This window comes from Dermacentor silvarum, chromosome 10 (genome assembly GCF_013339745.2).
Source record: "Dermacentor silvarum isolate Dsil-2018 chromosome 10, BIME_Dsil_1.4, whole genome shotgun sequence".
In the NCBI taxonomy this organism is placed as follows: Eukaryota; Metazoa; Arthropoda; class Arachnida; order Ixodida; family Ixodidae; genus Dermacentor; species Dermacentor silvarum.
The window spans coordinates 66069539-66189198 of record NC_051163.1 but is presented as its reverse complement, the minus strand read 5'-3'; the positions used below and the strand labels follow the sequence as shown (position 1 = coordinate 66189198).

Genomic DNA, 119660 nt, shown 5'->3' with positions numbered 1-119660 from the left:
GATACCAGAGTGACTTGGCAGCCATTGAAAGACAATGTCATGTCCTTTGTCAACTGTCTGATGGTAAATTTTGCGTGTGTCCGCGACAAGTCGTTCGTGGGGTCCACGGCGTAGTGCAGAGAGCAAACTCTGGAAGGCGGCCTTGGAATCGCTTTGCATAGATTCCAACATGAGCATTGGATCTGCAGAACTTTTTTTTCTTACATTTTTTTTTATTCAAGCAGTTTGCCCTGTATACGGGGGTACTGAAAAGAAAGTGTGAAGGCCCCCCTCACGTATTAATTCAAGTACTGGCGCACGGAAGTTATTGTACATGAGCCAAGGCGTTTAACTGTCTGATTCAGATCAGTTCGTAGCTTTCCGGCAAGCTCTGAGAATTCTCGCTTGTGTATAGTTATCTCTCTCTTTACCGACGACATTTAGAAAGCCTCCCGATTTCGGTTGTTAGGGGCTCCGCTCCCAAGAACCTCGAAGAACCCAGAAACTCGATTCTTCGAGACCTATAGTACTACGGGTGACGAGGCCCGGCTTTGCTGTGGGGGTTTTGGGGTAGGCGCTCACGCCGACAAGATCCGCCGCTCGCCACCAGCCACGCATCCGTCATTATGACGACTACTTCGCCAAGTTGCGCAATCGCAGACCACGGTTACACCCGCTCGTTTTTAGCAACCTTATGCTTGGTTTTTGGTGCCGGCGGCAACAAGCGTACAGCCCTCATTGGCACACAGACATTGAAAAGAGGGGAAGAAGTTGGGGGGGGGGGGGGGGGGCGTTGACGACTCCCCCACGCCTCCCCTCCCCCTCCCACCCCCCCCCCCCTTTTTTTTTGGTGCGTGTGTTTTGTTTTCCTTTCTTTCTCTTCATTCCAGAAAGCAGCCGATGTAACTGGTTACATGTTTGGTTTTCGGTGTTATCTTCGTAATCGCGCATTGTACGTGCTAGGCGTCTGGTACAGCCGTGGACGGCTAGGGTCAGCTATGAGGGCACGTTGGTGTGCTGTGGAGTGTCTCTTTCGGCAAATAGACGATATCCGCGACTGAGGAAGTCGCAATTTTGCAGGCTTCTTGCGCAAGAACGCTTCGACAGCCCGCCACGCTTATTGTGATCAGCGTCGTGTCGGATAAAGTGAAACGAATTAAGCGGTAACGCTTTGTCGTAGGTCAAGCACGCGCTCGCTAAATAGAATCATTCTTGACGACTAAACGTTGCCGTCTTTAAGTGCACTTCGACATTGTAACGCATAAAGGGCTCCTGGTCTTCAGACTGAGCGCAGAATGTGTAGAATACCGTGTTGTAGTCACCTATACCTAGATACTGAAAGAGCCGCTATTGAGTAAAACTTGAGAAGTGTACTAAATTGGTCATGTCTGGTTTATTCTATCTGGCGAAGCTCAGTGGTGTCATATAGGAGAGGGGGGGGGGGGGGGGTTGTAGCCGTAGCCGAATGCGGTAAACGTCAGCGCCCGGGGTGGCTGAATGGGCCGATAAAGAGAATGTAGTGGAGCAGAGAAGCGCTGAGAGAACAGTGTGCGTGGTGTGAGTTTTCAGGCACCTGCGTACGAGACGCGAGTCTGAATCTATTCGCAATGTACATCCGTCAGATTTTTCTTTTTTTTTAGTTGAACGTACAAGCTTATAGTAGTCAATATGTTTACAATGTGTCTTCGTGTGAGCCTAATTTTGCTCTTTATACCTTCTATACACCCGAGGTGTACTAAGTTCCGTTCAAAGTGTTCGCTCAATATTTCTTTCCCCTGATCATTTATTATTTAATGTAACTGTTTCCGGTTAGCAGGAATATCAATTATATTTTGCTGTAAGCATTGTTTGTATCACGGCGGGCATTGTTTACTTTGCTATTTTGAATGTGTAATATTTGAGCTGCTAACTTTGGGCTCAGGGCTATGCAGTGTCTAGCGGCACAATTTCTAGAATGTTTTAAAAAATGTGACATGTGAAACTGCCACCATACTGTCTTTTTTTTTTATTGCAGAAATAAATGCCGACATATATAGGCAGAAATAAGAGCGTTGCCCTTTTAAGCTATTTCACATTCACTATACGAAATGCGTCAAGAAGAGGGATTGGCAAGAGACAAAGAAAAGGGTGGGGGGGGGGGGGGGGGCGAGTGACAAGCGGAGCAGCCGCACCGGGTGCCGAGAGGCCGAGTGACGCCAGATATTCCGGGTTGTGCAGTCTCGCCTAAAATAAACACTTGGCGCTTCAGCACTATGTGATCATTCCATTCAGACGTGAGTTCGGAATCCCGGGCTCTCATTCCATTCCCCTTCTTTTCTAGCTGTCTTACTGGTGTCATCATTTCATTCCGGGTGTTTAAAAATGTGGAATGATTCCTGTAGCATTTCAACTCCGTAGTTGACACTCCGCAACACTCGTGTGTTGTAGTATGTATGTATGTATGTATGTATGTATGTATGTATGTATGTATGTATGTATGTATGTATGTATGTATGTATGTATGTATGTATGTACGTACGTACGTACGTATGTACGTATGTATGTATGTATGTATGTATGTATGTATGTATGTATGTGCGTATGTGTGTGCGTATGTATGTATGTATGTATGCATGTATGTATGTATGCGTGTGTTGAGAGAAAAGGCAGATAGAGGCACGGCAGTGGTATATAGATAGGCACGGCAGGGAGCCGTGCCACAAAAAATCCGGTGTCGGCGTCCGGCGTGGGCGACGTTGTCCATTAGAGAAAATTATGTTTATGTATATGTACATATACTACATGTATGATACTTGTTATGTGACATGCTATATGCCTTTCTATATGACATGCGGTATCTGCGGGTTATATTGCAGCACCATTCTATCACTAAAGTTGCTCAAACATTGTCTTACATTCTTGACAAAGTTATTCCTCGGAATTTTGAGAACGACAGCCCACAAGCAAATGTCATGAAACAAAACAGCGACAGCGCATGCCTTGTATGTTAAATCTTCTCAGACTGAATTATTAAAAGTGCGAAACAATAACAGCAACCTGAAAGTAATGCAATTTGTTTTTCTGGCGCGGCTGTGTACTACCTCCGGGATCAGCCCACGCAAGAGGCCGCGTTTCTACCAGAAAACTCGCCTTGTGCTATTTTAAGAAAGCCATGTGCAAATTAGTGTTACGATAGCCGTCAACTACTCCGTATATATATATCCAAGCAAGTCGAAAGCCCATTACAGCTGTCGGTGCAAAACGAAGAGACTCGCGGCAAATACTAAGCAGGCGTTAGTAAGAGCACGTTCGAAACGTGGCTTCCTCGAAACGCCAGCGCGACTCGTTAAAATACACCGACAGAGTGGTTAGGTATACCATTTCTTCTCTCGCCTGCCGAAAAGCTTTAAAAGAGCAGTGCGCAAATCGAAAAGCGATCTTCTCGTAGCGTTCTGCCGAAACGACAGTATTCGGCCGCGAAGCGCCCTTATCACCGCTGGTGGGGGCAGAATGCCTACAAATTGACGATCACTGACGTGGCGTGTTTAAAAGCCGCGAGACCGGATTTCTCGTTAAAACCTGTTTTCCCGTGAATCCTTGTCTGCGCGCGTTTCTGCTATATAGACAGCCTGCAAATATAACTTGTGGATCACTGCTTCGAACCTCCTTCGCTGCCGGATATATCTTCACGTCAGCGACGCTGATAATCGGCGACGCGACGACGCGGGGTGGAAGTCGATCGTTTCCCGGACGAAAGCCTTCGGCCGCGCGGGATACTCGGCGAATTCCACTGTAGGAAGTTTGACGAAGGTGAGCAATGTTTACACACCCTGAGAATAAAAAAAAAAGTGACCGTGCACTTGATCCTTCGTTTCAGCATATGCAGTCACCGTGTACACATATTTGTGCCTGAAAGTTTGTTTTTGCCAGTTCGGTCAAGTAGTGGCGAGCAAAAAAAAATATGGCAATCTCGCCCGCAGGGTGGAAATCGATAGCGATGGCAAGGATTAACGTTGTGTTCGGACTGCCAGAACGTGGTTAATAGAGCGTTTTAGATTAGGGGACGGAAGCGCCTTGCGTACGCAACTAGGGGCCATGGTACTGCGCATGCGCGGTCACCTACGTTCAGCGCATGCGCAGTACCGTGGCCCCTAGTTGCGTACGCAAGCCGCTTGCGTGTCCTAATCTAAAGCTCTCTATTGTTGGACTGACGCGAGACAACTCTTGCTATGAAGAAGTAACAGTGCCCTATCAGCTACCAGACGTCTCACAACGTTGGCGTGGTCGATGGTGTTGCAGGGGTCGCAACTCGATGGTCCACCAGATGAGGTTGGCTGGAAAGCGTCGGCGTTAGTCAGTTGCTCAGAGCGGTGTATTGACCCTTTTCGCGGCGATCCCGTCGCGGTTGCCATGTTTGGTCCCGTGGTGACACGTCCATTGCTTGCCTCCGCTGCTTCCGCTGCCTCCGTGTTTACAATGGCTGTACACGACGGCCGGTGCGGCTCAGGAAACCTCTTCTTTCGGGCGATAGCGTAGATGCTGACTACATGGACGACACGATGCTTTGGCCACAGATTCAGAGGACGCATAAAAACGCTCTCGGAGCTCATTAAGCTTGGACCAAATGGCGCGAGCAGCGTATACGGTGCTTGTTCTAAAAGCAAGGCTCGAAAGTGTATTCCAAGCTATCCATACTTTCCGCTTATGAATTCAATCAGGATCAGTGTTTTTTTTATCTTCGTTCTTTATTTGGCAAATACTCTGAAGCAGCGGCTTGTCACGTTTCTGACTCAGCGAAGTTCGTCGGTGCTGTCACTATCTGATTATTTCCAGCCTAATCGCTCGCGGGTGAACTCAGTTGCAATAGATTTTTTCTTGCTGCACACAAGGCTTGGGACGTAGCTTTTCTGTACTTTGTAATAGCTTGTAGCAATACGTATTATCGCTATTAACTTACTTACGCGTGGGGACCGTCACAAAACATTCAGTTTCGATCATTCGTATGCTGTTGGTGTAGTCGCTGTCACCCATGCTTTGGCGCATTGATTCAAGTTTACGCCCATTCACTAATTCTTAATACGGTGGCGATAGAGTGGGCGTACATTTGCGCGCGAGTTTGGGTAGATGTGTGTAGATAACATGCGCGAAACTTACTATGCCAGGAAGCGGCGCTATTCCCTTTGTCATTGTTTAACGAGAAGTCCGCGCTCTTGCCGGCGTTTCAAGGTTGAAGTCTTTTCTTTGGAGGTTAGCGATACAACGCTGGCGGATGAGTGAATTTTTCTTTTATCCACGAGTGAAGTCGTGCATCGAGAAGGACCGGCCACACAGGCTGTCCGTATGTATAGCAAGGCGGTCCGTGAACTTGGTCACACATATTCATGCCGTGCATTGGGCGCACGGTCAAGAACCCCAACCCCAGATGGTCAAGATTATTCCGGATACCGCCATTACATTCACGCGGGATCACATTACTCACCTACGCCTGCCACGTTTTACGGGATGTCCGACGTGCCGTATTCCGTAAGCAATAGTCAAGCAATCGTTTTTTTTTTCCTTCCTCGTAATGCCTGCACCCTATAATTAACTCGTTCGTGTTGCTTGAGCTGGTGATTCACACCTGTTTATAAAGAGCACTGCCCAAGCACTCCGTACAGATGGTTAACCAGCGAAGCTGAAACGTGCGGCCCCGGTGTTTATCACTGGGTTAATCCCGACGGTTCATTAAAGCCTTTCTCAATTATTGGTTACGTTTTTGTGTTTCTTAAGGAGGTTACACACATGTTCGGCTGCGACGGAGAGAACGACGTCACTGACGGTATGCCCGCAGTCGGTCGTTGTCGCCCATTGCCGCTTGCGATTCTTCAAAATTAAACTGCTTCAAAATTAAATTGTCCGTCACGTAAGAGAATGAATGGTTCATACCGCCTTAGGCAATGGCTCATACCCCCGTAAACGCGGCCTCCCCATTACGACGACAGAAGAGAAGTGACATTCTACGCTGTAAAGGTGAGCGGCAACGGAGCCACTTGTGGAAGAAGACGACGACGACGAACGCGGGAGCAGTGGCACGAGCGCGTTCGCGCGGTAGCACCAAGGGGCGCCAATGAGCCAGCCGTGGCAGAAGACGACAACGCTCGAGCCATTGCTGATGATGATAGTTTCTGCGCGCATCGGACGGACTGATTTTGGTTTCGCCTAGCCATATATACAGCTTCGCTCTAAAAACGGCGCCACATGACTGAGTGTACACTAAATCGAACTTTAATTACTCTGTATTTACGACCAGAGTGGCAGTTCGGACACGTTGGTATTCCATACGGACGACTTACAACCCCGAAGTGGACACAGACATAAAGAGGCACATACACACACATAGTGTGCGTGTGTGTGTGTGTGTGTGTGTGTGTGTGTGTGTGTGTGTGTGTGTGTGTGTGTGTGTGTGTGTGTGTGTGTGTGTGTGTGTGTGTGTGTGTGTGTGTGTGTGTGTGTGTGTGTGTGTGTGTGTGTGTGTGTGGTGTGTGTGTGTGTGTGTGTGTGTGTGTGTGTGTGTGTGTGTGTGTGTGTGTGTGTGTGTGTGTGTGTGTGCGTGTTAGTCGTCTTGTATTTACGAGGAAAGATCATGCTACGTGGTTTTGAATTTCTTTCAATGTAGTCCGTAGCAACCTGAAAGAAAAGAACGTATCTCTAACACAATTATTGGCAGTGCATCATAATTTGTGGCGGAACGGGCCATAAAACGTGTAGTTTCGCACAAAGTTTCGAAGCTGCTAGTCACAGCCAATTTTTCTGGCGCATTATTGCTAGCTGCAATGCACCGTTCCGCGCTGTATATGAGAGGCACAAAAATCATTTTGCAGCGGCGCGCGAACGATACGCATCCAAGAACAACGACGTCCTTCATGCCGCCTTTAGTTTGTTCATCGGTACTTGATACTTTTCTAGAAAAAGTTGGTGCTACATTTTTTTTTCATGATTACCTCTGGCGCATGCCATTACTAAACAAATTGGCTTTTCTCTGCCTTTTTGTTGTGTAGCTTACTGCTGTTTGACGTACTTGTGAAAGAGTGTTGTGGTTCTCACAAAGCGCCCGTGTTGTTTGTCTTTAATTGTTCGTATTATTCAGCTTTATTTCACAGATTTTCTTCCTTTTTGTAATAACCAAGCACCGTACAAGTCGTGCACGAGCAGCTTGTATCCTTATAGTGCTGTATGAGTGATGATAGCTCTGTTCGTATGTTCAGCGTCCACTCATGTAATAGCCCGATAGGGCTGACAGTATTATCAAATGAAATGAAATGATTCCTGGAATTCTTGCCACTGACTTCATTTGACTTATTTCCCGTCTATGCACATCTGTTATTGTGATGCGCACAGTAGCGCGAGACTAGGATGTAGCATTTTGTCGCTATCCTGGTGGCGCCGATATAAAAAAAAAGAAAAGAAAGAAAAAAGCAAAGGAAAAGAAACGAGCGTTGTTTCGTGTATGGTCTCCGAGATTCGGCAGCGCGCGGCCCGATCTCGGAGGTCATTGTTCGAGCCTTAATTTGCGAGAACTGTATGAGACGCAATGTTGTCACACTCCGCCACGGATTCATCCTTGTTTACGTTTTGAGCCAACCAGAGAGCGTGTAACAGCCCTGCGAGCCAATGAGAGCAGACAAATTGGCGAAGTCCACAATATGGCGATATTCGACATGCCTCGATGCCTGTTGCGGTTCCGTACTTTGCGTGCTTTGCAAACATTTCCTTTTATGTCGTTGAAATGTTATCGGAAGTTGCGAAATGTTATCGGATATGCTATCCACGAAATGTTATCGGATATTTACCGCAGCGAACCTACATACGGCGGCAACCTTACGTAACCCAGAGCAGTTCCCGTATCACGGATGCAGAGCATACTATGCAGCTTCTTTTGCCGCTGATGTGGACGCTTTGCAGTATTTCTAGGTTTTATACAGAGCGCGTCTTAACCCTTTAGTTCTGAAATAATAATTGAACAATTACTTATCCCTTGGTGAGCACTGGGTAACGATGTCTTTTCATTTATATGATTCGAAATTAATTATGTAAACTTCCCTCTCACGCCTTCGCTGCTAAACTCGAGGTCGTGGGTTTGACTCCTTCGACGGCGGTCACATTTCGATGGGGGCTAATTGCAAGAAAAAAAAACACTTATGTAGTTATATTTAGGTGTATTTTAAAGAACCCCACGTGGTCAAAGTTAATGCTGAGTCCCCTATTACAGCGTGCCTCATAATCAGATCTCGATTATTTCACGTAAAACCCCACATTATTATTTTTCCCTCGCCTCGGGACCTAAAATTAAGTTCATTGTCTGTCTGTCTGTCACGCAATTTGCACTAAGGATCTTGTGCCTATTATGAGTAAACAAAGAAAAATTTGTAGACTATGTTTTAATAGAGAAACTTCCTTTTGCCTATGCAATCAGGAATGCATTTTCTGAAGTTTATTAATGTCATGTATTTCATTTCTTGTTGATAAAAGGTTCCCGTAGTAAAAACGGTTGTATTGGGACGTTCTTTTCATTATTATTTCGAAGATGAATAGACTATAGCATAGAGATTACGGGAAAGCGGCGACACAGAAGCAAACGTATGTACAATATTTTACAGTGGTTAAATAATATGTAGTGTAGAAGCTAGAACTTGTTATTGGGCGAGTTGGTACATATTAGCGAACATTGTTTAACTGCGCGAACAAAAGGACCACAGAGACAGCATGGAACAAGGACGGGCGCAGCCAGAACAAAAGAACAAGGACGGAACAAGGGCGCAGAACAAGGACTGATCCCGTCCTTGTTCCATGCTGTCTCTGTGGCCTGTTTGTTCGTGCAGTTAAACAGAGTTCGCGGTTGTATAATACTTGACACGGAAATCACATTCAAACTGGAGAACTGTGGTGGTATACAACGAGACAATAAATCCCATCAGGAGCACCAGTTAGGTTATAACTTTACTGTACAAAGATTAAAAGAGCTTATTGGCCACTCGAAAAAAAAAGGCATCGTCTGGATGTGACTGTACGAAGTATTATACTTTAACCCACAGAACGGACTTAATTGGTACAAAACAAACGATACAAGTGATAAAAAAGATTGCCTGTACGTTCATGCTTTCGAGGTGATTGGTGACGGTAATGTGATTAGCACGTTTTCTTACGATAGGTGTTTGATTAGCAATTTACGTGATAATTCTTGTGATCGTGAAACTAATGAGACAGAGATGTTCCATTGCAGTGTTTATTTTTACCGCGGAGTCTTCATCTTTCTTGTCGAAATCGCGATACTGCTTGTGAATCGACTCTTCCTCTTCGAGTTCCCGCACGTGCTTGCAGCTGTGGCCACCAGTGGGCCCTAGTGCGCCACGTTACCCAACGACACACCCAGTGATTAAAATTAGTGTCAAAGAGGTTCGTTGAAGAACGGCACGCACCCGGTGATCGGAATTGGGGTGTGAGAGGTTCATTGAAAAGCGGTACATTACCAGTGACACACATCCAGGGATACAAGTTGCGTGGAATGGGTCAACTGGTAAAATGCACATACGCAATGTCACATACCTGTGACGACCCGCGTTGGCCCGACCGCAGTTGGGGTGAACAAAGGTCGTTAAAGAGCGGAACACGTACAGGTAAGCATACCGATTGACCCAAATTGACATCAAAGAGGTTCATTAAAGTGTGGCACATAGCTAGTTTTTGTTTAATTATGTATTATATATTTATTTATTTCACAATACTGCAGGCCACTATGGCCCAAGCAGAAGTGGAGTTACAATACAACGAGAAGGGAGAACAGCACAGAAATAATTTGCAACGATACTCCTAGGACAAATATTACAACAATGTTTGCTCAGACAATTTTTAACAAGACAAATGCAGTTCAAGGGTTTCATCAAAGTTAACAGCCTCGCACACAAATTCAGGGAGACAGTTGCAGTCCGAAACTGTGCGCGGAAAAAAAACTATGAATGCTTCTGTTTTGGCAAAGATTGGTTGTAGGGAGTTTTTGTGAGTGTGGCGTGTTTTTGTTCCTTTATTGAACGTTAGATATGAGGGCGCAGATATATTAAGCTTCCTAGACAAAATATTTCGCAAGAAGATTAGTCGGTTTATTTTTCTGCGTACAGCTAATGTAGGAATGTTATGTGCACTGATGAGTTCATTTGGAGAATCTAGCTTTTTATATTGATCACATATAAATCTAACCGCTTTTCCTTGCAGCTGTATATCTTTCTTAGTGTACGGGTCCCATAAAACATATGCATACTCCTATTTCGGTCTAATAATGGCCTTGTACGCTTGAAGTTTAACATTTACAGTCACCTTTGAAAGCTTTCTTGTTAAGAAACACAGTTTCTGAAAAGTTGATAGAAAAATTGCTGAGATGTGTGCCTCCCATGTCATGTCACTGGAAAGTGTAATCCCTAAATATTTATGTTGATTTACGGTTCTACTGTTTGAATGTGAGAGCTATGGATGCTGTATGTAAGTACACGTCGATTCTTTTCCGCGTAATATTTAACTAGCACTGTTTCATTAACATTTAATTACATGTACTATTCTACGCACCAACGTTCAATGTGGCTGAGAGTTAGTTGTAAAAGGTTATGGTCTTCAAAGCAGGTTATTTCTTTAAAAATAATCCAATCGTCTGCAAACTTTTGATAAACACTGAGACAGGGATTACTTGCACTAAATCATTTACGTAAATCAGAAATAATAATGGCCCCAGGACACTCCCCTAGGAAACATCAGAAGTAAGGCTGAGCATCCTAGATACACTAGATTTAATTTCAACAAATTGTTTTCTATTAGTTAAATATGCCTCAACCCATTTGATAAGATAAAGCGGTAATCCCATATTATTTAATTTTAGAAATAATTTATCCTGCAGAACCTTGTCAAATGCCTTGAAAAAATCTAGTAAAAGTATATCAATCTGCCGATAACGATCTAGAACTGCTAAGGATTCATGAATGGTTCTTACGAGTTGTGTTGTCGTGGACATTCCCATCCGAAAACCGTGTTGGCAAGGAGACAAGACATTATTATTCACTGAAAAGCACTGAATATTGTGAGCCACGATATGCTCTAGTATCTTGCAACGAACAGGTGTAATAGATATGGGCCTATGATTGGAAGTTATTGACTTATCGGCTTTCTTTATGGACCGGATCCACACGTGCAACTTTCCAGTCGTCCGGAACTTCGCTATTACTCAAGGAGACATTAAATTAAAATAAATTAAATTAGATTATGGGGTTTTTATATACGTGCCGAAACCACCATATGATTATGAGGCACGCCGTAATGGGGACTCTGGATTAATTTGGACCACCTGGGGTTCTTTAACGTGCACCTAAATCTAAGTAGACGGGTGTTTTCTGCATTTCGCCCCCATCTAAATGCGGCCGCCGTGGCTGGGATTTGATCCCGCGACCTCGTGCTTAGCAGCCAAACACCATAACCACTAAGCAATCATGGCCGGGTTAAGGAGACATTAAAGACTTTTGCCAGGATTTCACTTATCTGTGTGGAATAGCGCTTTAAAATGTATTTGGGATGGGGTGGACCTATACTCTTTTTGGCGCCGAGTTTTCTTATCATAATTAAAACACCTTCCCTTGTAATGATAGGAATGTCGCTGTCATTAAGAATAGCGGTTTGTGGTACACAATCACTTGAAAGAGCGAAAACGTTGTGAAAGTATGTATTAAAAGCCTGCGATATTCTAAAACCGTCAGTTTCGAATCTCCCCACCAATTTAATTTTATTCACTGTTTCAATGCTCTGACCCAGAAATCTCCAAAATTGAGCAGGATCCTCTATAATAAACGTAGGGAGAGTAACTTGATAGTAATTCGACCGCGCTTGACTTTAGTTGCCAGATTCTTTTTTCAAGTCATGAAAGGTCTCAGGTTTTACGTCTATACTCTTTTTAAGTCGCTTGAGCCTACGTTTGTCACGGATAATATCCCTAGAAATCCATAGGCTTTTGCGGTTTTTACGCACCTTCCGGAATGGGACGTATCGTTCACTGGAGAACATGACCGCCTTTTTAAATCGTGTCCGCAAGGCATGAACATTATCATGCGTATACTATAGTTTACGTGTCTAAGTTTTTTGTGATGTGTTATCAGCGCAATCAAAGTCGTTAATGCTCACTGAATTAGTATTTGAATGCCCTGCGGACGCTCAATAAGGCCAGAAAAAAACAATGAGCTGTGATCGGACACACCATTTTCAGTACTAATATCACCATTCAAAAGAATACTACTACCAAAGAATAAGTCCAAGACAGCACTGCTACGCGTAGGTTCACAGACAATTTGGTCAAGGTTCAGAGCTATCATTGTGTCTAGGATAACATCGCTCGATTTAGATTGGCCGTAAACTAATTTCTTCCATTTAATAGCTGGAAGGTTTAAATCTCCTGTAATAATTACGTGACGTGCGCAGTTTTGAAGAAGATGATCATAAATTTCTTCAAGAAACGATTCTGGCATTTCAGGGACTTTATAAATAACACAAAGCATAAATGTGAAAGCATTTACAGAGACGTTCAGAAACAGACTTTCGTGATCAGCAATCTGGGTTTATCAAACATACGTCAATACCGAGCTTAGAAATAACAGCGACTCCCCCGTCACGTGTGCCTCGATCACGCCTGTGCATGTGATAGCCGGGGGACTAATTTCGTAATCGCCTACACCAACATGCAACCACGACTCAGTGATAACCACCAAGTGCAGTCAAAAGGCAAAATCAGTATCTCAGGTTTTTCCACTTTGTTCACAATGCTTCTGGCGTTAAAGAGAGAACATGAAGGTTCTTATATGCAGACCATGAAAGCTATGCACATTGTATAGGATCTTCCCCGGACGGATAACACCTGTGCTCGAAACATCATCCCATGCGTATAGAACTTGGAATCAACGCGCATTTTATCGTTTCCTAGTGCGACCATCTTGCCATGTTCTTTTTCTGCTTTAGCGCTTTGCCATAGCTGTCTTCGTTTTCTTCGTGTTTCTGCAGAGAAGTCATTTTGCACGTAAATTTGCGTTCCCTTAAGCTTCTTACAGTTCCGTAGCACTTCTTGATTTTCCATATAATTTTGGAAAAACATAATTACAGGTCGCTTTCCGGGATGTCTTCCCAGGCGATGTATTCTAGCAACAGACAAAATCTTTACGCCGAGCCTGTCCTCGAACACTTCATTGATTACACTGTGTCGCAGCACATCCTCAGTTTCATTTGCGCGTCATCTATGCCAAAAACCACAAGATTCGATCTCCGACTCCTATCTTCCTAATTCTGTAAGTTTTGCCTACTGTGATACAAGTATTTGCTCAAGTTTTTTTTTTTTAACAGAATTGTTAAGAACTACAAAGTTACCCACTTTCTGAGCTATTTCTCAGACATTTGTTTCTAGTGTGTTCATTGAGGCCGAGAAGGAATTCACACTTTTCTCGGTGTCTTCCAACCACTTTTTAACCTCTGCTAAATCCTCCCTAATAGCCTGCTGGCCCTGTATCAGTATTTGGAGCATTTCAGCAGTGGAATTCGGACCCGGATTCAATTCCACATCACCACAAAGTAACAATTTGCACACGTGGTAACACTCGTACGCTAAAGCCAGCAAAGTCGGTGGGCACGGCACAACAACAGGACCTCTTTCATCGCTGCGGTTCGAGTATACACAACTGACGTGGAACAAGAATGCGGTACGCATTGTTAACGCTCCGCTTCTTGCGTTTTTCGCCGTGCCCACTGAAGAATCCCCGTTGAAGCGGCTCTTTTTATGCGCGATAGACTTGCCGATGTCACGCATGCGCTGCCCATGTCTTATCGAAGACTTGGAGGCAAGTTCACTGCAAAACGGGTGAAGCTGTCGGCTTGTTCTCCAACTATAGGTGAAGCGTTAATATGATTCGGCGATGTCCAAGAACCAGCAACAATCGGCAGCAAAACCTCCTGGAACAAGAATGCGAGACGCAAACGCAGTGAGTTTCACTGAAGAGCGACACATAAAGTGACACATATCCCGTAACACATGTTGCCGAGAAACGGGTAAACTTATGAACGCCACGTACGCACTGTCACATACCCGTGACCGAAGTTGGCCCGACAGTAAGTTTCGAACCCGGTTTCGTCACCGCAGCAGCCCGATGACCCATGGATGCTCTAACCGATGCTGTCGAGCCTCTTTGGTAAGATCAGCCCCCCCTATACTGGCCCAGCACATTCTTGACGCGCTGCACCAGGTGCGCGCGCACCACACTTTTCCGAGAGTTCGTGAGCGAGCGATTCATCACTCACAGCTGCCGGAACGCTTGTACGGGGTTAACTTTTGGGAAGTGGTGGGTGGCGCTGTGCTTTTATTCGGCACCGCAGTGTTTTTACCGGGATGGGGGACGTGGGTCTCAGGTGAATGTGCACAGTGTGGTGGTGTCAGTAATGCATGTGCTTGTAGTACGTCTGAGTGGGGCACGCGGACATTATTAGGTGGCGCACGAAGTGATTCAAGATGGCCGGCACAGAGATTATCAGGATCGCCGACTGCGCGTCTGTGTCGTCGTAGCACGCCGAGCTTATTCTCAAGGGCTGCGGAAAAAAAGGTTGCAATGACGTTCGCTTTTTGTAAAGCACGTGTCTTTAGCAAACATGATAGATCACCTTCAAATATGCAAAGAAAAAAAAGAAAAAGGAGCCCGTGCCTAGATCTAATATCAGACAAGAAATTTCTGAACACCAGCCATCTAATTTGTCGCGGCGTCCGTCAAGGCATGCAGTTGTGAAGCTGTTACTATTCAAGGGCTGTCTGTACAGACCTTGCTCGGCATTGAAGGTAAGCCTCATAATAATTCGAGCTTATTTCTGGCGAAGGCAGTCGCATCAATATGCATGAGCTTCCTGGTGTATTTTTAAGTCGCGCTGTCCACACGCCTTGCCAGGCGTTTCGCGCCAAGCGTAAATACATAAATAGCATTCTTGAGTACAACAATTCACGCCGCGCGTAAGTATAATTGACTATCGTACATATCCAACATGCCGTGCTTGCTTGTTGCACGGCTACACGGGCGTTTTTGCATTTCGCCCCAATCAAAATGTGGCCGTCGTGTTCGGGATCAAAAAATGTTAGATTCGTTGCTTTTTTTTTTTTGCTCTGACAAGGAGTGCTGCTGCATATTTCTTCAAGGACAACAGATTAGAACGTTAAAAAAACCCGTCACAAAACTACCGCGCTAAAAAGTAAGACCGGAAAGATACTTCAAAACACAGTCCCGCGAACGTGCGCAGCGTTGCATATATAGCCAGTTAAAAATATCGACTGCCTCTCAAAATTAACGTGCCATTCGTTTTCCGCTGGTACTCGAAAACCTGACACAGCTGCTACTCAACTGTGTCGGTGGCGTTTCGACAGCCTTATGCATGTCGCAGGACATAGGCGCGTACTCATTAGCTTTTGTTTTTTCGGGCCGCTTTGAACGTCCCGCTTTTCACTTGTGAACCACTTTTCACTTGTGCTACAGCCACAATGTTTGTAAAAGCTTAATACTTATGCTTTCGTGATCGATGTCGACAATTAGAATTTTTGCTTACCGATGCCGTTCCACGAGAAGTCTTTGGCCCCAACAAAGTGCAGATACAGACCTTCATTGGTGCCGTCACATGCTTGCCGATCGGGAGCTTCACCGCCCGCTTCTTTTTTAGACACACGTCCGTCGGAAAAAGGAATGAAGACTTCATTTCCTCCCCCGCCACTCGACTGGTGCACTGAGGCACGCAACATACCCTGTTGCTTTTAAATGGTTTACTTTCGTGGCGTCAGTACAAGCTGTCAACACATCAGAAACGCGGCCGCACAAACGGAGCCATACGGAGACACTGCGCGGGTCATCCTTGAAGCATTTTTCTCACAGGCCATTCCGCGGTGCCACCATCTCTGCATCGCAAGTAGCTGGTATTCTATAGCTGAGGTCAAGTTACAGAAGGCGAGGGGGGAAGAGGGGTCGAGTAGGTATTGTGCGGAGCAAATCCCCGTTGCTCTGTTAGAGTGAAAGTAAAGAGAGAGAAAAAGCGTATACTAGATGCAGGTATGATATTAGGATTTTTTTTAGAAATATGACGGGATCGGATGACGCGCAAGACAGGAGTAAGTGGAGGTCACTGAGAGAGGCTTTCACGCGTAGTGGACAAGGTAGGATCATGAGGATGATTTGCTTCCTGATAGCGCATACCGTCATGTACTGGCCGAGAGACAGGAGAAAAAAGAAGGATCGCGAATATCACGCATAGAAGATAAGTGATTTGGTCGCGACACCGCAAGAATTTCCTTTTTTTGATCTGCTTCTCTTAGATACTGTCGACAAATATCACTTGCGCTTGCGTGCTGGAATGAACATTACGATCGGTGTAACCAATACACGTTTTGCTTTGATTTTATCTGCTTCTGATGTTTTATCTTTCGTAGTACCGCTTCTGCCACAAACTGATAATAATGTATTCCGTGCTCCTCACCTCCTGCGAAACTTCTGCATTCTTTTAAGGTGGAGCAAATGAAGCCCTGTAACTCCACCGGCTTACCTTGAGCGCGTAAGAATGACTTAATTATAAGGAGAAATGAAGGTCAAAATGTTTGCCTTTTGCCGTCCAAACAGGGTGCTGCTAACACCAGCATGTGACGCTGTGAATTGCGAGGCTTACTTTTAGCACTTTTTCGCTTGCATTATCGCTATACAAGTTGCCAAGCTGATGATACTGAACATTCCTGGCATAAAAAAGAAATCTTCGACTCATTCCATTGGAGGCAAAATTTCTGACTGCTCTACGTATGAGTCGACAGCAGGAAAACTACACGTCTTTCTTCAAAGATGCATCGAACGACAGATGTCATTCCGTGTGCTGCATTTGAAAACCCAGCATGTGAAGTAAGTAAAAGTTCACATCAGTCTCACAAAACCTCATGGCACATCAACAGAACTATTCGGCATTTTACAAGCTGCAGCATTTGTAACCGAAAGCACGCGCAGTCAATACTGGTTTACCTACTCGAACTCCAAAGCCGCTGGGGACACTATTACAATGCTGTTTTCATGGTGACAACTCCTCGCTTGGCTGCAAAATTAAGGAAGTATTGGCTCTTCATGTTTAATATGGTCTTCAGATCCGTTTTACAATGGATCCCAAGCCACATTGAATAACAGAAATTAAGTAGCGGACAGAAATGGATGCTCGGCGCCTAAACCGCATCTTCGGGGACCGAGACGGAAATTATCAAAAGGCCACGTGGTTCGATGAGCGGACAAAATCATATTTTTTGTACACTATTCACAAGGTTTTTACGCTTTTCATAAAACTTCAAGATATAGAACTTGCTTTGAACACATTCATGCATCGTTTAGGTTTCCAAATGGCGTACACACACACACACAGTTTTTTTTAATGTCGCGTACGGAAAAAACCCTCGTCAGACTGTGTAGACTGTGACAACTCGGAAGCCTCTGTAGAACACATCCTCATCGAATGTCCACAATTCGACCAACACCGGCAGTCGATCACTTCATCGTGATCGTCTGGACGCCTTAGGCGTCTTTTTCCTGTAAAGAAATCGCTCGGTCCCTGGTCCTGTCCGTATAAACAATGAGAAGCTGCTAAAGCCTTGCGTGATTTTGTCGTGGACAGCGATCCCATTCGTTTCTCGTGATTTTAGTGCACTTAAGTGACATAAATTATGCCTCAAGACAGCGCCATAATGACTTTGTCGTACCATTTGAGATCAAGGAGGTTAAAACTTTTCAACCTCCTTGTTTGAAATCTGGTGTGCGTTTATCGCGCCACAGACTATACTTGTAGGCTCTGCTTTTAACTGATGCATTTAATCATCAGAAGAGTAATTGTGCTTCTCACAGGTTATACGCTGGCTCTGTATTAAGCTTAGATTTACAGTTTTTATCAAGACATTTGTATATTTTTACCACGTGACTAGGGAGTCTTAATATGAGCGATTGGGAAAGCTTCTGACTATTTATTTTTATTTTTCTATTAATACTGTTCTATCCTATAGTTCTTTTTTTATATGTGTGTGCATTAGCAATTATTTTGGGATAGCGGGCTCATCAATAGCCAAATTGTGGCGGTTATTGTGGCAGTTAACAAAAAAAATTGATATTGAATGCGGTGCTATTATTTTTCGTTATTAAATAATTAACCTCGGAAACGCGCTTCCACAGTCTATACTCTTTCAAAAATGTTGCATCCTTTGCGGCTTATCTCGTCGCCCAACAATAATCATTTGCCTTTCTCGCGTTTCCTTTCTTGAAAACTATGCGTTCGCTACTTTCCTGTCAAGAATGCTATTTCTGATGCTATGTCAAGAATGCTAATGCTGATGACACGCATGTCGTTAAAAGCGCTAAAGAAAGGAAAGGCGCGCAAATCCAATGACGATAACTGTTGTGCGACAAGATAAGCCCCAAAGGGCTTTTTTTAAGAGTGTATGACATCACTAGTAGCTGGTGCGGGAACCTCAAGCAACCGTCGGCCCCGCTGTATTTTCTGTGCGCAAGCAGGTACCAAGGGCGTCGCTGACATAACACTTGCCACGCGCTGAATACTTACTACGGGCCATATACGTGGGACGCTATAAATAGCTCCAAGTGACCGCATGCAATTTATAAGCAATCCATGTATACTCCTGAAACCTTCGTGCGTGCTGTTTCACCTTTCAACCGGAATTGGACAGGCTAGGGCAGCCGGCCGGGCAAACGGATTGATTCACTTTTCAGTCAGTGTCCGAGGGTTCTATTCTGGACACGCATGGCGGCTGCACGGCCGCCATTATCCGCCATCTTGGCTGTCTCATTGGCTGTCCGGAGGTCACGTGTATTGAAATTTGTGCCGGGAAACGGAAGTTTTGCTAAATGCAATTTTGTGTTTTCGTCAGAATGATGAAACGTGACGTGGAGCTGCAAACTTTATCGACTAATACTTTTTTGTGGTCCTTGGCACCTCTATTGCGACTTTAGCGTTTAAAAAGAAAGTGGACGGTAGCGTGCAGAAGCTCGTGCAATGCATCTGCAATTTCGCGAATATGTGGTGGCGTCCCAAGATAGCCGGCATGTCAGCTTGCTGATTGGCTGAAGGAATATCCTGTGAAGAGCGTCACAGGAAGGGCTGTTTCGTAAACATCAATTTGACGTTGCGTGACGTTGCGCTCGGCCGCCATTGCAGGGATTTTCCGCCATAATTTGTGGTGCGACGAGCCACGCGAATTATGGTAATGAGCGGCCATATGCAATGACAGTGGAGAGGCATGCGTATCGCCGCATTTTCCCTGTCATTTGGGGCGATGAAAATCTTTTGTTCACAACGCGTGCTCATAGCATTTGCATCGCTCTCGGGTGGTGTTGGCATTTGTGTTTTGCACCATCATTTTTATTAAAAACACGTTTATTTGAAATAATATTGGTTGAAACTAGCAAACTTTCTGCGACATTTCGCACTTTTTACTATTGCGTTTGTATTGTAATCAATATTAATGACTTTTCGCGTCATCGAAGGCTATGACAACGGTGACTTTTTAATTTGCAAAAAGAAATGTACGCAAGACGGCGCCTTGAAGTTTCCTCTCGCGGTGCGAGTAAGCAGCCAAGTGCACAAGAGATGGCAGTGCCGGCGTTTGCGTCGCTCAAGCGGATACCTGTGGCGCGCGCAACGCTATCGATGATATTCGGCGGCTTCTCAGCCAGACGAGTCGGGCTGAGTCACTTGCGGATCACGAGATAGCGATAACGCGGCCTAGAGCGTGCGCTGATCATCACTGGCAGGTCGCGTATGTTGTCTCAAGGTAGAAAGCAAGCGCGTGGGCGCCAATATACGATGACTCATTCCGTTTCCCGAGGACACGCATCCTAGCTAATGAAGCAGACGACAGCCTGCGCGCATGCAGACGACGGAAGCGAGAAACGATTTTGATGGAATAATCGTACGCGTTGAGCTAGCTGTTTTATTTTTACTGGGGAGGAAAACTGTTTTGCTTTATCAGCCACGCTATGTTCAATGCCTACATTACAGTTTCTTAGGCGAAACGTCAAATTTGCGTCACGTTACGAAAGCAAATCGGGGCTATCGGCGCCATTGTGTAAGCGTCGCGCGTACGTCACGCTTCGAAGAAAATGGCGGAATGTCCAGAATAGAGCCTCGATTGTTCTCTCACTCTCGTCAAAAGCTAACTGTTCCGGTCACCCTACACAGTTCTATAAAATGTTGCTACGCACAGTGCTGGATGAATCACCGTTATCCCAACAGCACGTGCATGCTACACGGTAAATCCTAGCCTTGAAAGCAAAGAAACTGCGCCTGCAGGAACGCTCATAGCCGCATGATGTCAGGACGCGGCCGCGGCCAATGATAACATCCTCGCCACCGTGGGAATCCCCCGCACCCCATCACGGCATTGCCGGCGTTCGGCGTAAAGCCAGCGTAGCAGCGGCGACTGACGACCCTCTCCAGACACGCCCGCGTGGTAGTTTTTACTTCTCCTTCGGGGGCCCATGTTTTCCGTTTTTAGCTGAATCTTTGGTTCCGGCGACACGTGCGACTTTTTGACTCTCAGCACACACGAGCACGCACAACACACACGCTTAGAGAGAAACGCCGTTCCTCTTACGCCGGCTACGTGCAATCGCGCTCTGCCCCCTCGCCCCGGCAACGAAAAAAACTAGTTCCTGTTGCCGCTTCTCGGCTGCTTTCTTCCTGTTACCTTTTATTTCTAGCGTTGGCCGCCGCGTCGTCCATTCATCGTTTCGAGGCGGGGCGAAAAAGTCTGTGGCGTAGTCGTGACGTTTGGCGTGACGTCACGAGCCGGCTGGCTTCGCTGGTTTCCGCCGGAAGCGCGCGTCGCCGCCGTCCACCTCCTCTCCCTCCGCGTATAAAGATGGCGGCCTCCATGGCCGCTCTTTCATTCGCGCGTCGTCTGCTTCACCGAGGAGCGCGTTTCGTGGTGCGCTGTCGCGGCAGCGTTTGGTGAACATATTTTTTTTTTTCTTGACTCTGGTTTCGAGATTCGAACCTCGTCGGTACAAGACGGAGCGCTACGAGGAAGGATTTCGCTCGGACTGCTGTCGGCGTCATGGTGAAACGAACAGACGAGGTAAGGGTCGTGTTAATACTAGCACACTTGTTGCACGAACTGCAGCAGCGGGCGATCGAAAATGAGCAGATGGTACCAGCGGTGTTGCCAACCGTCTTACGGTACTGGCTTGGCAATCTGCATAATACAGTGAACAAAACGAACACCTTTATTTGCTTCCTGCAGAGACAGCGGATGAAACTAACCAAGCGTGCATTCGTTTCCTCTCCCTTTTCGTTCTCCTCAATTTTTCTTTTGTCATCCATGAAAACGAAGTATTTCCTGATCTAGCGCACATGCACTAGCAAACTTTTCCTTTAGCGAAAACTACGCATTCTGTCGCTGAATACTTTCGCTATACTTTCTTTTTTTTTTTTTTTCGTGACATTCATGCTGTAATGCTAAGCACAACGATGGCGAAAGTATGCGGCGTTTGTAACCACTTATTCCATGTTTAACAAAGGAGCTTGCCGATAAGCGTTCCTACATTTACTTTACGCTGCAACATACGCAAAAGGCCACTCCTTCACGAAATGCTAGTTCGTTTACTCGTCACCATAAACTTGCGCGTGCAAGAAAAAGCAGTGTCTTCGATCCAAGTAAAGGGATTGATTGCTACCTAGGCAGTTGGGGGGTTGAAGACTTCTAATTTCTAAATCATTTTGACCACTTAAGAGTTTTTTCCAAAGCTCAGCAGGCAAGCAGTTTTTTTTTTTTTTTCTACATTCCACCCCCGTCTTAAGGAATGCATGACGCCATAGCGACTTGGCTGGCCGGAGTAGAACACCGTAGTCATTAGAGAGTTTTAGATTAGGGGGACGCGCGCGTTGGAGCCCACCTTAGCGCTTGGGGGCTCCAACGCTTGCGTCCCCCTATCTAAAACTCTCTATTGAACCGCGGCGCAGGGTGCTGGAAAATAGCAAAAAAAGAAGAAAAAAATGAAGGCACAAAAACTAATCTCAAATCATCTTTGATACCTAAGCGCATTTTCGAGAAACAAAAATATAGCGTGTTACTTCTCCTTTTTTAGTTATGTTTTATTATTATTAATATTTAATGGGCTTCCGTGAAAGCCATCTTGCCTTGCGCCGAAGGTTAGCAAAGCGGCCAAATGACCAACCCCACACACTCTCACACACACACACCTCGAACCATCATAAAGAGCAAGCAACGCACCCCTGCGAAGGCCAACCGACCGAGTCGCCAACAACGCGTTATAACAACCTGTTCTATAAGGGCTTCGAAGGCCGGTTTTTCGGCGTACCCGCTAAACTGACGCGCCGTCACGCACAATGCCAGAAAAGCGCAGAGGCTAACGTCGGGTAGGGTGGCGTCAAAAAAATTGTTTCCAGGTATTGGAGAACGCGGCAGACGAAAGCAAAATAGCACGGTACAACTCCCGTGTCGCAGTGCGACCGTATACGAGACGCGGGTGGATTTCCAAACGCGTTTAATATATGCGCTACCTCGTGGGTAGTTCTGTTCTTTGTTTTGTCCCATAACTCGCTGACCGGCAGTGTAGTCGATTGATTTGCATGCTTTCAACGGCGTGTATCGCTCAGTTAAAGCCTTACAGACCCGTTTTTAGCTCGTTCCACGATAACTATCTCAAGTTGTTTTTTTTTTTTTTTTTTTTTTTTTGCAATGCTGCTTTAAAACTGCGACCAGGTGCCTTTAAAGAACGAGGCCGACATGGCATCTCCGCCACACGTCTTTTGCTCACGTGTCTGTTCTGGATTACGCAGCCATCATCATCATCATCAGCCTATTTTTATGTCCACTGCAGGACGAAGGCCCCTCCCTGTGATCTCCAATTACCCCTGTCTTGCGCTAGCTGATTCCAACTTGAGAGAGAGACAGAGAATAAACATCTTTAACTTGAGCCTGTACCCATGCAATATTCTCATGTTAAAAGCGACCGCAGTTAATACAGCTTACCATGGCGCTACATTTATAAATTATCCTTCTGAATTAGGAATCATGTGCCGATGTCCAGTTGCGTGCCGAAGTTGCCTTTGTTGAACACGCTTCGCTTCAAACGTGTTAAATTCGAGAGCGGTTCGGATATCGCAGTTCTCAAATCTTGGCATGGCCATTAACCGGGTGAAACGCGGTGATTCATCTTCTCTCAAAAACGGCACGACACGACACGGCGGCAACACGTGAACTAACGGTGACTAGACCAACGTCATAACGGACAAATATATAGCGATGCTGTTACGCGTGCGCCAACCTCAACCATCTGTGGAGACAGGCAGGCAGCTGTTCCGATTCGCACGGACTCGCATTTCTACGGCTTGAGGCTGCCGACAAGATACGGGCTGAAGAATTACAGCGGCAGGCCAGCTTTGCTCTGTCCTGCCATAGCCAAGCTGTGGGCGTTAAAATGACACGTGTTACTCGCGCATCATGCAGAGACGAAAGAAATACACAATAGACGAAAAAAAAATGTATATGCTGTCCCAGACGCACATCAGATCGCCAATTCGGGACACTGTAATGTTCGCCATGTTGTCGTCTCTGATTGGTTCATAGAGCGGCTGCATTCTCTCCGATTGGCCCAGAGTGTCAACATGGCAGAATCCGACGGTATCCAAATAGCCCTCCATTAGATGAGCTTTAGTTGGCATTAAGAATGATTGTATAGGTCTTTAGAATGGGGTCGGCTACGTGAGGGGTGAAGTTTCGGATTATAAAGGAAAACAAAAAGGGAACCCACTTGGCAAATAGAAAAGATGTGTTCTCGGATAGGCTTGGCTATGTAAAGGGCGAAGTTTCGGATTATGGCAGGAAAACAGAACAGCAGAAGAAAACTCATTTTTAAGTGGAAAATGCATGTGAAAATTTATTTCAAGGTAACAGTATAGACAGTTCATTCCCCTTTTTGGGGTCGTTCCAAGTACGAACACCTGCAAAGGAAAACACGTGTGAATCAAATGCGCCTTTGTTTCAGCTCAACGACAGCTGAATGTGTCCGTGTAACGCGACTGAGACTTTCAAAGCAACTAGCGCACAAAATAAACCGTTCCAAGAATCAAGGTTATCTCTTTTGGCATAGAACGATAGTCGAGGAGCACCTAAGAGGCTGTTCGGTTTTTTAATGAAAACGGGAGTGCTGGCAACTCTTTTATGCGAGAGTGACAGCTTGTCCCTTCACTTGACTCCATTTAGAGAGTTTTTTTACTCCCTCCAGGGGAGTACTTCATTCTAGTCAGGCGATAACAGGTTGAACGTACTCCATCGGGGGCATACGGAGAGCTCTCTAAAATGAAGTCAAATATAGAAAAATGAGTTACTCCGGCATGAAGGAGTTGCCAGTTCGTTTTGCCAGCGCATTGGCTTAGGCTTTGTTTTAGAGCGCATTGAAAAGGCCAAAGTCATTGCTGGCGCTGGCAGGAAAGTTGTTGCCAGTTGAAAAAAAAAACAACTAAACTTCTCAAATGAAGGATGAAAAGGCTGCGAGTGCGAAGGGTCAAGTCTGCACCTAATATCGCGTGCTCTCGTACATATAACTCAGCGAGTCAGGAGAAAGGAAAGGCATCACGGTGCGTCCGTAGGACGAAGAAAGCTGGTAATGCGCTGACACGGCAGATATAGAGTCGTTATGCGTATATGTCTAGACAACCTGCCCCCCCGACCCCCTCATGTTACGAATGCACGTGCTACCGTATAAGGTACCAAATGATGAGTTTTCACGACCTATAGGTGCGAAAATCCTGCATTATCGTGACACTAATCAGCAATTCTGCAGTTTGCCTTGAACAATAGAGCATTGACTTCACGTACGCTGGGTCACTGGTCGACTTAGGCTCTCCACGAAATTCGCGACAGCTGAACGTTCGTGTGGAAGAGTCCGCGCGCATCCCCGCGTGACGAATTCGACGAAGCAGTTTGCGACGGTGTATCATTTGCCGTCGTCCTCTGAGGGCGCGCACTTCGTTCTCTGGCCCCGTAATTGTGCGCAATTACGCACTGGAAAAGAGGACCTGGACCAGAGAGGCACACCTGTGTCAGTCGGCGAATGTGTGCCAAGTTCAGAGCCTACCCGTCGCGTTTCTACTTTTGGTCTTAATGTAGGTGCCCTGCGAGCATATAAGTCGTAGCGCATGCGCCCGACAATCAGGTGAACAGCAGAAGACGCCTTCACGGACCTCTTTGTTTCTTCTTCTTCTTCTTTTTTTTTTTTTGAGGGGGGGGGGGGGGGGGCTCGGCTGTATGTAACTTCGTCGTGGCGTGTCGTAACGTTGACGCACGCCGGAGCTAAAAGTAAAGCAGCAACCACATGGAACGTATATTCGGCGTATTTCAGGCGTCGCGCGTCGTTCAGCGTCGGCGTGTCTATTTCGCGCAGCGCGGTAGTCAGTCATTTATCACGATTAGTATATATAGGATATACATATACTATAACCTGTAATCATGTGGAATACATTTCACATGGTGCAGTGTAAAACAGACACTGGATTCGGACGACGTATAATGCCGGGAAAAACGTTGAGAATACGTTCAAGTTCAATTTTATTCTTCTTATAGTGCAGACTAGAAACGTCCTTCGGGGTTAAAAGCTGCCGTCCGCAGCTGGACTGGACTCGGGAGGCGTTGTGGTTACAGCTGAGCGGTGTCAATGTGCGCTGTATTCGTACTCTACGCGAACTGGGGGAACGAATTAGGTATGCCGGAAAAGCAGCTTAAACTATAGTTTCTTGGGCGCGGATTTGCAATGCGCATGGTTAAACAGCACAACAAGAAATTATGGACAAACGAAGCGATGAAACAAAAGGGGAATGCGTGCGTTTCCTCTGTTCTTGTTTCTTGCTTCTTCACGATGTTAAGCCTATCACACATGCCAAGCAGACACGGAGAAGATTAGTATATCATACCTTGTTTATGTTTACTAACATTCAGGGGTGTCTCTATATATCAGATTTATGAGCAGTCAGAGACGTGCGTTCTTAAGAACTTGCGTGACTTTCACCTATAGCACCGAATTCTACATAGTTTGCTTGCTTGGCACTCACGACCTTTCAATAATTTCAGAGCCATTCCTTGAAATGTTGTGCAGGGTTATCAGGTTATATTGCACGTTATGATTGACAACCAAGACAACAACTCGCTCGCACTCTGGCTGATTACAGGTCTACCGCAGTGTCTCCTGCGGGGTGCTATAGGTCGCCGGTTCAATTCCTTATCGCAGCAGCCACGTTTACATCAGCCTAATGGCAGCGGTCAAGCGATGACATTTCAATGCACATTAAAGAAATTCTACATTGCTGCTTGACTCAATCCGCCGCCCTCCACTTGTCATCAAAACCCAGGGGGCTTTGGGAAGCAGAATAGCCCGAGTCATTACAACTTGCATTATTGACACCTAGCCTCTGCTTGTCCTAAAATAAGAGTTAGCTTCTATGCTATGATCGCAAGTGGGCGCAAAAAGCACAGGGTATCGGGCGCACAAATGCGCATTTATGTGTGCCATCCTTTCAGTTGTCCTGCGTGTTTTTGTATTTTTAGCTATTTACAAACCTGCCTGTCCGCATGCCCTATAGATCTAAAGCAGATCCATATAGACTGTTTCTACTAAGTTTCAATGTCAGGTGACCTTAACTCTTCAGTTGAAATGCGCCTCTTTCGCTTGACCATTGACTATTCCGTGGAGGGTATTGTTTGCAATGTTGTCTCTTACTCAGACCCGGCGTTTAGATGTACCCAATGCTAAAAAAAAGCATAACAAAAAGTACGCAAATATTGATAACCTTGACGCCATCGGTCCTCTAAACGCTTTGCAAAGTATCAGTGACTGTTCAATCCTACCCGTCGTAAAAACCGGCGGCAGTGTATTGATCACACACTTGTGTATCTTATCTGAGACCGCTTCCGATTAGCATGGCTATTCGCGTAGCGTATGCAAACGCACTTGCCTTGGAGCGCCTGCCGTGAATAACAGAGTGATAAGCAACGAGCTTAAACCCACCGTGGATTTTCCTCCATTGAGGACCGATAACCTAATCACGGAGTTTCTCTTATCGAGCAAGTGCACAGCCGTGAAGCGTTGTTGCTGTGACCACGAGCGCAGCAAACCCGTAACCGCGGTCGTTGTAGGCGGCTTCTGACTCCACATCGATTGCACCCACTCTAGTCAAGGCACCATGGTATGATTATGCACGAACTATAGATAAGCGATTGAAGTGCTGGATGCGGCACCGAGTGTGCCGACTTCGACCGAGTGAGCCGAAGTTCAGAATTGGTTCTGCGTTCCTTCTTAGACAGAAGTGGAGATGGAGGATCGTGGAAGGAAAGCTACGGAGCGATGGAGGAAAGCTACGAGTACGCGAAAGATAGAGGGTGCGCAGATAAAGAATACGAAACTATGCGACCGCGAGTAGCCAGGTTGCAAACAATGTGCAGATATTTCCAAGGAACGACATACCAGTCGGAGACAAAGGGTATGGGTGCGGATGAAAGGTCAGTTGATGGAAGTATGACCATGAATAGGTGTGAGATAAATGGTGCGCAAATAGAGAGAACGAAATTATACGACCAGAGAGCTAGATTAAAAAAAAACAGTAGATAATTTCACAGCGTGGCTTACTAATTGCGCGATTTGCAGGGAACTTGAGGAATTTGCAATGCACGAGATAAAAGACTATCTACCATAGTGTACGAGGACATGAGAAACAATGGAAGCGACAGCTCTCATTGCACGAAAACGTGTATACCGTGTTTATCCACGGCGCCATTATAAGGCGTGTGCCTCAGGAGTGCAGAATACGTCCTTTAATGAGAGTGAAGTTGGGAAGAGATAGAGAAGAAAGGGGGAAAGTCAGGAACGTTAACAAGATAGGAAGATCTGGTATGCTGCCCTAGGCTGAGGAGAGAGAGGGGAGGCGGAGGTAAAGTGATAAGACAATAGAGAGAGAGAGAGAGAGGAAGAAAGAAAGGGAGCACAGATACACAATTACAGTCGGTCATTATCACCGCATACTATCACCGCACTGCACAGTAGCACTTGTAGCACTACAAACATCAGTTCAGGCTACAGCCGCTTGTCCAAGTCTGTTGTCCTTAAAACCTGCAACAGTGCCCTCGTCGCCCTCCGCTGCGACGGCCTGTGACGTCGACACTCTATAACGATTTCCTCTGTTAAAGGTCTTCGATCAAAGCGTGCTATCGATCGCGATGGCGAGCGATCGTTTCTGTAAATTGTAGCAAGGACAGGTCCTCGAGGATGTGTCTCGCGTGCTTCCCGGTTTTTCTCGTCTTTTTTTTTTTTTTTTTTTTTTTTTTTGTCTGAAGCAGCGCGAGTCATGAAAGTGGAATGACGCGCTGCTTCGACTGATGCCCCTTTGAGAGCCGAGGGCCAGCTCCGGCCAGCAGCAGCCACGCCATATCGCCATCGCGCGCAGGACCATGCAAGAAGAGAGAGAGATCTGTGCAGGGTTTTCCCCCGAGGCGGTCGCCGCAAGGCGTGCATTGCCGCGCGACCGTGCATATAACGCTTAAACACTGAAAGGGGGCAGGAAGAGTGAGGTCAAATCACGGACGTCGGCGGCGCGTGCATGGCGTGCTTCTTAATAACTTTATTGTTCGCTTCCAGACCCTTTCCTGCCTCCCTTCCTTTCGTGCTTCCCTTTCTCCTAACCTGTCTAAAACTCTATCCGTAATGGTTCCTTTGGTGCCGCTTCGCAGCACCGCCATCTGCAGACATGTCTTCACCCCTTTCCAGCTCACGGTCAAGAGAGAGGGCTGTTCGCCACCCGTCCCTCCCCCCCCCCCCCCCCCCCCCCAGTTCGTTTGACCTCGTATAGTTGCCGGCACGTGCTTTGGGGGCGGCTGTCGACGTTGGAGAAGAGGGGGGAGAGGAGGGGTGCAGGGGTAATCGTGACGTAATGCGACCGACACTCGCGAACGACTTGGAGGCACAAAAAAAAATGAAATGTAGGCAGGCTGTGTCCGAGATTTTTCTTTCTCTTGGGGTTTGCCCAGCCGTGCGAGACCTGTGCCGTCAAATTCTTTTGCATCTATAAATGCGTGCAGTACAGTGCCAGTTGCACGGCGCCTCATCTGGTTACAGGAGTGACGTATAAGTTATACCGTGTGCCTCAGACCACCATCACTCTCTCTCCGGTTTTCTTTCTTTGAGGAACATCCGCAAACTCCTTTTTGTGACTCAGCGGCTAATTAGCATACCCTGATTTCCGTTCGATTCTTTACTATCACGACGCTAACGAGGCGCGTGTGCCTCAACAACGTCGCCTCTATCGTCGATCAAGGACAACCACCCATGCCGTGCTCTTACTGCCCTCCCCCCTGTTTTGGCTCGCTCGCTAGCTTAATGCCGTTCTCTGTTCGGCTTTGTTCCATATACTCTTTGTTGGAATCGTCGCGCGTGTGTAAGCCAGCCCCTCACGAGAATGTCAAAAGCCCACTCCCCGTCGTGTCTCACAGGAACAAGACGGTGTTTCTTCACGCTCGCAGTACGATGTCCCGAACGAATTTGCTATGCAGGACATCGAAGCGAGACGACAGCTTATCTGTCGTTAGGGTCAAAGTTGGGAAAGAGAGACTTGAGTGGAAGAAGGATATCGGATGCGACAAGCTTCGTCTCTGTGCCGAGTGAAATCGCATAGCCGGAGGGAAAACGTGACAAAGTCGTCGCGGAGCGTTGGGCAGGTTCGACGTTTGTAATGTGACGGCGAGTGTGGTGACGGTCGTAAACAGTGCTTGACAGGACTGCCCGATTAAAGAGCGCTAGCTGTCTCGTGCGTCGCTTGTAGAAAAACCCGATTCGCGTATGTTTTTTCCAGGTGTCGAGAACGCGACGGAATGTCAAGGGAACGCGCGCGATTATTTCGGCCGCCGTGCATGCAATCTCCTCGGTCGCAACACGGTATTTGTAACTAAGCCCTATTATTACCGGAGCTATATTCTGCCTCGCCAAGTTTATAATACAGTGCGGCGAAAGGTACCTTTCCCTCGGCCAATCGGAAACGAGAACTGAAAGAAGGGCTCGCCCAATGTCCACTGCTAATCATCTCGTGTGCGACAACGGTGAAATGAAGAATCGCACATGCAGTAGCGGAGTACAGTCGGCAAAACGGCATCCTTGCTCTCAATTACGCTACAAGCTGTCGTTACTGTGTCGGGCACCGGTAGCTTTCACTTTAGGACTTGAATCGGCTGAGACGGAGTAAACTAAAATGATCACCCTAACACGAGCACATCTTCAATTCCTTTTTTATTTTTTTACTAAAGTGCCACTAAAGTGCCACATTAAATGAATTTACACTAATAAGTTCCTGTTTCAAAAGTACCTTTTTATTCATTTGGCTGGGGAAGGTTGGTTATTACTAGGAAAAAATGAAGAGCAAGCCTTTGTTTAAATTTTCAACCGAAACCTCACGGCAGGAATGCCAGTGTGACGTCACGAATTTGAAATCATTTTTTCGTATTTGATTCAGCTTCGCGCCGGAAGAGGTCTAGAAAACTTCTCAGATTGACTCACCGCGGTTCGTTTAAGTCTATGCTGTCCTTCTTTACCGGTAAACAATTATCAGGACCTGAGCAGGCGTGGTCAAAACTGGGAGGCATTGGCCACCAGTGTATCTTTTATCTCATTTTATGGCATGCCAAGCCTGTTCATTATTGCAGTTGCAAAAGCGTAATTTACTATTAACTTAATTCTTTAGTGTCCCTTTAAGCATGGCCTTCGAGACTTGGTGGTGCATGCTGTCTCCCACACCACTCACCGCGTAATCTCGGAGGCTATGCTATAAGCATAGTTCCCTACAGAAATTACCAAAGGAAACTGGTGCTGCGATCGTTCGGCTACGATAAGAACAACGCGCAACAATTGAATTTGTCTTACCTTTGTCCTCGTAGCTTCAGACGGTCTTGTGGCGTTATTTATCACGCTGTACTTTTATGCATACAACACAGCTTGTCAATAACTGTGTGCGCGCATGTATAGTTATTGCGAATGGTTCCATTCAGAACGCAATATATTACTGAAAATGAACAATTTGCTGTTTGTAGCTAGAAGTACGAAGTTTTGGCCAATTCCTGTATTTAACTGTCCGCATTCACGTGCTGGCTAACCACCTTGATTGTAGTTCCCATCGACACTAGCGCCAGATTTCGCCCTAGCGGTTGTTGTAGGAAACTCTATGGTTTCGTTTCATTTCTTCATTCTGTTTTTTTTTTTTTTTCGTACACTCTGACACTAACTGATGACCCAGCTTCGCGGTTCTACGATCACGAGAGTTGTGAAATAACGGTAGCTTTTTTTTAGTCGAAGGTTTCCTTAAGGTATGGTAATGGCGAAAAGTTATTTTCCACACTTCGCTGCCCATTCCCGTTGTTACTATGCGGCGCGGTGTTCCAGACGCATTATCGTTCTTCCCGATTCGCCAGAAGCCCTTGGTTAACGTTCCCTGCTTTGCCTTTTCACAGAAGCTCTGGGGTTGATTCGCTATCGACTTCGTGGACAGCCGACTCCTTCCCTGACGCGTCTCACGAGGCAAGTAAAATAGAGCAAAAAAAAACATTAATCGCGCCGGTTTGCTCGATGGTCATTCCTTTTTGCATGTTACCGATCGTGGAAAACGTTCCAACGCCAGTACCCTTCAGTACATGCACTGTAGGTAGGAATCCTTTCGTAAAAACAATAGACCAACAATGAATACTCGAAGCTCTGTCCGTATAAATTATGGAGGAGGAGGGGCACAGACGAGAGTTGCAAGTTGAGAGAGAGATAGAATGAGAAGAAAGTCTTTTGTTAAAACTGTTTAGCCGGTGCTTAGACATTGGTGTCTTGGGGCCCTCTGGTGGGTTTTGAATCCTGCGGTCGCCGCTTTATCGGACATGTGCATTATACCTTAATCGACGGCAGAGCTGCGCTTCTATTGTGCGCAGTTGTTGCCAGTGCGCTATCAATCAATCAAATAATTAATTTAATATAATTTTTCGAAATAGAGTACACACAGGTGTAGAAAGGCGGGACTCCATAACCGTAAGGTTGTATACAAAAGGTGTACCTGTATTAACATAAGTTATCTTCCATGAGCCCGAATTTATAAAGAAGTGTACTATTCAGAACATGCACCTACGTAATAGAGCATTACAATTACATAATGTACAATACGAAAGTATGCAAGGTAAGAAGCTAATATATGTGGCACATTATCTGGAACATAAAGCATATAATAATGAAAGTGCAGAACTGTCGAACACGATATGTCTTGGTTTATCTTTGTGTGCCAGACCCGTAGTTATGCAGAACACCCTTAGAACAGTTACATGATGATAAAGTCCCAATTTCTCAGAGTGACTGGCTCGGAGTCATGCAGCAACACGCGGCAACATATAAACGTCTTCCCTAATACGTAGGTATAAGCGGCTGCTCCAGGACAAGCGGCTATTCTTGCTGCTCTCGCATTTATCCCCTACAGTCGTCATTTCTTTCAGCCCGCGCACGGACGCGAGAATCTTATTTATAAAGTGTGTCACGTGATGCTCTGCGATCAACTCGGCCAACAGCTCGCACTGTCGAAAAGCCCTGAAGTCGAGTCCTTCGCTCGTCGCTATAAAACGCATCAGTGGGGCGAAGCGTCAGCGAGAAAAAAGGCGGAAACGTCGGATGCCGTTCACTGCATTCCACGACTGAACCTTGCGGTAGTGCATTAGACGCTCCGCTGGTGAATGGTGTCACCATCGTTATAAGCCGGGGAAAAAAGGCGTTCTTTTGAAGAAGGCCGTAGGCATCCCGAATATGCGAGAACCTTGATTGCGACGAGAAGGGCGAAGGATTGGGACATGCCTCGTTGTTCATGATTCACTCGAAGTCCCATCCAAGTAAGGCCGAAAGGCTGCGTGAGCCTCTCGTGTTTATCACAAGTCTAGCATTCTATAAATAGCGCTGGCCACTTACAGCTTGACTTCATCAAGGACAGCTAAGTATGCACGATCGACGACATTAGTGCCTCGTCAACTTGCGGGAACACAGTGGTGTGGATTGGCGGAACAAACAAGGGTAGCCTATATTCTATCTGACATTAAGAGGAAGAGATTGAGTTGGGCGGGCCATGCAACGAAAGACCTCCGTACCGCAGTGCGTTTAATACAAGCTGGTGATGACGATGGCGGTGATTGTGACGGCATAAAGTCAATTGATCTACTCGTCTAATGTAATCGAGGCACTATATTTTAGTTAGGCCTTCACTAAAGATCTTCAAATCACGAACCAAATTCGAACTTTTCGCACGCATCCAGGTTTACCTCAACATCTGGCATCTTTACATCGGGAAGGTCACGCCATGCGCGGTACAGACACTGTCGGCAAGTTGGAAGAGGCTTTGCATGCACAGACCTCAAACATTGCCACTTGACAAGTCGACTTTCCGTCTTCTTTGTTTAAATAACACTGGTAGATCATCTCTGAAGACGAGATACTTCTTGAAATAGCGCACCGACATTTAGCGAGGGTCAGTCGGTAGAAAAGGGACCCCACGCTGACTTCTTGTTCTACGCTTGCGCAGTTACGCTATTCTTTGGCTGCTCTAAAAGGTTCAGCATTTTGCGCACAGGGAAGCCGCTTTGATCCACTTTCTTTTTCTAAATCAACTAAGGTCGAATTCACTAAGAATTTCGTTCGTAAGTATTATACTTCCTGACATTGGTCTGCGGTCTAATGTGTCCAATATCACAGTTGACTTGCATTTGCTCTAACGTACAGTTCTAGCATAAGAACTTTCTTGCAGCGTGTGTTCTGGCGGGGTAATACGGGTCCCATGGTTCGTATCAAGTCTTTTCCTTTTCACTATCGTTCTTAGCGCTGCTTCACGTAACGACGGCGAACCTGTATGCACGCGCTCGTGGCCCCGCACGGCGCGAGTGAGCAAATTCCCCATCGAGAATGCACGGCCGCTTCCATGATGTATGCAGTACGCGTGACAAGGCTTGCCGTAGGCTTTCCGAAAAATAGAAGAAATGACTACGCTGTTTGTTCACGGACGCGTGGGGATGGTATATACGCTTTGCCGTTTTCTTTCTTTCTTTCTTTCTTTCGCCTTTTCTTTTCTTCCTTTCTTTATTCCCTCGACCTCGGCACGTGCAGTCGGATAAATCGCACCATCCTGGGGGAAAGCACAGCAACACACCGCCCCATGTATGCGATCATCACGCCTGACTTGGCACAGCAACTGCCGAGACGTGCACGCCACGTCCCGGTAGCCCTGGTATATAGCTCGCGTTTACCTTCTCGGTCCATCGGCTATGCTTTCGCCACTGTTTCTTTCGGTATATCTAAACAGTGAAGAACCTGCGTCTGCGCTTTTTTTGTCTGTAAAGATCCGTGCGCGGGGGACATCGAAGCGTCTGTGTACTCAAAGGCGTCCGTGGGTTTACAAATATACATATAACCAAGCTGCCGTTTCAAACGCGACGATATCGAATAGCGGCGAAGATGCCGACGCGCGTTTCGTCCATCGTGTGCAAGCAAGCGCATTATATATACTGATACGTATACTTTCGAACTGCGAAAACCTCGCCCGCTTATATCCGGCTCGATTAGAACTGACTATGCCGTTCTGACGCTGAGCAACAGGTCACGAGTTCGATTTCCGCCTGCGGCGATCGCATTTCGATGGGGTTGAAATGCAAAAAGCTCTCGCGTACTTAGATTTAGAACCCCGAGGTGGTCCCGCCGCGCGACCCAGACGACCGCGAACGGCACTGTCTCCAGGAACGGCCCGCGTTTATTCTTTTATTTTTTTTCTCGACGAGAAACCGACCCCACAGATGCGTCAAACCCCGGAGGGGCAGAAGGCCTAGAAAGCTAGGTTTTAATAAACTAAATAAGCGCTCGAAGGCATACATTTGTTACAGTGAGGATATTCAGGTGCTTCGTGGCAACGGCTTCAGAGCGCAAGAAAACACTCTCACATACATGCACGCACTCACACACGCAAAAGCTTTTTACAAAAGCTCTGCGTGTGCTTGTACGTGAGTCTGTTTTCTTGCGCTCTGAAGCCCAAAATGCATTACGAGCTAGCCTAGTTACAAGTTCTATATTTAGGCGCGGTTTGCCGTTTAACCGCGAAATTCCGTAGAGAACATGGGAGACCACCGGTACATCTGTACGGGTAGTACAGATGGATGTAAGCCTATTCGTTGTATACGCATGCTGTGCCGTCTGTGAATTATTCAGCAAGACGGCAACAGCAGCAGCTGCTACCGTTAGCAAAGGCCGGGAGAGTTCGCAAATACAGCTTCGCTTGGTGCATTAGATGTTGCAGCGTGTGTTGTATAATACAACGTAGCGTATGCGTATACTATATGGTGTATAGCATGCCCGGGTTCTTTCGCAGGTAAGGTTCTTCCGCAGGTTCTTCCGCACACGCTATAGCTTTGGATCCCGTATTTATAAAGCTCCCCGTTCTCTTTAACCATCACGTTGTCTCCTTTCCGACGCCACCCAGCCCAGCGTAATTACTTGCACTGTGCAACTTGCAATCGTTTTCTACCTTGCGACGCAACTTCGTACATCGAGCGATAACGCATTGAAAAGAACGCGAACGGCAACAAACAAACGTGGAAAGATCACTCAGTTCTTGGCTCTCAGGCTGGCAACAGCTGCCTGCGAGACGCACGGACGCATTTGCATCGACGCTTCTTTTTTTATTCTTTGCGACACACAGGCGCGCCGTGGCTTTCCGCGAACGCAATAACTCGCCAACAGGGCCGGACCCTATAGGAGACGGGTATTTCTATATATATCTATACTTATACGTTCGTCTAATATGCATGGTCACTCCAAGGCAAGGTCAGTCAGTGGGCGTTGCGCTGGGGCTCATTGTAATGTCCAGCGCCCGCTGCCAGCTTTCTTTCTTCTTTTCCGGTCGGTCGCGTGTAATTTGCTTCGACGATTGCCGAGCAACGATGGCCACATTGAAAAGGTTGGTTCCACGGCGTTAAAGATGTCTCGTCCTTTGTGCCGCAAAGTTGGGCTATTGCTTCGTATAGTACTCTGTTCGCTCGGGCTCTTTCGGTCCTTTTCAGAGACAAATTTCAAATTACGCTCGAGTGATCGTAAATCTTCCGTGTGTAGCCGAATTTTTTCGCAGAATGTGGCGAGACAATTTGATAGGAAGGACTGCGCTTCGAGTGATGGAGCAAACAAAGTTAGAGGCGTGTCGCTGTGAGATTAGGAGGTGACAATGTAGATCAGAGGAGAAGAACGTGTGGGTGAAACTCTATTGTTGAGACTGAGTAGTAGGCGAAGGTATAGGCTGGTTATTTAATGTGTATAGAGCAGATAGCCGGTAGTGTTATATTAGTGCAACAGAATGGTTGCCAGGAGAAGATAATCGTGGTCGAGAAGTGACATATACAGGAGAATTTGCAGGCGTATAAAGAGGTGGATTCGGCTGATGCCGCACACAGGCGTAGCTGGACTGGAGAACGCAAGTAGAGGCCGTACGGTGATAATTATGGTGCTGCACGATGATGACGACGACGACGTGGAGGCAATTATGGCCTTATACAGCGTGGTGGAGATTCCACACACAAAAAAAGAAGAAAAATAAAGGCAATAAAGGCTAGCACGCTACATATTAAGAGGTAATTTAAGAATACTTGGAGACATAGTATACGCGATACAATCCATAGGCTGGCAAATAACTCTTTCAAAACTGATTTCGTGTTTTATTTCCAGGTATTTTATTATCCAGGTAAATAAGCGTCACAGTCTGTGTTTATTTGTTGTTGTTCTTTTCTTCACTTATCGCTGGAACCACGGCAGTGAGGAGGTCTAGCGTGGCGTGACGTCACGTGTACCGTATAGCTTGTTCTTCAAGGGACCTGCGATCGAAAAGGAAGGAAAGCGTTACAGTTTTCCTGGTTTTAGCGAGGTTTGTAGCGACACCACACGCCGGACGGCATACACGCTCACGTATAAAAAAAACCTGAGAAACAGTCTAGATAGTATCTCAGACCAGACGACTTCAAGAACAGTATCAGCGTTTACGCGGCTTCTTTCCCCGCACTGATCGTCAGGAGAAGGCATAAACAACTGCAGTGTCCCGTGCAGCACCATCGTGTCAAGTACTATAGTCTAATATATTGCTGTCCTAACCATACAGTTTCTCACTATAACACCTAGAGGGTAATCTGGCGCCACCGTCTATGGGACTTTCTTAAAGGGCGCTGTGCCGTCATGGGCATGGCGGGATATGTGTCTGCGAGGCTTGTGTTGGCTGGTGTTGTACGAGGCTGCGTCTAAAACGTGGATATGGCTACACAAATAACGCGTTCTTAAAATAAAATCTACATAAAAGCCTTTCATTCACCCATATTACATCTCTCAGTAAAGTTTACTCATGCACCATACAACGCAGAATCAAGCGAAGAAAAGCAAGAACAGACAAGTTGTTCGAAAGCGAGCGAGAATCTTGTCGTCCGTCCGCCAACTTTAGCGGCCAGCTGATACTTTTTACGATTCATATAATTGCACATCCAATAATAAGTCCTCGTAATTAAACAAAACATGTCTTTTTTGTGTAATATAATAAAGCTAAGACATATATTTATGTGCTGTTTTAATAGGAAACGAATCATTGTGACAGACGGAGCGGTGCTAGCCAGGCGCATCTTCAAGGCGTCCTGGCTCTCCGAGAACGATGCCAATCCGAAGTCACGATATGCCAGCATTCCCAAGCATACCGTGCACAGCGCAGCAGCGCCAGATTTCCCTCTAGGTAATGTAGTAAGAAATTCTATGACACTGACGGCTTGGCGCGCCATCGACAGTGCATCGCCACAACGCCAGACGACAACACGCTTTAGCGCCGTGTTTTTTCTCTCTGACTCATCCCAAATAAGTCAGCTTCCAGGCGATTGTATTCTTCGCGGTGTCGTCTGTTCCACGCTAGACCGCGCAACCACTGTAGCGCCGTGCGAAAAGGTGTCGTCGCGACAAGCTCATTGCTTTTCACTCTTGTCAAGGTTCTTCCCGTTGCTCCGCACGTCCCTAGTCTTTTGTTATTATTTTCATTACACGCGGCGTCAAACAAAGGACGCGTGTGGAGCCTATAATGGAGAAGACGCATTCTCGACTCTCCTGTTCTGCGGATTTCCTGCGCGCATAGACATATATATATCCTGTGCTCTCTGGTCGCGCAAATGCTTGTGAGCTATAGGTCCCCGTTTGTCGTTCTCTTTGCGTCGCCCCGGTACCCAGAATGTGCAGACGTTGACTTGCGAGAGCACGCAACGTGTTTCTGTCTACTTCCGTTCGCTTTTTTTTTTTCCCCGAGATTTCCGCCCCGCCCCCTTGTTCTGCGGTTTGGCTTTTCTGGCTGCGAAATACATGACCCTGTGAATCATATGGTGATAGTATTTAACTGTATAGCATGTATAATGTACATTATAATTTCTCACGCCGATATGATGTGATCTATACTTAAACCCAATAAATCGGATGATATCCACTATCCTCCTCACGGAATCCAGTGATCCTCATTTGGTCCGTGAAAATGCGGTGACTCCGGACGTTCAAAAGTTTCAATTAAATTATGGCGTTTTACGTGCCAAAACCACGATCATGATTATGGGGCATGCCGTAGTGGAGGACTCCGGAATAATGGGGACCGCCTGGGGTTTTTAAACGTGCACCTAAATCAAAGTACACGGCTGTTTTCGCATTTTTCCCCATCGAAAGGCGGCCGCCGTGGCCGGGATTCGATCCCGCGACCTCGTGCTTAGCAGCCCAACACCATGGCCACTAAGCAACCACGGCGGGTGAGTCCGGAGTTCGCTCGGATGTGCTGTGAGAGTGAAGCGTAATATTTACAAGCCTGATTTCGTTATATGACTTGCCATAAATTCGTTTCATCGTTTTTTCATATTTGCACAGTATGGTTTTCCGGCACAATCACAGATAAACGACAAATGGTCCTTTCGCAAATAAAGTTACTCGGATATGGCACCGCATATGCGTTTGCTTAGACTGTTAAATTAGATTAATATATACATGCCCAGAAAGCACGTAATTAACTGGCTAGCAGACGCCTTCCTTCCGGGTCTATCCGGCTGAGGCTGTGGTTAGTAGCCACTTTTTGTAAGCTCTACTGCAGCCCTACATCTCTACACGGTCAGCTGATACCTAAGTTACTGCTCCCTCCAGTTACGGCTAGTTGACGTCTTGGGAAAGGATGCAAATATGGCTAGTAGTCATCTTTTATAAACTCTACTGTAGCCCTAGATCTCTACGAGCCAGCTGGTAGCACAGCTAACTGATCCCTCAACGTACGGCTAGTTGACGTCTTAGGAGGCTGTATAAAGGTGGCTACTATAAACATTTTTTAAGCTGCACTGTAGCCCCAGATTTCTACAAGCCAGCTACATGTAGGTCTGCTATGGCTCCCTCACCTAACGGCTATAGTCGGCATCTTGGGAAGCGCTCTGAAGACGGCTAGTAGCCATCTCTTATAGTCCGTATACTGCTAACTTCTCCATCTCAAAATAAATCAGCCTTTGAGGCCTCGGTGCTGAAATCTTCCGGCGCTTTCTCGATTTCGCGTTTAAAGAGGAGACACGTGGTTCATACAATTTCGCATGCTTTCGCAGTCTGAAAGATGGTTGCTCTGAGTTCTGGTACCTGATGGAACTTGCTGTAAACTGTTGGATACGGATGTTCGTACACGCCTTATCGCAAGCCGGATCGCAAGCCCAATCGCTCTGTCTGTATCGTGCTTTAAGAGGGTAACACATTTAATTGTTCTTCAGAACCATCTGATTCGTCGTGTAACGCTTCGGCAAGATGGATGCTCGTTCTTCTAGAATCCTGGAGAAAGCTATTGAAGACTTTCTGGGAACTTGTTTAAAGCGTTACTATATATGCTATCGGATAGACGTTTTCTTTGCGCCTGTGTTTTGTGTTAGCTGCAGAAGAGATGTCGTACAATTCCGTGTGCGATAAGACGTCCGACTTCACTCGATTTCACACACGCGCCCACGCCCGAGCATGTGTGAGCAACGATAGCAGGCCTACCATCATTGTGGTGAGATAATGGTGCTAGTAGTTCACGCTGGTGTATCAGTATAGCAGCACACGTGAGAAAAGGTAAACGTGTATGAAAACACAACACGATGTGTGTGTCGTTTCGTGTCTTCAATGTGTCCATTTTCCTGCGTGTACTACACCTATAGTGGGATACAATTTAAAAAACCATCAGTTGGCAACAAAGGCACACGGACCCCGCGGGGTTGTGTTACTCCGCCAGCCAATGACAGAAGCAAAACTCATCGTCATGCTACCTTTTAAAAATGGCGTTGTACTTGATACGAGTGTACTTGTCGTCCTCGTACGGTCCACTATAATAAACGAGTGAAAACGTATAAAATTACGCGCTTATAATTTTACTTTTGTGTTTACCGTTCTATTTAGGTAACAGGGAAAGTTTGAAGTGCGAACTATTTGCAGCCTCGCCGAGGAACAGTGGCTGGCAGTTATGAGGGCGTGGGCGGGGGGCTTCACTGCAGACTTGAGTTGTATCCGACTATATAAACCATCATGAACTACTATAGCATAACCATCTCACCACAATGATAGTAGACCTACTAGCGTTGCTCACACATGCTCAGGCGTTGGCGTGCGTGTGAAGGCGAGTGAACGCACGCTGCCGATCCGATGCGACACGACCGGCAATGCGCGGGCTACGGTTCTGCAGTTCTCTTCTCGACGGCGTCACGTATGCCGCCAGGTCGATTTCGAGGTCAACGCCCATTCGCGGACGTCCGGGGTTATCCCTGCGATCGCGAACGCCGCGTCACGCAGTTCGTCGCAAATGTCACAACGGGGTGCGCGGGCACGGATGTTCTCACTTTACGCGCTCTTTCAACTACGGGCTCTTTCTCCATTCTGTCTGCGCTCGTGAGAGTTTCATAACGTGTGGCAGTAAGAACGCCGAGTGTCTCGCACGTACGCGCCCAACGCAGCGAGCGCTACGACGCATGCGTCGCGTTACGGCGAAACCACGTCTAGGGTCTTCTATACTATATACGCGCTACACGTACGACCCTGAGCAAACGTCGATGTGCGTTGAGACGCACAAACATGAAGTGCGCAGGAAAACTCGCGACGCCATGTTTTGACTGCAGTCCAGTCAATTTACTTCAGCATTTCTTTTGTACAAAAACGCTAGGACAAGCACTAAAAAGCTGCTAAGCGGCAGCTTGTGACTGGGGGCTTGTCCCATTACTTGAATCACACGCTTGAATCACTAACAAAAAAAAACATTGAACAAACACTGTAACACAGTGTTTGTTCACTGTGTTATACGTCCTTGCATCGAAGTGCGCTGCCATATTATAACAAAAATATTTACAGATTTCCAATGGTCACGTAAAAAAACAGCAAGTCCTCGATTTCAAGTTTACATCCATATAAGCGGAGAATGAAACCGGCTTTCTCGCGAAATCCCTAGTCAGTGTACGTTTTTCTCAGGGCAGTACGCCCGTCGCTGTGACTCTGTCGCTGCGGATGTGTTACCCTGGTATACCCGCCACGTTGAGTATTTATATTGTGAAACATGCCGACAGTGTCAAAACTAATCGTCGGCACTATAGTACTATACGTTATGTGCAGACGCAGGCATTAATGCCTAAACAACTTTTAAAAAAACTCCCAGGTGTCCTTAGCTATCGCCTAAGAAACGCAAATGCGAAATCCTTTTAAAGCTTACTGTAATTCCTCTTAATCCACCTTAATCGACCCTAATCCACCTTAATCCAAGCACTGATCAATCGTTAATTTTGAGAGTCATCAATGATCCCTTATACACGGCTGGGCATGCTTTGGTTCGCTTCTGGCCTTGTTTGGGTCACGGGACTTTCTGTACCTCCCAACGCGATCTTGAGGCTTTCGCCTTAATAAGAAAAGGTTGCCACAAACTGCGGACGCCAACGAAGAGCGGTTAAGCCTAAAAATCGTGACGGAGCCGAAAATGTTCGCAAGATGTCAGAGGGGACAGGAAAACCGAACGAAGATTTGTCTACGTGCATGATATTCCTTCCGTATATACGGGGATTGAACGTTGATTTCGATCACCCCGTGACAACATAATATATATTGAAAGCATTGCACCAAGAGGTATAGCATCCGCATACACGCCTACGTCAAAACCAAGGACGCGAAGTAACAACGATGTTCATATGCCGGGCGACGGTTTTCTCGGAATGACGGTTTCGTTCACACACACGCGTGTGTGATTACAGCTCTCGCGAGTCACGCGTGAGACATTCTGGTGCGTGTTTTTGTGCAATCTCATCACTTAACACGGAGAGCACACCTGTTGTCGAGTCATGCTGTGCCATTGTCCTGCCGGTGACTCTGTATTTGTGTTTTGTTTCGTGTGGTCTTCGAAGCCGCGCGCGCATTTTGTAGGTTCCTCCTCCGGGCTTGATCACAGTTTGCTTTCTTTCTCTTTGAATTTTTACGTGACATTCAACGTTTCGTAACGTTCTCGTCGTCTCTGTTCCTGAACGAACACGCCGTGACGCAGAACTGCAGTCATTAACCGAAAAATTACTCCGCGTGGAAGCAGTGTCCGCTAAAGGCCTGTAATTTTACCTTATATACTCTCACCGTTGTCGAGCACCACAATAAAGCTTCAAATGATGGTGTGATAGAACGCGGATCTGTCGAGATCGTGATTTTGGTGCTGGTAGTCTCATATAGGGACAGTGTTGGCGGGCTTTAGACTTGTGCTCAAGTGTCTAGTACGTGCTATTATGTTAATCTAGTTTGCTTTGTTTTCTTTGTTTTATTCTTATCTAGGTAGTCTACTTCGAATGCTCAGATGTACGGCCATTTTTCAAACGCTTAAAATGAAATTTAAAAGAAAAACACGGTTTGGACGTTTGGCTTGATATTGTGTAGCGGAAATCTTCGAGACGGCGCTACTGAAGCCGCTCCGGAATACCTCAGTTTGTTAATTTTGAGCTCCAAGCTGCTGTTGCCGTTGTTTTTTTTTTTTTTAATCAAGAAAAATGGGAAGGCAGGCGTCTGTTTAAACTTCCGAACATTACTCGGGAAAGAAAGAAATGACAAAACAACGAAAATAAAAACACTCACTATACCACAAGTCACAAGCACACACATAAATGTCATTGCGGGCATAAGTTTGGTACATTCACTGCATCACTCTGGGAGGATCACACACAACACACCAATCCCATCGGATATAAGTTACATCCAAACTTAGTACATGGAAAGCATAACGGCATAGCGCGGAACCGACATTCAAACAACCATACTCATTCACTTAATCGCTTCGTGATAGCCGTGTGAAATAACATGTGCAGCGAACGACAAAATCTTGTACCAGACACCTAGCATCCGGACTATAACGATGCGAGACGATCGACCTTGGCGGCGTCTAGACGGCAGGGTATTGCAGAAACTTCTTTTTAACACATTTCCTGCCAGAGCTCACCAATTCTCACTAAACTGACGCAATAGACCTGTCTCGCCTGCATTACGTGCTCGGAGGTCACGGTTATTGTACGCACCTTTCTAAAGTTGCAATAACAATATTTTATTTCTTGTACGCGCAGATGAAGCTGGACGTGCCCACGTTCATCAATCCGGGGTTTCAAGAGGATGAGAAGAAAGCCATCGAAGCCAACGGACACACAAATGGTGCCGTCGCAGTAAGTGATGCCTTGAAGCATCTTTTTTTTTTTTCAAGCTTTCGCGCGAGAACCGCTCTTTCAGAAGACGACTTGTTGTTCCTCCTCCGCAGCAGCAGTTATCGTCGACAAAACAGAATTTTATTGAGCGTGAAAACAACGCCCCTAAGCTTCGGGGACGTGTCCGCTCTATAGAAGAGAGAGCAACTTTTATTTCTGAGCCACTCTTAGTCCGAGTCGTCGCTGTCGAAGTCCAGTTGAGTCCCCGGTCTTGGTGGTGAGTTGGTTTTACCGGACCTGTTTACGTGTTTTATGTGGGCCACTAGCAGTAGCTATAGCGTAGGGAGCAGCTTTTGCGGTGGAGTGGTCCAGCTCTCTGAGATTTAGGGAAAGGAGGGTGGGATGTTCGAGCGAGTTAAAAAATGTGGGGAAGAGAGATGCTCTGTGGGCCAGTATAGTATATGGAGTTCGTTGCGGTATTGGCCGCATACTTGCATGACACGCCGGTTTGCCACGTCTGTTCTCAATGTGGTGCGGAATAGTATCGTTTGGTATAAGCATAAATGTTTAATTCCTGGCGAATTAGTACAGCGCCCCCTGTATAGTGTGCTTGTGAGGAGGATGGTCAGAGCAGGAGGCATTGACTAAAAAGTTACCCAACATCGCTAGCAAAGAACTTAATGTTTGGCGGCCCTGTTTACACTAGAGCAGCTGGTGTTAGGAAGCGCGTTCTTCTCCACTGCCAACGATTACTGACGACTTGTGCGCCACCTGTCGAGTTGTCTGAGGACATGATTTGGCTGACATCGCCGACATGTCTATCAGGTGTGAGCGGGCTCTTACACTCATACGCACGGGATCTAGACAGCAAGAAGTTCGCAGTTTCTTATTAAGATGCGAGTTCGGTGATTATACGCTGGTTTTTTACTTTTATTTGAATGGCGTTAATCGCATGTGGGCGGATTCTTCAGAGAAGTTGCATAACTGCGAGAAGAATAAACGAAAACGAGGGTCTTGATTTATAGCAACAATCATAAGAAGCGGCCACATATTACGCACGTGAACACGTGCACCTTGCAGAACAACATTCGTCCACGCGTGGGATTCGAACCCTGTACGTGGCAATGTGCGCTGGTGCACTCAACAAACGCGACATTAATTGAACCGCCACTAAGTTGCTGCAAATATGTGCTTCTTGCGTCACTCGTAACATGCGTGACACTCGCGAACTATTGGTGAAACCCATGGCTATTGTCGACAGTATACTGGGGTGGGTGCAGCGCAGTCTGGGAATACATATATAATGCACGTGATTGTTCATAGCCGTATGGAACGTGCCGGGATGTATCGTGCGCGACTTCTGCAAGGAATCTTCGTAGAGCTTTGCTCTTCACGGGGTCCTAGACCGGCGTATACAGGCACGACCAGCCTTTCGCAAACGTTCATCTATGTTCGAGATGGAAAAGTTGGGCTCGACGTTGTAATGCCGCTGCCTTCCCGATCACACACGCGTAGCTAGCTCTTTTGTAAAACGCCTTGCGCCGAAGCTTTCCGCAGTTGACACCAGAGCAAGAGCACGTGTCTTTAAGAGTGAAGGAAGCAAATGTGTGATATATAGTCACATTTGCAATATGATGCATTCTATCGCTTATCGCGAGACAACCGTGCCTGGTACCTGCAAATGCTAAACTACGCTGATATTGATGCGGCCACTGGGCACGGCGGCGTGAGCGTTCCAAAGCTTGTGCTTTGGGCTGGTTTAAGCACAGTGCTCAACACTTGGACGAGTGATGAAGTGTGAGTACTAAATTCCGGTGTTTTACTTGCCAAAACCACGATATGATTATGAGGCACACCGTAGTGGGCGACTCCGGATACATTCTGACCACCTGGAGTTCTTTCGCTTGACCGTTTGGGAATGTCGTTTCTTTCGCTTCAAAGCCTTAGCTATATTGGCTAGTGCCAGCGACACAGCTGTGATAATAATGATCGATGATTTATGACGATGACTGCTATAGCAACCCGCTTGAATCGGGGTTATGCCAAATAGTTAGTAGCATGCGCGCGGTAATTAATCTTCTAAAGTTATCTACGCGTGTGACCCCGTGTTCGTCTACACCATTGTTTTTCAAAAACTTCAGTCGTCATAATTACCACCGCTGAACAGTAAATTTTGAACCTCCGCGCTGGAACCCCACTTCAGCGCAAAAAAAAAAAAAAAGTATCAGCGTCATTTGGCTGATGCAGGGTGTCCTGAGACGGAAACTTCAGTTTGAGAAACTGAACCGAACGTGAACAGGTTTATTGAGCCAAACCGACAGCCGCCACTGACTACCACACGAGGCAGCGGTCCTGCGGGCTCATCTCGTTGCCCGGCTGGCACCCAAAGGCCTCCGAGAACTTGGCGAAGTTCCGCAGCGGGATGTTGACCTTGATCTCGGGCGAGGTCTCGCCGAAGCCCAGCAGCCGCTTGGCGTACGCCAGGCTCCGGTGGTCGCACTGGCTCAGCGCGTAGTACACGAAGAAGATCTGCTCCAGCGTGAAGCCGCCGAACGGCGCCCTGGTCCTGCGGGCCGTCATGGTGTCCATGCCCAGCAGGCTGAGGTAGTAGTCGTACAGCGGGGGCACGACCGCGTTGTCGGCGATGTCATCCGCGAGGTCACCCACTATGTCCACGTCCGGAAGCTTGAGCTGCATTTCCTCCTTGTACTGTTTGAAGAAGCAGTCGCGGATGTGAGAGTACTTCTCGGCGGTCGGCTTGCTCCACCAGTCGACGATCCTGGGCGGTAAGTTAGGAGAGCCGTTGAGGTACATTTCCAGGCCGCATTCCGATGGAAGCAAAGTGCTATAACGCTAATGCACTTAAATTTAGGAGCACGTTAAATGCTCCCACGTGGTCAACGTTATTCAGGGTATTCGCGGGAGCCGCTTACGATGGCGTTTCTCCCAGACCCACTGTTGATCAAGGCTGTATACCCGAACATACGGGTGGATTTTGAATTACAGGCATGACCAGGAATTAAACTCTTGCTGCGCCTAACCGATCATTTAGAGGTGAGTAGGCTGTAAACAGTTCCGAAAGGCCGGCGTCCTAAAGCAAGCGAAGTAGATGAGGAATCACTCGTAGCAAGTATTAATTTGCTATAAGAAAGCATAACCACACGAAAATTGTTCTCTATCAACGTTAGATTCAACAGCCAAGCATATACTAACCTGTTTCGGTGGTCCACCGAAGCGCCCCTATCGTCCACGGCGAAGAACAGTCCTTTGAGCAGGAACTGCGCCACGATCGGCACGAACAGGGGTTCCACGCTTTGCGACACGCCCCTCAGGAACGCCAGCACTGCGTACGGCATGAACAGGTGGTTCTTCCCGTGTATGTACTCGATGTCCGGGTGCAGACTGCTCACGTGATGGCGGTTGTCCAGGTCCATGGTCCGATGCCAAGGATCGAAGTACGTCCGCTTGGTGTTCGCCTGTATGGCGTAGAAGCTCTGCAGGAGCTTGAGGCCGTCGAACGGGGGCGCCTTGGGGTCGTAGTACAGCGCCGGGACGCTCAGGTCGCGGACGGCGGTGCCCATGAAGTCGAAGTTGACGTTGAGGATCTTCTCCTTGGCGATGACCCTTTCCACGGGATTTAGCCAGTAAGCGTTCTGCACCAGGTTGGCCATGAGGTTCTGCGTGTGGTTGAACATGTGCTCCACCTGGGTGTCGAGAGCGGTCGAGTACTTGAGCGGGTTGTCGCCGCCCAGCGTCATCAGCGTGAACATGCGCATCCCGAACGGAAACAGGTCCTCGAGCAGGTGGACGCACGCCTGGAAGCGCTCCCCGACACCCACGACGAGTTTGTCCCGGCTGAGTGGCACGAGGAACTCTGCCTCGTCCGGCAACATCGGGGACAGGTGGACCATGGTCCGGTAGCCCATGTAGTTGGCCAGCGTCGTGTAGGACGTGTTGTCCATGATGTCCGCCACGTCGGTCAGGTAATCCGGAGCCAAGGCTTCCACTATGTCGATTCTGTTGAGCGGGTACCGGAAGATGACGTTGACGTAGTCCCTCCAGCTCCACTTCTGGCTCTCGGGCAGAGACTCCAGCGATCTCTTGCGTGCGAGCGGTGGGACGAACGTCTTCATCTCGGCAGCCTCTTCCAGTCTCATCTCGAGGATGACTATGTTCTCGGCAAGCAGCTCGACGTTCTCCATCACGTTGAGGATGCTCAGCGCCTTGGCCACCACCTGGCTGTAGTTGAAGAGGTTCTCGTTGGTGTGTCGCAGCTGGTGGCGGCGCAGTATCGTTCTGGGAACGTCCAGCTGCACGGAGTAGTCGTTCCCGTACTCGTTCACCACTCTCACCTCGGTGAAGGGGAAGATTCCCAGCGTGCCGTCGATGAAGCCCGCGATGCCGGAGACGTTCCACTCGGGAGACACGTTCGGGAAGGGCCAGCCGCGGAGACCGAGCTTGCCGAGAAGCTCCTGCCAGGGATCCCAGCCGAGGCCATTACGACTGTAGATGGAAGTGCAGTTCGGTATGAAGAACAGTGCCTGACTGATGAAGGTTCCGGGAAACTCGTAGTAGGTCTTCTGCTTCAGTTGGAAGTACTGTTTGAGTGTTTTCGGCAGGTCGTACATGAGCTTTGCCGTCGTCTGGGACCGGTAGGGAGCGTCGTCCGGCTGTGGAGGAGAACCAAAGAAAGTCCTCATGAATTAAATTGGGACAGCAATAGGAAAGCGCACGCGCAACGTTGCTTTCTCCAGTTCATTTGACAAAGTTTTTCACAGCTTTTGGGTTGAAGAAAGCTAAGGATAACAAAAATTAACTCGGAGCTCAAAAATAATTCAAGGAACTACGGTCGCACGCACAGTCAGAAGAGGTTGATGACGTTTCGGAAGTAGTGCAGGTACCGGGGTGCCATTAAGGATTGCGAAATGGCATGAACATTTAAATTCGTCAGTGACTGCAATCCGATATATCACTAATATACATGCAACCTGACCAAATTAAGTTCGTCGAGTTTTTAATTACGTACGTGAACGCCTTCAATATTACATGGCCACTAGGCTTAACGGGCTCTAATGATTCTATTTATTTATTTAAGTTTGAAGCTCGTGGGACTCAACGATGTTGAACGGTCCCGAAATTCGCTGGCTACAACAACACGAATTTCCATGCGCCATCTGAGCACCACGTTGTTGAACGACAATTTCATGGGCTTACGGCAGCCCGCCGACGCACTCGACTGCACTGAGGTCTTTTCGTGTCAGTAAAAGCCCCAATCCATTATGAGGCACTCCGCAATTATTTTAGGACGCAATACCTTGGCATTTCTCACGGCCCAGCTTCGCGAGCACACGAAGGCGTAGAAGTTCTCGCACGGCTCCTGCAGCTGGTCGAGACGCGCGTGCACGTAGGCGTCCTGGCGTTCGCACACCTCGCGGCTGCACACCAGGCTCGGGTGGGATCGCCGGTGGCGACCGGCACCGTCCGGCGACTGCGGGTACCAGTCGCGCCTGATGTTCGGCGCCATGGCAGCAGCAGCAGCAGCAGCAGCGGCAGCAGCGCGTCCGGTGATGGTACGCTGTTGGGCGGGGCCCTTTGTGACTCCCCGTATCTCTAGAAGCCTCGGCTGTTTGGGCGACGTCCGATTCCTGCGACGCCGTGCAAGGTTCACGAAACCAGCGCGTGGCGTGATGACTATTCTCGCAAGCATCGAGCGCGCTCTTCAACAGAGGCGTAATCCAGAAATATGACCCCCGCTTCCCCCAAGGCTTCTGTGTAGCGGAATAACTGGCATAAAACGACGTACGACGAGAGCTGCCCTTCCAAGTCAAGCGCTTAGAAAATCTAAGCTTGGAAGCTCCCTGCTTCCTGCCAGTCCCTCTGTCGAGCTCCCTGTCCATGTCTTGCTCGTTCCAACACTCTTCCAACACTCTTTCAACACGACGAGGACAAGAGTCGAAAGCAAGCACAACAGGACGAGCGCTGTTTTCGACTCTTGTCCTCGTCTTCTTCGCGCTGCTTCATGTTATACTCAAGATGAACCAACTCGCCCAAATCAAGTTGTTCTAAAAATATGTACCAACTTGCCTAAGAACGCACACTGCTAGGCTCAGAAGACCAGCAATGAGTGGGCAAGTTGGCGCACGTACCTGTCTGCATCAGCGTGACTAGGACAAAGACGTACCAAGGAAAGTAGTGGACATCGCTTGGTCCTCTTCGCGCTTCCGCAATCATCATAACGCAGGCTGTGAACTTTGAAGCAGCCATTGCCGCGTTTCGACGAGCCTAGGGATATCGCTATACGACCACTTCGAGCGAGGATCGAAGGACCTGTGTGTATAGGCTTACCATGCTCTGGATTGGGCAGGGTCTTCCTGGTTCGCCTTGGAGAGCTTGTGTAGGGCGACGGCTGTGACCAGGCCGAGGGTGACCACGGTGGTCAATGCCGCCGCGCGGCCCCGAGAGCACCGAATGTCGACCATGGAGCCGGGTTGGACAGCTGCACGCTGCTCCTGCGGCTATCTTCTTCTGAGCGCTGGTCGCGCCACGCGCAGCGTGGCACACGCCGCTCGTGTTGCTAGCGGCTTCATCCTCGTCTTCAAGCTTGCTGTCAAGATATATATACGTGGGCGCAAATTCTAATGCAAAATACGAAGGCAACTGTACAACATTATGTACAACATATATAAAGTTACAGAACGTTTTGGTTTCACGAAACGTTCTACGAATGGATCAAATGCTCAATCCGGAAGATTGTTCTAATGTGTATGACTCGGGGCAATGCAGATGAGCTAAGTTTTCGCGCCTTACCGTGAATGCGCATGAAACTTAAGCTTATCGTAGCGTCGTCGCAAACTGCCTTCGTCGCAACTTTACTACTAATGTTGTGGAGACTTCGTGGCAGTTACGTTATTCGTGGTCAAGGGCTGCGCGTTCAGGTGAAGACCACAGAGAGAGAGACATGAGCGATACAGGAGGCTGAATCCGGTCGGCTTCCTTACACCGAAGAAGGAGAGATAGCCGCAAAAGAATCATCGAAAGAAAAGGTAACGCGCGAGCGCTCCAGCGGTCGTCGTTCATCCACAAGCGGTTACAGAGGCCGCCGGATGCCGAGGAGCTCAGCAAACCTTTTGGGTGTCGTCAAGTTTGACGACCTTCGCTTGTATCTTCTATTTATTTACACGTGGACGGGCATAGGGAGACTTTGGTGTGAAGGTCGGCGACCTTCTTTTGTTACTTTTATTTATTTGCATTTATTTGCATAGGGAGACCTTGCAGAAAGGTTTCTATATGTGCGTAGGCCCGGCAAGTGGCGCACGCGATGGGCTAGCAAGATAGGCCGTTTGGAGGTGGTGGCGGGCATCCCCGATCCCATGGTCGTGGACCACAAGTGCAGGATACTTCGAATCGACAAACGCTTCACTTGCCGGTCGTCACTGTTGTCGCCCCCACGGTGTCGGGGAAGCTGGACAAAGGATAAAAGGGCGCGCGCTACTTGTGAGGCTAATGGGCAGACGGGAATCGCGCATCTCAGGAGGGCTTCGTCACATAGAGTAGGCCGTGCTCGAGTGCATGGGCCGGGTAACGAGCGGATTCCAAAAATGGAGGGGGAAATGCTTTTCCGGGCTTTTGTAGGTGTGCTCTATTGTTGCTGTTCCTTTTCGATGGTTTGTTTATTTTGTGTTGTTTGTGTTTGCTTTGAAGTGAAGCCACAATGCAAGGAGTGGCCAGAGGAAAACGGGAAAGTGCCAAGGGAACCGATAACAGCGGCCGAAAGAAAACTTTTGGGCTGATTTGAGCTAGCCGTTGTTTCGTGAAAGTTGTGCGCTTGTAAGACCGCTTATGACTGGCCGAGTTCTCCGGCCCTATATACGCTGCCGAGGGGCGGAGCAGTGGAATTTTCGTGTGAGTCGAATTACTTCAAACGGGGAATTCGGTCTTTTTGGTGGGAAGAGCAATGAGAGAGCTGGAGTCGATGACTCCGCAAGCTGTTGGTGAAATGTAAATATATAAGTAAACCTGTACACACGGAGAAGTTGTTGCGAGCCTTGTTTGCAACGTGCAGCTTGAGAACGAACGGAGAATCGAGGGCGAGGAGCCCAGATCAGGTTGCCATCGGGAGCGACGAACCGGCAACGGCCTGAACTCGGTACCAAACTTAAATGGTGTCTTTTTGTGTCAGTAACGCAAGAGGTCACTGTCTCATGACATTCGTTTCCTTGACGTCCTTTAATTGCGTCAAAGAGGTGCGAATTGCTCGATGACATTGCTTGTTCAAGGAAGAACAGTAACCCTGACTCTTCAAGCTTTCTTGATAAGCACAAATATCGTAAATTTCTCTCTTGCCTGAAGATACCGCGGTAGATTAGAGGTTACAGCGATATATTCTTCCTTTCGGTGTGCAAGGCGTGCTTTAGGTGTTAAAGTTTTGCATTAAACGTGGGTAAAAATGATGGGTGGCGATGAACTTGCCCATCCATGGCCAATCCCCCTATATTCGGTATGTACCACGTTTCCGAGCTCGCAAGGTGATACGTTTAAGGAAATGCAAATGAAGACAAGCACTTCATTTTTAACGGTCCATGTAGAAAGACTTCATAGTGGAGTGTAGCAGATGACGTGATAACACGCATGCATGTGACCAACAGGCCTGTTCAGGCTTGAAGTCCAGACCCATCAGATTCCAATAGTCTGGCAACAAAACGTAGTTTCGCCAGAGTATCAATATTAGTTCTGGCAAGGCCGAGGGCTGATAAAGAACTTAAAGAAAATTAAAAAAATGTCGACTTTCTTTTGCCCAAGTTCTAGCGTCGTTCTGTGAGCTTAATAATGCCCAATCAACTAGCCGAAATCTGCACCTCCCTGAAAAGGGTGAAATAACAAGAACTTCATTTCGTAACCAAATAAAGAAAAAAAACGCTACATTGAATTGATGGACGAAGCGGCACGGTCCACATCTTCTACTGCGACGATGGAACCGCAGCGCTATCTAAATAAATGCAAACAAACTACAAATACAACGAAGTTGTTGATATAATCGGGCAAACGGGATGCACACTTATTGCGTTCTGTAAAGGAATATGAAACAGGAAGCAACTCTGCGGAGCAAGCTGCCAGATGTTCTTACTCTTCCGTGCATCTTGGAAATCGTAGTGTGAGAGCAGAGGCGCAACGGCAGGTATTTCGGAAGCCTGGATATTCTTTTTTATCATCAAGATGAACAGTGGTAGAACAAGGCCTGTCACTGGAGGCAACGTTTCGGCAAAGGGACTCGTCTTCGGCAGGGCAGCATTAATGTCACGGTTCGGATGAAACCTCAAGTAATGTCTGATCAAAAAAGAGTAGGGGTGTGCGAATATTCAAAACTTACAAATAACGAGTCGAATATTGTCCTGCTTGATTCGGTTCTCCAATAGAATAATCCGTTTTTCATTAATCTGAATATCTTTTCGGAAAATTCTCGAAAACTTCGCGTCGTCAATATTAGACGATCACGCATGAACTTGAAGCAAAGGTGCGGTAACTGTTCATTCTTTCCACAATGGACATGGCTTACTAGAGCGAACAAACTGCTTAGTTGTTTCTAGTGCTCCCTATGTGCCTTTAATAAAACGTGCTTTATAATGCGAAGTGTAATGACAAACCTTAAAACTGTGAAAATCAGGATGTGAGAATTGCTTGATATTAACGGTGACGAGGTTCTTCTTTATTCGCAGACTATGTGAAAAAGTGCTCGGCGTTCGATTTGATTTGCTACTGGGACTATTGGATTCCTATTCGATTCTCTCTCAAAAACTGCTATATTCGCACCCCCCCCCCCCCCCACACACACAAAACAAAAAAACTAGATATTTCGTTTCACCAACTGCTGAGCAGGAGACGGCCTTTGAGAGAACGGTTTAAGAAAAAGTCTCGTAATCTACAGAGCAACCTTCGGAGGAATTACCGCATGCGCTGTACTTGTGGAAAGCAGACACGATTTCACCGGGGAATTAATGTTCATTTGCTTTCGCTTTGTGTTGCAGAATGGCGCAGCTCACCAGCACCCTCCCATGGAGCTCAAGCCTGTTGCCGACCACGTCGAGTCTTCGGCTCCCATCGAGAGGGGTCATTGGGGCAGCAAGGCCGAGTTCATCCTGTCCTGCATCGGGCTCTCCGTGGGGCATCGGCAACATCTGGAGGTTTCCTTTCCTGGCCTACCAGAACGGAGGAGGTACGCGCTGCCGAGGGTTGACCCATTTGTCAAACATGAAAGAGCCGCGGGGCTTCTAATCGAACGTGCGCTCATGGTTTAGTAGGCCAATATATTTGGGCAATATAATATATACAGTGGAATCTCATTTATACGGTCCTGCATAATACGTTTTTCGGGATAATAGGTTTCCTTTTCTTTCCCCGATAATACGATTTGGTTGGATAACACGTTGGATGGTACGCTTTATGTACGGTTCCCGTGACGACCTTATCAACGAGGTTCCTGATATGTATATATATATATATATATATATATATATATATATCATTTGTTTCGGGTCCGTATAAAGCGTTACGACTTACAAAGACGTGGACGGCAGTAACAACCCTAGTAGCGATACCTTGTGCCGATTTGTCCAACAACAGCATGTTAGAAACGTTCTTGTGTTACATGGGTAACCGAGGGACAGAGAAATTATTGCAATGGCCAACCGACAGCAGCATATCATTTACGTGCAGCACTGCTCCTTCTTCGACTTCCTATCGATGACAATGGTTAACATAATAAAATACCCTGAGAAACGTAACTGTGTAATGACGTGATCGGCCATACGGTATGGGCAAAAAAATGTAAAAGGAAGTTTACTTTCATTTGCTTCGCAAGCAATCCTTTCTTACCAAGTAAATGCGTATTTTGAAAGAGTAATCTGTCGCTATAAAATGATCTAGAGTATCGCTAATATAGCTCTCTCCTAGCAGAATAATTGCGTATGTGTCGATATTTCCAAAATATCAGTTTCTCATTTGTGTTTTCTCTCCAGGTGCCTTCCTTCTGCCGTACGTCATTCTCATGGTCCTTGTGGGCAAGCCCATGTACTTCATGGAGGTCGCCGTCGGTCAGTTCACAAGCCTCGGCCCGATGTCCATTTGGAGGTGTCTGCCTATCGCCAAGGGTGAGTTCAGGCCCGCACAAAACCGGGGACAACGTTACACAGTTAAACAAGGCTGGGTAACTTTTGTGCGTGGTTTATTTGCGTCTTCTTTAATCGTCGCTTGCGTAACCCCTGGACACTGTAGTTTTTAATAAACTTTAGAGCAAGACAATTTTTGTTGCATCTATACACGGTGACTGGCTGACTGGCTAACATACTAGCTGATTTATTTATTTATTTATTTATTTATTTATTTATTTATAGATAGATAGATAGATAGATAGATAGATAGATAGATAGATAGATAGATAGATAGATAGATAGATAGATAGATAGATAGATAGATAGATAGATAGATAGATAGATAGATAGATAGATAGATAGATAGATAGATAGATAGATAGATAGATAGATAGATAGATAGATAGATAGATAGATAGATAGATAGATAGATAGATAGATAGATAGATAGATAGATAGATAGATAGATAGATAGATAGATAGATAGATAGATAGATAGATAGATAGATAGATAGATAGATAGATAGATAGATAGAATCGATTGGAATCGAGTTGAGTGAGTGTACCTTATTGATTAAATTATGGAGTGTAGCGTCCCAAAACTGCACAGTTGGTTACGAGGCGCTCCGTAGTGGACGGTTCCACATTAATTTTGTCTACCCGGGGTTCTTCAACGTGAACATTAATCCAAGTAGACAAGCGTTCTTGTACTTCACCTGATCATGCAGCTAGCTCCCCGCCGTCCCCACACACACACACATCTCCACCTGGCCGGAAGTCGAGCCCTCCCCCCTCACACTCAGCATTAGAACACCATGGCCACTGAGTCGCATCGAATAGATTTGTTTGCTTTTCTTTGCGATCCGGGCTGGGTTTCGTGACCATGGCAGCGGCCTGGCTGTTCCCTTGCCGAATAGGCCAACCAATCACAGCTGAGTACGCGCGCAGCGCGCGCCGCTGGGTTCCTTTCAATACCACCAGATGGCGCTTGCCTCCGCGCATCCATAATGAGAGGTATACAAAAATGCTAGATAAAGAACATGTATAGTATACCTGATTAAATCAAGCAGGCTAGGTGACTATTTGTCGCCGCCCCGTTTCAAAGGGGATTCCAATAAATCATCATCATCATCATCATCATCACCGCGGCAGCGGCGGTGCCGGCCGTGCGGGGGAAAGAAACAAAAGGAACCAGAAAGCTTGCCTTCATGCATCCGCGGCTGCACGGTAGTAAGGAAGTAAACGCTTCTTGCGGATCGATTAGATTCGAATTGCTGTACGTACGTATACGCATGCTGCCTCTGAAACTATGATGCGTTCAAGGCATCCGTCGTACTTTGTAGTCAGCTATTCCGCTTAACATAATGCTTGGTATAATTTGTGCGTGCGTGCGTGTTCCGACTCTTTATGCACTGAGACAAAGCTTCGCTGTATGTAGATTCCAACTCGTTTAATCTGCTGCATTTTTATTCATTTATTTATAGGTTGGTGAGTTGATTGATGAATTGGCTGATTACCAATTAAGGCATGCATTGGCCTCGCACTTCAAAAAACAGCAGTTATCTAAGTCTGGCAAAATATTTTGGTCCCCTTCTTTCCCTCATGCTTTTCCTTTCTCTCGTTCTTTGATTCCAGGCGTTGGAGCAGCTATGGTGGTCGTGTCCCTAATCGTGGCCGTGTACTACAACGTCATCCTGGCCTACACCGTGTTCTACATGGCGCAGAGCTTTCGCTCCGTGCTTCCCTGGGAGGACTGTTTCGAGTGGTGGGGCGCCGACCCGGAGACGTGCTACGTGCGCACCAACAACGTGGTAAGCGACGCTCCTCGAGTATATCTCGATTGTCACGAAATCGCTTCCTCCTAGTGGCACAGTTTAGCGCTTAACGCGGCGTCGACAGTGCCCGTATAGCATAATATTTCGATGTGAGTTGTAATTTAGTCCATATAACACAACCACCGAATCGTCTTGGACTAAATGTACAAGGTTTCTTTTATACGTAAAGGAGATAACCACAAGGAACGCATTTTCTGCGTAACTCCGGCGTCGGCGTGTCTATCGCGCTGCATTTTGCCCAAGGAATACCAATCACCACTTAAACGTGCTGCTTGTGGTTGCCGCTGTAGTGGCACATGCAATAATTGATTGATTGATTGATTGATTGATTGATTGATTGATTGATTGATTGATTGATTGATTGATTGATTGATTGGTTGGTTGGTTTATGTTGGCCCCTGCATCGGCGACTCTTCTATCTGTGTTGTACTGTACCGAACAGAAATTAAATGAGATGCAGAAAAACAATCTACCCAACGGCAAGCATGATAGTGCTGACGCTCTTGAAACTATATCTATCAACAGGGCACTATGCATTAATAGTAGGTGTTTGGGCACCAGAAATTCAGCCCTAAGTACAGCGCAGGCATCGCGCGACTTGAAATACACCGTTCCGATGCCAAAACTATGCTTTCCTTAGCTTTTCGCAACGCAAGCAAGCCTTACTTTGTTATTGGGTGCGAGTGGAATAGTTCCTGACAGAAGCAAAACTTTTCTTTCTTTTTTCTTTTCTTTGCGGCGTGTATAACAATGTCCTCACCTCCCGGAGTGAATCGAACCTGCCACCTCTGTTTCACGCATATGTCCGCAGGAGCGCTGCGTGTCGGTGGAAGGCAACCTGGTGCGAGAGTACATGAACATCACGAACGTGACGAACGGCGTTCAGATTGTTGCCAACAACCTGACAGCCGTTGTTCCGACTGACGTCTTCACCTCTAGATACGACAACTGCACCAACGCAACGCAGACAGCTAGTCAACAGTTCTGGGAGTAAGTGTCACGGCGTCAGCGTTCGTTGAAACGGTCGTGTCCTGCGGGTCTCGTCGACGGGCTCTTAGCGACTTTAACTGGGCTCAGCCGCTTCACACTATAGCCAACGTTGTTGCCATGGCAACACTGCTCAGCGTCTTTGCTGCACGTCTTTTTCCTTCTTCGCGCTGCCGCAGCGACAGTCACGTGATAGTCTGTCTATTCTCTGAAATCACAGTGGCTGGGATCGGCGATATGATTCCTGGCGGAACCTCGGAAGGGCGGGAGCTGGGACAGCGGCCAGCTAGTGCAGCAATGGGTTCCCGGGCTAATGTTTGAGGACAACATAGTGGTACTATCAGACAATGCGAGACTTTTACAACGGCTTGCGAGTACGTGTGGTGATGCAGCGACATATCTCGGCCTTAATTTTAGCACAGAGAAACGGGGAATTGTGGTCTGAGGACCGTAAACATACAGGACCAAATATTCTCAGCAGGGTGATGCTTGTGTGTGCTGTAGAAAAACCCGGATACGACTCGGCACGTGGCAACGGAATGCTAAGATATCCGCCTAGCAAGAACCATAGGACCGTCCACGTTCCATAAAAGATGGGAAGCTGTGGTCAGACGCGGAGATCGGCAGGAGACGAGTGTAAAGAAAAGTAAAAACAAATTTTTAATGGTAAACTCGGCGATAATGCAGTTCCACTCAACGTGAAATCTGGGGAAGTGCGGAGCAGTGATTCGCCGGTGTTTTCCTTGTGTTTTCCTTCTGTTTATCTTCTTATATCCTGTGTTTATCTTCTGTTTAGCAGTCCATCATCCGTTTTGACACCTGTGAAGGCACGACTAGTGGGAAACCGCCACGCACATGGAGCCAAACCACCACGCACATGCAGCCAAAGCCTTGGCTGATTATAGTTAGAAGTGATTTTAACGAATTTCTGTTAATTATAGCGGTAAATGCTTGATTATTCCTGCTTTAAATTATTCTGATTCATGTTAGTTTATTTTGAACAGGATTTGATCAATTCTGCACTTGTTTTGACCCTGTTTTGAGCACTTGTTTTTGAACGTGATCACGCGACAGACGCCGACAGCCCGGGCCCTTAAAGTGCTTCGCACTTAAAAGAAAGCCTTGACAAAAAAAAAAAAAGTTTCGCCCTAAAGGTGAAGCGTTGATAGCGATAGCAAAGTATTAAACAACTACACGAAACTTGGTAGATTTATTGGCCGTATAGATTGCAGTATGCGCTCGAATAATAAGTAAACTAGCAAGCGCGGTGCCACGCGCGCACAGACAAACATGAACATATCTCACTCGATGACCGCAGACACTCGCTATCACAACGCTGGCGTGATAAAGAGCGGCCACACCGGAGTGCGAACGCTTCAACGTGTCTCTGAAATTTTATTGCGCGACCTCCAACATTAGGCGCGCGAGAACACAACGCAACGCGTAGCCACTAGCCAACTGCGCTCGCCCTACATTTGCACCCGCCGCGCGGAGCCGCACTCAGCTGCGCCATTCACAACAACGGCCGCCTAGAAGAGCAGAGGTGCGCTCACATAGATAGTGCTCATACATATCTATGATATGAATTATAGATAGAGAGAATAACGCTAGTTACAATAGATATATAGCAAAATATAATAGATATAGATACTATATGGATGTAGTAATATTTGACAGATAGTGAACGGAGGCTAGTCGACCGTCTGTCGCCACCTTGTTTCTAAGGGGATGTCATTAGCAATTAGCATTATAACCAGCTAGCCGCCGTGAATGAATCGGTGGCTTCTCATTCGTCTCCTCGATCGGCACTACTATGAAACAACCCCCCCCCCCCTCACACACCCACACATACACACATCTAAACAAGCTCTGAGACTCATTTCTATCAGCGGAAGGAAAACGTTGCGATGAAAATGAGAGATCACTCGATGTCGTGTTGTCGATGTGCGATTCTCCCCCAAATTAGTACATGCACCAGACGCTTGTCCCGATTTGCTAAACCTCCTCCATTGACTCTGTTGTGCACTTGGCAGTGCACTTGACCCTGCTGTGCATTGACTCTGTTGTGCACAACACCGCCCCCATCGCTCGTCGGCCCATAAAGCGGTGAAGGCACTTTTGAGCTTCTTGAGGACGACGGGCTTGTGCAATACCATGCACACGCGTCAGCGAACTCGCCGCTAATTCCCTTCTTTCCTTCCTCCTCTCTCTCCCTGTCATCTTTGTGTCCCCCTTTCTCATTCCCCCGGTGTAGGGTAGCCAACTGATGTTGTTCTGGTTAACCTCTCTGCCTTCTGATTTTCTCTTTCAACCTCCTCCTTACATACGACCTTTGGCAGAGCAGTGTACTAAAACGATACTCCTCGCCTTCGCAGGCGTTACGTGCTGAACATCACAAGCGGCATCGACGACCTCGGCGTCATTCGCTGGGACCTGAGCCTCTGCCTGTTGGCCAGCTGGGTCGTCGTCTTTCTTTGTCTCATGAAGGGAGTCAAGTCCACCGGAAAGGTACGCGACAAGCTTTTTTTGTGTGTGTGCGTGTGCGCGTGCGTGTTCGCGTCCGTGTGCGTGTGCGTGTGCACGTGTGTGCGTGTGTGGAACTGTTTGCCTATAGGTTATGGAAACTCTCATAGGATGGGCAGTTGAGCTTTTTGGTGTGCCTGAGCTGTTTTAAAGCGTCTGTTTTCCTTCCGGGAAACAACATATGGTTACGAAGTGTCAACGCATCACATGGTCTTTACGCAGAAAAGGAAAGCTTGGCAAGTTGCTTGCGAGCACCGAGTTTCATTATGTACACTCGGAGTTTTGTCAGTTATCTGTCGTCCTTCGTCCATCTGCCGGCAATTAGTAAAGCATCACATTTTTACGCAGCGGTCTAGCCACGAGCTTAGGCAGGGTGTTATTTTTCATCTCCGGGCCATAAGGAATGTTCGATTATGAAATGTCATATCTCCTATGCCTGCAATCGCGAGCAAAGAATCAATAAAGCTAAGCATATTTCTTAAGGAAGTAGATAATTTCATTATGCCACACTACGCACATCTACGCCAGCAGCATGTAGACCTTATAACTTCATTATAAAACCTTGTCTTTCTCGGTTTTCCAGCTATATATGTGTCTCATCAGTCACCAACAAGAGCACTAAAACTGACATTAAATACTCAATTCCTTAAACATTAAGTTCAATCGGTGTCGCGTGGGCGTAGTTAATGGTATAATAAATCTTAATGCCATCTTTCAGCGTAGCGTGTTCTCGCAATCGCTGTCCATGCTAGCACTTACGGTTACAGGCAAAAACCCCATTTTTGATGCAAACTGACGTTATTCTACCTAGGATACGTCTATTAATGTTTTCAGTGAAATTTGTTAAACTATTGCCTGCTAATTAAACTTTTAATGACCTATTATGATCAGCAAATCTGCATCAAATCTGCATAACTGCATTCTCTGCCACCACAATTATCGCGAAGTTTACCGTCATTAAAAATGACCAACTTCATACGTAACTGCATTAAGGAACTTAAGATTGTAGGCACCTAACGATATTAACGTCGCCCATGGGGCGCAGGTACTGCACGGCAGAGAATATTTTAACCAAAGTCCCAACTTTCTTTTCATTCCAGGTCGTATACTTCACGGCGACGTTTCCTTACGTCGTGCTCATCATTCTGCTCGTCAAGGGCGTCACGCTCCCCGGAGCTGTGGAAGGAATCAAGTACTTCATCATTCCCGAGTGGCACAGGGTCCTGGAGATTGACGTGAGTGTCCTTCGCATTATGTGCCATTACTGGCATTACATTTTCGACTTCTCACTTTTTGCGTTAACTTAAAGTTCCGGACTTCAAAAGCCTATTAAAAAGCACTGGCAAGCCGCACAGCGCCCTGAATAAGTTACTAGAATAGCTTTTATACAAACCAGTTTCGGTTCCGTTTCCCAGAAAGCGTATGTTTCGTGACGTCATGACGCGGAAAGTCACGTAGGAGCGGGACACCGCGGTGATTTGACACTCGCTCCAGCTCACTCGGTAGACTGCTATGCTGCATCGGGCGACCCGATGTAGCAGCGCGACAGGTCACCGAGCGAGCTGGATCCAGTGCCAAAACATCGCGATGTCCAGCTCCCACGTGACTTTCCGCGTCATGACGTCACGAAACATACGCTTTCTGGGAAACGGAACCGAAACTGGTTTGTATAAAAGCTATTCTAGTAACTTATTCAGGGCACTGTGCGGTTTGCCAGTATTTTTTCTAGGGTTTTGAAGCCCAGGACCTTCATTTAACGCGAAACAAAAGAAGAGTCGGAAAGATGGTTAAAGTATTATTGAACATTGTGCGATTTCGCCATCCTGCTTGCTTTAATTGGCTCGCAAGGCGGCCTCGCCCTCTCTGAATGGCTCGAAAAGCAAACATGGTGGCAATTGACTACGCCCAGAATACGCCCCTGATCAGTAGACTAGGGGGAAATGAAATACTTAAGCTACTTCATAGCCCGATGAACTCAAGAAGTTTGAGTAAAAAGCAACAATCGATGTGACATAAGTTAGAAGTGGAATAAGGTTGCGTTAAGCAATAAACAAGGCTGGAAGGTTAAATGCGTACGGAAAACGTGACGTGGGCATGCCTGTACTGCCTCCATCCATGATCCAAGCAACTTCGGCTATTTCACTCCCTTCTGGAAACCCTGTCGACCTCATTCTGACAGAAACTTTCGGCGTATGATTCAATGACGCTGAAATTAGCAATTTGCGGGGACGGACTGCATGGCGACGTTGCAATTTCGGATTTTTTTGTTAGAACTGTCACGTGATCTAATCTTTCTTTCATTTCATGTTCTGTCCCTTTAGATTTGGCGCGCGGCAGCAGAGCAGCTCTTCTATTCCCTCGGCATCTCTTGGGGCGGCATCATCATGTTCGGCTCGTATAACAAGTTCAGCAATGCAGTGCACAGGTCAGTATAGTGTCCAGTGGAGCTTCACCCGTCTCGGAAACGAGCTGCGGCAGATATGGCGTCAGGTTCAAAGGATGTACAGTCGAACATCGATATAACGAAGTTGTACTCGCAGCGAAAAACTTCGTTATATCGCGAATTTTGTTAATTCGAGATTTTGTTATTTCAATGGAAGTAACATCGGGAAATAAAAATAGTTCGTTACATTGCGAATTTCGTTATATGGGGGTTCGTTATATCAAAGTTTCACTGTATTTTGTTTGGCCGACACTATTTCCTGGAAATAAAGACAGAGGGAGAGATAGAGACTTGCGTCGCTAGTGCGGCATCCGCGTTCGCATTAACCACTATGCAGTGCTCTGAAATGACAAGACAGGCAGTCTAATTGCCTGGTGGTGGTGGTGGTGATAGGTCAGGGTTTAGCCTGGCAGTCGAGGCCGGCAATTGCTCTACATGATAGAAAAGGAAATCATATGTGTGATATATTAAGAAACAAGAAGGCAACAGTATCGATTAAAGAGCTAACGCAGGTAGCTGATATTGTGGCTGAGATTAAAAAGAAGTACGTGGAGTTGGGAAAGTCAATCTATTCGTAGCAAACAGATAACCGGTGGTCTGTGAGTTACAAAATGGCGGCCAAGGGAAAAGGAAGGCAGTCGAGGATCTCACAAGAATAGGTGGTGTAATGGAGTTTAAGGAAATTTTCAGGCATAGGCCTATAGATGTATTCGGATGACTCCAGATAGGGGTAATTGGAGATTGCTGGGGGAGCCCTTCATCCTGCCATCGACGTACAGTAGTCTCATGATGATGCTGATTATTTCGTCGCGGTCATGATTTTCTGATTCGTCCTCCCTCTTGCAGAGATGCTCTATTCGTGAGCTCGATGGACTTCATCACTAGCATCATCGGCGGCATTGTCATCTTCTCCGTGCTCGGCAACATGTCTACCGAGCTCGGTATCGACATCAAGGACGTCGCGAAGGCCGGTACGCTGCCCTTGCCAGTTTTCTAAACCTTCCTTTCACGAAGACCTAATTTTCGTGAAGGGCGTACAATTGGCGAAAAAAATAGTCTTGATAACCCTTCGTACTTGTGTTAACATTCAGTTCTTCCATTCCTCAAATTTGAAAATCAAAATTTTGATAAACGACGTTGGTGACGTGAGGAGAATAAGCAACGCGGCACATGACACAGCGCAAAAAAATGCAGGAAAAATAGTTGTGTCCTGTGGTTCTGTCATGTTTTTTTTTCTGTGTTCTGTATCGCCCAGCCCACACGAACACGCTGTCAAAATTTTGAGTTCGTGAAAATACGATCACTTGCAACAATTTTCAAAGCAAGCCGACGCGGTACATCTGCAGTGAAACAATGTTGAGGCATGCTCTACAACACCCGTTAAGATAACGCTTCTTCGCGGTTGAAGTGGCACTGCCGTAATGCGTTTTAACGCGTTCCACGTAGGCCAAGGTCTGGCGTTCGTGGCCTACCCGGAAGCACTGTCCCGACTCGTCGTTCCCCAGCTGTGGTCCTTCCTCTTCTTCTTCATGCTCTTCCTGCTTGGATTGGACAGTGAGGTGAGTGACGTCACTTATGTATTACCGGGGTGACAACAGCGGTCGGAAAAGATTGACCACAGTCGGTCATTTCAGGCCTCCATCTTCCTGTGAACTCCTGTCTTGCTCATATTACTGTAGTATTTCGTGTGCCTGGCGTGACGTTGATAGGCATGGTGCAACTGGAACCGCTTTAGAGAGCCGGATACCGAAGCTTGCAGAACGATGTAGCTCAGGTGTTGTCCGCCTGCGCTTTTTCGAATGCGGTTGCAGAGACGAGATGGTCTGCTCGCGTTTGCTCAGTTTCGTAACATAGGGACGATGAGTTTTCGCTTGAATTATAAGAAATTGAAGAAGTAATAGGCCTAGACAGAATATTAGTAATTATACGAACGGATGAGGACTCATTCGCGTTTCAGTATATATACGACCGGAACAGGCCTGCGGAAAGATATGTGCAGCTACCAAAGCATATCCATAGCACGACCCGTACGTTGAAGCCATCTCGTCGTGGCTTCCGTGAACACTGCGCACAGAAGTCGGAACGTCAAACGTGAGCGACGTTGTGACAATTCGCTCCTCAGAGCAGTGTATGCACCACGGTGTGGTAGGCACATAGCTGCTCAGCACGAACGTTAATGTGTGTACGCACAACGCTCAGTTAGGCCTGCAGCGGACGGCAGAGCACTTACCTGGCTCATCACTGCAGAGACCTTACGCAGAGACGATTGAGCGCGGAGCATGCCGGTGCATTCCGCTTGGCTTCCTCGTTTTTGTAGGCGAACGCACCGCGCGTCTCTGGAGACCTTCTAACCTTCCAAGCGCGGGCCGCGCAAGCGCCGTCGATATCGTGACAGCACGGCGGTGGCGGCGCCAACGCGCCTGAAGTGTTCATATATGCTTGGTTATCGTAATAAAAGTCGTTTTTTAAACGGTGTCATAATCGCACCCGCACGATTTCCTTTTCTACTCGCAGTTTGCACTTCTGGAGACCTTCCTCACCGCATTTTACGACGAGTTCCCAAGGTCCAGGCGGTACAAGATTCCTCTCACCTTCGGAGTCTGCCTACTCTGCTTCCTCGTCGGTCTGCCGTGCGTCACACAGGTACCGATCTGCCCGCATCTCTCCATTTCCTTTAAGATACACCAAAGAGGAACACTAAACTGTTATTAAAGATAACTATTGTGACCGGCACCAATAGGGCCGAGTCTTACCGTGAGCGGATGATTGGTAATCATGGAGTGTTGGTAATCCAGAAAGGACATAGGAACAAACATAAAAACAAAAACGGGTGGTGCTTTTCCGTGACGTCATGAGATGCTGGTGTTGGAAGTTCAACGCCTGCAAGAACTTTCCACGCCAGCTTCCCATGACGTCCGTACTTTGGCAGCGTCTGCCTGGTGCTAGTTGAACGTTTACAACAAAGCAGGATTGCATTTGCTCAATAGTCCTTTTGGGGTACCGTGTGCATGTTGACGACATATGTACACTGAGAATGCGAAATAAGGCCACTCATTATCACAGCCTTCACATGAGTAGCTATCTGGAGCTTATAATTATATCGTGAGAGACTGTACCAACGCGGTAGATCCTGCGTGCCATGCACTAAAGCATGCCCGAAGTCGTGCGCGTTTCCCTGGGTCACCTGAAATTTTACGATCAACTGGCGCTTCAATATCTTCGACTTGTCACTTAATTTCTCCTTTACTCTCACTTGTAGGGCGGTCAATACGTCCTGAATCTGATGGACACCTACGCCGGAGGCGGCGCGGTCCTCTTCATCGCCATTTGTGAAATCGTAGGGCTCATGTGGTTCTACGGTAAGTGCAAAAAAATGGCCGCATATCTGCTTGCTTCGCTGCAAACGACGTCGAAAAACGATAGTCTTCTGCCGCTCCTGATACGCAACACCCTCTCTTCTCCCCCATCCCACCCCTCACGCTCTTCCCCCTCTCACTCCTTCCTTGATGGATGCAATGGAGGTTTTGCTGAATTCAATTCAAGTTTCCCGCGTCGCCCTGCTCTCGCGCCATCTGTTGGGACCTTTTATTGCTGTTGGCTTAAAGCCGGCTCCAGAGCCGCGGCTTCAGTCGGCTTGTTTTTAACGCGTAGCGTCTCTTCGACACCATTTCTAACGCGTTGATTTTTCATTTACTAACGTAAAAACCAGTCTAATGTGTATTCCTAATTAAATTAACGCTGCGGATCATGGTTATGTACATAAATTTTGCCTCAAATAGGTCTGAGGTTTCCTTTGCGCTGTATAATGTTGACGTGTATGACCCCGTGCTACCAGTGCTAGTAGCTTGGTTGGTTTTGGCGGGGCGGTTGAATCGGTTTTGGCCAGGTGGTTGAATGGGGACAGACAGACAGACGGACAGACAGAGACAAAGTTTTTCGCGATTATGTAGCCCAAGAAAGACTATCGTCTTGAAAAATCAATTGCTTAATTCGCCTAACGCTCTCTGCAACGAAATCCACGGCGATATATATTATCTGTAACCCATTCACGGTATTTATAGAATAATAAACCGAACATATATGTCTGTTTGTATGTTTGTATGTTTGTTTGTTTTTTGTTAGTATTTCCTAGTGAACTATGAGCCTCCGAGGTTGCACGTGCGATAACGTTCACAATCCGAATTTCTCGCGAAGCTCTTCACATTTTATAGGCGCGTACTTTGATCAGCGTTGGAATTCTATATATGAAACTTATGGCAGAAATATTGTCGGCTGAAAATGACAGGTAGAAAAAATAGGCGGTGACCAATCATTCTTTATTGCGTCACTTAAATTAAAAAAGCAAAAGTAAAAAGAAATCAAGAGTCTACAAAATTAATGTAGATGTACGGGTGGAGTTTGTGAATATCTCATTTGAAACGAGGTGGTAGCTAGGTCACTAAGCTCGTTATTTTTCTAGCTTTCTAGGACATTTATGTCGATATTTAAGATCAGTGCTTTATGTCAATAAACTGAGTCGGAGAGTATATTATTGCCCGAAGAAATGAATACTTTTTATCATTCTGCGTTTTACCTGCTTTTACGCAATCGGACCCCCCCCCCACCCAGCAATCTTCTACACTGCGGGTCCATTGCTTTTCTTTCAGCAACACGCCTTACCCCACGAATACACTTTATTCTGTATACCGACCATATATACAGATAGATGGATAGATGCATAGATCAAGGCACACGCAGTCCCTCACGGCAGGTGGAACATGAGACCTCCTATGTATACAGAGCTGCATCCTGGCATCTATGGTTACAAGTGCGGAAGTCTCACGTGGGCGTGAATCGGCAACGCGTACGCCACAGTGGCGCTTACGTAACTGTGCGCATGAAATAGCGTCGGCGCTCGCAAGGATCTCGTTAACAAGGAAGTCGCGAGTCCGAATCATTTTCGCCGTCTCGTACCAGTATAGACGTCAGTCGCACGGATGCCGGAAACCCGATAGCCGTGCATCAATCACCGCGGGAGCAACTTAAGGGTGACTGAAGCGAAACGATGGAGGTAGCTTCGACGAGAGCTGTATTGGGAAAAAATTGTGACAAAAAAAAGAGACATTACGCGGTTATCGGGTGGCAGAACAGAGGGAGTGGGGAATAATATTGCAGTCTGTCTTCCTGATAACAAAGAGGTTAATTCGTCTAACTATAGCTAAAATATAATATTCAGTCTTCACAGTCTGACGCATGTACTCTAGAAAACAGCCTTCTGATGCTGACAGACACTTCTCAGATAGTCCCTTTAAACAAACAATGCGTATTTTAACAATTGTGTTTCGCATAGCTTTGCAATCACAATAGGAAAACATCAGACGTACGTCATCACATAAACACAACATCACAGTAATACAGCTTACTGGAAATGTAACAGGGGGGCATGATAAGATACCAGTTCATGCCTGCAACTTCGCAACCTTGACCACTTGCCCCTATTTTTCTCGTGTGGGAGCCACTTATACGCCGACAGCTCGTGTTCATATGTTTGTGCATCGCAACCTTGACCTCTCGACCTTATTTTGTTATTCAGGTATGAACCGCTTCTGTGCCGACCTGAAGCTCATGCTGGGACATGACATTGGCTGGTACTGGAAAGCCAGCTGGCTCGTCTTCTCGCCTTGCATCCTAGGGGTAAGTTGGAAATAACGTGCTTCCTTACTTTACTGAAAGCTGGCGCAAACTCACGGCGTAGAGATTCACGGCGTAGAGATTCACGGCGTAGAGATTCACGGCGTAGAGATTCACGGCGTAGAAATTCACGGCGTAGAGATTCACGGCGTAGAGATTCACGGCGTAGAGATTCACGGCGTAGAGATTCGCGGCGTAGAGATTTATCTAGCTTAATGATCGTGGTTAAGGAAAATTGGATGCGTGGGAAACGGCCTTTACGGTATTTTGGATTTCGGTTGCAGAGATTCGGAATAAAGTTGAACCCGGATATATCGAATCTGAATAGGATCACAAAAAAGTTCGATATATAGGCAATTCGATATACGCATAAAATAAACATTTTGATTAAAAATTTTGAGGGCATTTTACTGCTGTTCGTTATGCACAATAATTCGTCATATTTGGGTCCGATATGTCCGCGTTCGACTGTACATGTAAGCTCACTATTCTGCAACTCGCTCTTTAAAAGCTAATGGACTTAGCTGGGAACCGCATACGCCGCCTTTTCTCACAGTGCCTCAATATACACATAATTTCGTATGCAGAGTTCTTATTCGTTCTTTCTTATTTCTCACGTCTCTCCCCTCTGCAGTTCCTATTCATTTACGGTCTAGTCCAGCACAAGCCCATCACGTACGACGACGTTGTGACTTACCCGACGTGGGCCGACGGCGTTGGTTGGTTCCTGGCCATGCTGTCCATGGCGCAGATCCCCATCTGGGGCATCATCGTACTGCTCAAGAACTGGAAGGTGCGTTCCCGTAATTGCGGGCTTTTCGTCACCCTAAACTCACGATAGTCGTCGTGCTGTGTCTTCTAAAATGTTAATGAGGATGTTTCCGATAGGCGCTGCGATTTTTAACTGCTTGACTGATAAATAAAAGTGATAGATATACGTTGGCCGGCACTAATGCAACGAGTTTGTACATAGCATAAAAACCATGCACGCATGTGCATGCAGTGTGCAACAGAGAGGCCTGTGATTCTCTGTATGTTAAAAATGACGGCACAAGTTCTGACCATAGTGTGTGTGGCATTGCGGAAGTTTATACCGTATAGACAGACACAGTGTGGAACGCGGAAGTTTATACCGTATAATAACACAAATGGAAATTCATACAATGTTTGGGAGGCTATCTAAGTATACTGGCAGAGAAGCTGTTTTTTTTATATATATACCCTACTGATTCTGTCACTATAGCCTTGATCCCGCATGAGCATATTGTGAACACAGTAGGTGAAAAAGCAAGAGCGAAAGCGCAAAATAAACCAGAACGGTGTACACATACATATACAACGCTGTACCCTCGACGCTTGCCCTGTATGTTATGCATGTCACAAGTTCCTGGCTTATTTTGTGATATCATCTTTGTACTGAGCTCACACATATAGAAGAGAACAAAATGAAAGCTGGAGATGTTAGCAAGAGAGCTTACCTTGTTTGTTATCCTGCGCGAGGAAAGGGCACATCTGTCAAAAGATAAGAAAACAACGAAATAGGAGATATTACGCCGACGGTAGGTCGCAGTCGTCTCAGAAGCCTAATATTACCATCCTTGGAAAGCTCAGTATGGATTTTAAAGCCTGGTGCATCAACGTGTGTCTAGGCCAGAAGACAGGAACTCTGCATTCAGGAAGCATAGATGTTGACCAACTAGCTCGATGCAGAATTATCTCGGAACATATGTGGCGTGGTAAATTCGATCCCCGTATGTTAAACAGTCCAACCTCGTTATAACAAAATCAAAGCCGAGACGAAAATAACTTCGTTATATCCGATTTTATGTTATAAGCATTCATCGATTACAGCTGATGTCAGGTGGGAAACATTTTCTGTGTCCGTACGTGTTACTTTCCTGTTCCTTATATTCAGGTTCGTGTGTATCGTGTCTTTAATTGTTTCCTCGTGTTCATTCTTTCCGTTCACAGAATCCCAGAAAGGCCTTCCAGCCAGACCGCAAGTGGGGTCCGGGAGACCCCGTTGAGATGCAGCTCTACCGCGGCCAAAGCGGCGGTGTTACGAACCTCGGCTTCCAGAGCCGTGACAGCTACCACTACTGACGCTGAACCAAAGAACTCTTTCCGTGTCCAATGGCGCCAACTGCGGCGCCACTGGCTCTGCCATGTAATAGGCTCGAACAAGTGACGTTGTTTCGAAAGCTGTGCACCCTGTAAGGGCATAAGTTTGTCACACAACAACGGTCATCATCACTCCTGTGAACATTTATTTCCTTAGCGAGGCGCGTCCGGTAAATTACTGCCAGGAAAGCCATCGGCGTATTGTACGCGTTCAGCAGCATTCCTGGCCAAAAAAGTACCGGGCGCACATCATTAAAGTAAGCGAATGCACGCACAAGATCGGTGACGGTTGATGACGGTTAAAGGAGCGTGCACAAGAAACTGCGCTTGCTTTGTTTTCCGCAGCGCGTTTAGCACTTTTCTGTCAGGAAAGCTGCTGAACGCTAGGACGTCCAGGAGCGTTCCAGATTGGAGAGTAGTGAGTGCACGGAATTAAAATATAAGCAAATGCACTGGCAACATTGATGGCGGTCAATGGCGATCCCAATATGTGCACGGGAGGTGCACAATATTGGTGACGGCTGTTGGTGTGCGACAAAATTACACCCTAAGGAGTGTAAAATTTATAAGATTGTGAGTGTGTCCGAAAGGGGTGTAACCTTCACAAACTGTCACATTGTTGCTCACACCGGTTTTTGCACCAATTTTATCGACAGACTTTCGCGTTCGTGTGTGACGAGAAGCCTGACTGTGTGATTTTGTAACAGAACTCATATGCACTTGAGCGTCATCGTGTCCGTTGAGGGCTGTTTGTACATAGTTTACAGGGTGGCAGTGAAAGTTTTTCAAAGGTTTTGCTATAGGGTACCTCCGTGAGGTGTCCCTACGGGTAAGCAGGAAAGGAAAAAAAAGAAATGTCACGTGGTAATTCCGTCCTTTTTCGTGTACCTGACTCTCCAAGGTGACTGCACACCGCTTATACGTTGCTTTCAGCAGCCAAATAGCATATGTGCGTATCTGCTGTCATCACAGCTTTACAGTGCCTGATGAGACGCTGAATGCAGACAAAATCTGAAAGATGGGTAAATGATTTCGCAGCACTGAATGCACGCGCACAAAATTTTTAAACAGCTATCGTGCGATGCCCTTTTTACAGTGAACGTTTCCCGTAAACTCCCTCCCCGTAAAGGACTACTCCGTGAAACGCCTCCGTGAAAATTTCTTTCCTAAAGCTTAATACCGTAAGAGCTGTTCTGCGAACACATTTCCGCGGACCCGTTTCTGCCACTTGATCTTATTAGTTACGACGTTCGTTGGCCCGATTGTACGGTAAGACTTAACTATAACTAAATGCTTTTTTGCAGGCAGCAAATGCGTTACTGGTATAGGGCGCCGCTGCGCGGGCGTGCAAGTCTCGGAGGCGGTTCTGCGCTTGCGCAGTGGTGCCCTCATCCATGAGTCCGCTAAACACTTCTAAGTTCTAACCGCTCAGTCGGTTGTCATCGTTTCGCGCTACGCTTAACAAGTGCCCACCGTGAGTCATAGTCACGTTATATGCGTTGTGTGCGAGAATATATATACGAGGTCGTTGGCCCACAATACTTAATTCTGCAGCGACGTGCCTCCTCATCACAAATCATTTCCTTCAAGTATTTTAATTCATTCATCCATATCATTTATTGTATTTAGGTGTGATGTTTTATGCGCACTGGGCGTTGCACAAAACGGCGAGAACTTGTAATGCTGCGCCAACGCAGCACCCTTGACCGTTCTGTCCTAGTTTGTGTTTCCGAGGTCAAGCCGATGTCAGCGTTTGTAGTGGTCACTTGTAGTGGTTACTTGTAGTGGTCACTTGTACCGGTCACCTGTGCTTCACCTTTAAGTGTTTTATGTGCGATTATATTTCCTTTTTAGCTACGTGAATTAAGATTGTTTTAGCTTCTTAGTGATATTTTACCTCCTTCATTAGCGAATTCGCTGTTCGACGAACACGTCATCGCTCACGATAAGCTATCACCCTGCAGACATGGATACTACGTGGCTGCTTGTCCGTGCTGCCGTATCTGGGTGTTAATGCATGAAAAACTTATCACGCTCAAAACTGAACCATAAGGCTATATATAGCTCAGTTGCATTGGATCACATCGAAAACTTTATTAAATTAAAACCTGCTACCTGTGTTTATATATGCATTCTGTGTGCCCGTATCACCATAGTGCGAAAATAAGATAACCGTAAAGTGATCGTTTATACATTGTAGCAAAACAAATGCGATTCCGTGAAAACGAACAAGACTTCATCGTTGTGTCGACAATATGCACGGCATCTGGCCAACCCATCCGTTGTTTTTAGATTTAACAATGTCCATCCGCATGCAGGTTCATGCGATTTAGCAGCTAGGAATTGAGAATATGCTGTGTGTAAATAAGTGTAAGATAAGCATGTGTATTTACCTATTTATTATTGGTGTTTGATTGCCTTTTTGAATGAATTTTAGAAGTTAATAAATCTGAAGTGTTTTTAAATAAACGTGTGTGTGTGTGTGATTTTCCTTGAGTTGTATCAACGAGGTGTCGTGAAAAAAAAACAAGACAGACAGACATCGATATCGAGAGATAACACGGAAGCAAATTAAATCCGCTTTGAATTTTACGCGGCGTTTTAATGTTTCCCGTTATTTATTTTATGCAGACCAACGCAGAACAAACAGTACAAGAGAGGATCTTTAGTTAAGAGTAATCATCGCAGGAAAAAAGAACAAAAAAGAAGTACAAATAGACAAAACCCGGCAAGGTATATGACGCGACTTGGGCCTCTCGTCTGGCCTAGTCTTGTGCGCTTTTCCTGCCAACTAGTTTCATTCGGACCATAATATATATATATATATATATATATATATATATATATATATATTACAGTTAAAACTTGAACACAAGTGCAATTATAACTGTACTTCGCAGTTCGATTTTTTTTTCAGCATACATACGTATACTGTAATGCCGCAATTGGTGCCAACCTCGGCCGCACCGTTATCCGTGCAACAAAAAATCGGCAGAACACATCTTACGACGGCGGCCGACGGTGATGCGATAGCCTCCAAATGGCAAAGAAAATGCAGGGAAGAGATTTATACAATCAGAGTCGTTGCAAGCGTAAGCAACGGTACAAAAGTGTAGATCGTTATCAGAAAAGTAAAATGTTAACTCTGATGGTGGAAAAACATGCTTAGATCAAGCAAGCTAGGTGACAAATAGTCACCTAGAGATGTCAACAAACATGATCATCGACTTTAGTAGCAGGTCTTGTCGGGTTGGAAGTTAACCAAAGGTCGGATGTCCCGAATGACATGGGGGCCTATGGTAAAACCACGAACGAGGCAGTGCAGGGAGGCGTGGGTTGGATCTCTTTTGAAGTCAGTGAAGCACACAGCCAAATTAGTTTCGAAGACCGACTTGAAGACACGGATGAAAAGCAATGGGTGGCTGAAGTTCGCAAATGTATGTACCTCAAAAGCGTGGATACAGAATGGAGGAAAGGGTCAAGAAAGTTGGTGACGAAGTACAGGGTAATTGAAAGAGTAAATAGAGAACCAAGAGTCATCAAAAATAAAGTGAGAGACACAGAGACGGTGAATTGGATGCAAATTATGGAAACAAGAAAGCCCATGGTGATTTGCAGATGTGGCAAGAAAGAAATAGGGAGGAATAATTTGCACGATTACACAAATGACAGTGCCTTGCTATTTGAGGCACGACGCTAGATGCCTGAAAACAAAAAAAAAAATAGCGGAGCGAATGTTCACGACAAGATGAGGCTTGTGTGTGCTGCAGCAAAAGTCCGGAAATGATTCAGCCCATCGTAATGGAATGCCAAAATATTCACCCAGCGAGACGACCATGATTCAAAACTGATGGAAACATTAACTGGCCGGCAGTCGAGATAAGTAAGAGATGTTTATAATATCTGTTAAAAAACAGGTATGAGATTGATAGAGTGGCAGTCATTGCATAGGTGCAATAGATATACGTTTTAATGAGTAGAGAAAAGATCAAGGAGAGATAAGCAAAATGATAGAACCGGACTCGTTACAGGCATTGGTAACTCTACAATATAGAGATATAGGTTTTAAGGAAGAGAGAAGAGATGAAGGAGAAATAGGCAAAGTGCTGGACTTATATGCATGTATATTACACCCGATTACCTCAAGCAGGCCGTAGGTGACTATTTGTCTCCACCCCGTTTCAAAGCGTGCGTGCTCCAATAGGAAGTATTATCATCTTCATTTTTCGCGCCCCCTTTAGGTATCATGAATTCGCTCCCTGCGGCCAGTGCGTCGAATGTTGGCGGTACAGTGTACTAGAATACTTCTAGCACACTGTAGTTGGAGGTAGTTCACGGCGGGTGCTAGGTGGGGCGAGCCGAGAAGGCCGATGGCTTCCTGCGCGCCCTCTTCCCGCGCGTAATGTTGGAGGTCGCGTAATCAGAGTTTTCGATACGCGGCACAGTTTAAATGGTGAAGCGAGCGGCAGCACGAAGCGTTCGCGCTTTGGGGGACAATCGCACGCCCTCCCCGCTGCCGGCACTCATCGCGTCAGCGCTGTGCCAGTGAATCAGTAATAGTACGTGACTTTTGAAGGACATAAATTGAAAAGTGCAGTACCGTAACTGTCTCTCGCTGTGAGGGCACCTCAATAGCACTGCGCAGGAGAGGGGTGAGGGTAATAAAAGAATAGAAGAGGAAGGAGGTCTGTAGGTCTTTTGTAGGAGGCCTCCCCAGTCAAGCGGCAAGGCCGACCGCCCGAATATCGAAGACCGGCCAGCGAATGCTCGTGTTTATCGAGTGACATTTCTTCGTGTTTGTCTGCGCGCGTGAAACCATGCAATATTTAGTTTGCAAACGTTTGTTTGCTGCAATTTACATGGTTTGTAAAACTACGAGCCTTACTTCTGTGACTTTTCTTTATTTTTGGCGAAAGAAACAACAAAGAGGAAAAACCTTAGCCATATAAATTGCCGCCGAGTTTCAAGGCTCTGTAAGTCGTAATCATTGGTTAAATGGTCCAAGCCATATTGGATTTGCTGGTTATACGTACACTCGAAATTGCAAAAGCGCCGTCGAGGCAGGGCTATACCGCAAGAGTTTTTATGCGAAAGCAGGAAATTTCCCATTGAGCGAAAAAGCCCGTGTCTGTAGCAGAGAAACGGCACCTAATTCCGATTGGCTGCGACGCCACGTCACGTGCGTGCTTCGACAGAGCAGAGCGGGCTAAAGGGAACATCTGCTGCCTCGCTGACGCGCCAGGTGTTGCGTGAGGGAACAGGGCATCCCCGCGAAGCATGTCACCCCTCGCTCTCAGAGGCCTGGGTTTTGGTGGGTTCCTTGTCTGCACAAGCTCTCGCCTGCGTTCGAACTTCGTCTCGGTTGTCGCTATAAAGAAATTATGGTATAAAATCCAGAATAAATTCGAAAAGAAAAACTTCGTGGTAGTGAGTTTCGAACCTACGACCCTACGCTGCAGAAGTCGAGTGTCTTACCCACAGGGCTAAACCAGCGCCAAATATCTCAACGCGCTCGCTTGCCCGCGAGGCGTTTATAACTCGAAGGACCACTCAGCGGCGTTCAATTAACATTAATGCTTTCACATTCACAACTTATAAGAAGTGCTTAGGTGTCCTCGGATATGTTAGAAAGAGATTGGTATATACAATATCGGATATCGAGTCAAATAAGTGAAACGATAGTGTGGCAATGATATAGGTGAAGCGAGCAACCCTCCCCGCGCCGCGAGGCTCTCTCACATGCTGTCTCCACTAAGTGCACATACCGGTGACGTTGCCCTCCCCTCTAGAAACACTGTCTTGGCCAGTGCAAGCAGATGGCATTGCATTCGCCAGGGTTGTCACCTGACCGGTTTTCTTCCGTCACAACCAGTTTATCCCTCACTGCACCGGCTTCCGGTTCGACCCTCACCAGCACGCCCCATTTGCCGGTTTTAATGCAATTTTAGTCTTTCTAGAACTTCTCACAGTTTTCAGGTATGTCCGTCCGTATCTATCATCTTGCGCTCCAGCTTGGGCTGCTGAGCATCTGCCGTTGGGTATGTGCCCGAATAGAGAACTATAGGGCCATTTTGTTGTGTGCAAGAATAGACAACACGGGCGATTTCGTTATGTGCAAGAATAGACAACCTAGGCGAATTTGTTATATATGTACAAAATAGACAAATTGGGTTATTTTATTATGTGCCCAAATAGACAACGCGGGTCAGTTTGTTGAGCAAGAATAGACAACATGGGCCAATTTGTTATGTACAAAATGGACAAATTGGGTCATATTGTTATGTGCCAGAATAAACAACTTGGGTCATTTTGTTGTGTGCAAGAATAGACAACATGGGCCAATTTGTTATGTACAAAATAGACAATTTGAGTCATTTTGTTATGCGCCCGAATAGACAACTTGGGCCATTTTGTTATGGGCAAGAATAAACAACTTGAGCCAATTTGTTACGTACAAAATAGACAAACTGGATCATTTTGTTATGCGCCCGAAAAGACAACTTGGGCCATTTTGTTATGTGCAAGAATAGACAACTTGGGTGAATTTGTTATATATGTACAAAATAGACACATTGGGTCATTTTATTATGTGCCCAAATAGACAACTCCGGTCAATTTGTTGAGCAAGAATAGACAACTTGGGCCATTTTGTTATGGGCAAGAATAAACAACGTGCGTCGTTTTGTTGTGTGCAAGAATAGACAACATGGGCGATTTTGTTATGTGCAAAAATAGACAACTTGGGCAATTTTGTTATGTACAATAATAGACTAATTGGGTCATATTATTATGTGCACGAATAGACAACTTGGGTCATTTTGCTATGTGCAAGAATAAACAACTTGGTCATTTTGTTGCCGGTAAGAATAGACAACATGGGCGTTATTGTTATGTGCAAGAATGTACAACTTGGGACAATTTGTTATGTACAATATAGACAAATTGGGTCATTTTATTATGTGTCCGAATAGACAACTTGGGTCATTTTGCTATGTGCAAGAATAAACAACTTTGGTCATTTTGTTGCCGGCAAGAATAGACAACATGGGCGTTATTGTTATGTGCAAGAATAGACAAATTGGGACAATTTGTTATGTGCAATAATAAACAACTTGGGTCATTTTGTTATGCACAAGAATAGAAAACTTGGGCCATTTTGTTATGCGCAAGAATAGACAACTTGGGCCAATTTGTTATGTGCCCGAATAGACAACTTTGGCCAATTTGTTGTGCAAGAATAGACAACTTGAGTCATTTTGTTATGTGCAAGAATATAACTCTTGGGCCAATTTGTTATGTACAAAAAGACAAATTGGGTCATTTTGTTATGTGCCTGAATAGACAACTTGGGCTGTCTTGTTATGTGCAAGAATAAACAACTTGGGCATTTTGTTGTGTGCAGGAATAGACAATATGGTCCAATTTGTTATGTACAAAATAGACAAATTGGGTCATTTGGCTATGCGCCCAAATAGACAACTTGGACCATTTTGTTATGTACAAGAATAAACAACTTGCGTCATTTTGCTGTGTGCAAGAAGAGACAACATGGGCGATATTGTTATGTGCAAGAATAGACCAATTGGGCCAATTTCTTATTTACAAGAATAAACAACTTGGGTAGTGTGTTGTGTGCAAGAATAGACAACATGGTCGATTTTGTTAAGTGCAAAAATAGACAACTTTGGCGAATTTGTTATGCACAAAATTGACAAATTGGATCATTTTGTTATGTGCGAGAATAGCGAAGAGGGGTCATTTTGTTATGAGCCCGAATAAACAATTTGGGCCAATTTGTTGTGCAAGGATAGACAACTTGAGCCATGTTGTTATGTTCAAGAATAGACAAAATAATCATTTTTGTTGTGCAATAATAAACAACTTGGGTAATTTTGTTGTGTTTAAGAATGGACAACATGGGCGATTTTGTTATGTTCAAGAATAGACACTTGGGCGAATTTCTTATGCACAAAATAGACAACTTGGGTCATTTTGTTATGTGCAAGAATAAACAACTTTGGTCATTTTGTTGTCGGCAAGAATAGACAATTTGGGCCATTTTGTTGTCCAAGAAAAGACAAGCGTTTTTTTATGCAAGAGTAGACAACTTGAGCCATTTTGTTATGTGCAAGAATAGACAACTTCGGCAATTTTGTTATGTACAAGAATAGATAAATTGGGTCATTTTGTTATGTGCACGAATAGACAACATGGGTCATTTTGTTATGTGCAAGAATATAACTCTTGGGCTAATTTGTTATGTACAAAAAGACAAATTGGGTCATTTTGTTATGTGCAAGAATAAACAACTTGGGTCATTTTGTTGTGTGCAAGAATAGACAACATGGGCCAATTTGTTATGTACAAAATAGACAAATAGAGTCATTTGGTTATGCGCCCGAATAGACAACTTGGACCATTTTGTTATGTGCAAGAATAAACAACTTGCGTCATTTTGCTGTGTGCAAGAATAGACAACATGGGCGATATTGTTATGTGCAAGAATAGACAAATTGGTCCAATTTGTTATGGGCAAGAATAAACAACTTGGATCATTTTGTTATGCGCAAAAATAGACAACTTTGGCCATCGTGTTGTGCAAGAAAATACAAGCGTTTTTATGCAAGAGTAGACAACCTGGGCCATTTTGTTATGTGCAAGAATAGACAACTTGGACAATTTTGTTATGTACAAGAATAGACAACTTGGGCCATTTTGCTATGTGCAAGAATAGACAATTTGGGTCATTCAGTTGTGTGCAAGAATAGACAACATGGGTGATTTTGTTATGTGCAAGAATAAACAACTTGAGCCAATTTGTTATGCACAAGAAAGACAACTTGGGTCAGTTGGTTGTGTGCAAAAATAGAAAACATGGGCGATTTAGTTATGTGCAAGAATAGACAACTTGGGCTATTTTGTTATGTACAAGAATAGAGAAATTGGGTCATTTTGTTATGTGCAAGAATATACAACTTAGGTAATTTTGTTATGTACAAAAATAGACAACTTGGGCCACTGATTTCGTGATGTTCAAGAATAGACAACTCGAGCCATTTTCTTATGTACATGAATAGACAGCTTGGGTCAGTTTGTTATGTGCAAAAATATACATGTGCCAGTGGATACATATATAATATGCATAACTGGGCACTAGGGGACGTATTCTGCGACGACAACCTCAGCGATACTATCGCCTTCGTTTGAAGTAGGGCTCAACCCACCAATCAGCGTGCGCCTGACATCGATACTGTTGCCGAAAGTGATCGTCGCAGAATACGTCCCTAAGTGTATGAACATTCATGGACAATCTACCAGAACGGGTATGTGGTACTGGGCATGGTGCTCGGATAGACAAGAAAAAGAAGCAATAACTGAAGCATTGGACAACCGAAAATTGAAGAAATCAGCTGCAGGGAAATTAAAAGTTTGGCATGAAAAATAGCTGACTGTGGAGAAAGAAGTGACGTGACCAGAATGTGACCAGAGCGTGCACTGAGTGAGGAGCATTGGAAGTGAAGATGTCTGTAACAAAAAACTGAAGTCACCTGCACAGAAATGAAGCATTGGAGAAAAGGTTATGTCACTACATTGCTTCACTGGTAATTAACGTTGACATTCATCGTGAGATGGGTTCCGCCGTAATTTTTTTTGTTCTCCCTAAATGGGCACAATATATAAGCTGCATCGAAAGCGCTCACTCGGGCGTTCACAGTGGACAACTGATCTGTATGTCACTTACGATTCATTCCATATTCCTTAAGCTTGTATTTGTTGCCATCTAGACAATTGTTTCGTTGGCCATTAATATACCTTACGATAAATTGTTTGCATCAAAGGCATGAAGTTTTTAAATGAATTTATAAATCTTATGTAAAGCATTTCAACAAATTTCAATCATGCAATTTATTACTCAGCATATCGCCAGTTTATTTTGTTTTCATTTTGTGTGTATATATTTTTGCATACAGTACGTTTTAGCAGCGTGGCGCTAAAGCCCCTCCATAGTGGCGCGTGGATGGAGAGGCTTTACGTGGCGTAATTGCGGCGGATAGTTTCGCGCGTTCTCTGTTTTAAGAGAATCCCAGAGTTGTTCGCGATGCTACTGGCTATTGTGTACTGCAGGCAAGACGCAGTGACGTATTTGCATTGAATTTTCAGCTGTTCTCGACGCGCACATTCAGTATACCGGGTGTTCAAAATTAAGCTTTACGGAATTGTTTTTAAATAACAATAATTATTATCGTGGAGCTGGGTTGTTCGAAGAGGCAGACATTAGTAGCACGAGCAATCGAAACGCATTTTCAACTGATTAACACAAATTTACTAATGAACTTCTTAGTTATTTACCTTACGACAAATTGCAATTTACGAATTGTAACCAGCGAGCTTGCAGGACGCATCCACTTGAGATGAGTTTCCAGGATGACACCAGTTTCGAGATATTATTTCCCAAAGTGTGGGACGAAATACATTGGCGTTCCAGTTACTTTTGTGTTTCAATGTATAAAACAGCATTTTGGTAAAATGTAAGTGGAACAAGCAGCGCATTTTTACGGCGAGTTTGATGGCGCATATCTCCAAACTGGTGTCATTCTGGAAAGTTCATTCGAAGTGGATACGCCTTACAAGCTGACCAGCAACAATTCGTAAATTGCAATATCTGTCGTAAAGTAATTAATTAAGAAGCTAATTAGTGAATTTTGTTAATTGGTTGACTAGGTGTTTCGATTGATCGTGCAACTAATGTCCGCCTCTTCGAATAACCCAGCTCAACGATAAGAATTATACTACCTGCAGAAGGCGATATTTAAAATTCCTAAAGCTTAATTTTGAACACCCTGTGCAGTTTATTCTGGTTATAACGAACAGGCTTATGCCCAAAAATAGTTCGATATATCAGGTAATTCGATACAGTCGAACACAGATACAACGCAAAACTTTGTTATAGTTGTTAGAGTTTCTTATAGTCGGACTTTACTGCGCAACTAGCGATACAGAACTCAACAAGCTGCAGCAGAGACGTTTTATATACAAAAGTGACGCGCTCTATACGTTTACTGGCAGTAATTTGGGATTAACTCTGTTTTAAGTAGCATCTACCCGTCGAAGGTACTCTCTGACTGTGTCAACTAATCAACGTGGTTGCAGGTAAAACTCCTGGTGTATGCAAAATGCTTGAGCAAGCTGTGCAGCTTAAGAGGAAGCTTTAGCTCGGGGCCAACTCCGATGTCACCTATTCAAATACATGTAAAATGCAGAAATGCTTTTCTGAGATAACCCCTGGACCGATTTTAACGAAATTTGTTGCATTTGAGAGAGAAAGTTAAATTCTAGGGAGTGTAGGAAGCGGAATATTGATTTAGGACCGGGATTTTTTATAAATGTTGCCGGAAATTGATGTGTTCGAAAAAGAATAGAAGCACGAAGTAACTCTGGACCCAAAAACAGATATCGCAGTTCTGTAAACTGTACTCGTGAGGGCATCGAAAACGGAAAATTTTGGTATATTTATTTAAAGCTTAAGTGGAATTGTTACAATGTTTACAAGAGTTTTGTAAAAGTCCTACCCACAAATTAGTAATTTAATTCAAAGGCATGTATAATATATTAATCTTGTCCGCTTTAGATGTATAAATAAATGCAATTTTCAGAATTGTGATATCATTGTTCATTGCTGAGCTAGAGTTGTAAACTTAACAGTTTTGTTTTCCCAATTTTTGCAGTATTCAACAACTTGAATTAAAAAATTGGCAGCCTAGATCAAAAATCCGCTTCCAACAATCACTATATTTTCACTTTTTCTTTTACATGTAACAAACCTCATTAAATTCTGTGCAGTGTTTGCCAACAAAACCATGCATTTCTCCATTCCCATGTATTTAGATAGGAGCCCCGAGCTAAAGCTTCCTCTGATTGGCGCTCTTTGGCCAGTATTCTCCAAACAGCAAGTCACTGGAACGACCTTCCCCATGAAATCGCAGCCATCACCTGCCCATCAGCATTCCTAGATAAAATTACATCGCAGCTGTCATCATGAAGGACATGTTATAATTTCTAATGTTAACCCCACCCTTATGTCATACCCCCAAAACGGGGATCTTAAAGGAAATAAAAAAAATGAAAATGAAAAAATGAAATTACTGGTCCTTGCGCCATAAGATCCCTATACATCATCAAAGCTTACTCTGAAGTCGAGACCACTGGGGTCACTCACCGGCTCGTCGAGGCGCTGCCACGCCTCGGTTCAATCCATTCGTTGCAACCGAACTGATCAGGGCCCAGTAAACGAACCGCTGTCTCATAGACTCCTCGCGAGACATTTTGATTGTTGAAAAGCCCGAATTCGCATATAACGAAATTAAAGGAACTTTTGTGATGTGTTCGTTATATATCATCTGCTATCTCCAGTGGAGAAAAGAAGCAAGGAAGGAATCAATTTATTGAAAATGAAACTGCACGTAGCAATTTTTGTTTGTGCCGTAAAGGTTTCCGGGGACGTCCCCCCCCCCCCCCCCTCTCCACCACTTTGTCCCGAAATTTATGTTTACAAGGATACGTGGCGTAAAACGACATGCGACAACACACCCGCCTCCCCTTTCCCCTTCCCACGATCAAGTGAAAGCGACTACCCCCCCCCCCCCCTCCAAAAAAATTCCATGCCACACCACTGCCTCCAAAGCCACAGTATGCTAGTCTTCGTGGATGAATTCCACGCACTGCAAGCATTCTAAATTTGGATCTTGCATAACCGTTGCCTAAGCTAAATATATCACTGACGAAAGGGTAGATCATACTCTAAGCAATACACTTTATTAAAGTTAGAAAATCCAGCGTAAGGTATTTGTTATCGTGACGCCAGGATGTTCGTGATTCTTTTGCTCTAGATCGGGAGCTCTGCGGAAACATTGTAGTGATAACATAAGCGGCTTATTCTAGCACTTATTTTTATGAAAACATACGCAAGTGTCCTACGTATGAATGTAACTAAATAAATTCAATCATCCGCGAGGATTGAGAGTATTACGTGCTATTTATACGAGGAATTACGAGGGACCAAGGAAAAATGACCACATGAAAATGCCTTTTCCTGGTGTACTTTTCATTTTGTGTACTGCCGATAGTTTATCTGTTTTTTATATGTATATTATTATGTGGTTGTTCATGTTGTAAAAATAGATTATTACTAATTAGCACTTATGTATAACAAATATCTGTATTTATTTCCAGTAACAGTTTGTGCAAGATAGCTAATCATTTTTGTAGTAGACCGCTCAAGCTATCGGTCTAAATATCTCTGTATAACGTTTCCTAATCTTATAATAAAGTTTCCTTCTTGATTGATTGATTGATTGATTGATTGGTTGATTGATTGGTTGGTTGATTGATTGACGCAGTCCAGAAGGACGCCTCAGGCAATTGAAAGTGAAAACTGTGGAAAACCAAGAATATTGACAAATCTGTTGTTTTTTTTTTTTTTTTGTACACACACATTCAGTTTGTAATAAACGTGGGCATATCAATGTCGAGTACCTCTTCGAATCTTTTTACGATTGTAGCTCACTGTATTATAGTTGTCAAACTGTTTGCGTCTGAATTTCTGCTTCTCGTGCTACGCTCCACCTAAACGGACAGGCGGCATACAAACCATCGCTGAACTTCGAGCCACTCGCTCTTCGTCTTTCGCTGTCTTTGGCACCATTTGGCGATCGTTCGACTAGAGCTTTCGATATTTCGACTTGCTTTTAATATTTAACCTTCGGTGTACAAGCCTTCATTGGTCCAGCAAAAGTTACACGTCGGCTTTTGTGCCTCGTGGTCAGGTTATGGAGAGCTGCACCCGCTGCGTTTGTGTCTATTTTGTGAATAAATATCTCCACTCTGCGTGGTTGACGATTAGGCAGAGAATGGATATGAATTACCAGGAGGCACTGGGCGTCAGATGAAAGCATATTTGCTACGCAACATTGCACGCCATTTAAAAGTGGCGCCAAACGCACCACTCGTCTTCATAAAGCTAGGGAAGTAAAATGATACCCATTAATTTAGGTGCAAACTTAGTTTATTGTATCTACAGAGCCATTATTGTAAGAAATTATAATGATAACACAACTTAATTCGAAGCTCAAAGTTTCTGTCAGCTCCGTCAAAGAAAAGCCGCGCAAACATCGACAGGCAAGCGCAACGTAAACATGGCCACATGGCTTCGTATGGCAGCGGTTTCGTTCTCCGTGCTCTGATTGTAAACAACGAAAAGAACTGTCGAAATGGGTAGAGAACGCGACAGGAGTGACCGTCACAAATCAAGTCACAAACGCAAACTCAGTGACGACCATGGTGACCGCGACAGTGGTCACAGCAAGCACGGGCGACGGCACAGCTCATCGAGGTGTGACAATGACGATCACGGTGATCGCGACAGTAGTCACAGGAAGCATAGGCGACGATACAGTTCACCAAGGCGTGACAGTGACGGTCCAAATGATCGCGACAGTGCGCCGAGGAAGCACGGACAACGGGACAGTGGGCCAAAAGATAGCGACCGGGTCCCACCGAAACCAAACAGTCGAACTGCAGAAGGCAAGAATCTGTCGCAATTTCGCCATGACCTCACGCGAATATTCTTTGGTGACAACAGTCCTATCAAAAGGTAAGTTGGCGCACTTAAAAAGTTCGTTTATTTTCAGCGCGCTCTCATCCTGTCAAACTTCTGCACTAATGGACATTGCAGTGATAACGGAAACTGTAATTGTGGGAGCGGGGTGTACATCTACTGCTTTATTTGTGCGGAATTGCAGGGAATGTAGTGAAGTGTGGGCACCTTTGTCGTGAGCAATGTTTGACGCTTATCATTTTTCCCAGGAAGAGTAATTTTTTGCTGCAATTGGCTTAGGAAGGTACCGGTTAATGTTGTTCAGGCTCCTCAGCGTGATATTAAACAGAGATAAAGTGCTATGGTCTTTGGCGTGATTTCTGTCGCAGCGTGTCTCTGTAACACAGATTATGCATTCAGATGCTATGAGTAAAAGTTTACTTTTCATTTTGCGCAGGCATTCCAAGCAATATGACAACTTTTGGACTTTCCTCAAGAAGTATGAAGAGCGAAAGCAAAAAACCGCAGTTGAGGCTGGGACTTCGAAAGGTACATCACTGTATTTTCATGGAAGAAAGGGCCTAGTCATGCATTTTCGCCTTTTGCCCTCCTCCTAAGCGTGTAATCTGTCACAATTGAATGAACTTCAATTTCAATTATAAGCAATGTGCAGGGATATAGCATGTGTGACTTTTCATGCATACCCTTCTCTTGCACTTGGTTAGAGTGTACTAAAACTAGGTCACTATAATTTGGTTGTGGTATGGTTCCACAGCTGGTTCTGAATGCCCTGCTTAAACGCTAGGTTGTAAGTTAAACCGAAACATATATTACACGTTGATATTGCTGTTGATTTAGTGCTGTTTTATTGCATTTGTCAACACTATGCACATCATAGCAACAATTATGGTGATATCAAACGTGTGGTTGTTCTTAGAGGGTCATGGTATTGATCTAGAACACTGATTTTCAAGCTTTCAGATGTGAAAGACCCCTTGACACTCTCACGGGTTAACCGAGGACTTCCTCGAGCACATTTGGACTTAAGAAATATAAAACAGAGTAAGCTAGACAGCATGCTGGAGACATCATATCGCAAAGCATGTTATATTTGGGCTTACTGTGGTTACTTAGTAGAGTGAATCCTTAACCTGGAATGGAGCCAATTAATGTTTCATTAAGGGGACTTATCCCTGTCTGAGCCCTGATAAAGGCAAGTCCTTTTTTTCAACAATAGGGAAGATTTAGTGCACCCAAAGTCAGGGGACGCAAACTGCCATGCATACAAGAGAGAGCAAAACGGTATACAAAAGAATACAAAAGGAATGAAAAAAATCACCAGCCCTTCCCCTGTCGAGAAAATGGGGGTAAGCAAAGCTTGTTGTGTGTGTATCTGACCTTCGTCAGGGTAACTTAAAGTTCACGACATGTCACGGTAATAAAACATAAATGTTTATTAAATGTACACATTGAGGGAAGGAAACGTACAAAGCAACGAAAGGAAAAGTTGCACGAAAGGGAACGAAAAGTAGTAGGAAAGGGAAGGGAGAGTAGTTAGGACAAGTAGACACACGACAACCTTTGCTTACCCCCCATTTTCTTGACAGGGTAAGGGCTGGTAATTTTCTTTCTCTCTCTCTTTCTTTCTTTTTTGTCCCTGGTATGTGCCATTGGGCTTGGACCCTTTCTGCACTATCATCAGGGGCGCTATAACGTAAAATGATTCCAAACTGTTTTGATTCCAATTTCTGCAATCAGCCTCCACGATTGGTCAAAACATTTTCAGGCCACTCCCAACTTCGCCTGTTTGTCACGCGACGTCACGAAAACCGCGATAGCTATTTTCACTGTGCTGGCTCGGCACCATCGAAACCCTCTCCACTAGAGTGTGCTCTTCGCCTCTTGTCAGCCAATTAGATAAGAAAAACCGGTGAGTGTAGACGATGTTATTGGTTTTGAAAGCGAACAAAGGTGACCTCCTATAAACGAGGAGAGTGTTTGATTGGGTTGTTCAGACAACTCTGCGGGTAACCGCCCGATGCCTGCGGCGATGGTTACGTAAAGTTGACGTCAGGAGTTTGGAATCAAAATATTTTGGAATCATTTTACGTTATAGCGCCCCAGGATTGGTCCACACAACAGCGGTATATGTCATTGAGCTTGGACCCTTTCTGCACTATCGCCAGGATCGGCCCCCTTTTCAGTGTGAGACCACCACGACCGACACTTGTGAGCCTTTGAGAATTTTTAGGCTTTGCCTAAATATTGCAGAAAAAGGGTGTGTGGCTTTGGGTATGCAAAGATGCTTGGGTGCGCTATTTTGAAAACCCCCTGTTGGCTCCAGGCTTGGGCTTCCCTTGTGATCTCTTTGCCTTCCTTAGTTACGTTCCAGATGGTTTATGTACTCTATATTGCTGTTCGTAATCAGTAGGCAAAGTTACATTTTATGTCGGAAAACAGGGTGCTCTTGTCAGTTTTTGATAAAGGCAGTCTGCATTTCGAGATAGATTCAACATTGATCACATGTTTTGCTTTATTTTTGAACTGTGTCAAAGAGCATAGAAAATGCCACTTCAAGCATCTTGTTGCTTATGCATCACTAGACTTGCAATCATTCTTTTGGCAGGCAATGTTTACCAATGATGCATCTCTGTCGTGGTCTACATGGACCCTTTTGCAGCTTCACATGCCTTCAGGTTCCTTAGGCAGCCTAGGCTTCCACAGACCACAATTTCAAGAGATGTTGTTCTCAGTTATTTTTTGAAAATGTAAAGCTTTGACGCCTCAATATAATGGTAATTTAGTTTTGTGCCATTATCACTGTGAATTATCACTTCAGGTTTTGGCCATTAGCTCTTGCCATTTGTAATCATGATGTGGGGTCACAGCTTTTGCGTGGTACATCCTTTACTAGAAGAAACAAAGCCACGGCATGTGTGACCACAAGCTGATTCCAGAACATCTAGTGTGCTTTCTGTTGCACACACAGCACTTGAGAACTCTTGAGAGGGCAGCGAACTCTTCCCTTTTCCCTCCAGAATTCTTGCAGAAGTTGCACAGGTGTCATGCAGCCAGGACCCCACAGCATTCATGTTCTGTGTGGCTTCATTTCTTTTGACAAACATTGTATATTGTGTATTACTTGTAAGTGACTTGGGATCTTTCCCCACAGCTGACCTATCGGAGTTTGCCGAGTCGTCACTGGGCCTACCTGCCACTTACGACCCTCTCCACAAGGTGAACTTTTCCATGTTCCCCGAGGAGCCCAGAGTCCTCATGCTGGATGCCGGTGTTCATATCGACAGCAGTGACGCATCACAGTCGCTCACTGAGGAAGAAGTGGCCGAAGTGCGAAGCGTCTTTCACCTCTATCTTGACTTCCTGCAGAGACAGAAGTTTCAAAAGCTCAAGAAACTGCGGGAATTCCAAAAGAACCTCCCCATCGCTCAGTACAAGGACTCCATCCTGAAAGTGGTGTCTGAGAACAGTGTTGTGCTGATTGCTGGCGACACCGGCTGTGGGAAATCTACACAGATACCGCAGTACTTACTCAGCGGTGGATTTGAAGGCATTGTGTGTACACAGCCACGAAGGATTGCCGCAATCTCCCTGTGCAAGCGTGTCGCCTATGAGACATTGAACGAGTACGGGACCCACATTGGGTACCAGATTCGGTTCGAGAAGCGCCGCAGCAAGCACACGAAGATGCTGTTCCTGACAGAGGGACTGCTGCTACGACAGATTGCCAGTGACCCCATGCTGAAGGAATACAATGTCATCATCCTTGATGAAATTCACGAGCGACATCTCACGTGTGACTTTCTCTTGGGCGTTGTGAAGTGCCTGATGCAGCACAGGAAAGACTTGAAGATCATCCTGATGTCTGCGACCATTAACATCCAGCTTTTCTCCCAGTATTTCTACAACTGTCCTGTAGTACAGGTTAGTGATGATCTTTTGCTGATTCTGTTGAAACCGCAGTGTTTTAATATTGTCTAGTGGGTTGTGACAAATTCAAAACGTACCAATTGTAAGTCCCCAAATTGCCGAAGCGAGAGAAGGCTGAAAACATATGTGTTGTAGTACTATGGCAAAAACATGTCAATGTGCCATGAAATCTCTTCGGAAAATGAAACTCTGCACAGCAAGTTTCCAAGGAAGATGAACACTTCAGAAAAACTGCAAGGCTGTATCCATTCAGGTACCCAAATTATGAAGTCCACTACTCGTTATAAAATCTTATTTATTAAAAAGCTTGTGTAGTCCTGGGGCATACAATAAGTTAAGATGAGAAATTATATGTAGACAATATTTGCAGTTCAAGCCTGTTGGTTCTTTCTACAAGCGCACAAATCCCACGGTGGTGTAGCAAATACACTCTAGAAGAATGTTCAAGCAAATGTTTGTTTAGCAAATGTTGTGAAAGTGTCTATGGAAGCTCCCACCACGCAAACACCTGTAAATGTGATGCAAGCATTTTCTTCACATAGAAAGTTGAAGCAGCTGCAGGTCAAGTGGCAAGCTTTTACAGATTAACTAGAATCTTCTCCAGCAGTTAAGGCTTGTAGACAAATTATGCCTGCTTACTGTTACATTTTAATATTGTTACGATCGAGCCATCGTAATGGACTGAGTAATGTAATGTTTCTATGTCTATGTCATTTCTTGTTGTGCTTCGTCAGTGGTCGGAGTGGCACTATGCCTGCACTATCAGTGGGATCAGCCCGCTGTGAGTGGTGGATTATAATTGTGGCATAAAATCAAGTAGGAAGGAATCACTACATTATACCAGCCCTGGATGCTGCATGGTTCAGTTACTGTTGATATTTATAGGTGCTCACTTAACAAGATGCAAAAATAGCTTCCCTGTTTTTTTATTCATTGTGGCATTGCTAGAGCCTTGCTTGTGAAAGTCTGGACATCAGCTCAATTGATAACTTGTGCCAAGACTGACTGCACTGATGTTTGAAATTACAATATACCATTTGTGTGACCAGCATTCTTTGGATATACCCGTCAAAAGTGATAGTTCTGGTAAATACATTACACAAGTCCTTTCATCGCATTGAAGCAACGATATCAGTGAAAGTGATATCATGAAATTTTGTAAAACTTTTTTTGTTAGTCATAGTTCACTCTAATTGTCATACAATATTTTACTTAAATTGCGAGTTTGTTATCTGACATTATAATTTGTATCAATAAAGACAAAAACAGAGATGTTGCAAGCTTTCTTGCATGCCTTTTAACATGTTTTTAACCCTCTCTGCACCATGAATGAGTCTAGCTTATCAAAAAGAGACGTGGAAATAAAGCCAATGCTGTGCTTGACTTTTCTTAAAATGCATCTGAAAGGGAGCAGTCTCTAATGTAAGCTCATCATTCCAGTTTCAGTTGACATTGCAACATGGTGTCATGTTTTTCATGTCGTGAGATCTTGCATGTTGGCTTTCTCATGTTTTCTTGTTGCCAGGGTGTCAGTGCTTCAGAAAGAGCTGTTTGTTCACCTGTATAATTTTGTTCATTGCTTTTAAGTTGCAAAGAATGCACTAGACAAAAATAGAAAAACATTTAAGAGACTGCAACTCGCACTGTTACTGCATTGAAGTCCAAGAATTTACACTTTACTGTAGCCCACAACAAAATATAAGCTTACAAAAGCCATAAAATGTACAGATTTAAGCATGCGCTCTGTACAAAGCATTCAAATGCTGCAAATATCTGCTTCTGTCTGTGGCTATGATGAAAACTTTGTATTCAGCTCTGTTCCTGCGAGTGCTGCCCTTCTGAACTTTTATGAACTTTCGGCTTACTACTACTACTACTACTACTACTACTGCTGCTACTACTACTGCTACTACTACTGCTACTACTACTACTAATACTACTACTGATACTACTACTAATACTACTACTAATTGCTATGTTTAGCATTTCATCCAGTATATTAGCCTAAAGTGTTCTTTTGCATGAGTGAAGCTATTATTTCGGGCTTCACTGGAGTGGTGAATGCGGTCAATATTTAAATCCAGGTACCCGGGCGGCTGTTCCCGATTCAAGTGCAGTACCATCCCGTCACTGTGGAGGAAAAACGTTCTCGTACGGGCCGTCTCAATCCTGCTCCCTATGTCAAGTTGCTGAGCCTCATCGACAACAAGTACCCCAGCAACGAGCGAGGTGACCTGCTGGTGTTCCTGAGTGGCATGAGCGAGATCTCGGCCGTTCAGGAGGCAGCGGAAGAGTACGCCAACCAAAATGGCCACTGGATCATCCTGCCCTTGCACAGTACGCTTTCACTGGCTGAACAAGACAAGGTTTGCTTTTTTTTTTTTAATCTTTGTCTTTTGTTGTTATTGTTTTGCTTTTTTCACAACATTGAGAGAGCAGCTTTTGTCTTTTTCACTGTGAGCAACATGTAGACGTAAAAGCGGGATGCAGCCTAAAATAATATGGTCGGTCTCATAACCTAGCAAGCATTGCTTTCAAGCCTACGCAAGTAGTATGGATCATATAAAACCAGCACTCCACATGTTTCGTGGTCAACTTGCTTTTGATTGGTGAAGCCTTCTGTGGCATAACTGATTCATATATAAGTATAATTACCCATATCGACAGTTTAATCATTTTTTGCCAACAATGTTCGAGGGTATTACTACTTTGTGCAGGACTGCTGTATATTCACCGATGACCAAGGTACCAGTGAATTGCACTCTGCAATAATTTAAAGGAAACACATTATATATTTTAAAACAGTGATTCTTCCAAATGTCTCAATCAGAACCTCGCTCACGGCTATTTAAAGGCCAACTGCTACAAAATTTTCGACTGCGCGAAAAGCCTAATTTAAGATAGCGTAGATATAAAGGAGGCCTTTGTGCAAAATTTACTTTTGAAATATAAGCTAAAGCGTCACGATAAGCCAGCAAAAATAGCCATTTTTGATACCAAAACTGACAAAAACACCGCCATTATTGCTCGCTAGAAGTGATGCATGACCTAGAGTGCACGGCTCCTCGGCACGACCTTTGAGATAAGGCAGTGAAAAATCTTGGACGCAGCCTGCTGGGACTTATGTCATAGTGACAACCACCAGGTGCTCGTGTTGTCTACCTAGGTGGTGTTTAACCCTTTCAATGTCACTGACATACAGGTACGTTTTCGCGTTTGCCCTGCCATGTCACTGACTTCAGATGGGAATGTGAGGTCCATACCAAGAGAGCATTTGCCATTTTTCATGTCATTTCTACGCTTCTCCATAGCCAAAGGTAAACCGTTGTGTTCGTTATGTAATATCCAAGAAAAAAGCTCAATGCTGAAGATGCATCACCTTTGAAAAAAAGAAGAACGACACTAAAAGAGTTAAAGGCTGCTAACAAGAAAACTATGCAAGTACCAGCCCTGTGGCTTTGCCAAGATTGCTTTATAGTGGTCATACTTAGTGGTCACTTATAATCATCATCATCAGCCTATATTTATGTCCACTGCAGGACAAAGGCCTCTCTCTGCGATTCTTCCAAATGCGTAATAATACATGTGCCCAAAGTGAAATTTCCCTGCATTTGGCCTTTAATAGGCGCTTTTGGTAGTTGAAGAATCTTGCTCATAGAACTCATCTTGCTTCAGTGCAAGAACAAGAAAAATTGCCACTTTGAAATGCAAGTCTGATTTTTCCTTACATATTGGCACATTGTGCAGTGACCTGTAAAAGATTGTTGACTGCGAAATCTGAGGAAAAGCTGGATATTTCTGCAGTGTCGTAATGCATTAGGATAGAAAACTGAGCGAGTTGGTGAGCATTCACAATGTATTTTTGTGCAGTGTTCACAATTGGACGAAGGATGACAAAGATACACACAGGACAGGTGCTGACTCTCAACTGACATTTATTTTGGAAAACATGAAGAAAGAAAGCAATCTGTATTTCTTAAAACAGTCATATATCTCGGAACACAGCCTGGTATTCAGACTTCCAGACTGTGCTAGTATAAGTGACCAGCTATAGCGTTTTATGGTTTTACTGGCTACGGTATTGTTTTTTAGATCCCACAATCTGTAAACATTTGAGGTTGACTGTACATTTCAAATGCCATGGTATGGTGCTACAGTCCAGGATGAAAAATCAACATAATAAACTGCAATGCAGTATCATACCTTTATCTTTGTGTTCTTTATGTAAACAAAGTTGTTTATCCAGTCAATAACATCTCCAACCAAAAAGCGGGATTTGTCAAAACTCGAAGTTTTGAGGCCAGCTCGGCTCCTTCATCAGGAGTGAACGGACGAATGGCAGCAAGGGTGAGATCACACAAGCACCTCACTTTTTGAACGTTCACTTTGCCCCCTACGTACACTGAGTAGGCGGTGTTCAGTTTGCACTCCCGCCTTACTGTGCTGACGACCGTGGACAAAAGAGCAGCATTGACCAATCAAGAGAGCGGGTTTGGAAAGGGACATGCTTGTGCGATCTTGGACCAAAGTTTATCTTTATAAGAGATCTTGATAATAGAAGTAGGGGGTTTCACTTGGGCTGGCAAGCTTGTTTTTCTTGTATCGGTGGAAAGGAATGATGAAGGGGGAGAAGGAGTTGTGGGCAAGGGTTGGGCAATGTCGACGCTGAAGGCCTGTTGTTGTCGTGCATGACCTCTCTTTTTCCTGCGTGTTGTGGTGCACAGGCCATGGACGTATACAGTGGGGAGAATGCTCTTGAAACGATTGATGTTGTTTGGAGTGACCTGCATGCGCCAGAAACTCTACCAACAACTTTTTTCGTGCATTTGTCTCTGTAGGATGTTGGTTCTGTGGGAAACAATTTTCTGGTCACTTTGTCCATGTAAATGAAGATGTCGCTGTGTGCATGTAGCCATGCCATTTGATGAAAAAGTTGGTTTTTGAAGCTTTTAAGAGGTTGGTTGGCATAAAGGTATTTGGCCACTGCACTTTTCTTGGTCGTACACAGGTTGTGGAAGTCGAGACTTTACTATTAGATCAGCACAGTCCATGTGGCTGGAGTGCTGCCACCAGGGTTTATGTCTGAACTGGTTGTTAGTGCTTTTTCCTGGGTACTTTTACAACAGATAGTACTTTTCAATGCAAGTACAGCCCTCTGTTCGGGTTCACAGTGATTGGTGGAATTTTCACATGCTTTTTCTTTGTACAAGTGGCCTCATCCTCTGTTCATTTTTCATATTGAATGCTGTATCCAGACAGTAGCAAAATGTAGGACTGGTTATGCACGATAAAGAACAATTTATAGTGACTTCTGCTTTCGTGGTCTTGTACGGCTGTGTGTTTATTCGCTGCCACTCTTATGTTATTGCCTCATCTTCAGAATTTGGACCAGAATGAATCGCATGAGCTGGTTTTTCATTAATAAACTCTTGACATCTGACATTTCGATTAGTTACTGTGCATCTTAAGGGTTCATATTTTACCTGTTATTATGTTCCTAGTTATGCCATTCTTGAACATAGGTTGCAAAAGAATGGTGGCATATTTTTGCTCATGGAACTCTATCAGAATATGTAAATGCTGTAGTTCATTGCAAAAATAAGCAACGTTCTTTCACTGTTTCAGGTTTTCGACTATGCACCAGAGAAGATACGAAAGTGCATTCTGTCAACCAACATTGCCGAGACGTCTGTGACCATTGATGGTGTTAGGTTTGTTGTGGACTCCGGGAAGGTGAAGGAGATGAGTTACGACTCGGCCAGCCACATGCAAAAGCTGAAGGAGTTCTGGATCAGCCGTGCCAGCGCGGAACAACGCAAAGGTCGTGCAGGTGAGGGAGGGTTCCCTTGGTTTCGTGTGGCTGTGGACTATGTTGTGCAATAATCGTTCATGTGGAAACGTCAAAGGTGTTCTAATAATTATAATCTATGTGCAATTTTTACGAAAGTTAATGCTGCCATTTGCTGAACAGTGAGAGATGCGAGCTTCATTGTTGTGTCGCTTGCTCACTTAGTATAAACCACAGAGCAAGATAACTTCTTCAGGAGAGGAATCTTTTGCCCGCGCGACCAACCAACAATGTAAAGTCACACATGATGAGGAGTTGCCATTTCTCGCAGCGTGCGGCAGATGACACTGAGAAGACGTAGGTCAAGGCATGTGTTGCACTGCAACTGACACTCTGTGGGCATGAATTTTGTGGATGGAGCGCGCCACTGAATGCCATCTGCACAATGCACATTGCACCAGCATGCATCGATGCTATCTTAGAGGACACAGTAGAAACATGAAAGTTACTAACTGCCTGCGGCAATTGGTGCATCGGTTGCACTGGCCCACATAGCGTGACGTGTGTGTTATTCATGACATGATGTGGCTGTGGGAGAGAAGGTTCCCTCTTATTAAAAAAAATTAATCTTACTCGCGGTGTCTAAACATTGTTGTTAGTCGAGTGCTGTGACGTCATCTCCTTCTGCTTTTGTGCTGTGGTTAATCTGCTGGTTCCAGCTTTTCAAGATGTGCCAGCTAGGCCACTCATTGACACTTCTACACCGTGTACGCTTGCCTTAGCATCATTATACCATCGATTTTTGCTTACTAGCATCATGTTCTCGTTGACTTGTTACCGTAGGCAGAACGGGGCCTGGCGTGTGTTTCCGGCTCTACTCTGAGGCCGAGTACGAGGCGCTGGCCGCATACTCGACACCTGAGATCCAGCGTGTGCCCCTCAATTCGCTGCTGCTCCAGCTTGTGGCGCTCGGACTGCCGGATGTACGAAAGTTTCCCTTCCTGGAGCCGCCGCCCTCGGAGAGCATAGAGGAGGCAGTCCAGACACTCAAGGAACAGGCAAGTAGAAATGCACATAACCTTGATGAAAACATTCCTCCATGCTGTTGCTTGAATATTGAAATGTAAGAGGATGAGCTGTTCTGGTCCTGCTAGCCTGGCTAGAACTGCATAGTGCTTACCATTGAGCAGCTTTCCTCCCTGCCGATAAGCCTTTCTCACAGATGTCTAAGAAATACTACATTGCATGCCCCCCAGAAAGCTCTTGTGCGTGACTTCCATGGCCCTCCATTTTGCTCTCAATATGGGCCTTTGTTATGGTGTTCTTTGCTGCCCAGGCATTGGGATCGATGTAAATCCATTCACTCATTCTTTTACTTTTGAGGCATATATATTGCAGCAATTCTGGCTTCTTTAGTGCTTAACTACATCGAGTGAACATCATAATAATGAAAATGCCATCAAAATAACATTATTTTTTTTATAATTGGCTTCGGCACAGGATTTCACATTGTTTTAATAAACGTCTCGCTGCTATTTAAGAGCTCATGGCAGATTAAATTGGGAATGAAGACCTATGGATCAAAGTTTGGTTGGTATGGGGATCAATAGAGCGTTTTAGCACAGCATTGCCATTCTACCATTACTGTTACTGATACCGGTTGCAACAACTGGGCATGCGCGGAGTTCATCAGGCTCTCAATATTTGCCACTCCCGCTGCGATGACTCCAGGGTTGTGGCGTTCTGCGAGTGGAGCACAAAGTCATAGGTTTGATGCCTGGCTATGGCATTTTTATAGGGGTGAAATGTAACCTTAAATGACCCCTGGAGGTCAAAATTAATCCAGGGCACTCCACCACGGCATCCATCATAACCCACTGTGCGGTTACAGGATGGTAAACCCCAGAATTCAATTTCTTAATTTATGGATGTTCCAGCAAGGGGACTCTTTCTCAATGATGATGACGACAATTGCACTTCTTAAATCATTGGGTCCAGGCTCAGGCTTCCCTTGTTTGGCCACTGTTGATCATTTCAGGTCTTCATCTGTGAATCCCTTGTCATGTTAAGACGGGGTGTTGTGTTTTCTAATTCCGTGCAGTTTTCCTTTCTCTGCTATGGAGAATATCATGTAGTGGCAACACACTAGCCCGAAGGAAAGTTCTTGGTGCTGAGACTGTACACAGTTGTCAGGCTACAAGCTGATTCTGCTAACTGCGGCTGGCTGTTATACAGGGCGCCCTGACCGCGGACGAAGACCTGACGCCAACGGGCCGGATTCTGGCGCAGCTTCCAGTGGACGTCACCATTGGGAAAGTGCTAATTCTCGGCTGCGTCTTTCGGCTGGTCGACCCCATACTGTCACTCGCCGCTGCCCTCAGCATCCAGTCCCCGTTCACGCAGAGGTCATTCCGAGACCTTGACGCATCGGTGAGTGTCATTGCTGTCTTGTACAGTTATCATCGATCTGGATGTTTTATGCAGTAGTTTTATTCAAGATGAACTGCATGCGTGCATCACATATAATGTAGGTTTGTCTAATGAAAGCGTAAGTGTAACAATGGCACTCTCTCATTTCTGCCAAATCTGGCATTTAGAAAATGTCCCCAGTGGTCCTCAGCCATTGTATCCTTAATGTGCTGTATCAATTATGGCAAGATGATTATAAGTCCTCAGTCGTTGTGTCCTTGATGGGCTTGATAAGTGCTTGCAACATAATTGTTATTGTGGGGTGTTGTAGAGGTTAGTTGTCAGACACTCTAGGCTAACGAGAAGCGGCGGTATGTCTACAGGGTGCGTACAGGTCCTTGAAAACCCTTGAAATTGAAAAATGCGTTTTCAAGGCCCTTGAAAGTCCTGGAATTTTTTTCCTTCCTTGAAAATCCTTGAATTTCGGGCGCAATGCACTCTTTTTATCGACATTGCGGCCTCCTTTCTGTGGTAGATCGGCGTCGTTTCGTTTTGCAGAACTGCGCGGAAAAAAGAAAAGGCTTCACCGGGCGTCAAACCGCGAACGGAGCGAGAGACTCGTGCCGCGCTTCGGCGCTGGCTCGGTTGGCAGTTTCGCTGCTTTCCTCACCCTATTATTTGTTTCACTCCTCGCCCGTCGGTCTGCCTTGCGCCACTAACTCGCGCGTGCGAGGTGAAGCTATATAAAGAGAACTATAGTAGAGCAACTTTACACTGTGCTCAGTGCCTTTGGGTGGAGGTTTGTTATATTATTTATGATAATATAAGTGCAATATATTACCGTATTTTCCATTCTATAAGTCGCACCTTTGTTTATAAGACGCACTCCCCTCAAAATGGCAGTTTTTCCGAAAAACAAAAACAAAACGTGTATAAGTCGCACGGGTGTATAAGACGCACCTGTTCTTTCGGTGAGCGATTTTAAAAAAGTTACAGTGACGTTTCTTAGGTAAGCGATTTAAAAAAGTCACAGTGACGTTTCGCTCCGTGAACGCGGGTTATACGTAAGCGTATCGGTGCCATATATTCCCACTCCAGGCGCATTGCTGCCGTCGTGGTTGCCGCGATGTTCCGTATAAAGGCGAAGGGCGATAACATCGTCCCCGCGTGCCGTTATGTATTATGTGCGAATGAAAGCGTGCGACGGTGAGCCAAATCGCGTGCAAGGGAAGGAAAACGGGAAGGCAGCCCGGGAGGAAGGTAGGAGGGGGGGGGGGCTGCCTGTACTCTCGGAGCAACTGCGTAGTTTGCGCAGCGGCGCACGCCGTATCTTGACAGCGATCTGCAGATGCGGCGACTTCGCGGTCGATCGGCTCGCGGTCAGCCTACCGCCGCTTGCGTTTATGCACCATCCTTGCACGGCGCTCGGGCCCGAACTTGATGACGAGAACCCGGCACCTCGATAGCGCGCACAGCACCGGTAGCATTTAACTCAACCAGCGCGCCTCGCGTGGCCATAATATCGGATCCGATTTTGACGGCAGTCTTTCCGAAAAAAAAAAAAAGTGAATAGGGGTCGCACCGTTCTGAGACGCACCGACAAAAAATTAAGAAAAAGACGTGTCTTATACACTGGAAAATGTGGTATCCTGAATGTTTTGGAAATGTTTGATGAACCAACCCAGCTAATGCCGCAGAAGCCTGAGCAGCTGTTGTGGGTTTTCGTTGTGTTAACTTTTAATATTGCGGACTTGAGAAATGATCAAGACAAGGCATGTTTTACAAAATTGCAGTATACATCTATCTGTTATAATATAATGAATGTGTAGGAAGACTACGCCGAATGGTTTGGAAATGTCGGAAACTTACCCAGTTAATACTGGAGAAGTCAGAGTAGCTGTTGGGGACATTCGTTGTGTTTTGTGAACTTTTTCATTTTTTGGTATTGTGAACTTGCAAAGTGATCAAGGCTAGATATTATTAGCATCATTGTAATCTACATTTATTTTTTTTTATTTTAGTGCAATAACCCTATGCTGAATGTTTTGAATATTTTTGGTGAACTTTACCCAGCCTATACCGGAGAAATCTCAGCCGCTGTTGTAAGCGTTCATTTTGTGTTGTGATATTCAGAAATTATCAAGGCTAGCCATTTTTATTATAATTGTGATATACATATATTTTTATTGTAGGTGCAATAAAACTGGTCATTTTTGGAAATGTTAGAGCAAAGAAATCCTACTTTGGATGCCGCTTTGAGTCCTTGAAAAACCTGTGCTGGAAAGTCCTGGAATATCCTTGAATTTTTGCCTTAGAAACCTGTACGAACCCTGGTCTAGCACTTATGCTTTTGTGCAGTAGTCTGAATATATTCACAGCCACAGCTATAGCTCTCTGCAGAAGTGCTCATTGGAGCATGCGTGTTTGGTTCCTTCAAGGGGAGGTTTCTTGCAAAAGGCAGCTTGAGATGAGTGCACCTTACAATACAGTTCACTCCTGTAACTATCTGCATAAAATTACATGTTTGTGTTAACGTGACACTCTGGTGTCCAAATGGGCAATGTGTGACGTGTGCTGTCACACCTTCTAGTAAGGTTCCTGGCCTGAAAGACTTACCACTACTGTTGCAAAATTTGGCATTTCATTTTAAGGGGAATGGAATAATTTTAAATTGCAATAATTTCTACTCTAACCCGTCTGCTCAGTATTGGACACCACCTGTTCACTTAAGACGACTATTTGCCATTCTCTTACTACGCAGGCAGCACGCAAGAGCGTGGACTCTGACCATGGTGACCCATTCACGCTGCTGAACGCGTACCACGAATGGCTTTCGGCCAAGTCGAGCTATGGTGAAGACACAAGAAAATGGTGTCGCCGTCTGGGCCTCGAAGAGCAGCGTTTTTACGAAATGACCAAGTTGCGAAGCCAGTTCAAGCAGCTGCTGCAGGTAAGGCTGAATGACTTATATACTGAAGCTCCAGTGAATTACCACCCACTTAATGCTCATAGTTTTGGTCATTTGGTCATTCATAAGAATGAACATTCTGACTCCAGTGCTAAGGGAAATATAACTTTAAACATATCTTCACAACACTTAATGCACAGAACAGTCAAGTCCATGCTGCCTGAATGTTTGTTTGATGAAGCTTTAGGGGGTGCATGCTGTTGGATGTCTCATGGAGAATGCCTGTTCAGACGAGCCTTTTGCTTGTTATGACAGCGGTGATACATCAGAATATGCAGTATGTGTTTACCGTACCAGATAGGTACCAAGTTGTAGCCTCACTAGCATGTGCCAAATTAACCGAGACAACTTTTTTTATCACTTTGTGAAAGCCTGTTTCTCCGTTAGTCATGATCATTTTTCAGTTGAGTTGATAAGTTTCAGTTCAGAAATCAGTTTGAAAAGTTGTATTTATTGTGACAATCAGCAAAAAATATTCTTGGCAGATGGGCTTTTCGATTATAAACCATTCCCCTGGTAACGTTGCTGCTGACAGGCTTCTGCTGCTATGAGCCACCGTGGCAGGAAGCTTCTATAGACAGTACCAGTACTTCGGCTCTACGATAAACAGAGCTCTCTACTGGCCATGTCGGCGTAGTTGCATTGGTTAGGACAGAGTACTAGCATAAGCTGCCAATTACTGGAGCAACAGTATTGCATCATGCAGCACTTTGGGTCACAACTCTTTCCCTACCATGGGGAAAATAGGTGTTTTTTGGAGATTACGCCATTTTTTTTTTCTGAAGGAACTACTGCACTTTTTACTTTACAGTGAAGCTGTCTGTGGCTAGGGTTCCGTGCATTTTTCGTGTCCGTCAATAAATCTGTGTGTGCAAAAACTCAGCTCCCAAATTTGATGCAAAATCTCTTCATTCTATGCAAAAGTTTATACGTCTCATCACTTGGATATGCATTTTCAGTAGGTTAGTTATCAATAGGCACCATTTTCAAGATCAGTAGACTCTCAGGTAGATAATAAGAGTTTCTCAAACATTTGCCACTGTGCGACCCGCATCGGCCATGTGTGCACTTGCACCGCCCTCTCTTTGTCATCGTTCCAAGCGCTTGCGTGCCTAGTTTCCTTCCGCTCTCCCGGCCAGGTGGCAGTAGTCTTCCACGCTAATGTATGCCGCCAATCAAGACTGCCAATCAAAATGAAAGTGTGCGTGTGTGTGTCTTTCATCGGGATGACCACCGTCACCACTCAAGGGAAATAAAATTTGCTCATACCTTTTATTTAAATTCTGTGTCACCTCTATATCGTATGCTAAACTGCTTCACTAAGCAAAATGGCGTGTGATATTTTATGTAATACATAAACAAAAGGAGAATGAATGTACTTTTCATGCAAAAAGTTTTATTAACAAGATATATGTCACAAAAATGATATAAATTGCCAAAATCAAGATACTGCAATAAAATTTAACCAAGTTTATAAGGACATGCTTGTTTCCACTAAGAAAGAAATTTAACAATTATTATGAGATATACAAAATGTATTGCCGTGTAATAGGCACTATCTCTGAAAAAATCAAAATTTTTTCATTGAACAGGTATTCCACTACAAAAATTTAACTGCGAGCACTAAAGTCACTAAAGTTGGGTGTGCCAGGCTGCGGCTGCCGATGTTCCGGGCTGACTCGCATCGTGCTCAGTCTGAGTCAGTCTGACAAAAAGGCAGCATCCTGAGACTCGTTGCTGCTTGATCCATCAATAAAATCAGTCGCAAATGCAGTGGAATCACAAGATGTACGATCTTTAGAAGCGCACGCGCCGCTTTTGGAGGCGGCCATTTTTGCTTTCTACTTTGACGATCGTGAAACTTCAGAACGCATTCAGAAATTATTGCCTAGTGGGAAAAAAAGTGAACTGCGTAGAAAACAAAAATATTGTTCTCCTCCTTCTCACTCGATGGCACAGTGTGTCCGTGAGCAGCACGGAAGGTATCGAAAGCGGCGTTTCAAACAAGCAATAGCGGGCTAACGATGCCCAAAGGGTGTGGTGGGGAAAGAGATAAGTAGCATTGATATTAATAAACACGTTGATAGTGAGATAACGGGGTCTTTCCCACTCTTCTCTTGTAGAGTGGTTCAGGAGAGTTATCGCCTCACCTGTCACTGTCCAAGGCTGGTTGGTCTGTTGTCAGACATGGAGGTAAACAACATTGATGACTAGTTGCTGGGTGCTGCTGGCTTGTACACATCTCTTCAGACTGTGCACTCCTGAACAGATGGTTCTAAACAGTTCACTGGACCATGCTGGCTTGCAACTACCTTGCAACTTTTCTGTAAATTACCTTCATGACTGAACATGAGGAAGGGGCCAGAACTGTCGCTGTCTGTATGTTTCTTGACTTGCAGTACCAAGTGTTCCAATGTCACCGCTGTTTGTGCTAGCCTTTTCTTTGTGCTTGGCTGTGCACTTCTCCATAATGACTAGGCCTCACCGACAGTGTGTCAGTAGTTTCAATCTTGTTACCACAAGCATACTAATCAACCAGTCACTGCTCTTGCCGGCCACTGTGGCTCAGTCGCTACAGTGTTCAACTGCTGAACTTGAGATCATGAGTTCGACTCCCAGTCGCCATGGCCACATTCGAATGCATGCAGAATGCAAAAGCGCTTATGTGCTTAATAGGTTTGGGTGCAGGTTAAAAAACCCAAATGATCAAATATCATTGAGAGCCCCTTGCTCTGGTGTTCTGGGGCGGTATTCTGTAAGAGTCTACCTAGTGGACTGTCCATTTCGGCGACCGTTGATTTGCTGCAGCTTGACGTGCAGGAAGGAGACCGGCTGGCACCTTCCTGCACGTCAAGCTGTAGCGAATCAACAGTCGCAGAAATGGACAGTCCACTAGGTAGACTCTTACAGAATACCGCCCCTGGTGTCCCTCCAAGTGCATGTGCCGTTTTGCGATTTTAAGCCCCATGATTTGATTTTGATTCTCACTCTTGAATGAATCTGTGAATCCCAGGAGGTGGGCCTAATGGAGAGTGAAGTCGAGGTCGTGGACAGTGTTGCCCGAATCCAGCGCCATGGTGAGATGAAGCAGCTAAGAGATCTGCGGAGGCAGTTGCAGAAGGCGCCGCGGAAGAAGCGCGTGCTCCGCATTGGGCACTGGGGCGACGAGGACGAGGAAGATGAGCAAGTCGACATCAAGGACGTTGAGTTCAGGCTGCAGCAGGACCCTACCTTAGTTCAGGTAAGGGCAACAACGTTTCTATCATGGATTATACTTTGCTCAGATGATGTATTGTTCCTGTTCTTTTTCATTGTAATTTATTCTACCACATGACTGCATCTCCTTTTATATGTTTTTATCATGCGTTTCCTACTTCTTTTTTGCTGCTTTCTAATGGCTGCGTGTTGATGGGGGGGAAATACAAGAAAACTTGTGTACTTAAATTTAGGTGCACATTAAAGAACCCGAGGTGGTCAAAACTAATCCACGGTCCCCCACTAAACTGTGCCTCATAATTAGCTTGTGGTTTTGACATGCGAAACACCAGAAAAAAATTTTTTTTCATTAGCCTAGTAATGCCATACAACCGGTAAATGTTCCTTATATAATAGATATTCTCGCAATTACTACTCCGGTTTACCTGTATGTCCTCCTTATTGTGCTGAACACAATTTCTTGCAAAATTTTATCGCAGGCAACATGCTAACATATACTTCTCTACTCTCACAGGACTTCCTTCGTCGCAGCCGCAGTTTCGGCTTCCATGACCTCAGCCTGATGAAACTGATCTTGTGCTCCGGCGTGTACCCTCAGATCGCCATCTCGGACGACCACAATTCGTACAAACGAGACTCGGACCAACTTTTCCACACCAAGGTGAGTTGAATCCCTTTTCCCTTCTTTTAAAATCGGACATCTTCTCCTGCAGCACATGTGGGTGTACATATGATAAAGCTGAGCATTGATTAAGGAATTTAACCTGACTAGTTGCAAACTTTGGATGAAATAATTAATTGGTTAATCATATTTGTGGGTTTACACATTTAGCAAACTAAAAAATCAAAACTTGTGGTTAGGTACATAAACTTCTAAAAAAGAAAGCAAATTGTGCTGCAAATTAACAGCAGCAGTATTTAATTTCACGTCAGCGGCACTCGCAGTTAGTGGGCACATCAAGCGCATCGAACGCACTCAGGTGCAATCATATAGCCTAGCTACGGAGGCAAAGCAACTTGTTAACGCGCTCTGGCAGGCCCATCCCAAAACGCGCGAGCCCTCTTGGCATGCTGCTCGCTCTTTGTTTAAAGCCCACATACTATCAAGCAGAAGCAGAATTTTGCCTCGGCCTGCTTGAAGTACAACGCGCATTTTGTCCTGAGGTACCCACAGGGCGACGTCTTAGTAGGGACATTAAAACAAGATCACTTCATCCAAAATATTGTTACTGACGTTTTTCGGGGTGCCGACAACAGTGCATACATCTTGCAGTGGCGCCGAAGTAAGATTAGTATGGAGCACGAAGCCAGAAATCCGCATAATGGGGCTTACATGGTCAGTTTTTGCGTTCCTCTGTATCAACTTGGAGAGGCAAAGAGTGCTGTGAAGGTGGCTTCAACACGTGGCTGCAGCTCCTTGGGCAACTATATGACGCAATGATGATCAACAGACGAGCCAGTTGCTCAGGGACGTCAGCAGGTTTTTCTCTACTGTCATGTCCCCACTTCTTTTTTTCTAGGAATCTTTAGTGCCCCTCTGCTTTTAATGAATTACCACTTATAACGAAGTGTTGTTCCTGTCCCGGTGACTTTGTTTTAACGAGGACTTCCTGTAGTTCGTTCTGTCGTTCCCTTCCTAGCTGTTGAGCAAGTAAAAAGCGCGGTTGTCTCATCAGTGCCGACACTAGCCTGGTATTACTTATGCGACTTCAACCGATCATTTGTGATTAAAACAATTAGTAATCATAAATAAAGCATCAGTATGTGCCCAGCCCAAGCATATTGGTATACAAGTGCAAGGAGCCATAGAATCACATGCTGAAGTTACTGGAGGTAAATGTGGCACTGCGACCATTCTGTCACCATGGGAATAGGGAGTTGTGCATGGACTTTACTACGATTTGACATTAATTCACTGAGGAAGCATATTATGTCTTGTTTTATCGCTTTCTATAAAGAACTCATTTGGATACATTTTGGGAAATTAATAATTTATTTATTACCCTCATAATAATAATAATAATAATAATGTTATGGGCTAACTCACGACATTTCTTTAAGACCAGTTAAGGTCATGAAGAATTCATTTCTTTGCATAATTTTCATCCCATAGATGAATCATGACACTTTTGAGCACGTGTACAGCTAAATCTAGGTAATGTTTGGTAAGTAATGCCCGCCATTCATCATGATTTGCTATATCTTTACAAATACATTGTTTTTAATTTTCTGAAAAACAAATTAAGAGCTAAATTGGGTTGATTATTTTCAAAAAGAAATTACACTGGAAAATAAACATTGAGGATAGGTTTTTAAGAGTACGTAAGGTTATTGAAAACCAGGACGAAGTACTACAACATTTAGGTACATGTCTATGCTGGCGACCATTACCCTTTCTGAGCGGATAGCCATACGGGCAAAGCGTGCAGACCCTAGCATCAGGTGTCACTCCATTAGTTTTAGTACGAAACATTAATTCAGTACATAGACAGTAGCCCCACTGCACAGCCTAGGAGCCCCACTGACCACACCTGCGCTGTCCATGGAACTTTCGAAAGAGACTGCCAACCAGCCCAAGAAACACGTCTCTTCTGCTTTAAACAAGAAGAATTAGGGAAACTGTGGGACAAACATTTTTTAGTAACAACCAGATGAAGCCAATGGACAATGAAGCCAAGGAAACCACAGGGGAAATCACTTTGTTATTTTAAGTGACATGTATAATTGATAAGGAGAAGGGAATGAAAGTCGAAGAAAAAAACAACTTGCTGCCTATGATATCCGAAGCCACAACCTCTGCACGACATGTGTGATGCTCTGCCAATTGAGCTATGGTGGTGGCTGTTCCTCCGTCCACTTTTATGGGCATGCGTGTGTACTAGACCTAGCCTCGAGAGTGTTAGCTAGCTCCAATCACGGCCACAATGGCAGATGTGAAACATCCTTTCAACCGCAGGCTTCACGTAGCATGTGATCTCGGGAACAGGCACTAGTCAACAATCCCTTATGTGCTATCCTCAAGGCGTCAACGTTACCAATGTCGATATCTGCGCAAGACAATGAGGAAGAATGATCAAGGGAAACAAGAGTCTCAATTTTTTTTCTTTAGTAACTTGCAGTTTGTTTTCTGCTTTGTCATTGCATTTTTGAAATATGCTACCTGCCGTAGTGGCTATGACGTTCTGAGCCCAAGGCCGTGTGTTCGATTCTTGCCTGCCGCAGCTGCATTCCAATGGGGCTGGAATGCAGAAACGCTTATGTACCGTGCTTTGGGTGTACATTAAGGAATACCGAAGTGGTCGACATTAATCCGGTGTCTTCCACTACACTGTTTCTCATAATCCCAGTGCTGCTTTCGCACGTTAAACTGTATGAATCATCATCAGCATCATCATCTTCGTCAAGTTTGCTGCAGCAAGGCGACTGTGATCTGTGCAGGGCAAAGGGTTTGTGGTCCTCCATCCCAACAGCGTCCTCGCACTGCACGCGGAGGTGCTGCGTCTGGACGACATGGATGTCTTGATAGTGCCCAACTTCAGGAGTAACCTGCCCGTCAGCTCGAAGCACCAAGTGGTAGCATTCATGTAAGTCGACGAGCACCCCAAGCTTTGCCATTGTTCAAGGAGCCTCGGCAGTCCTCTCCTACACTTCAGGCTCGCACAGCCTTTCAGTGTATTTTTTTGGGGGGGCAATCCATTATCGTGAGGGTATATTTGATGCCCCAAAATGCCTTCCATAGCACCAGAAGGAATCTTGGAGATAAGTGCATCAGAGAAAAGGGTTAGAAGAAGTACAGCGAGGTTATGGCATGATTGGCATGGAATTGTGGGCTCTGTAAATACAGTAGCACTTAATACGTTTTTCAAGAGATCATGAGAATAGTGTCACGTAGTAGTGACGCTGAAGAAAACAGTCGTAAAACTGTGTACGACGAAACTGGTTGTTTATTGGGCGAACCTGTGCCCACAAAAGCAAGGTACACTCAAAGCACAATGATAGCGGCGAACACAGTCGGCGATCGTCGAAAATCTGATCAGCGGCGTAACGCGTCGGCTTTTATACCTGAGTCATCGAAGGTTCTAGCTAGATTAATCCCTGATGCCCGCGTGTCTTCCAGAAAGTTCTAGACAATTCGCGTCAGTCACACAATCAGATAACATAAGCGTCGGTGAAAACAGGCAAGGGAAAGAAGCATCGATAACGTTCTAGAAACCTCCGACACAGGCGCGTCCTGCGCCGAGCGATAACGTTTAACATGTGTTAGCCGGTGGAAAGCGGCCACCGGTGAAAGATAAACATGTATACGTGTCAATACCCTCCCCTTAAAAAGCATCGTCCCGATGCTACAAACAAATGTGAAAGCGAAAACAAAACCACGCGTAATAAAGAAGAAAAAACAAAAATAAAGTAACAAAGTACTCAAGTTCGTCAGCGGGCGTAGAAAGGCGTAAGACGCACCACGTGGATGACTTCGGGTCGTGCGCGGCGCCGCTGTGATTGCGAAATGCCGTCTGGCACGACCTCATAGTCCAGTGCGCCAATCCGTCGCATAATCTTGTAGGGTCCGAAATAGCGTCGTAGCAGTTTCTCGCTAAGTCCTCGCCGGCGTATCGGAGTCCAGACCCAAACACGGTCGCCGGGCTGGTACTCGACGTTGCGTCGTCGAAGATTGTAGTGCCGGCTGTCGGTCCTCTGCTGGTTCTTGATGCGCAAGCGGGCGAGCTGTCGACCTTCTTCGGCATGCTGCAAATAGGTGGAAATGTCGAGAGTTTCTTCGTCGGTGACGTCCGGTAGCATGGCGTCAAGTGTCTTTGCCGGGTTCCTTCCGTAGACCAGGTTGAACGGCGCCATGTGCGTCGTTTCTTGCATGGCCGTGTTGTATGCGAAGGTCACGTACGGAAGGATGGCATCCCACGTCTTGTGTTCGACGTCGACGTACATTGCCAGCATGTCCGCGATGGTCTTATTTAGGCGCTCGGTGAGGCCATTCGTCTGCGGGTGGTAGGTGGTGGTCCGGCGATGGCTTGTCTGGCTGTAGCGCAGGATGGCTTGAGTTAGTTCAGCCGTGAAGGCCGTGCCTCTGTTGGTGATGAGGACTTCTGGGGCACCGTGACGCCGGAGGATGTTCTCAACGAAGAATCGGGCTACCTCGGTGGCACTGCCTTTGTGCAAGGCTTTTGTTTCGGCGTAGCGGGTGAGGTAGTCCGTAGTTACGACGATCCATTTATTCCCGGACGTCGACGTCGGAAAAGGCCCCAGTAAGTCCATCCCGATCTGCTGGAACGGTCGGCGAGGTGGCTCGATCGGCTGTAGAAGTCCGGCTGGCCTTGTCGGCGGTGTTTTCCGTCGCTGACAGTCTCGGCATGTCCTTACGTAATGGGCGACGTCGGCAGAGAGGCGAGGCCAGTAGTGTTTTTCTTGTATCCTCGCGAGCGTGCGGGAAAAACCAAGGTGTCCAGCCGTTGGGTCGTCATGGAGAGCTTGCAGAACCTCTGGACGCAATGCTGAGGGTACCACGAGGAGGTAGTTGGCTCGGAGAGGCGAGAAGTTCTTCTTTAGAAGAATGTCGTTTTGCAAGAAAAACAACGCCAATCCTCGCCTGAACACCTTCGGCACAATGACGGTCTTGCCTTCCAGATAGTCTACAAGGCTCCTTAGTTCCGGGTCGGCTCGCTGTTGTTTGGCGAATTCGTCGGCACTGATGGGTCCCAAGAAAGTGTCGTCATCCTGATCGTCCTGTGGCGGTGGTTCGACGGGGGCGCGAGACAAGCAGTCGGCGTCAGAGTGCTTTCGCCCAGACTTGTAAATGACGGTGATGTCGAATGCTTGAAGTCTCAGACTCCATCGTGCGAGGCGACCTGAAGGATCCTTCAAGTTAACCAGCCAACACAAGGCGTGGTGGTCGCTCACAACTTTAAAGGGCCTGCCATAAAGGTAGGGGCGAAACTTTGATGTAGCCCAGATGATGGCGAGGCACTCCTTTTCTGTTGTGGAATAATTTGCTTCCGCCTTCGATAGCGACCGGCTAGCGTAACTTACAACCCTTTCTAGTCCGTCAGTCCTCTGCACAAGAACGGCGCCGAGTCCTACGCTGCTTGCGTCGGTGTGGACTTCGGTATCGGCGTTTTCGTCGAAATGCGCATGTATTGGCGGCGATTGCAGGCGTCGCTTCAGTTCTTCAAATGCTTCGACTTGCGGCGTCTCCCACTTGAACTCGACGTCGGCCTTCGTGAGATACGTCAGTGGCTCAGCGATCCGTGAAAAATTCTTGACGAAGCGCCTGTAATAGGCGCACAGTCCAAGAAATCTACGCACTGCCTTCTTGTCAGCGGGCGGAGGAAAGTTGGAGATGGCCGCAGTTTTCTGAGGGTCGGGGCGCACTCCAGACTTGTTGATTACGTGGCCCAAAAACAAGAGCTCCTCATATGCGAAGCGGCATTTTTCTGGCTTTAACGTGAGTCCGGAAGTTTTGATTGCTTGAAGAACTGTTTCAAGGCGCCGCAGGTGTTCTTCGAAGCTTGAGGCAAACACAACGACGTCGTCCAAATAGACGAGGCGAACCTGTGCCCACAAAAGCAAGGTACACTCAAAGCACAACGATAGCGGCGAACACAGTCGGCGATCGTCGAAAATCTGATCAGCGGCGAAACGCGTCGGCTTTTATACCTGAGTCATCGAAGGTTCTAGATTCCAGAAAGTTCTAGACAATTCGCGTCAGTCACACAATCAGATAACATAAGCGTCGGTGAAAACAGGCAACGGAAAGAAGCATCGATAACGTTCTAGAAACCTCCGACACAGGCACGTCCTGCGCCGAGCGATAACGTTTAACATGTGTTAGCCGGTGGAAAGCGGCCACCGGTGAAAGATAAACATGTATACGTGTCAATAGAATATAGTAGGCGAGAAATGTATACGCAGATACAGTTAAACCTCAATACATATAACGAAGTCACTGAGTCGGGGATATATTCAGGAGTGTTGCATGCATGTGCTTCGCCTGCTTATCTTTCCCCTCCATTGTCGCTGAAAGTTGTGTGCGAGCATAGTGTGACTTTGGCACGTTGCACTGGGCCTCTTGATAAGTGAATGTGCCACAAATACTGGCCAGCTTCATTTTCAATACCATGCTGAGTACACCAGTTCTCTCGCTTCACAGTTGCCACATGTGTCCTCAAGCGCAAGACAAACTGTCTCTAAAAGCACTTCAAATGCCTAGTGAAGCGTCCTGCTCTCCCGCAGATGTGTTATGTGGGCACGTACACCAAGCGACACACAGGAAAAACGCTTCTTATGATCAGAGATAATCATCAGCAAACTAGAAAGCAGTTCTCCTGTTGGCTTGTTGTCTGTGGTTCTTTTGTTGAGAGAAAGAGAAATGTTTATTGGATTCCGGCCTCCTGTCTGCCGCTACTGGTTGTTGGGGTGGTGTAAGACGTGACGAGGGTGAGGATGCAAAGTTAATGGCATCGTCTCTTGATTGTGGTTGATCTGCTGCTTTGTCGGGATTTTTTTTTTTTTTTCGTCTAGGCTATGCATCCTTGTGCGGTAAGTTTTTTCGGTTTCCTTGCTCTTAACTCGTAGGTCTTTGCTGGAAACGACCAAGCCTTACTTGCTGAACTGCTTGAGGGTGCAGTGTGTCCAGATGTTGTTGTTGGTCTCTTCTGCCATAGATTCCAGCATGACAATGTCAAGGTACGTGTTACTTACTGGCATTGCACTTTTGTTGATAAGTTTTATTCCTGAGTTCTTGATGCAAATCATGCTCTTACATTATAGTTTTACATATGAAAAAAAAAATTGCAGGACACTTCTTACTCTTAATGCACCTAATGCAGTCACTTCACTGAGGAACACGCATAGGTTGGTTTTCTTTGAGGACCCAGGCCCTGCAGTTCATTTGGAGGGGTAGAGAAGTCCTTGCTCTCTTAGGTGAGATATCTGTTAGTTTTGGATTCTGGAAGAAAGTATTAAAAGGCATGCAAAATTTTCTGTGCCTTTGATGTGTCCCTGCAGAAGCTTGTAATTTTCAAGTGTGTGTGTTTATTTTGTTTTTAGCTGTTTTTTTTAAATCTATTTGTGCTTTTTTTTTCTTGCTCACATGAAATTGCTGCATCATTGCAGACTTTTGTAGCTGAATTCTCCATGTTGCATAGAATGGTATCCTAGAAAGAGCATTGCGAAAGTAAGCTGGAATTCATTTTAAAGTGAGGCACAAACATAAAAAAAACTGTGTTTTGTCTGATGGAATGATGCATAGGCTTTCTTTCTTTCTTTTTTTTTTTCATATGTGAACCATTCTTCTTATTAGAGATTTGTCATAGCACAGTACTCCATTTTGTATGCCATTGTTATGCTAATCACGTGCCAGTGAATGAAACCAGCTTCCTCCGCCTAGAATGCAGCGTCGCTGACGAAAGGTTGCCCTGCCAGAAGTCGTGGCAATGTCATGCGACAGGAAACGGCTGATATCCGAAAAGCGGAAAGGAAGTTGTGACATCCTAAAGCACGGCTTGTTTTTTTTGTTTTTGTTTTTTTGTTTTTTTGCTTGCCTTATGCGTTTTATCAGTTCCACATTAACGAGTAACGGCAGGCCAGCACAGTCTGCGTTGTTCACATTGCATCGGCCTGCTGTGGGCTCATCTAGGAAAAGGCAGTTCTGACAGGCAGGTATTTAGAACAAAGAGTATTTTTTGCACTCTCACATGCAGCTGAAGCGTGTCTTCATTTGGTGACATTAGCATCCTGTCCTGATACTATCATTGTGTGTGTGTGTGTATGATTACTGTAGGCTTTTATGAAGTTGAAAGTTAGCGCTTTGCTTGTCTTTTTGCCTTCCTTTCGTGTAGTCCTGTCCGTTAGCACTGCTTCTTTTTCCAAGATTAATAGTCTCCAATTTGCTGAGTTAATGCCTTTGCTGTGAAGTGCCTGCACCATTGCCTGACCATACCGTCGCTCACAACATCTGCTCCACACACTGCGTGTAACTACTGCGAGATGTCTGCTGGCGTCTGCTTCTTGACGTGCAAAAAAAACCTAATTACACCAAAAACTTCGCATTCAGCTAGGAGAATGTACCAGAAGCAGCCGCCTCTTGCGTTACACCGCGCAATGAAAACTGCTCCTCTGGTACATTCACACCAGTGCAGATCTGTCGTGCTCGGACAAAAAGTGACATCTTTCTGGTGTCTTGAAAACTCAAATGCTTTCTAGCGGAACTATGTTGTGTCAGTGATGCTGCGGTTCAGGCACACATGGCATCCTGGTTCACTCACTGGCAGCAGATTGGCATGACATCGGCTTGCAAAACTTAGGGCTTTGCTATGACAAATTCCTTAATGAAAGGATGGTAAAACGTCTGGAACAACAGTCTATGCATCACTCTATCGAAAAATGTAAACAATTTTGTCTAATGCTTGTGCCTCGTTTAAGAATTGATCAGAACTTACTTTCTTGACAGCCCTCGTATAGTATTCACATTTGCCATGTCCCCGCACATAGTATTTGTGAAAAATTATATCCCCCAGAAGGAACCTGGCAATTGAAAAATTACCTTTACAAATGTTTCTAAAAGCACAAATATTGTTATTCAACAGTTGCATGCAGTTTATTGCATTTTATACAACCTATGCAACAAGGTAATCTCAATAAAAAGTTAGTGTACTGAAAAGCGTGTGCAAAACCAGCATGCAATTACACAAAACAAAGCAGTCTTTAAAGGCTGCACAAGAATGAGTTATGCTTTCAGGAAGAACAGAGGAATCAAACATTTCTGCATTCCTCATGCATTCAACTTGAGAAATCGGAGTTAAGCCCTAGTTCTCCTCCCTGAGATAGATTTTTAACAACGGGCTCGTTTTTACAGCAAATGCATTTCTCTGCCGATTTCGTAAGTTGATGGTACTGTAACCTATTTTACCCTTTCTCCCCGTTGCAAGGTTGGTCTTTGACGAATTTGTTGAAGTTACCTTTCCTGACCCGGACGAAGCTCTGCAACTTCTGCTTAAGGTCCTCACTGCACGAAGCCTTTATGAGAGACTGGTTGCCTACATGCTCGAAGGTACAGTCTATTTAAATTCTGTGTACCACATTGCAGTAGCTTCTACTGCATTAGCTGTGTAGTCACGAGCAATGTGAGAGGGGACACAGAATTTGTGTTTTTAAGCCACGGTTACTTGTGATCCGTGGATTCAAATATAACATAGGTGAACTGTAACGTGCACAAAAGGTGCAGGACAAAAGCAGAGTTAACAAACAAGGGTTGGCTCACAACTCAGTTAATTTGCCGATTTGCAAGTCGGCACTTGTTTGTTAACTGTGCCTGTGTCCTGCGTCTTTCATGCACGTTACAGATCAACAATGAATCATTACCAACTCGCTCAACTTTCAGTTCTGTCGGAATCTGACACGTTAATATTTGACAAGTAGCTTTCCTGTTAAACATTAGTATTATTGAACACTCCATGAGGGGCATATGTTTGTGTAGCCACTATGGCCTCCTGAAAGCAATTTGGTTGTTCTCTTTTATGTTGCTTGTGGAGGTATAGTTTAGGCTCGTCGTGACAGAGTACCATTGGAAACAAAAATGTGTATTGCAGCATACGTATCATAATCTTTACAAACTTTTGCTGTAAACTCGAGAACTCATCCGTTGGTTCGTTTTCTTGCTCGACGTGCGAGTTCATGACATATTTTAACGCATGCGAGAAAATCGTCACAAATTGTGGCTCTTCATTTGCAGAAACACTGTCTTCCGAGGAGAAAAAAGAGCCAAGCTCGAAGGTGAGGCACATGCAGAAGCAGTTGCGGAAGAGATATGACGCCGTGCTGAAGACGGAGATCGCCTACACGGTGAAGCGCCTTCTGCCTGCCGACGTGAAGCATCTCTATGCTGGTGCTCAAGGTAGGGAAGCTCGACGAGCAGCAGACAAACCCCACACATTGTGAAAGGACCTGGGGCTCTATTTCAGGACGATGATGTTGAAGCATATTGATTTCAGCTGTAGTAACGAAAATATATGTGGAAGAAAGAAGCCTGAAGAAGCACATAAGTCAACTCCCATCGATTTGACCTCAGTTAATTTGACTTGTCGCTTAATTAGAATGCAGTGAAAAGTCTCATTGAGAAGCCATACATTTCTGTGGAAGAAAAACTCATTTTGTTCGAAGTCGAAAGCATGCCGCTTCGGTTAATTCTGACCCCTTTGACCCGCACTGGCGCCCTCTCAGGTGCATAGCAGTTACTATAAGCTTGAAAACACAAGAGAAATACAGCAGACAATGGTTCTGTTTCCCTAGGCGTGAAGCTGTTTTATATAAATTTATTTTTATCCTTTAGTGGTCAATGCTCCTCCCACCTGTGAAGAAATTCGTTGTCACTTGTTTGTTGTGTCATGCTGAGTCAGTGTTAAACTCTTTCCCTACCATGGGGAAAATAGGTGTTTTTTGTATGTTACGGAAGATGTTTGTTTCTGAAGGAACTACTGCACTCAATATTTATTGTAATACATAAACAGAAAGCAAAATGAATGCGCTTTTCACACAAAGGTTTCATGAACGAGATGTGTGTCATAAAAAAGATATAAATTGTTAAAATCAAGATTGTGCAATAAAATTGAACAAAGTTTGTAAAGATACGCTTGTATCTACTAAGAAAAAAATTTTACGAAATTTATGAGATATACAAAATGCGTTGCCGCCTATTAGGCACTATCTCCGAAAAAATCAAAATTTTTCATTGAACAGGTATTCCGCTACAAAAATTGAACTGCAAGCACTATAGTTAGGCGTGGCGGGCTACGGCCGCCGATGTTCCGGGCTGGTTTGCGTCGTCGTCGCTTTCAGTTAAAGTCTGACAAAAAGTCAGCGTCCTCTGACTCACTGCTATTCAATGTATCGATAATATCAGCCGCAGAGGCAGTGGAATCGCGATATCTGCGATCTCCCAAAGCGCGTGCCATTTCCAGAGCCGTACATTTTTGCGTTCTGCTTTGACGATCGCGAAACTTCGGAGCGCATTTAAACATCACCGCCAGGCGGGAAAAAAGCGAACTGCTTAGAAAACAAAAGTATAGTTTCTCCTCATTAATGTCCGATGGCGCAGTGTGTCCTCGAGTGGCGCGGAAGGTCTCGAAAGTGGATGTTTCAAACCATCGATAGCGGGTGGCCAATTTTTCATTCTTCTTTGACGATCGCAAAACTTCGGAGCGCATTTAAAGATCACCGCCTTGCGGGAAAAATGTGAACTGCTTATAAAACTAAAATGTAGTTATCCTCCTTTACGTCCGATAGCGCAGTATGTCCTGTGAGCGGCGCGGAAGGTCTCGAAAGCGGCGTTTCAAACCATCGATAGAGCACTAGCGATGCCCAATGGGCGCGGTACGGAAAGAGTTATTTGCTCTTCGCCTCATGCTGGTTGAGTCGCACTTCAAGAGCAAAAAACAAAAAGACTGTACACACTACTTCAAGCAATATAAAAAAAGATATGAATTAGTTCATTTTTCTGCCGTTTGTTAATTGAACCTTCGAATAATTCGACCAAATCTTGTGCACCTGCAAGGATTGAAATAATGGGAGTCGACTGTACCTAAAGACGGCACAGTTTCTTCATTGCTTGGATAGGTACAGTTAAACCAGGGTACCAGGAGGCAAGGTACGGCTTTGTAGTTCCAGGTTGTGAGACTAGGAGACTACCCAGCACCTCCACCAAACTGTAAGGGGGTTTATTTAAAAGCAGGGGCTACGTAACAATAGCCTTGGCCCAAGAGCGTCGGTCGCTGTCTCGCGCTCTCAGGGCTGCCGGACGTTGTCGTCCTCTCTCAATAGTTCGTGGCCCTCTTCCCCACTACAATCTAAACATTTTAATCAGACAGAAAGATGTACAGTGGAACCCACTTATAGCATTACCAATTTTGACAATACTCAGATGTTACAATGAGTGGCCCTGGCACTGTGAACTTTTGTATGTATTCTATAGTAAAATAGACCGCTTACTACAATGTTCCCATGCCACAATGCTGGCTATAACAATTAAATCTGGCTACTGGTTGTCTGCGCCGAAAAAAAAAAAAAGGGAGCCTGAAATCCATGAGAAATAGAAATGTGATCCACTTCGCCACACCTGCCTTTGTGCCGCGCACCCCACCGTCTCCTTTCCACCCCTCCAATGTCAGCAAGAGGGGGGAAAAGAGATGGGAGAGGGGCGCACGAGGCTGGCGATGCAATGCGACGAAGGTGTAATGTGCTGGGTTCAAGGCACTAAGGCGAGAGTGGCGAATATTGAATATAACAAACAAAATTTTGCTTCAAATGCAATCTTCATTGTATAAATCAAGGTACGACTGAACTGTTTCTGGCAATGGACTTTTGTCTATTACAGCATATCTTGAATGTTTGCAAAATCAGCTCTGTTAGGGATGCAGTCCTCATTGGTATGGTCCTCAGCGGCAATCGTACGCTATACGTGACTGACAGCAACGCCGGAACTCTTCGTGCCTAATTGTGACCTCAAAGCCTTTATTCTTGCGTTAATCGCCGCGCGTAACACCGCGTTGGCGGCTAGCCGCGTGCCTTCATAAGTGCGTAATCGCGATCTATGATCGCGTCGATAACCAGCACAGTTTCGTCCGCAGCAGCGGTTGCGGGAAATAGTAGTTTCGTTTTGACGGTGCGCGCGTCGGCTGCGTGCCTTTCGCAGCTGCGTAGTCGCCATCCATGATCGCGTCGATAGCGACCGCGGTTTCGTGCGCACTTGTTGCAGCAAACGGTAGTTTCGTTTTGACTTGGTGAGTGCGTCGGCTATGGCGTCGGCCGCCTGCCTTCTGAACCGCAAGGTCGCCGACCATGATCTCGTCGATAACGGCCGCGGTTTTCTCCGCAGCGGTTGCGGTAAGCAGTAGTTTCGCTTTGACTCAGTGCAAAGCTGTCGAAGATGAAGAGCACCGGCTACATCGCGATGGGCGGGCAATTTGTTGGCGACCAGCTCACTGGCGAAAAAATAATCGGGATGTGCGCGCGGTAGTGAAAAGCGTGTTTCAGATGAAGACGCGCGCTGCGGCCGCGCTGCGATGGATGTCGCGAGGCCTTCGCCGCTGCTAGCTCAAATAAGTCATTGCTAGCTCAAATAAGTCATGAGATGACGAGAACTTCAGCTTCCGCACTGCTCTTATTCTTTCTAGGGTTTTACGTGCCAAAACCAGTTCTGACTGTGAGGTACGCCGTAGTGGAGGGCTCCGGATTAATTTTGACCACCTGCGGTTCTTTAACATGCACTACAACGCAAGCACGTACACGGGCAAAAGTTTTTGATGCCATCGACGCCGGCGCATATGTGCTGTTCAAGGCATAAGGCGGGTGGCGCTCTTGCAAAAGAAATAAATGCATTCATTCATAAATAAGCTACGATGAAAATGTTTCTGGATATGGAATTTGTAATTAAGCATTTCTTGGTCAAATTCGCTCTGGTATGGACAGTAGGTCAAAATGCCTGCTCTAATGCCATTTCTTGTCACAGCTGCTTCTGCTTTCCTAGTCCCGCATGCTAGTGAAACATTTAATAATTACACCGATGACTAAAATAGTGGTCTAACTTACAGCTAAGGCTCAAGTGTGTCGGCTACGAATGAATGGCCTTCAAATGAAGTCTCCAAATTAAGTCCCACGCACAGGGTATCACCCGTAAATGGTTCGCTACTCAAACACACCTAGCAGTGAGGCATCGCACCATGTTTTCTGTCTCACAAAGGTATAGCCAAACTTTATGATTCCAAAAAACCGCTCCTGCTTGTCTTCTGAAACTGATCATCGGGTGTAGTTGTATGCTGTGGATTCTGTGAAGGCTCATCGAAATGAAATTTTAGTTCAAGTACAGCTGCTATTGAGAACAAGGTTGTGGGCTCAAACCCTACACATCAATCAGTCAATCATCAAAATAAACCTGGAGCTCCCCCGTCTTCCACGGCATCTCATGACACACCGTGCAGTTTCTTAATCAATAAACCCCATAATTTGATTTAATTTAGTTAAAATGCAGTGTCACTGGTATGCAGTGAAAAAGGTCGGCGTTTTCAATTTAAACTGCGGTCAGGTAAGCCACTTCAGTATCTTTATAGTGCGTACTACCTGTGCGTATGCTGTCACTGTCAATCTGCACCAACCACAGTAGCTTGAAAGTAGTCTTCTTTATTGCAGCATTCCGTGCGCTTGCACAAGAAAATGAAGACAGCCTGTCTGAAGATCGCTTTAAAGTGAATCCAAGAAAAGGAGGAGTTTTCATCAGCGGCTACTTCACCTTTGGGTGGTACGATTCATACTACTTTCTTGGTTATGCTGATTGTTTTCAAACCTCCGTGTACTACTGAACTGGGTTTAGTAAAATGTTTTTGGGAATATACCATATTAGCAAGAATATAAAGGGGTAATTTGTTTTCTTTTTGTGAAATTGCCACCTTAAGAAAGTAGTTTGTGTTTTATTAGGAACCATGCTACAAATGTAACATGAGATTATTATGATTTTTTTTTCCTTTGGCCCATCGATACATGGTAAACTCAGCCACCATACAACTTGGCTGCGCTGGAAAAGCCAGCCTTTCAGCGCAATATCTTTTTTGTGAAGTTAGACAGCTTGAAACAGCACTTCGCGTTATATTTGGGATCATGCTACGAATATAACATGAGATTTGTATTTTTCCTCCTTTGACCCACTTGCACGCGGAGAGCTCAACCAATGTACAAATGAGCTGTGCAGAAAAGCCCGTACCTCAGGGTCGTAGAGAATGTAGATGCGTACGCACAGGAGAGGGTGCATGTCAGTCAAGAAGAGGGACTAAATGAACGGGAAATAATATGAGTATGCAGATTAGTCTGAGGGCACAGTCTGCTAGTTCTATGATGCATGCCTGCACAGCCATATTTGTATGAATGCTGTTGGTCTACTGCGTACACAATCTGGCTCTTTGGGACAGCACATCACAGTATCGCTTGAACTGTTATAGTTCTAGTTTGCATTATAATTACAATAACATTTTTTAGAGTGACATCTGGTATCTGCAGAGTAAGCATCAGGATAGTGTGCATCATAGACACCTGATATCGCCGGTCGCCATAGCAACCGCCAAAGCATACGTAGCTAAACACGGTCATCAGGAGCCCTGGCATGCAGAAACTGAAGTGCTTCGTGCAGAAGGAAAATGCGTAAGAAGAGTTAAAAAGAAAAGTGA

The 119660-nt window shown here is 45.6% G+C and overlaps 3 protein-coding genes across 3 annotated transcripts in view; 2 read left to right on the top strand and 1 right to left on the bottom strand.

Moving 5' to 3' along the window:
- Nucleotides 1-20963: 20963 nt before the first annotated feature.
- On the top strand, nucleotides 20964-72990 carry LOC119465930 (sodium-dependent proline transporter-like). The gene is given in 17 exon segments (XM_037726408.2): nucleotides 20964-21136; nucleotides 43724-43819; nucleotides 53821-53955; nucleotides 53957-54008; nucleotides 54811-54942; nucleotides 56578-56753; nucleotides 57589-57767; nucleotides 60140-60272; nucleotides 61388-61522; nucleotides 62609-62712; nucleotides 63577-63701; nucleotides 64177-64289; nucleotides 65245-65373; nucleotides 65990-66089; nucleotides 68303-68403; nucleotides 69035-69193; nucleotides 70372-72990. Coding segments are annotated over 17 exon segments (2022 nt in total). The 5' UTR covers nucleotides 20964-21115; the 3' UTR covers nucleotides 70504-72990.
- LOC119465928 (neprilysin-1) lies at nucleotides 46091-50366 on the bottom strand. The gene is made up of 4 exons (XM_037726405.2): nucleotides 50144-50366; nucleotides 49113-49443; nucleotides 47012-48468; nucleotides 46091-46577 (listed from the first exon to the last, which is right to left on the bottom strand). The coding sequence occupies exons 1-4, from the start codon at nucleotides 50275-50277 to the stop codon at nucleotides 46130-46132; spliced, it is 2370 nt and encodes a 789-aa protein (XP_037582333.1). The 5' UTR covers nucleotides 50278-50366; the 3' UTR covers nucleotides 46091-46129.
- An 11709-nt stretch (nucleotides 72991-84699) lies between the features above and the next one.
- Nucleotides 84700-119660, top strand: part of LOC119465927 (probable ATP-dependent RNA helicase DHX34) — a 42398-nt gene continuing 7437 nt past the window's right edge. Inside the window, exons 1-15 of the mRNA XM_037726404.2 lie at nucleotides 84700-85171; nucleotides 85572-85663; nucleotides 88287-89056; nucleotides 91147-91428; nucleotides 94688-94892; nucleotides 95694-95908; nucleotides 97086-97280; nucleotides 100021-100209; nucleotides 103241-103468; nucleotides 103958-104104; nucleotides 106882-107027; nucleotides 111028-111138; nucleotides 113382-113503; nucleotides 114185-114346; nucleotides 118633-118741. Coding sequence (XP_037582332.1) covers nucleotides 84789-85171; nucleotides 85572-85663; nucleotides 88287-89056; nucleotides 91147-91428; nucleotides 94688-94892; nucleotides 95694-95908; nucleotides 97086-97280; nucleotides 100021-100209; nucleotides 103241-103468; nucleotides 103958-104104; nucleotides 106882-107027; nucleotides 111028-111138; nucleotides 113382-113503; nucleotides 114185-114346; nucleotides 118633-118741 — 3356 coding nt within the window. The 5' untranslated portion in view covers nucleotides 84700-84788. The remainder of the gene's footprint in view (nucleotides 85172-85571; nucleotides 85664-88286; nucleotides 89057-91146; nucleotides 91429-94687; nucleotides 94893-95693; nucleotides 95909-97085; nucleotides 97281-100020; nucleotides 100210-103240; nucleotides 103469-103957; nucleotides 104105-106881; nucleotides 107028-111027; nucleotides 111139-113381; nucleotides 113504-114184; nucleotides 114347-118632; nucleotides 118742-119660) is intronic.

Coding starts and splice junctions, on each gene's coding strand:
- LOC119465928 (XM_037726405.2), bottom strand. CDS start 50,277: ATGGTCGACATTCGGTGCTCTCGGGGCCGCGCGGCGGCATTGACCACC. Junction 49,444..50,143: donor CCTGCCCAATCCAGAGCATG/GTAAGCCTATAC, acceptor ACGGCGTCGCAG/GAATCGGACGTCGCCCAAAC. Junction 46,578..47,011: donor TCGGTGGACCACCGAAACAG/GTTAGTATATGC, acceptor CTTACCGCCCAG/GATCGTCGACTGGTGGAGCA.